This window comes from Lottia gigantea, assembly GCF_000327385.1.
Source record: "Lottia gigantea unplaced genomic scaffold LOTGIsca_74, whole genome shotgun sequence".
NCBI lineage: Eukaryota > Metazoa > Mollusca > Gastropoda > Lottiidae > Lottia > Lottia gigantea.
The window spans coordinates 126,003-267,401 of record NW_008710478.1 but is presented as its reverse complement, the minus strand read 5'-3'; the positions used below and the strand labels follow the sequence as shown (position 1 = coordinate 267,401).

Here is a 141,399-nt window from a genome sequence, read left to right as displayed (position 1 = left end):
GATTGGTGTTATGCTTTTGAGAAATCCTTTCACTACATCTGTACAAAAATTTCATTTCAATAAAATCTGTACAACCAATATGACAAGCCTTTAAAGATGGGTGGGGTCGAAAAAAGAACATTTCGTTAGAGCACTGATCACAGAAACAACGGGAAATGTCACACCACACGTCACAAAGTCAAGTCAGTAGCGGGTATGTCCACCGTGAACATCAATACATGCCAGAACACGCCTACGGACTGATGCCGTCAAACGTATGATGACGTTGGGAGTGATGCGTTGCCATTCCTCGAGGAGACATCGTTCCAAGTCCTGGACGTTGACTGGAGGCACACGGCGACGTCGGATTTGCCGATCGAGGTGGTCCCATAAGTGCTCGATGGGATTCATGTCCGGTGAACATGCGGGCCATGGCAAAACCTGTACGTTGGCGTTGGCAAGGAAGTTCTGTGTCAATCTTGCTGTGTGTGGCCTTGCATTGTCATGTTGGAAAATGAGTCCACGAGTAATAATAGGGCACCACAACAGGCCGTAGGATGTCATCAATATAACGCTGTGCATTCAGGTTTCCACGAATTACGACAAGCCTCGTTTTGACGTCACCACATATGCCACCCCAAACCATTAACCCTCCACCTCCAAACAGCCGGACCTGTTGGATACAGTTAGGCGCCAAACGTTCACCAAATCGTCGGTATACAAGCTGCCGTCCATCGTTTTTGAAGATGAGGAATCTGCTCTCATCAGAGAACATAACACGTGCCCAGTCCCGCCGTTGCCAACGTCGAACTCGCCTGACCCAGATCAGTCTGTTGTTCCGGTGTCGAGGCGTCAGGAGCGGTCTGCGGTAGGGATGACGTGGCCGGATACCATACTGCCGTAGTCTCCTGTAGACGGTCTGTCGACTGATCCTGTGTCCCAGTGCTGTAGCCGCCGTGGACGTCGCTGTTACGGTGCGTTTCCTCAGGTGTAATACCCGAATGTAACGATCTTCACGGGTCGTGGTTACTCGTGGTCTTCCACTCCTAGGCCTATCTGACGTCTGACCTGTCTGACGTAACCGCTGCATCAACCTGGTGATAGTGATGCGTGCGCAGCCCAACCTTCTGGCGACGTCGACGTGTGTCGCTCCTTGTTGGACCATTCCAACGGCTCTCTCTCTCTCGATGGCTGTCAAACGTGGCATATCTTGTGTTCTTTTTGTTGCTGTGATATCAACGTGTCTGATCAGCCGTTTTATACAGTTTTTATGCACGTGCAGAACATGCTAGAGAGGGAAATGTCACTTTCATGAAATTTACGTATTTTCCCGGAAGTGATCACGTGTTCCCGGTATTTTTATCGACTATGCTGTGTTTGGGATGTGCAATACGAATTGGCATGTTTTCATATTAGACAATTCACTTAGTAAAAAACAATTTTGAAAATAAGTCGGTATCGTTTCTTTTGGACAATAGTTTATTTTGAAAATTTTAATGTTTTATACAAATAAAAAAATTATTTTCTGAATTAAATGTATTTGTGTATTAGCACAGTATTTGAACTCACTTCACAAGAGATGGGAATCGACAACAAGAATATTCTAAGACAGATTTTTAGACAGCAGTAGCAGTGAATTTAGATTCTTTTCATTCATTTACACATCCAATCACAGTTGCATGAAAGGGGTTGTAAAGAGGTAATCATGTAAAAGGGAGATAATATATATTATTATTATTATGTTATTGTGGTCTAGGTTGGTTACGAAATCTATTGCAGGACCTGCGTCATCCTTTTTCATTGCACATATTTCCTGTGCCTTAAATTTCCTATCTTCACAATGTCGACTTCGTACTTATGTCTTCACTGCAATAGCCACTATTCTTGTATCAAAGAAGGCAGAGATTTGATTGTATTGTATTGCCAGTGAATACTGTTAATCAGAAATGAAATGAATGGAGTTTTACGTCCTACTTTTCTGCACTTTGTGGGCTAATGAAGACGGCCTGTTAATCAGAGCCCTTGACAAATGCTGAAGACATTAAATGGCTTAGTGTTAAGACTTTGTGGAGGCCTCTGATTGATTGTATTCTCTAGCGTATAATCAAATCAAATCGCTTATTTACAAACTTCGAGACAAGAATATAGGTTATTGTAGTAGGTATAAGTAAGAAGTTTGTAATATCTTGACCATTGTAAAGATGTAAATTTCCAGGCTGGTAAGTCTTTAGTTAGGAAAAATACAGTCTTGTATAAATCATTGTGGACTGCTGTCCGCACACATTTATAGAGAAGCAATTGAGTGTAAAATAAAATAAATAAACAAACAAAATATCATATGAAGTTTATTTCTTAAAAAACAAACAAATCAATAAATAATTAGAATAATAAATATTTTATATCACAATTAAATTATAAATAGCCATGGTGAAATTCTCATTTTTTTATGATTTAAAAATTAAAAATCAGCAGTTTTGATGAGCACTTTTAAAAATTAATTATTGAAACTTTGTGGTAGGAATGTCAAGGTCACAAATGAACAGACCTGCTTCATAAAATAAGGTGAAGTAACTTGTGAAAAGAGAAAAAAATTGAAACATAACATCAATTGTATAATTTTTTCTAATGCTGTATGGCTTGGGACTGATTCAAGGAAACACATACATTTTGACATACTACCTTCACTAAAGATAAAATTAAGCTAAAAAATATAAAATTTCTCAGTTTTAAAACATCGAGTTATTCAATATATCTTAGACAAATTATAAATATCACAGTAAGAGGAGGATTTATATATAATCTTTTCATTTATTTACACATCCAAACACAGTTGTATTAAAGGGATTTTAAAGAGGTCATCTTGTAAAGGGAGATAATATATATTATGTTATTGTGGTGTGTTGGTTGGTTGGTTACGAATTCTCTTGCAGGAGCTGTGCCATTTCTGGTTAGCTCTTTCTGGAATTATAGAAATCACATTGGACAAGGAATTGGAATGTCCCAAATAAAAGTCAAAGGTGTCCCCGATACACATAAAAAAGCAAAAACCTCTTTACAATCCATTACAAAAGCAGTTACAAAAGGGACTGGATATCCTTTTTTTTTTATCATCAGTAACGATAGACAAACTGGATGTTCTTTCTTATCTTTTTACATTCAGTCACGATTGATTATCGCTTACCTCAAAAGTGACTTTTTGCAAAATGGCATGCTCAATATTTGAAAGAGTAATATAATGTTAATACCATTAAATACAAAATATAGAAATCACAAGAAATAACCTAATAAACTCTTTGACCTGAAAGTCAATTTGGCATCAAAACTGCAGAGGTGCATCAGATATGAACAAATACAGAAAAGCTTCACTAATAGTTTATATTTTCCTTAAATATTTGAATATATTAGACCATGTTTGCCTGATAGAAAGTTTATAAGACTCGGGGTAAAACAAGTTTTGCTCCTTTAATAGGAGACGACACAGCTGTTGTGAGTAGTTGTATATTGTCTTGTACATAGTTTACTGGTTGTCCACGGTAACGGGGATCAGGATGGGGGCCTGCCATTGGTCGAGATGATGTACCTCTAGGTGGAGAATATTCAGGCAAAACTCCACGAATGTTGTAACTCCACTGCATATCAGACGTCTGAAGGAATAAAAATAAAAGACTTATTACAAACATCATTACAATAAGGTTTTATGTCCTTCAAGTATTCTTATTTATAGTTCCTAGCATCATAGAACTGTATACAGTTCTATGCTAGCATGCATGACCTCAAGATTAGTGAGAACGTCTCTTGATAATGTAAGTAAAGAATGAAAATAAAAGATTTATCACAGCCATCATTACAATTAGGTTTATATCTCTGTATGGCTCACATTTGATCACACTTCTCTTTATGACAAGGAAATACTGTCAAATTTCATCCCTGTGTATGTTTATACAGTCTATAGCATACAAGACCTCAAGAAATGGAAGCAATCAGAACATGCTCAAATATAATAATCTAAATCTGATGAGAGCATTGAATACAGATAAAGGTTGGGCCCAGAGCTGCTCATTCCATCTTTGCTATCAAACACAATTTTGTTGTAAAGTAGCTAGTAACTATACCTGTATGACTAATTTTGCTGTGTAAACTTTGCCATACACTGCTGGTAGAAAATTAATCACAAAATGAGTTCCGTCTGTATCGGAGGGTAAGAGCTCTCCTCCCTCCGGAGATACAGTTATCTCTGGGTCACTTCCTGCAGTGAAATACGCCGTGTATGGAACTGGCTCTCTGAAATGGAAAGATTTTCATGAAATTTGGCATTGTATGGTTATACTTGGAACTTAACATTACTACTTATTCTATACATAAACTATTGTATCATTCAACAGAATAGAAAAGATTTTCCTATTCATACTGTTGAAGGATTATTAATGCAGATGCAAATAACCTTACAAGCATTGGTTTATTATGTCGTCCAAGTCAGCCAGTTCCATCTGATTGGTCAATCACTTAAATCAATTTTAAAACTAATGAAACAGTGTTTTTTACACGGCCATTCTCAACTCCAGTTAAAAAACATCTTACTCTCTGCTACTTACAATATTTATTATAAAATATCTAATTCACTTACGTAGTTCGACTGGAGAGTCTAAAACCCACACTAGAAGGTTTATTTAATCCTGTAGCCTCAATCTGAATAGTGTCGTCTGTTGGTGGTTCTGTAGATTTGAATTTGAGCGGGAATTTCCATAAACCACCAGTTGCTGCTTGAACATGAAGCTGAACATCACAGCTGTGAGATATGAAAATAAATGTAAATTTACTTCCCAATTGCTTAAACTAATCATCATACAAAATATCATTAAACAAAAATAAAATGGAGATTTCCTTCCAATATGATTAAAATAATTTATGATCATAATGATAATTATCCTTCAACAAGAATGACTCTTTAAAGATCTAAGAAGAATGAAAAACACATATTTCAATATTATTATAAAGCTGTAAGATAGGAAAAAGCAAACAATGATTTAGTACATCTTAACCCTACTGGCCACCAGCGGTTACTAAGTGATGTCACACAATGTCATACACTTTAACTTATATTACCTGGAGTTCAGGGTATACGTTTTTTTATATTCACAAATATTATGCAATATATACCCAGACAGCTTGTATAGCAACCCTTACTAAGTGACATCACAATGTCAAGTCATATGCTTTAAGTTATATTACTTGAAGCTCAAGGTATATGGTAAAGTCATAAACACTTAGTTTTAATAGAATTGCTAGAACCACAGACGTCTGATTGAAAATTGGAATGGCACAAATTGATGCTATCATTGTCCCCGATACACATACAAAATTTAGAAAACCTTTTTACAATTTCTTTAAGATATCACATTATGTCTTCACATACACTGTACAATAAAATTCATAAAAAAAATAATCATGGATGGTGATTGAGACCATGTTTTCATTCTGAAAGCATAAAGATTCAAAGAGTATAACCTTCTTAAACATGCCAAAAACAAAGAAGAATATCTACTCACTTCAGAGCTTTGAATGGATTAAAAATAACATTGAAGACTAGAACAACCAGTCCTGTCTCTTTATCACGATGTTGACGTACCAGACTTAAATCTACTGAAGCTTTTAGAGCTTTGGCATCAGATGAATCACCAAACTTTATTTCATACATAAATTCATTGGTGACTGCCAGAGCTGAAGAGACACAACAAATTCAATCATTTTACCGTTCTTTGGAATAGACTGAAAGTCCAGACAGGGTGGACACTAGAAAGAACTATTTATGGCATCAGAATTTCATACACTAAGAGAGTTTTGAACCCAGACCAAGTCAAAAGAGCAAAATTCAATTTGCTTTTCAACTCAATACTGTTTTTAATTCAGGGCCATCATATGTGAAGCATAAATTCAGATTTTGAGGCATCGTAATCCAAATCAAATATCACTGTTTTCAGAATTTAGAGTATTTTGGATTTTTTGTTGATGCATCACTGATAATTGTTGATAAATGACATGACAAAACTATTAAATGGATTTAAGAGGTTTTCTGGATAATGTATAAATATTTGGTACACTTAGAGGCCTACTATCTTTTTTTACCATTCACCTGGAAGTGATGTCATAATCATATTTGGATCTACAGCAGTCCCAAAAGCTCAAATAGAAGCTGTAAGTGTGCATGTTATATGAAATATGCTAATGAAATATAAAGTCATCAATCACTGTTGGGATTATCCCATAAAACTTGAATATCAAACTTACTTTCACCAACTACAATGCCATCTGGAATAGTAGGTTCTTTATTCTTAGGAGTTATTGCCCTTGTTTTCATGCGTCTGTTAGGACCAGCAGAACTAGGAGCCACTCCAGCTAGAGTGACTTCTAATCTCTGCTGAATTTTTTCCCGTGCTCGACACTCTACTAGCGGAGCCAGACTGTCCCGGACTGGGCGAGACTCAGGGATTCCGTGAATCGGGAAATACCATTTAATGACATGAAGATCTTCTCCACTCTGTTTCTCAGGAACTCTGAAAACAGAGAATAGTATAATATTATAATGGCTGATTTTCAAAATGAAATGGGCAAAACAGGCAATATCACATTTGATAATTGATTTTTATTTGGTGTCATATACTGTCATATAGTTGTTTTTATTTATTTTTTAAACATTTTCAATCATACAAATATTTCAAGAAATACAAGCTGGGATTGTCGATATATTATAGATTTTGGAGTCTACATTACTTATACCGCCATTTCATTTCTATCAGGCACGTAGCTAGCCAAGGGTCTCAGGGGGGTGCTTTTTTCAAGAGGGGCTCAACTATAGCGACTCAACAAGTCATTCAAGTCATCTAAATGTTTCCCGGGGGGCAAAATTTTCTTAGGGGGGCCTGGACCCCCTCTAGCTACAGGCCTGGTTCCTATTCTAAAACATTTTACATTATCCAAGAAATCTAAACTGGGATTGTCATAGCATATATACTACTACCGTTTTCTATTCCAAGCAATCAAAAGCATCACAAATTAAGAAATCCAAACCGTCTTACCCTGACTCGGATTTGGGAACATAATTCCATTTCTCTCCATCATCTCTACGAACCACAACCGTACATAATGACTGATATTTCTTCATTTCACCAGGAGCAAAGCTGATTGGGATATCTAACGTTGCTTTCGGTGGCAAACGTAATCCAGTATTGTGCTTCAGTAACAAACAAAAGGGTGAATTTTTTCCATCATCTTTATTTTCATCTTCATCTGTTATAAAAATAAAATGGTTTTATCAGGGAATTGATAATGGTAAAAAAAAGTATTACATTCTACTCTATTGAACCTAATTGGGCAAATGAAGAAAGGCAACACCATGCAGTGGGCAATGAGAGAAATTTTGCAGCATTTGTCTACACTTTTTCAAACAAATTTCACCTCTACCCCACGGTAACTTTTTTTGAAAGAATAAGCGACCAGAAATTTAACAAACTAAAAGAAAATCCAACTCACCAGTCAGTATGACATCAGCTAGTACTGTTTGATCCATGGGGTTACGGAATGGTATGATGAGGGTGGTATTAGAACCAGCGGCTGTATAGACACTGACAGGATCCTGGGGGGAGGGGATTAATCCTATACCTGAAGCTTCAAACACCCACTCTCCAAACTACAAATATGAAAATTATTAGCCATTTAAAGAGTTCACTTGATTCATGATTTCTGTTATTGAATCTTTTAGAGAGTCCATAGCATTTTCAGAGAGTTCACATAGAAATATTTCAAGTTTCGAAATCTTATTTTTAGCCATGCATCACTTTCAGAGAGTTGACATAGCTTATATCTAGCCATGCATCACTTTCAGAGAGTTGACATAGCTTATATCTAGCCATGCATCACTTTCATAGAGTTGACATAGCATATATCTAGCCATGCATCACTTTCAGAGAGTTGACATAGCTTATATCTAGCCATGCATCACTTTCAGAGAGTTGACATAGCTTATATCTAGCCATGCATTACTTTCAGAGAGTTGACATAGCTTATATCTAGCCATGCATTACTTTCAGAGAGTTGACATAGAATATGTTTTGAATTCATGAATATTTTGGAGAGTCTCTAGAGCTAATAATAAATATTTTTTCCACCAAACACCAAAAGTAAATGGTATTTCTAACGTACCTGTTTGCTAGTAAAGGAAACCTTAGTGGTATGAGATCCATTGCCTAAAGTTGATGGCATAAAATGAAGAGGAACCTCTATTTTAGAATAAGACGGCAAGTTGATTGGTTGTTCATTATCAACTTCCAATGAGAAATTATTGGTGTTTGATATAAAGGGAATTAACTCTAAGGATTCCTTAGTGGGATTATCCAAACTGATCATCAATTTTGTCCATCTAGAAAAAAAATTAAAATAATATAATATCATAGTGATTCTAGATTTTGTATAGTTTACATCCTTGAATATGTATGTAAACTTGAACCTAGGCATTGAATTACATTTTTTAGAGAGACAGTTGAGCTATAATCCCTATTGATAAGAACTCAGTTACAGACACAGCACTGAAATAACATATTTGGATCGCCAGTTCTAGAACAGAAGGTAAATGCTCCGATACAGGACCCAGTCACAAAAGCATGATTTGGCTATTATTCAAGTCATTAAGTCATTAAGTTTCTAACAGATCTTCTGCAATAAGTCTCCAGAATGACAGTCTTGATGGATATATATGACAGTATCTCCATGACAATGACATACCTGCCCAGTTCACATTCTTGATGTTGTAATATCTGAGGTTCAGGTGGTTCAGAAATACAGTTCAGTTCATACCAAAACTCTCCTACAGCCTCACCATAGAATATCACACTGAAATATATATCATTATAGATATTAGGGGGAGAAAGCTGTGGCACAGACATTAGAATTTTTCTTACCTTGAAGCCACAGCAATTTATTGTCTAGCAGACGGCAATCCACTGCCACAAAAAAAGGCAGTGTTCCAACCCAGCGTTAGAGGGAAATTTTGACGTTTACACAGTTCATAAGTTGTTAACCCCTTCAAGGAGATATTCATATAGCCTTATTATAGAATAATACCCCTTTCACACTGCAAAAGTAATTCGGTTCTATCCAGTTCTATCCGAATAACTTCCGGTTGCTTTCGCACTGGCAAAAAAACTTATTCGGTTATAACCAGAAGTTATCCAGATAGAAAAATCTACCTCAAGAGGTGGATTTCGTTTGGATACGATCCAGATAAGTGGCAGTGCGAAACAAAACAAGAAGTTATCCGGATAAGTTTATCACGTGGGGTGTAATGTGTATAAACACTTCAAAATGGCTCCTGTTGGTGGGGACGTTATAATAATAATTGACGATTACAAGAAAAGGATTAATAAAGTACACGAATTGTCTACGAAAAGAATGAATATTTATCGGAAGAGGAAACAGTAAATGAGTTTGTTTTTATTTTCATATTTGACAATAACGTGATAATGTGTGACTAAAAATAAAAAGTTATCTAGATAACTTGACTCGGCAGTGCGAAAGCGGCTATCCAGATCGGATTGCAGTGCGAAAGCAACCCGAACCGAATCGAAGCGAACTGAATCGGATTTTTCTCTTCGGTTATAACCAAATTCAATAATTCAGTTGTGCAGTGCGAAAGGGGTATATGTTTCATTTCTATGAAATACAAAAGACTATTAAGGATATACTAGAACTTCCTTCAATGTTTCAATGTTTGTCACAGAAATTCCCATTACATGTTAATAGAAACGCTGCTAAAATTAGAAGAAGGAGTAGTTGATCTTCAATTATGACAGTTATCAATGTCTATAGTTGAATACAACTATTTGTATACATCCAGATTCAATTTGAATCATAAACACAAACAGTTTCTTAGCAGTTCACTTCGGGGAAAAATACACTATCCAGGCTACACATCCAATGTGTTGATTGCTACGGTACTTATACTTCCTGAAAACTAAGTGAACTGCGTGTGTTAATGCTTTGAATTGTCCCTGATCGCTATATTGCACCTCAATCCAAATAATGTACGTAAATTATGTAAAAAATGTTAATTTTCAAAAAGTTATTACCCATAGATTTTAATTTGTTTTTAGGCAGACCAGTTCACCTCTTAGTTCATGACTCTTAAACAATCTAAGCGGGCAATAAAAAAAATATTGCTGTTAAACAAAAATACGAAAAAAATCTTAAATTTGAATACCTTCCTTTTCTTTTACCAACATGTGAGGGTTCAAAGGTTAAAGTATAGACATCTTTTTCTCCACCAGAAAGCGCTATAGTTGACGGACCTGATAGATCACGACCCATTATTTCAGCCTCTAGTTCTATCTGTAAACTAGTTGGGTTTTTCACTATAATATCAACCATCATCTTTTTCTGTAAAAATAAACATTTTTTATAAAAAACCTGCACAAAAACTTAGGGTAGGGTTGAACTAAAATCAACCTCATAGAAATTTTGTTGCATTTTGGCCTTCGACAAGGAAAGAATAACCACTAAGGGCTCGATGGCATTCCAGCTTAAAAAAAACAATTTTGGGCCTTAATCTTGAAAAGTTCCAGTCATCTCATTCGTCAGTCACTAAAATGGATTTTGAATCATAGTTGTGTTATCCAATCAGATTATTGTATTTCTTAAAATCTTTTTTGATTTTATGAAGCAAGGAGTCTATTTCAACCGTCTTTTCCACGATATCAAATAAAATCTATATTTTAAATCTTTTAAACAGAATTTCTTTTTAATTTATTACGTTGTTTTGTGCCTCATTTGACTATATTTAGTAGGAAACTTACCCTACAGTTACAGGTGATGTCAAGGGTTCGTTCTGGTGGGGGTGGGGCTACATTGATTTCTACAGAATACCAGATTCTGTGTCCATTATAAACAGAATCATTGGGATCAGCTGGTACCTCATCACCATCACTGTCCACTTCACTGAAAAATAATCAAATATATGGATTTTGATTTTCATATCATTCATTGTATCATCCCCATGGAGTGAATGTTAGACAGGACCATGTCCATGAATATTGGACCTAATTCTGACCCATGTAAAAGAATGAGTTATATACTGATATAAAAACACTTATTACACTTACATTTGGGGATGTTTAGAGGCTGTAAAAGCGATGACACCTTTATACGTTCCTCGTCTGGTAGGGGAGACAACTAGATCATAACTTCCTGTCTGAGCTGGTAGAACTGTGATACTATCATTACCACTGGTAAACTCTATATCTGATTCAATCTATAAATACAATAAACTGATTTTGAGAAACCGGAAGATCCCACACCCAGAAGAGATTTAACAATATTGATAACATCTTGATGACATCTTTTTAATTGTATTGTAATTCTGTCTATATCCTGTAATTTTCAGATCAATCCAATAATTAGCACCTGAGCAGATTCAAAGTTTTTCGTGCAATTTTTTTTTCTCTATACCATTTTTCAAAATTTTCAATTTTTTCAATTAAAAAGAAAAACTAGAGCCACACGTGGCACAGAGTGGGACTTTGCAAATGTAGCAAAATGCAAAAGACCCTGAAAAAATCAACCTTCCACGATAATTAGATCAAGCGCAAGAACAGTCTAAAGTTGAGAAATTTTCATTTTTTAGAAGATTTTAATACCGGAAGTGGACGTCAGACCTCACAAATGAAAGTATCAGCAGATAGCCAAGGTCAATGACTTTTAATCTTGTAAAGGAGAAGGCCTAAAAAGGTCAAGATCAAGAGATATACGCCATTAAAATTTCAAATTGCTAACGACTATAAAACCAGAAGTTGACTTAGGACAGCAAATATAAAACTATAAATAGATAGCCAATGCCAGTGACGTTTGATCCTACAAAGGTCAAGGTCAACAAAGGTCAAGGTCAAAAATTGAAAATTTTGAATTTCCAAAACCTGTTCCTTTTTTTGAACTATGAAGCGGAAACAACCAAAATTCTAAGACAAAGTGGGTCAATTCATGAGATAATTGTATGCAAAGTTCCATTTTGAACAAACGTATACTTTGCGAGTTATGCACCTGGCCAAAAATATCAATAATGAGTAATATTACCCGGATGTGCCACGCCCACCTTAATTTTTTTGCATAGGGTAATTGATATTCCAAATGTTATGTTGTGTTTCAAACTTCAAGCTTCTACATTATTCAAGTCAAAAGATATAGGTCAACAAATGTCAACAAAGGTCAAAATCGAAAAATGAAAATATCCAAATGTTAAAACCCGTTCCTTTTTTGGAACTATAAAGCTGAAACAACTGAGTTGTTAACACAAACTGGCCAAAAGGATGAGGTAATTGTGTGCAAAGTCCCTTTTATAACAAACGTATCCTATGCGAGTTATGCCCCAGCCCCAAAATGTAAACAATTAGTAATTCAACCCGGATGTGCCACGCCCATCCCAATTTTTTTGCCATAGGTGAATTCATTATCAAAGTGTCTAGTTGTATTCCAAATATCAAGGTTCTCCATAAAATAGGTCATAAGATATACATACACCAAGCTCAAAAAGACACAAACATGGTAAAACAAAACTCAAATTTGAAAAAATCACGAATTTCAATTTTGCTTTAAAAAAGCAATTGTTATATATCTATGTAAAGTGCATGAGAAGAACATCAGGAAACCGAAAAAATTAACCCTCTAGGTTAATTAGGTCACGTGTTAGAGCAGTCCAAAGTTGCGAATTTGGCTTTTTACGGATAGCTATAAAACCGGAAGTACATGTCTGGGGTCAAAGGTCAAAGTATCAAATGATAGCCAAGGTCAATGACCTTTGAACCTACAAAGGTCAAGGTCATCAAAGGTCAAGGTCAAGAGATACAAGCCTTCAAAAATTGAAAAAATTCGACCGGAAGTTGCAAAAAAGCATAAGTCAAATTCAAAAATCCATTTCCAACATTTTTGTCGCCATCGACTAAAGTATACACCAACATAAAAATTTGACCTATCCCATTCTCCCCCGAAGCCCCATTTTGAGTTTTATGAAAAAGTATCAAATCAAGATGGCGACCGAAGTATTTTTTTCGGACTAAATTTTATTTTAAAATCGGCCATAGAATTAAGATTAATAACGATATACATAATTTCGTTGAAATATTTCAATCACACCGGAAGTTATTCAACCGGAAGTGAAAATCGATTTTCCACTTTAACCGGAAGTGACGCAAAAATTTTGAATACGTCAAATGGTTTACATTAGTGACATGCATCTTTTATCAAAATTTCAGATTAATCCGAAAAAAACTGAAAAATGGTACAAAAATTTCGAAAATCGGCCAAAAAATGTCTGCGAAAAATTTTCGAATTTTGAAATTTTGAAACTGCTATTCTTTCAGATTTTAACAGTAGATTCCAAAAATGCAAACCCAAAGAAAATCGACCGAAAAATACGACTTCTAGAGCCGATTATCTATTGTTGCACATATTGAACTGTGGCACTTCCGGTTGTGCAAAAATGTTTCAATTTATATTTATGCACAACGTCGCCTATATCTAAGGTTCGTGAATGTTGAATGGTTGCTGCAACTACTGCAGTCTAAGCTCAGGAAGGTGTGTAAAAATCGAAAAAAAAAAAAAAAAAAAAAAAAAAAATGGACATTTCGATAACAAACTGGGACTTTGCTTTCAGCACAATAATAATAGATTGCACAACAACAAAACACAACACAACACAAACACAAACCACAACACAACACAAAACAACACACAACAACACAAAACAACACACCACACAAAACAAAAACAAAACAATAACAAAACAATAACATAACAATTACATAACAATTACATAACATAACAATTACATAACAATAACATCAATAACATAACAATAACAATTACTTACATAAAATGTTTGTCTTTTCTTTGTAGCATTAGGTACTTGAATATTGAACACAATACTGAAAGAGACATTTTTAATATTGTTATCTAAATGGACATCTGAAAAGAAAATTTGTATCCCTGTCCTTGCAATATCTTAAGCATTGCAGAGATTTTAGTGTTGCAAATCATAAGTAGTCCAGAAACATACTGAGCAATATATATTTTATGGAAAACTGTTTAATAAGCTTATTAGAAGACAAACCATTCGACTGAGCTGTAAATAGGTATAAAATTTGGGAAAGATATTTACCATGAATTGTCAAGAAGTTTGGCCAAGGACCTGATGGCAGACAGGATCCTATTGATCCTATTACCTTTGTAAAAAAAAAAATTTCGTTTTCTCTTTTTAATGAGAAATAAAGAGTAAAATTATCCCATATGAAAAGAAGACCAACCTCTTCCTGGCCTCACATTCTATTTTGAGATGATCTTCAGCAAGTGGTTTTTCTGGTTTACCTTGTAGAACAAATACATGGTCTGTGCCATCTTCTATATTAGATAGAATTAGTTTACCCTGTAATATATAATATACTAAATGATTTACTACATCAGTCACTATAGGTTTATAACACCTACAAGTCATTATACAAGAGACAAGACTACTGCAGTGTACTATGGCATTTGTATTTTTCTTTAATTGTAAATGGACACACAATTGAATTTTTCTTTTGAAAAGAACTGCTAAAACAGTCCCTTAAATTCAGGTATACCAGATTTAAAATATAATAGAAAAATCCAGTCAATCCAGTGTTTAAATAATAAATAGAAGTTTATATCCATAAAACTGTTGTTTCTTAAGATATATGATTGACAAGTTTCTCTTACCTCTACATTTGTCTCATAAAGAGGTTTAAACACCAGGGGATATTGAGCTGTTTGGTAAGCTTTAGCTAGATGAGACTTTGGTCCAGAAAATCCTTCCCCTATAATCTCAGCTCGTAATGGCCAATCATGGTTTGTCATATTGACCTGGAAAATAAAATCAATTTAGAAACTAAATCAACATCATAATATTTTATTAATCTGTATAAACAGTTTACACCCAACTATTCATCAAGATAATGAAATCAATTAATACCCATAAATATTCAACTACTCAGCTCTACCTTGAAAAGTTCTGCTATCCCATTGCAACATATCCTGAGGTCTTATTCTTGAAAACTTAAACAAAGAACAGCCCTTCCAAAGATATGGATCAAAATGATAATAAAATGTATTATTAGTAAACCGAGTCACAATAAAATATTAAATGCATAAATTTGTTTCAGAGCTCTGAATATCATCAAAACTTACAATCGGTATGTGCTGAGTGACAGATTGATTGACAGGGACAGATAACTCTAATTCAGCCATACTTCCGTCTGGGTTGACAGTGCATTCAAGTTGATATACACGAATATCGTCAGTGGACCTGAGAGTTATCTGTGCTGGATAATGTCCAGCAGCACCAGCTTTAAATACGATTGGTAGTTCAACAATACCATCGTCCAATCGCATACCTGCAATTATAGATCATATAAGCATCATTCAAGACATACGACAAACGTCATTTCTTTAAAATGAAGATTTAGTAATGAATTTGTAAGGTATGATGAAAACAGGCACCTTTGATTAGACTCTTTGTACCAAATATGACTAATAGAATAGCTCAATCTATGTAGGCCAACTATGATAACCAATCATTTGAACATAGAGCAAAAGTCTAAAAAATAAACATAATCTTACTGCTAAATGATTTACAACAAACATCACTATTTTACATGTATGAAAAGAATTATTTACAGTTGAATTCTCTGAAGTTATTGTAAGTAGACTTACCATGGGGTATTCTAGTGTTAGAAGGAGCGCTGTGGGCACGGGCATCTAGTGGACTTGGCATTGAAACATGTGATGGTACTTTATAAAATTCAGAATCCACCTCGACAGAATATTTTGTTAATTGGTTAAGTTTTGATTTGGTTTTCTTCAAGTTTTGTGAAGTAGACAACATTTTAACTGTTTTGACAGCTACACTAGAACTTGTTAATGTGCCTGTTGCACTGCGTCGCTGTATTTCTAGATCACTCATTCTCTGAAAAGGAACGAGTAAAATGTTACCTTCCTGACATATATCAATAAAAAAAAGTGAAATACACCCTATACGAAATTTTGGAAGAATAGACACATGAAATCAGCGTTTTTCTCAAACCAAGTTTTTTTCTTTTGAGCTTCATGTAAATGGACCCAGTTGTAAATGGACACAGATAATCCAGGAAAGAATAATGCCAAAAGGTTTGACTAAAGACCAGCTTATAGACAGGATCCTAAGGAACATAAGTAAATTTTTGGTCAAATATGATTGTTTTTCTTTCTTTGTTTTGAACCACATGTCAGATAACCCAGCTGTATATGGGTATGGATTAACACGAATAGATCAATGCCAAGACATTTGGTTAAGGAACCTAATCTGTTATCCTATATGTATGTTTCTATCTTGACTAATAATAATCAGTTACCTGTTGAGCAGCGAGTATTAAAGCTCGTTCTTTAGCCATGTTGGTCACTGGTATTAATAATGTTTCTTTCAATGTTTGTCCTGAATCACATTTCCAGAATACTACATTATCTTCTGATCCAATTGATCCACGACGACTGCCTCGACTATGTCCTGGAATATAAAAATAAACAAAATGATAGGAGAGTTCACTTTAAAGATCATGATGGGTTATCTTTCTTGATACATGCCATCATATATATCTGTCTTATTTGTCATACAGTGTATATTTTCTTTTTAAAATGTTTACTTTGATCAGCCAGTTAGAGGCAAATGTTTGACTTGAATATTACAGACGCTGTAAGCTTTCTGATACTTTGTCATACTTTTAGCAAACCCTTTATACTTTTCAAAATGTATGAGACACTACAATTAATAAACTTGATAGTTTTATGATCTTTTTGTATCATAAAAAATGGAGCATAAAATCCTTCTTACGCATCTTTTTAGGACAATAAAGACAAGCAACCAAATGCTGTGAGCAATTATGAAATTTTGTCAGAAAGCATGTCTTATCTCCCTTGACCTTTGCTAGGTTCCTGTGATGGATCTTTTGGTGAGTAAGTAAGCATGAAGAAAACAATTTAACCTATATTGGGATCCTGCGATGGATATTTGGATAAGTTAGCATGCTCCTGATCGAAAAAATCTATGAATTTTTGGCCTAATGTAATCACATTCCGTGAGCAATGAGTAAGCAAGCATGGTCCTGAACAACAAAATCTACAAACCAGTGATAACAGCACTACTGACTCTAACTGTATGTTGATTGGGTATAAATGGTAGAGGTGAGGGAAGGGGTAACGTGGCTTTCGCTTCTATAGAATATAAAAACTCTCCTATATCATCATTGAGGAATACCACTGAACATTGACGATCTCCTGTGAAGAAGGGCAAGAAATCCACCTCGACTTCAGCTGTCTGACCTGGTCCTAGATACACAGACTTTACTGGTAGTGAAAACGCACTTAACAATTGTGCAGAGTCTGAAAAAAATAGAAAATATGCAGTATTACAACGACAGTGTTGAATACATAATTAATGTTGAATAATTTGAATGATTTCTTATCTGTTTTCTAAAAAAGGCTTTTTTGGGGCTATTTTTCAGCCATTTTCTATTTTAATGTTAAGCTAAGATCCTACACCTTCATGCTCTAAAGGGAATTACAGTACTGCTCCTGTAAAATATTGGAATGGTCGCGAGGATATATGCTCCAGTCATTTCACCTGATGATGACCATGTAAATTGTTGAAACGTTGTGTATAATTAAACTCAGATGTAATTGTTTTCCATTATTTACCTGTGTTATTCTGCTTGCTGAATTCCTCGGTGTCAGTAATAATTGGGGGAGGAGGGGTGGGTGGGGTATCAGGTCGATTCTGGCCATGATTGGTCTTTGATTTCACTCGTTTCTTCTTGCGTTCTTTAGTTCGTAGTAAGACTGAGGCTGGGATAGATTGGTTAGGATCCAGTTGATCACCTCTAGTTTCTAGCAGAATAATTTTAAATTCTCCGCCATCGTTAAAAGGATTGCTGACATTTAGATTTATTCTCTCCAACTCATAACATGGTGACTCCACTTTTACTATCATCTGGAATAAAATACAATGATAAAATATTTTCACTGTTAAAAACATCAATTGTGGAGTAAATATATGGTTTTAGCTTAAATGTTGAATGAAAGAATCGGAAAGTCTAATTTTGGGAGTAAAATGGATTCAATTTCTATCATTGAACAAAAAACACAAGGGAATATATCACAGTATAACTATAGTTTATTATAAAATATCTATAGGTATAAAACCCTTCTTTAATAACTTATCAATTTCTATCATATTTAACTAAAATCCAAATGTCCTGAGCTTAGCTAAACAAATTTTAAGTGCTTGATATTTAATACGAATGTTAATGGGGCACTGTCAAAAACTTGAGAAATACTTTGCAGACTTGTTAACTCTAAAAAAAAGTCACATGAAAATACTTTTCAAGAAGTATTTAAGGCGATATCCAATTTATTTTATTTTTTGGTATTAAAATGTTAAAATGCAACACTCTTAAATTGTTAGTAAAACAGACTGCAGTTTAACCCTCTCAACCCTAGCTGCAGGTTTACCGGCCAGACACTAATGCAATATAGACCCGAGCAGCCGGTATACCGGCCGTTACTAAGTGACATCATACAACGTTAACGTCATACGCTTTTACTTTTATTACTTGGAGTTCAGGGTATATGATGTTATATTACATTTACACTCAGGGTTCAAAGGTTGAACAAGAAATGTTAAATAACGTTATATTAAAATAACAATACATTCACAAAATATGTTAATAAAACAATATCAATATCTGAAACTCATAATATAATCCAAAATATTCAAATGCTCTTCACAAAAACTTTATTCTGTATGATTTTAGTGTGACAGTCATCAGAACGGTCCAAAAAAAAGGTCGATTTTGAGTCTGGTTTCATAACTGAATGAAATTACCGTATTTCTCAGGCTACAGAATGATTAAACAAGTAGAGTTCAAAAGTATATTGCCCAAAAAGAATACTAACAGATCAAACAACAGTCAAAATACAAACAGATTATTGTTATAAAACTTGTAAGTTGGTAAATCAACATAAATTATATAAAAATTTAAAGTTTGATTTTAGATATAAACAAAACAGTGCACAAAACATCACAATTATAAATGAGTAAAGATATTTGTTTACATTATGAACTTTTTAAATATAAATACAAGCATTCAGATTTAGTCTAAGAATTGTAAGGTGTCATTGGGTAGCTTTCCTGTGTCATATTTGAAAATTTGCAATTTTGAATGGAATTGGACTAATACATCCAATCAGTTAGAACAGGGGAATACAGATATATTCTTCATATTTGTTTGAAAAACTGGAAAGGTGACATATTAAAAGAGAAAATCGATACAAAAGCCAATTGTGTCTATATCATGTCTAGACCCATACATCGTGTATGAGTTTTTTCCATTGTCTACAGTATACATGATCTCTCACAGTACACAGTTCAAGAATCTCGTCTATTTCCAACCTTTATTTCTTGAACCCAATTTAGTGATCATTTCTATTTATTACAATTCATTGCAAAAAGACAGCTTGTGTTTATATTCTGAATTGTTCCGAAATGTGAGCAAATATGTAACTAAAGACCTAAAGACAAACCTGGTAGTTATTTGTAGGCTATAAAATAAGAATCGTGAGAAACTACATGCAGTATGAGGAATCTTAGTTAGGATGTTTCTTTAAATCAGCCCTCTACATTAAAAGCTTTCTTATTTGACTTAATACAAAAACTCAAGTAAAGAGCAGAGATAGTTAATTAAAGTAGAACTCTACTGGTACATTTATACAAAAAACAAGAAACTAGATTCTAAAAAAACTTTAAAATTGCAATGGAGTCAAAATTCCCAAAAGCTATGTCAGGAAAAAGACTGTCATAGATGAATTCCAAGCTGTTACAGAATGCTTGACTGGCACATTTAAAGAACAAAATACTTCAAGCAGGATTCTAAGGAAAATACCTTATAAGTGCAAAAGAGTGCAAGGTTCCCAAACAATGACAGGAACAACTCTTATAGACAAAGTACATATCTCTACAGAAAAGTCACTAAAAGTGCAGTAGAGTGCGAGTTTCCCAAAACTATAACAGAAAGCAGCCTCATAAAGACGAATTCCAAGGTGTTCTTACATGAACATTTAAAAAAAAACAACTTACCAGAGGAGTAATGTTATCTATTTTGGTATGGAGGTTAAAAGTCATAGTTGATCCAGTGGTTGAGCCATGTCGCCGACCAACCAGAACCAAGACAGCTTCCGCGGGCCGTAGAAATCGACTGACATATTCCACTGTTAGTGGGTAGGTAGATTTTGGTGCCACTGTAATATGGTCACCTTTTGGTATATAAAAATCACGAGCATCCCGTCCTGCCAGGAATGCATGGTAACTCAATGATTTATTGCTGGAATTATGAACTTTCACCTGGAAAAAAATGGTGTTCTGTGTAGACTGTATCATCTACTGTTACGAACTTCGTCTTATACCTTGACTGCGATAGACACCTTTCTTGTAATGCAGCTATTGATTGGATTGTATGCAGGCGAATACAGCCAATCGTATCCCTGGACAGAAAGTCTGTAAGTAAACATTATAGCTTATTGTTTACAGTCTCTCTGTCGAGGACTCTGATTGGCTGATTTCACTAAGGTACAATCTAACCAAATCAATGCATTTACAAACTTTTGTGATACAAGAAAAGTGGCTATTGCAGTCAAGGTATAAGATAAGGTTCTGAATAGCTTGTCATTGAGAAGATGAAGATGAAGATGAAGATTTCATGACAAGAATCCGATTTGGCTAATGACAATGAATGATGCTACATAGTGATGATAGAAATTGTAGTTAGTTTCTATCTCTTAGGTTTGGTAATTATAACATACTTATTATGTATTATACTTATTATACAACTTACAAATGACTAAATGCTTTCATTCCTTCTGAGATAAAATCAATGAAACAAAAGTCAATGAACAAAATTTTAACTTGAGGATCTCAAAGTGAAGTTTTTGTAGCTTCTAGCTTGAAATACTTAAAACTGCATGCCATCATGTAGAACAGTTTAATTAATTATTGGCCCACCAATAATTCCACATAAGAGAGGAGTTACAGGTACATATATGAAATACTATGTCCACTTAAAAATGTCAAGTATTGGTCAATACAGCAATTCTCAAATTTGATGTTTTAAATGGTTCCTACTACACCACTTAAATGCAGGCCCGAAGCCAGGTCCAGGGCAGGCCCCCATAAGAAAATTTTGGCTCCCCTGAAACATTAAGATGACTTAATGACTTGTTGAGTCTCTATAGTTGAGTCCCACTTCAAAAAATTTGATCTCCCCTGAGACCCTGGGCTAGCTGCGGGCCTGCTTAAATAAATGAATGCAAACTAAAAAAGGGGAATAGATAAAATATCACACATAATAATCTTTAAAGTAGATAGAAGGCCATACCTGTCTGGTGACTGTAGAATGGAGTGAGCCAGTAAAATCAACACTATCTTTAGGAAGATACTGCGGTAGTTTCTGGTAAAGATGCATACATAATAACATTAAACTGATGGGATTAGGGTCTGTGATATCAATCGCCTGTAATATTAAAATACAACATTAAATAAGAATACAGAAGAAAGTATTAAAAGTTCTGGGAAGTATTTATATAAAAAAACATGAATGAGATTCACATTTTGCAATGAGTCGGATGTGTAACATAATGTATTTAAAAGGAAGTCTTTTTGAGCTTCAAGAGTGACCATTAACACAAGCAGTCTCTAGCCAACAGATCCGAGAGGCCAGTGCTGTGATCATCATCTAACAACCTCTCGAAAGGATATTAGCGCTAGAATGTTCAAGTCTTATTTTCTAACACAGTTTCTATGATATCCTAGTGCTTAGATCCTTTTGAGAATCTTTATAATCTTCAAGTCCTATCTCTTGGCTAGCAAACAAGAGCCCAATATGCTAAGCACCATAATCCTTTATAAATTGCATCAAAATAAACTCACCTGTATATCATATTCAATTCCAGCAAATTTCATAGCGTTGACAACTTTTAGTGCATTATGTAAACATTGTTCTGCTGTATTTGGATGAGTGTACATATCATTGAGATACTCTGGTATCTGAAAAAAACAATGAAATGAATTTAACAGAGTTCAACACTCTTTCCACACATTTTTTGGTTTATTATAACAGAAATGCAATTGCATAGCATACACCCACACATATTTCCAAAATGTCGAGCTTGGAATATAGACCTAGCTGGTTGCAGACATGGTCTTATATGGGTAAAGTTATGTACATTTGGACATTGCTTTAAACTTAAACCTATTAGTTAAATAAATTTGTTTTGATCCTTTGTTGGATGTTGAAAGGCTACCTCATGCAGTGTGATACAAAACTAATAATTTTGCTTAGATACCTGGACCAGTTTAATCATTCTTTAATAATTTCCAATAGTCAAGAGTTCTTGAAATGATATCTAAGCAATGTTTAGAATCAGATAAAACTAAAGATTCCGAGGACCTCTGTTGATATCTGATTAACTTACCAAGAAAGGAAGATGAGCTCCTAACACTGCACCTAGAACTAAACCATCCAATAGATCCATATCATAGTTTACAATCCATCTTGATGCTGGTACTCCTCCTAAATAATCAAAATAAATATCTCATAATATAACTCAAACTATTTCATACAGGCAGCATTAGTATAAGCGAAACATGTTAATAAACGGAAAACTGGTATATGGATGCAGCGCTTCAAATTTCAGTCTAAAACAATCGCTTTCAACTTAACGTTTTAGTCGTAGAAAAGAAGCAAATGTAAGCTAACCCTGTCTAACTAGTTCCAACTGATACAGTGATTATTTTGATGTTCTTGGTGCTCTGGCTCAAAAGCTAATGATGTAAGCTCATTCTTGATGAAGACTTTACTAGTTTACCGTTAAAATATTTTCAAATACATGATCCTTAAGTTCATAACATCTGTCATATTCTAAGAACATCAATAATTTAGAAAAATTTCATATAACATATGTGTTGAATACAATGATTCTAAAGCATTGTTACCTTTTTTACAATTGAGCCAGGTTTTGTGTCGACTCTGTTCATAATGATGGTTTAACCAGGTGAGAAGGATTCTCTCTCCTACCCCATAGATATTACTACATAGGGGGTCAGGGTTTATCTGGGGTATGGGTACTTTAGGGTCAGGATTAGCAATGGTCTTTAATGTTCTTGGTGTTACTTTAGCTAACACTAGACACTGAAATATTGAAAATGTATTTACAGTCTGGATAAACAAAAAAAGACTTTTTGACCTTTCTCGATCGGTCACTCATTGGAATTCTGCTGGTAATTCTCTTCTAATTTAGCTAATTATGAATTAATTGTGGACATGTGAAAAAAACTGGTATTTTTCCAAGTCATAAGAACACCTCTACTTTCTATTCATTTAAGTATTAGCATTTTCATTTTCATAATTGAAAATAAGGGAACCCATCTTTAATCCAAATCAAAAATATCCCTTTCACACATTTCATGCAAACTTCATATTTCATTCTTTTCAAAATAACTACATGACAATATATCTGAACACCAACCTTCACAACTTGAAGTAATAAATCAGTCCAGGCTCGTTTTGACAAATTCTCAAAAATCTCATCGTCTACAATTTCATCGGTATTTACAATATTATCAGCTTCCATCATCTTCCCTTCCAGGATTAATTCCTGTTTTAACTCTAACTGTAGATGTTTCCACAGACAGTAATCCTGATATTCCATCAGATGTTCTGCTTTTATACAAGCCACACTTCCTCCCTGACATCTGTTAATTTAATTTCAATAATTAAAAATTAGTAATTTCAATTTCATTCAGTAATGTTAATGATGTTTTATTTGATATTGAAACGATCTTAAAAACATAACAATATGGCAATGAAAGAAGACAAAATGGCGGATCCTCAACATCGATTTGCAGTATTTTCGAAGGGAAAAAAACTCAAAATTTAATTCACTGTGTATAGTACGCACCCCTTACCCCATTTTGGGGTAAAAAACTGTGCATTATATTTGGAAATATACGGTACTAGTGAATATAAGACATGCATAATATATCATATAGTAATATGTTTCTATAATCATACAGAAACAAAATTACATTTTATTTAATAGTAATGAATCCCCTCAAAAAAGTTATAAATACTAAAACATAAACATCCCCATGTCACCCCCCATTAGCAACAGTACAATAAGACCAAAGCCTATAAGCCAACACCCAAGAACAATATCATTCAAGCTCATAACCTTTGACATGATGATGTCATCATTTGACAATTTCATGTGAGATCCTTAAATGTAATGTATCCCTTTAAAACTTACCTGATGAAAGTAAGAAGAGTGTTATGCTGCCAGTGAATTTGTTTGACACGTTCAATAGGATCAGCTGGTAACGAGTTATTGAGAGGTATACCAGGTACTGGACGACCAGACAGATGTGTTATCATATCATAGATTGTTTTCACGTCTTTTTTAACATTATTATTATCACACACGTTAGATTTGTTGTTTCTTTTATCATCATTGGTCTTCTTACTGATCAATCTACAATTAAAATATCAGATTTTTACAGAAATGATATCATAAGTTTTGTGGACTCTCTGAATGAGATATTAGGTTGACAAACCTAAATACCAAAATAACATTATTACCTCTCAAAAGAGATTTTGACAAACTCAACTATCAAAAATAAATATTAGTAGCTATGAGGACTGGAATATATCTTTGGTTGACAACCAACACACAAAACTTACCCTTGAAGCCCTGTACATCTGAAAGTATTATTTGCTTGACAAAACTAAAACTAGTATAACATTATTAAATATGTGAACTTTGTGAAAGGGATGTTGAGTTGAAATAAAAACAACTCTTTGATCTCTTGGAAGTCATAACAGGAGTATTCTAAAGTCAAGTTGAAAGGAAAAGAGTTCTGATATGAAAGTTTTTTTTTTTATGTGTTTTAGATACTACAAGTAAGCACTCACTTTCTCAGAGATTCTGGGATAAGTATAGGAAAAGGGCCACCAGGCCAGCCATTGGATGAGAACCAGCGCTGAACAGCCAAAAAAACATCAGTATGATACAATCCTTCCTCTGTGTCTTCGTCAGGGAACATGGCCGACCCGACTGACTGCGAGGCTACAACCTGACCTATTCTATTGGTCTCTACAGCTGTTCCAAACGCTTGTTTATTCATAGCACCATCTCTTAACATTGGTGTATTGCCTTCAGTACCATCTGAAATGATGAAATAAAACTCCCATGCAAACAAATGTACTGTCAGAGGATCTCAACATGAAGTCTGTAGCACAAGAGGCCTTAGTTTAATGTTCCATCCGAACAACCAGATGTTTTTTCAATGTCAGCCCCTCCCACCTGCATCACTGACAGGGGGCAACCAGAATGAATAATCCAAAGGTATTATCTCGACCCTTGCCAAGATTAAACCTTGGACCTTCAGGTGAGTGAGAAAGTGTCACTCTGTGAGGCATTATCCTGAATCAATCCTGAATCCTGAACTCTAAGTAAGAAAGCATGAGTCTATATTAATAAGCCAAATAGATCCTGGTCTCAATAGCAGAATTCTACAAAATAACCACGTAAAATTACCTGTACAATCTACTGAAGATTCATAGCTAGAGGATGAGATCTGAAAGTTGGAACTTGTAGCGCTGGTACTCTGTCTGCTGTTATTACCAGGGGTTTGACAAGGTACTAGAACAGCCTCACCAACACTCTCACTGGCTGTTGAATTCTGTACTCTTCTTCCCTTTGGTGCTGAACCCTACAATGAATGACATCAATCTTGCAATGAAAAATTTAAAACAAAAAGGCTTATATACATTGAGAAAAAATATAGGAAATTATAACTTGAGAAAAATCAGACTTTATTTCTCAGCGTTTTCTTTATTTATTATAAAAATGACATAATAAAAGAGTTTTCAGTCAAAGTTGAAGGATCTTGAGCTTGAACAGAAATATCCAAACTTTTAACATTTTTATCAAATTTTATAATCTTACTTTTTCACTTAATCAGGATTGTTTTTTATTTGAAGGAGGAATATGTCAACAAAAAAATGTTAAAGTAACAAAATAAAAGATTAGCAAAAAAATGAAAATGAAATTATAAACAAAGTGTAAACAAAGATCAAAAATAACAAAATGATCACAAATTAACAAACACAAAACATTTTGCGCATTGAGATGGCTTTCAAAATAATCAAGTTGCATTTGCCACATTTAATTACCATTTTAGCTCAGATCAGATCATTACAGCTTATTTCTAATATTAGTAAGCAAATAAATAGACTAATATAAAATAATAGAAACAAAGGAAAATTTTACAAATCAAAAAATGAAAAAAAAAAATGAAAAAAACAGCCAATTATTTGCTTACCACATTGGATTCTGATTTCTGGAAATTATTTTTTAAAAAAAAGTAAAATTTGATTTTTGAAACAAGAACTTGAGAGGTAAAATCATATTGAAGATATATAAGCTTACAAAGACACTTAAATCATCTACCAGCACCACACTATTTATTAAATGTTTTGGGCCCTAAACTCAGATTTAAGATCAAATATTGATTTAATTTTTATTTTGACCCCCGGCCCTGAATTTGTGATGAAAAAATATTTTTAATTAAGAATTATCACAACATAGATACAAACATTTACAATATACCACACATAAATATTCAATTTATTTTGTATAAAATGCAGTACGGTATATTTATAAATAGTACCCAGTACATGTTCTATTTTTAACCTAAAAAGATCTCAATACGGATTAAAAGTTTCACCATATTAGAGGAGATGATGTTAAATTTGAGAGTGACCATAGTCATAAATTAAGCCTTGAATAATGTTTTCTATAATTAGCTTCACGACATAAACAACAATTAACGTGCCATTAAAAAATTTGCAAAAACATCAAACATATTTAATGAGCAAGTTTACCTCCATCATAAAATTCTGTAAATCCTTGAGGACAGAAAATAAAGATGATGTTTGAATTGGATGAAAGAAAAGAGTGAAACTAATTTTGAGCTTTGCTTGAGAAAAGATATGTTTGTAGGAGTGTTTAAAACATAAATAACAGAAATCCACTTTACTTTGAGGTAGAATCAAAAGTATGTGAGTAATTTTGAGTTTTGATGGAGCAAGAAATATGTAAACATTAGGGCTGCAATGATTCTTGAATTTGTGATTCGATACACTAAACAATACTTATATGATTTATTGCAATAAAAATTACATTCTATCAGACAGGGAAAGAGAAAAATAGTAGAAACTTTTAAAATCATAAATTCTGACATTTAGCACAAGAGAACATTTAGAAGTTAACAATTGTAAAAGAAAATTTTTGAAGACAGAATTTTTTTTATGTTTAAATTTTGAGGTGAAAATTATACTTAAAAATAAAATTGTGACACACTTTTTTATATACACTGGGGTGGATTGATAAGAGGAAAATAATCACAGTTCATCAATTCATCAATTCATTGGTGAATAGTTGCAGCCCCAGTCTACATCCAGGCTTGACTCAAAACATCAACATTATTTCAGGTTGAATAAAAAGTACAAGAACTGATCAATTGATCAGCTCCCTGTAGCACTTAGATGTTAACATTTGATACCCAGTTCTCCTTCACTATGGAAGCTCAGACAGTCTCATGTCATGAAAACAGATATATCCTTTATGTCCAGTTCTCCTGCACTTCTATAAAAACCTACCATGGTAGTTTAGGGTGTCATTTACAGGGTGTTTCTTTGTAAATTCCATTCTCTTATGCATATATTGCCTATATTGTAATGTCATAAAGCTAATAAAAATTTAGACAACCATACCTCTTTGAAAAAACATTAATAAATAAAAGAATTGTACCTGTTCACAGACTATCTGATGATCTGAACGATGTAATGCCAGGAATGGATAACATGATAAAATACAGTTATCAGCTGTACAGGTAACAAATATCTTAAAACTGAAATAAAAACATTTAAATATTAATTATTAGGCAAAATCTTCTTCAATATCCAATTTATATTCTCTATGAATAAAATATTGTTTTTACTTAAAAGATGGTAAATCATAACAATAGACATGCAAATGTCATGCAAATTAGACATGCAAATGACATGCAAATGACATGCAAATGACATGCAAATATCTTCAGCAAGAGTTTTCACATCTATTTTGATACTAAAAATAAAGTTCTCAAGTCCAGTAGAACTGTATATTTTGGAGTTTTATTATGAGTTATGTCCAGGCCATATTCTCGAAGCGATCTTAGCTCTAGGATGTCCTAGGTGTTTTTCTTCTTACATTGATTCTAGGACATCCTAGTGCTAAGATCGTTTCAAGAATATGTGGCCTGGAAAGCTGAACAGACAAAACTAAAGAGTATATAACATGTATTACATTACAATTTCATCAGTTCATTGATAGCAAATGAACTCATACACAGAAAAAACATCCAGGCTTTGCTTTTAATTAACATTGGACAAATTCATATAAACAATATTGAGAAAGTGAAGCCTTACCTGCGTCCCTCTGTATCTTTAAATATAATAGGTTTACAGAAAGAGATAGGTTTAGAACTACTGAAGGTTATTTTACATCTTAAACTACATGGATCCATCTGTCCACTATCTCCACAACATGGCTGAATTTCTTAAATATACAGAAAATATTGTATTTCATAACAATCAACATCATTAAAATAACACCCACAACCTGGCTATATTTCTAAAATATACAGAAAATATGTTAGAAACTGTAAGTAACATATGGAGTATACTCTGTCTCAAAATCCAAGCATTGCAGAGGGAAGGATTTGATTGGCTGGCAGTGTCATCAAACAGATGAATGTTCAAGATAGAATCTGACTGAAGTGGCTATGTTTAAAATAAAAGCTAATAAAAAAAACTAAATTTTAATAAGACTGGGAGTATATTATACACAATGTGTGGCTGTTTGTATAAACATAATAGCACGTTAACTTAAGTCACCTAAAATATCAAGAAGACACTGTAAATAAGAATTTTAGTAATCAGTACCTTGACCCTGTGTAAAGGAGATAGACACTGGAGATATTTTACTGCCATCCTCACATTCAACTTCTGGTAAACTCACTTCTAATGGTGTCACTCTGAAAAACATACAAAGAAAATCTGATGCAAAGCCTTTTGATCAAACAATATAAACAATTTTTATTGTTAAAGTCTGCTTCCAGTGAAATTGGTATGGTAGACTAACGTACAGGTAGTTTGGTAAATGAATTCGCAGATTGGGAAGTTATTATCATAGACTAGACTGTCATTATAGCTGGACTTACTTTTTATATTGTGAAGCAAGTAAACTGAATTCTCCTGTAGTTTCAGTCAGTAGTGGTATGGGTGTCAAACACAGTGAGGGTGGGTCAAACCAGATCTTGGGAGCCTTCAATTCACCTGTTATCTGTATATATTGATAGGGTTTTGTCCATTCATTGTTCACTATCAGTGGTACAATAACTTCATGACGGCCTGGGTTATCTGGAATAACAAAAAAATGGTAGAAATTAGAGTTGGATAAGCAAAATTAAATTTAAGGGCCTACTTTTAACATGTTAAGTTTCGCAGTAGCACAGAAAATTGATTTAATAATTTTTTGTGAGACAGAAGCCAGGAGCTCCAGAAAAATAAACATGCACTTCTATATTCATTATCTTTTCGCCTTTAAGGGGTTCTGTAGCACAGTCAGTGAAAGCGTTGGTTTACATGCCGTCATTTGTTTTTGTCAAACAAATGGTGGCTGTGGGTTCTAAACTTAATCGGTGTGTGCAAGTCTGATGACCTAGAATAAATCATCTTCACACATAATTCCAGTCAACCCAGCTGTAATAATCAGGGACAGATCAATGCTGAGAGGTTTGACCATAGACCAAGGTTTGAAAGGATGCTTAGTGAAGTTTTTATCATTGTATAAAATAGTTATTTCTACTTTCTTTTTGCCGAAAATAAATCAAGTTTCATTTCAATACTTTATAGATAAGACTTCTTGAACATTCACCAGTTTGATGACAACGCCAGCCAATCAAATTCTTGCTCTCTCCAGCCCTGAGATTTTGTGACGTGAACAAAAGGTGTATATCGAGAAGCATCAGACACTGAATAACCTTTTGTTTATGTCATAACATCCCAGCGTTGACAAGGGCAAGAATTTGATTGGCTGGCCATGTCATCGAATGAATAAATGTTCAAGAAAGCCATCTTTAGACCCTAACAGAACAAAAGTTTGCTCCAATTTTAATTAGACTGAGGTTTAAAGCAAGAGGTTAAATGAAATCCAAACTTACAAGGACAGTATAAAATGATGACCGATTGTGTTTTACCAGGTTCAAGGTCACCCTCGATACCACTCCCACTTCCTGTTTTCATAAACGGTAGACCTGTAGGGTGGAGGAACTTTAAAATTCCCTTTTCTAAGGCTTTTGATGGTTTGGACAGATCAAATGCCCAGGTGAGTGTCTTGTCACTGTTATTCACCAATATGATGTTCTGAAATACACAAATATGAATTTTAGTGAGCCACAGAGAAATCTGAACATTGTAATCACATGAACTTTTGCAATATCTCAACAAATCTATTTAAAGCAACAATTGGAGAAATAAGAAATAATCATTCTTATTTATTTTTTGTAAGAAAGCCAATCAAAATCTGGAATACAGTCAATATATGAATCATAGTATGTCATAGATAAAGCTGAATATTTCCATTCATTAATATCTAAATTAAGCATTTCAAAGTGAGAAATATTTGAACTAGAGATGAAGGAAATTTCTCTTTCAAAATGTGTAAATATTGAAACTTGAAAAAGTGAAATTACGTCATCAAAAAGGTAAAAATAACGTGAACTAAATGTCCGCCAAAGACATTCATGCACTTCTGGGTCTGATTCAAAACATTTATACATGTACCCAGTATATTTAGGTAACTTGTCAGCCATTATAAGCTTATTCTGTATGGTTTCCATTACTATTCATTATACCTCAAATCAAAACAGTCTATTTGAATCAACCCCAATGTGCATAAATACCTGTTCTTTCGGCTAAATATGAATTAAAAAAATAAACAGAAAAACACAAAACAATATTTCTAACAGATAGTCATTAGAGGTGAGGAATTCAATAAAAGTTTTAACCAAAACCAAGCATACACTGGTAGATAAATACCCAGTTGGTACTGCATTTTCCCCTCCCCCTTATTGTGAATTCCTTATATCATAACTGAACAAAATTTTATGGATAAAAATTACAGTGGAGCCGCGTTTATCCGGTTAATAATCTGGAAACCCCGATATCCGCATGCTTTTTACTGGGAACTGGGAACTAGTAAATAGTAAAAGTAACCGTTAATCCGGTGCTACGGTTTCCGGTTTCGCACGGCTGTGATTGGGAACCAATTATCAAATTCTATAGTAAATAGTATTCATCATCCGGTCGCGTGTTACTGTTATCTGGCTCCCGGATTAGAGGTATTTTTGATGTCGCATGATTTGTGTTTAATAAATCCTCATTATGAGATTAAGCAATTAATTTAATCATCACATGTAAGCTATCTTTCGTTCAATCATACCTGAATACCATTTATCGTTCAGTTATATTTCAATGTCATCTTTCGTTCAGTCATACCTGAATTCTAATAAATAACTAGCAACGATTTCAAATAAGTTTTGAGGGGTATAGCAATATCAAGTGCTGAACTCAAGTTATCCTTATTTAATAAGGTCTAATATCACAATGTTATATAACTTATGTAGGACAATTTTGGGAGTTGGAAACATAAAACTTGGCAGCATAAAAGACGCCAAAAAAGCTGCCCTGATTATAGAATGTCTGTTGTTTTAGCCACAAGACAAGAATTACATCATTACAAATGGTGATCAACACAAACTCAAACAGTGCAAAAACAACAACACAAACAACAAACAAACTAATTGTGAGCATTCAATACCTTTTCATTCAGCTAGAAAACGGAAAAAAAACAAAGCAAATTATTATGTGTTTGTGAAAATTGTAGCAATTTAACATTGTGCCAAAGCTTGCACAGAGCCTTAGTGGATAAACACTATAAACAGGCATAAAAATGGAACACTTAAAAAATGTTAAGAAATCTTGTGAAAGTTGAAGACATCTTTCTTTATTATATAACTAAAAGCATCTAGCATTTTATAGACTGCAAGCAGCACAAGGTACAAGTTGCACAAAAGCATATCTCTTACAGCATAAAATAGCAATGACCTAACTCAGCAATACCTCTGTAATTTGAACTAATGCAAAAAATAATCCCGATTCATGAGGCTATGAATCTAGACTAGGTTCTATAAGTTTTAATATTATAGCTAACACAATACGCCTCCACATATACAAGATACATAGAATTTCTTAAAAGCCCTGGCATTCAAACTTATTCTAAACATCACAAAAGAAACCTTAAGATGTATAAATGCCTCACCTTTGAACCACCGAAACCTGTATTAACAGTAATCTCATGGAAACTAGATGGTAGATTGAACTCGATTCTATTCTGTGATAGTTGGAGAGGTTGTCGGAGTGCCGTGGCTACAATATGTTTCCTGGGGGTGATCACACTGACAGGTTTAGGGCGAGGGTTGATGATATGATCCAGACTGTTTTTCTGTTCAGGGACAGGCGTAGGAGGGAAGGGGGTGGGGGCTGGTGATGGGGCACCAATATGATTCACCATAACTGGCATAATAAAATCATAAGCTGCAACCTGAAAGAAAAGATTGATGTTTCCTAGGGTTTTCATAAATTTCCATCCTTTCATGAGTTTTACAATATTTTAGATTTTTGCTGATGATATTCCTGATTCTGTATATTTTATACCAAAAAGAAAAATATATCAGCTAATGTCGCTGTCCTGGTAAAATTCAATTCAACACACCATTAAATCATATTATACAAATCAGTACAGAAAGACCTTTCGGAAATTTTTGATACTGTACACTGTATGGAATCTTCTCTCTTGAGAGGAGAAAAAGAGAAAAAGTTAAGTTGCATTGCTTATGCATTATGTTGAAAACAAGTGTAAAATCTTGACCTACTCACCTCCAAAGGCATGAAAGTTAGCTCCCCTTGTAGAACTTCTTCAGGGCGTAGCGATACTGTAAACATCCCAGGATGCATCATTTGATACGCAAAATCATCTGTAATGTAAAAGATCTCGAAAACTTGAATAAGATAAAAGCCAGATTTTAGGAAACACAGCAACCTGATTGGACAATAAAACTAAATTTAAAATTAATTTTATTGTTTGACCAATCAGATGAGTGGAAAATCATCTTAAGTTAATTTTTCAAGAATAAGGCACCTGATAATGAGCAATCCCAAGAAGAGTGCAATGAGGGAAGCAATTGTGTAAGTCTATTCTCAGTTTTGTAGGGAAAGAGCATTATCTTGAGAAGCACATTTTTGAAACAAAAGAGTTTTAAAAATATCTCACCTTGTGATTGAGCTCCTGGAAAATTGAGACTGAAATCTTTATAACGAGTCAAATCAAACTCCACTGTTGCTTTAGTTACTGTCTGAAAGATAAAAAAAACAAAGTTTTAATTCTGTACATTGCCAATGTGTTAACCAGGACTTGAAAAATTTTCAACTTAGATAACAAACTTGCTGCTACACATAATTTCAAAACAGGATTTTAAGAAACACATCAATTTGATTGGTTAAAAATGTAATTATGTGACTGACCAATCAGATGACTGAAAGAATTAAAATTATCTCAAAATAGGATTTTTCTAGAAAATCGACTTCTGAATTGTAGATTTGATAGGCATATGTCACATTCCACCTTCAGATTCAGACTTCCTGCCCATCATCCCAAATTCATGAGATCTCTTCAGCTGTTTGCCAGGACTATATTATCACAGATTCTGAGATTATCATTACAAATATACTCATAAACAATTCAATTATGAATTATTTTTTTGCATTATTCTGCTATTAACATACCTTGTTAATGAGATGAAATGGAACTTGTGTACCAGACCCACAATAAATACCTCCAAGATGGAACGAGGCCTGAAATATACAATTTAGAATGATGGATATTAAAATAATGATAAAAATAGTCATGGTGTTTATGGTCCAAAATTTTTGCTCCTGTATTTCGACAATATCAAGCTTTTACCAACGGTCTCTGATACCTTGACTGCAATAGCTGCCTTTCATATATCATAGAAGTTTGTTATTGTAACAATTTGATTGGACTTTATGCTACCAATTACATCCGATCATAGCCTTTGATCTATATAATTACAGGCTCTTCCAAATTATTTAAATCTTTCTGTCGAGGGCTCTGATTGGCTGTACTTAGTAGCATACAATCCAATCACATTGCTGCATTAACAAACTTCTGTGATACAAGAAAGGTGGCTATGGTAACATAAGTATGGGACGTCAGTGCTAAAAAAGAAGTTGGAACTTACCACATCAATATCTACTGCTGGTGGCTCCACCGTACCTCCCATCCTTAAATCAATACATTTACCTCCCTTGATATCAATCTGAATTCTCGAATCAAACTTTAATATAGCGTCGGGTGTCAACGCTACTTTTATCTCACAAGTGCCCCCTACTGGCACTACACCATTGACAGGGGAGACAATCAAACCAGGGAAGGGATTAGGGTCCAAAACCTAAACAAAGACAAAATTTGTAGTTTCAGATTAATGCATTATAAATTTCATCCCCACCAAATGCCAGTTGGAGAAATCTTGATGCTATGAAATTTTGGTACTAGAAAGGGGAAGAAACTGTTGTTTTAGCCCTTTCACCACTATCAGATACTAATTATTTATATTATATACAATCAGTGTTAAAAGGATTAAAAGAATAAGTCAATGAAATTTGTCTAACCTGAAAGTAGGCATGGTGAGGTCCAGAATTCTTCAATAACGCTGTTTTAACAGTTGTTAAATTAACAGGCACTTGTCCAAAAGTTATTCTACGATCCACAAAATTCACATTACTGTGACCAACCTACAAAATATAATACAAAAATTAAGCAATATTAAAAAGCGTGAAACTAGTAACTAGTTACCTTTCAACCTCCCTTACAATTACAATTAGTGTACACTGCTTTAAACCTCTGGCAGTGCCTTCTGTTGAATAGTAACTTGTTACCTTTCAACCACCTTAACGCCTACTATTAATGAACAGTGCTTTTACCCTGTGCCAGTGTCTTCTGTTGACTAGTATCTTGTTACCTTAATGTCTACTATTAATGAACAGTCCTTTTACCCTGTGCCAGTGCTTTCTCTTGACTAGTATCTTGTTATCTTTCAACCACCCTACCCTCTTCAATCAAACAAAAAATCTCAATAATTCTGTATTCCATGCTTTATATTTGGAAGATTCAAACTAACGTACCTCAGCTACACATTTGAGTTCCTCAGTAATACCACCAACTACATCCAGTAGAAATTCTCCGTCTTCTGGTGCCAGATAGGAAGGATACCATACTACTTCACAATCTAATGACTGGTAGGCTTTTACTGTACCTACAACATATAATATGAACGTTGCCTGTCTTAAAAATTACACCTGATCTTAAATTTTGATCAACACAAAAGCCTTAGGCCATACAAAATAAATAGTCTCTTTTACAGGCCCAAAAATGACTGATTGTTGCCTTAATATTAAATGTACGTTAAAATTGTGGAAATAAATAATAAATGCTTTCCCTTCCTCTGATTTATTCTAGTTGAAAATCTAAAAAATCTCTTATAAATAATAAATTCGCCCTCTAGCCTCGATTTTTGAAAAAAAGGCCTGTAAAACAGATTTATTTTGTATGGCATTATGTATTGGTTTAAATAATGAAGGCAAAACAGACACATAACAGGGATAGAAATTGTAATCTTACAAGATTTATACCAAGGTCACGCACTGTGACATACTTTTCAACCAATGACAGTAAGTCATGCAGAATCTGTGTCTAAATATCAACTATGAATCATGGGATAGTGAAACCCAAAGTATTGATTTGAATTATGAAGGCAATACAGGCACATAACAGGGATGCCAGTATCAGCAGAGAATCAAGTGGGCCACAGACTACAATGTGTGGGTAACAGGAGAGATTTTACCCTTTAAGATGCTTTGGAAGTCATATCCTTTATAGAAATATTTCTAGTGATTTTATCCCAAAATAAGAAAATCAGCATTGGTCAGAAAAATAGAGGAACTCCTTTAGATAGAGGAAGTTTGTAGATCCCTGCCATTAGGAAATATCAAGAACAAACCTGTTGCTGGTCTAATAGAGAAGGCTGTGCCTTTATCAGTAATTTTTGGTGACCATTTAAACTCTGCTGGATAGTTATATTTATTATACAGGGTAATAACTCCACGAATTCCTGGAAAAATAAAATAACAAAAATGAAAAAATTATCCAAAAAATATCTTGATGATTGTGGCTGAGACATAAAACCAACTTTTGAGAGCGAGATATGATGTTTCCATGGTTTCTTGTCAAATCAAAAAGCACATGTATACCAAACCATGTGATATCAAAATTTTTAGTATAAGTTCTCAAATCAATTTTTAAATGAAGAATGGTGGCCAATATAGGACTGGTAAATGACAATCTAATTAAAATAAGATTACTTTTTCGTTTCATAATTTTTTTTCGTTGGTCTCCTTTGTAATCTTACAAGATTTATACCAAGGTCATGCATTGTGACATACATTTCAACCATTCACAGTAAGTCATGCAGAATCTGTGTCTAAATATCGACTATGAATCAAGGGATAGCGAAACCCAAAGAAGAACAATATGACCAATGAGACGATGATACTGTCGATACTCGCTTGGAAAAGTGATTCTGATTGGTCAATCAAAAACTGACCTGCATCAGCTGCTGCCCCAATAGATGGTTTTAAAACAAGATTAGGGGTAGATAACTCTATAGACACTGGTACTACTTCTGCTAACACTGTCACATGATCTTGGTGGAATCCATTCACGCTATACATTACAGATCTGGAAAATTGAAGAGGAAATTGAGAAAAATACCAAAATTCAAATCACAATCCATTTACAGTAGCCAATTCTAATACCCTTTAACACCAAGGGATTATCAAAATCTAATGCCTTGTATTGATAAACTTGGGAAACATCAATGCCAAGAGGTTTGGCCAACGACCAGCTAGTAGGAAGGATCCTGAGTGAATCTAAGTAGTTAAACTTGTAAAATATAGTTGTTTCTTTCTGTCTTCCTTACCTCTGAAATTTCCCTTTAGCATTAGATTCAAATATAACAGGTATAACAGCTTTAGATCTAGGTGGTACAACTTGAGATAGGGGACTGCTCTGTCTTAACTCTTTACAGTCAATCTGCAGGGGTTAGAAAAAAAAACCGTATAATAACGAAAAATTTACATATTTTACTTGGATGATATCCATAAAGGGATTGTAAAAAAATTCTCTAAATTTTTTATGTGTATCTGGGACACTGATAGCATCAATTTGCACCATTCTGATAATCCATCAAATGTCTGTGGTTCCTTCAATTCCACTAAAACTAAGTGATTGATGAAGTCGATAATTGCAAAGGGCCTATGTGATAAAGCTTGAAGGATCCCGTCTTTTAGACAAGATCAGGGATTAACTCTTTTACACTCAATTTGCAGGGTGAGAAAAAATGTTACATGAAACTGATTATTGACATCTAAGTTCCAAAATAAAAGGTCTACAAATCAGCATATTCTATACTTTATTGAAACTTAATAACTCAGACATAAATTGTAAAACCAATTTCACGAAGTTTATAGATATTTATTAATCCAAACAATCAGAAAACAAAAACCATATATATTCAGGTCTTGACAACAGCAATTGAAAACACTTTAAGGATGTATTTAAGACAGTATTTGCCAGTTATGTCTGACCAGAGAACCCAAATCTCTAGCTAGAAAACCCTTAGGAATTTTTCTTCACTTACCCCAGCCACGATATGGACATACTGATCTAAATTATTGACTATAGTTATATCTTTCCGACTCACAGACCGTAAACAAACTTTACCAAAATCTAAAGTTGGTGGACCTGAAACAGACCAAAAAAATAACTTTGCATTTCTTTTTAGTTAAAGCCATTTCATGTCTACCTATTCTATTTCTATATTGATTTATAGGCTAACTAGACACTTACAGCCTTTTTACAAAACTGTAAAAGCTGTTTAGTTGTATCCAGGAGGAACTTGGCCTTTTTTCCACATATTTATCAGTCATTAACAGAATGGTGTTTACAAATCTGTCCCTCCATCATAGAAAATCAAAGCTTTGTATTCACAACTAGCACCTAATCTTTTGAGCAAAATATGCAGATTGTTATATTTTTAAAATGGTGTCTTTATGTTAGATAAGATCAAGAGACCTACCAATAACAAGCTGATGTAGTTGTTGTGGTGTCAGCCATTTTGTACAGTCACGTTTTTCCCCTAGTGTAGTTGGTACTGCAGGTAAACCATCAGAGACCTAACAAAATGATGATAGATAAAAAAAAATAACAAACGTTATTGAAAATGCAAAACGATAATTTCTCTTTAGCAGGTAAACCTCAGGACTAGGGTAGTAGTATTCATTGCCTCAAAGTGAACCATGGTTTATTTGTCAAAACAATGGAAATGAAATGAATGGAGATCAACGTCCTACTTTTCTGCACCATGTGGGCTAATAAAGATGGGTAACGTCATGCAGAGGGCAATGAGGGAAATTTTCCCAGTACAGCTGCATTAGCTTACTCTTTATCAATTTCCAACTGTTGAGGGATCTTTAACGTTCAGTCTGTAGCACATGGGGCATCTGTTTCTTGTCCCATCCAAACGACTAGACACTTTTTCCATGTATGTCAAAACAATGGAGAGAATATTTGTAAATTGTAACTTACTGGTCTCATCATGGCTTCTTTCTCCATCTCTGTTAATTCTTTAGTACTCAGTAATTTCCATTTGGCATTCGGTGGGGATGGAACTGAAATAGTGAACAAATAGATTAATGGAATTTTATGTTCTACTTTTTAGTACCTGATTGGGCAACACCATGCAGTGGATAATGAGGGAAAGTTTGCCAGGACAGTGGCATTAGCCTGCTTTTTTTCCATTTTCAACTGTTAAGGGATCTTAAGGCCTCTAGCACCTGGGGCCTCGGCTTATTGCCCATCCGAACGACTAGACTTTTCTTTCATGCCAGCCCCTCCAGCCTGTATTGCTGACAGGGCGAAACCGGGTTGAAAATTTCAATGGTATAATCTTGACCTATGCCAGGTTTGAACCCTGGACCTACAGGTTAGCAAGCAAGTATTTCACTCCAATGGCAAATTGTGAGAATCAACATCAAATAACAAATACATAAACACTGGGGTAGACGCTCAGTGGGATGAATGTTGGTCCAGGATTCAATCTAGGCAAAAATCATTCCAAATTACTTACTTTTAGGATCCACTTTATTTTGTTTAGCTTTAATAGTAAAGGGACGTAACCCACCAGCTGATTTTAATCCGATATCTGTAGGATTGTTGGTCTGTTGGAATTCACTGAAATAAAAGATAAAAGCTATGTCATGTCTTGTTGTGAAAGGTCCTGGTCCTAGACAACCTCTGAGTTAATGAATACAATACCTACTGTATAATCTGTGAATCGAACATCTGAGTATTCAGACATTCTGAGTTATTTCCCTCTTATGACAGGTTAAAAAACATTGAGTACCGGCACTCCGACATTTTGTGTATTACTAATTATGTTTCTCAGATAAATGCTGGTTAAGAGGTTGTCTAGCTTTTTACGTGTTTTGGTGACATTTGCAACATTTTCACTCAGACGTCTGTGGTTCTTGCATTGTGGTACTTAATTGTATTATGACATCATTATCACAAAAGCTGCAATTACCGGTAATATCCACAAACAAGAGCTACGTCATTAAACACTTCGTTTTCGAGGAATTGCAATAATCACAGATATCAGACTGAAATTGGAATGGTGCAAATTGATGCTATCAGTGTTATAATTTTCTTTAGAAAAGCTCTTTAACCATTTGTGCTGCCTATTAAAGGGATTATTAAATTTGATCCACGACGATAGCGACAGTTCGCGGATCTTTTAATCATATAATCCTACCTTTGTTTTTGTTTATTAAGTCTATTCTCCCGATGTTCTCTGATGTAAGAAATATATTGGTCTGTATGTTGTTTGACCTGTTCCTCTTCTTCATCAGTATAGGCGTAGTCTGGATCTACATAGTGGTGACGTTCAGCCTGGGTGAAGATAGTTCTGAAATTATACAATGACATTGGCAATCACTGATATTTCTGAATTGGATGTGGCTATTCGTGCCGTGAAGGTAGGAATATAATGAGCATTAAACAATATTTGGCCATCCCTACCTAACCTACTGACTTTTTGTGGCAGCGGAATAGCTCAGTTGGTAGTTGGATTGTCATCTGTTTAGTGATTAGGTGCGGTGGGTTCGAACCCTCTTCAAGGTAAGAAAAATTCTGATACCTGTGCCAATGCTTCTGAGAGTCGGTCCAGTGACAGCTCTCACCCCCTATTACAAAGTCGTTTAATTGCATTCTTGACAATCAAAATGGCTTCACACTTCCAGAAAATAAAAACTAGCGCACCCATTAGCTGCGAACAACGGTATGAATAAGATGGAAAACAAAGATAATGCACTGTGACAATGCAAATAGCCAGGGAAGCTCTGTTAGTCATCTTCAGCAAATAGAGCTGAATCAACTGTCCGGTTGTCAAGCTTTCAATAACCTATATATATATATATATGGCTTTAAGTAAAATCAAAACAGGAACTAATAATGATCACTTACTTGTAGCGTTCTCTTTTATCTGTTGGTCGAATGCTCTGAGCTCTGTCATTAGGGAAGGCTATTTTTACATTCTGATCTTTATCCAATGAGGTACTGGCCGATTTGATAGCATGTAGTCTTGTTTTATTGGCCGATACCAGGGCATTACGAGGTTTATTGGTGTCTAACTTAACAAACGTGGTATCATCAACATATAGCCCTACCTCGTTACTAATTAATGGTGTTATTCCTGAAATCAATAAAATACATCAATCTCAGTCAACGTTTACAAGATTTTACAAAAAAATAAGTCATTTTCCCTCCTTACTCCAGTCAACCCAACTATAAATGTATACTGAATAAGGCACCTTTTCTTATGATTTCTTTTGAATCGGCTGTAAAAGGGTATGGATAATTAATCATTATTGAAGGGTTTGACCAAGTTAGATAGGATACCTAAATTATTGTTATTCTTTTAAAATTTAATTTTTTTTTGTATAAATCAAATTTCAAAAGTGTCTTATAAAAGCAATAAGGGTTTTACATGAAATAAAGGGAGACAAACCTGGGTTAAATCTAGGACTTGGCTTAATAACAACTGGATCACTCAGTCCTTGAAACTGTATGCCCATTGTATGTATAACTTGTTGGTGAGATAGGGTAGGATTACGATTATCAGCCACATGGCCTAGGATTTCTATCAACTGTTGTGGTTTAAATGTTCCTGAAAAAATATCAATAAAAAAATATGAAATAACTGAGGGCACATACTGTCTGAATGGGGTACACAAGGAGACAAAAATCCCCAGTCGGTCGTTTTCCTTGATGTTGATAATCACATGTGGATCATGCACTTAAAAGGAAAAATGAATCTGACTGGATGATAAAGCTCTGTCTTGCAGACGATAAAATAATTGGCAACAAATATGAAACTGGTATGATATTATAAATCCTATTGGCAACGCAATAATCTTGTCGTGGAATGTAAACACACCTGAGATCTTACTCAAGATTCACGTCGGTGACAAAGACTGTTCATACCCGCACCATTAATTAAATCTCTTATATCAGGTGGCAAAGACAAACAATAACACTTTATATTTCAGAAGTATCAAAGCTTATTTTGTCCTCATAATTATAAAGATATTAGACACCTCTTCACTATATTACAGCTCTACAAGTTGAAATTTCTGATATAAAAATATACAAATATAATGATATGAGTGATTAATGAAAAATGTTTTTGATTTTTCTGGACCACACATTAAATTCTTGAGGTAAAACCTGATCCATAATTTAATCATTTTAAGAAATATGGTGGGCCTTTTCAGTGACAACTCAAAATCAACAAATCTGCAAATATTATTGCCCACTTAGATATCTACAATATTAGACTAAACACATCAGAGTTTCAAGCTATGCGATCTTCAGACAAGTCTTGGACAAGTAGAACTTTTTCTCATGTCTACATTTCAGGGCAAGTTTAAATATTCGTTTGAAGAAGTCTGCTTAGGGGCATTAATGATGGCAAGCTATTCGGTTAGGCATAGGTTACATCGTTTGGTTTTATTTGTGTAGGCTATTCAAAAACAATCCAATTATAATCAGATTAAAATTTTTTTTTTTTTTTTTGCTTATATTGAATGAAAATATAAAGAAATAAACTTGAAATCTAATATTTCTTTATCGCTTTACAATTGATGTAAGACACTGAATTATAAGGGCTGTATACAAAATTTTGATAATTAAATACAGTTGTAGTAGTAAATTATATCAGAAAATATTTTTATATAAGTTTATGTTATTTTGTTGTATGTATCAACTTGATCAAGCTGAATACATTAGAGTGTGTTAATTGTCAAGTAAACAGTTTCAGTGTAAGACATTTAGGCCCTACAGCTCAATATGTTGAACCTTTAAAATAAGTAGAAGACATATTTCTCTGCAATAAGGCGTTTATTTTGCTAAAATCAGTAAATCAAAATAAAAACTTTCAGATAGAGTAAGGGACACATTTCTCTAGAATCATAAATAGTATTGTGAAAATAAGACCATATTTGATTTTCTTCACAAACCCGTCTATAATCCATGAGTCAATCCGTAATATTCATCAAAATCCTTCCCATGATGAACAACAGAAGAGACAACAAAGCTTCACTTTGATCACATAACAACAGAATTTCACAATGTCAGAATACAGAGGAATAAAACAACGACTATCACAAGATTTATCTGGATTTATGGATTGGATGAATGTTTGTGATACAGGCCAAGCATTAACCTGGAATCATAAAATTCAAAAGAAACAGCACACAGGAAAGAAACCTTTTCAATGTTGTGATATTTGTGGTCTGGACAGGACAAAAAAACTTTGTAATCATGTTAAAGAACAAAAGACTGATAAACCTTACAAATGTGATATTTGCGGAAAATGTTTTTCAAAATTGTCTTATCATACAGAGCACATGAAAATACATACTGGACAACCTTTTCATTGTGGTATTTGTGGACTCGGTTTTGACATGAAAAGTAAACTTTGTAATCACATAACAAAACATAAGACTAAAAAACCTTACAAATGTGATGTTTGTGGTAAGCATTTTTCAAAATTGTCACAACATAAAGAACACATGAGAACACATACTGGAGAGAAACCATACAAATGTGATGATTGTGAAAAGAGTTTTCATAGAAGAATAATTTTAAATGCTCACAAGAAAATACATACTGAAAAGAAACCTATCCATTGTGGTATTTGTGGATTAGGCTTTGACATAACAAAAAAACTTCGTCATCACCTAAAAATACATAAGACTGAAAAATCTTACAAATGTGATGTTTGTGAAAAGAGTTTTATTTTAGCACATGATTTTAAATTTCACGCAAAAACACATTCTAGAGAGAAACCAGACCAAAGTGATGCTTGTGAAAAATGTTTTACTACAACAAGGGATAAGCTTATTAAATTTCATATGAGAAGACACAACGGAGAGAAAGCTTACAAATGTAATGTTTGTGAGAAGAGTTTTACAGCAGTAGGTCATTTCAAAGTTCACATCAGAACACATACTGGAGAGAAACCATTCAAATGTGATGTTTGTAAAAAAAGGTTTACAACAGCAAGTCATTTAAAAGTTCACATGAGAACACATACCGGAGAGAAACCTTACAAATGTGATGTTTGTGAGAGGAGTTTTACAACACCAAGTCATTTCAAAGTGCACATGAGAAAACATACTGGAGAGACGCCGTACAAATGTGATGTTTGTGAACGCTGTTGCTCTCATCCAAATTCTCTTAAGGTGCATATGAGAACACATACTGGAGAAAAACCATACAAATGTGATGTCTGTGAAAAATGTTTTATTTCAGCTAGTCATTTTAAAATTCACATAAGAAATCATACTGGAGAGAAACCTTACAAATGTAATGTTTGTGAGAGGAGTTTTACAGCAGCAGGTCATTTCAAAGTGCACATGAGAACACATACTGGAGAGAAACCGTTCAAATGTGATGTTTGTGACAAGTGTTTTACAACAGCAAGTCATTTAAAAGTTCACATGAGAATACATACTGAAGAAAAACCATACAAATGTGATGTTTGTGAGAAGAGTTTTACAACAGCAAGTCATTTCAAAGTTCACATGAGAACGCATAACGGAGAGAAACCTTACAAATGTGATGTTTGTGAATGGTGTTGTTCTCATTTAAATTCTCTTAAGGTGCACATAAGAACTCATACTAAAGAAAAACCATACAAATGTGATGTTTGTGACAAGTGTTTTATTGCATCAAGCCATCTTAAAGTTCATATGAGATCACATACTGGGGAAAAGCTTTACCAATGTGATGTTTGTGGAAAATGTTTTTCAACTGCATCATATCACAAAATTCATATGAGAATACATACTGGAGAGAGACCATACAAATGTGATGTTTGTGGTAAATCTTTTAGAACTGCAGCATATTTGAATGTTCACATGCACACCAAAATACATATGAGTAAACCATAAGAATTCTGTTTGTAGAAAGTGTTTAATCTCAGTTTGTAGACTGTAAGTGGTGTTGAGAAACATTATATCTCTTATTACGTATATGTCTCTAACAACAACAAAACAGGTGATATTTGAGGCTCACAGTTACAGTCTTTAGGTGCTATTTCTATATCACTCTACAATTGATGTATTGAGCATTATTTTAACAGTGGTATTTCTATATTGCTCTACAATTGATGTATTGAGCACTATTTTAACAGTGGTATTTCTATATCGCTCTACAATTGATGTATTGAGCACTATTTTAACAGTGGTATTTCTATATTGCTATACAATTGATGTATTGAGCACTATTTTAACAGTGGTATTTCTATATCGCTCTACAATTGATGTATTGAGCACTATTTTAACAGTGGTATTTCTATATTGCTCTACAATTGATGTATTGAGCACTATTTTAACAGTGGTATTTCTATATCACTCTACAATTGATGTATTGAGCACTATTTTAACAGTGGTATTTCTATATTGCTCTACAATTGATGTATTGAGCACTATTTTAACAGTGGTATTTCTATATCATTCTACAATTGATGTATTGAACATTACCTTAACAGTGGTATTTCTTTATCACTCTACAATTGATGTATTGAACACTATTTTAACAGTGGTATTTCTATATCACTCGTTTTTTCCCTTTGTTTTTCTATATGATAATTAACAAGCTTTCTGGAGGATTATTTTACCTGCTCATTCATTATTAAACAGACCACATTTAAATTCTTTAATAGCCCTGTCTATCATCCATGAGTCAATCCGTAAAATTCATCACTTCCTGTTTTTATCAAAATCCATCCCAAAGTAAACAACAGAAGATATAAACAAAGCTTCAGATATGATCAGACAACCAAATCTTGTCCAAATCGGACTATAAACTTCACAATGGCAGAAACCAGAGGAATCAAACAACAACAAGAAAAAAAACATACTGGAGAAAAACCTTGCGGTATTTGTGGACTAGGCTTTAATATGAAAAGTAAACTTTGTGATCACATCAAAATACATAAGGCTAAAAAACCTTACAAATGTGATGTTTGTAGAAAGAGTTATTCCAAATTGTTGCATTATAATGATCACATGAGAACACATACTGGAGAGAGACCTTTTAAATGTGATGTTTGTGAAAAGAGTTTTATCAGAGCTAATCATTTTAATGTTCACATAAGAGCACACAATGAAAAGAAAATTTTCTATTGTGGTATTTGTGGACTCGGCTTTGACATGTCAAGAAAACTTTGTAATCACATTAAAATTCATAAGACTGATAAACCTTATAAATGTGATGTTTGTGGAAAATGTTTTACTGCAACGGGTTATTTAAAACTTCACATGAGGATACATACAGGAGAGAAACCATACAAATGTGATGTTTGTGCATGGTGTTGTTCTTACCCAAATTCTCTTCGGTTGCACATGAGAACACATACAGGAGATAAACCATTCAAATGTGATGTTTGTGCATGGTGTTGTTCTTACCCAAATTCTCTTCGGTTGCACATGAGAACACATACAGGAGAGAAACCTTACCAATGTGATGTTTGTGGAAAATGTTTTACAACTGTATGGCATCAAAAAGTTCACATGAGAAATCACACTGGAGAGAAACCATACAAATGTGATGTTTGTGATAAGTGTTTTAAAGAAACAAATGGTCTTAAAACACATATGAGAACACATACTGGAGAGAAACCTTATAAATGTGATGTTTGTGAAAGAAGTTTTACTACAGCAAGTCATTTTAAAGTTCACAAGAGAACTCATACTGGAGAAAAACCTTACAAATGTGATGTTTGTGACAAGCGTTTTCATGAATCAAGCAGTTTTAAAGTACACATGAGAAGACATACTGGAGAGAAACCATATAAATGTGATGTTTGTGGTAAATGTTTTACTATGGCCAGTCACTTAAAACTTCACAAAAGAACCCATACTGGAGAGAAGCCATACAAATGTGATGTTTGTGACAAGAGTTTCAATGAATCAAGAAATCTTGAAGTACACATGAGAATTCATACTGGAGAAAAACCATACAAATGTGATGTTTGTGAAAAATGTTTTACTACAGCAAGCCAATTAAAACTTCACAAGAGAACCCATACTGGAGAGAAGCCATACAAATGTGATGTTTGTGACAAGAGTTTCAATGAATCAAGAAATCTTAAAGTACACATGAGAGTTCATACTGGAGAAAAACCATACAAATGTGATGTTTGTGAAAAATGTTTTACTACAGCAAGTAATTTAAAACTTCACAAGAGAACCCATTCTGGGAAGAAACCATCGAAACGTTTCATCAACCAAAACTAAAATTTGCGTATAATAAATAAAATGACTTTGTGGGTTCATTTAAACTGTTACTCAAGACGTATATTTCCTTTTGTTTTATTTGTCTGCTGGCACTACGCATGCAGTGACTAGGAAAAACTAGTTGAGGGGGGTCAAGCAGGGGAAATTTTCCAGGGGTATTGATTTAATTTATAAAAATTGTTAAAGTGGAAGGGGGGCAATATCGGGAACTTGATACAAAATTCAATTTTTTACAATGGTTTTGGAGTTACAGCTCTGGATATGGTTAAAACCCTTTAAAAACTGCTCAAACACAATAGAAGTGTTTCAATGGATTTAAAAAAGCTGCTGTGTGGGTGCATGTTAACCTGACCTGGCAACCTATCCATCAAAAAATATTTTTCTTGATATTTCTACTAATTATTGTTTATATTGTGTTTTCAATGGAATATATATAAACACAAGATGGCAGCTAACAAGTTGCCCCACCCCACCCAAAAAGAATAAATAAATAGTAATATTTTTAAGCCCTTATGTCTTTTTTGGGTATATACATCCTGACTAACATGTGTTGTAATGACAAACTGTCATATTGTGTATAGATGACACATCAAAAGAGTACAAACTAAAAGGGAAGTAACAATGCTCCAGATTTGCTTGATGACTGTATATAGATTCGATAGGATACACTTTCATGCAGGATAAATGGTTTTCTGACGTAATCAAATCAGATTTACTTTGGATAAAAATGACTATAGCAATGTGACTGTGAAATTATACATTTAAATTTAGTTTTGAAAAGTATGACATCTCCAAAATCCTAATTCAATTTTTAATTTATTTCTTTATTTTAGATACACTTACTGACCTCAATTTTACAGCACATAGGAATATACAGGTTAAGCAATCATTAGGGTGGGGGCTGGGCCCCAGCAAGTGAGAATAAAGTCCCAGCAAAACCTTCTTCAGTTCAGCAGAGATTTTATTTGCAGCGTCTTTGCACAAAATCAAAAAGATATAGATTTTGATATGTTTTTGGCACCTCAAAATTGTCAGAAATGAGTCCTCTGGGCCTTTAATTCTTCAAATTTTCTGATTAAAAAATATGAGCCCCAGCACCAATTCATTCCTGGTGGCAGGGCTGTGTTCAAGCTTCATGAACTGTGCATAATGCTGTTACCACATCTATATTACCACAGTTAATTTTTATAAACCTGTCACCAATCCTAAGTCAATCCGTAATATTTATCACTTCCTGTATTATCAAAGTCCATACCATAGTAAATAGAAGAGAAAAACAACAAAACTTCACTATGAGTACAACAAAAACTGGTCAGAATAAGCCTACTCTTTTCATAATGGCAGAATACAGAGAAATACAACAACAACCACAAGATTTATCTGGATTTGTGATGAATGGTTGTGATTCAGGACAAGTATTGCCCTGGAATCATAAAATTAAAAGGAAAAAATTATATTTCCCTTGTGGTATTTGTGGACGCGGCTTTGACATGATAAGTAAACTTTTTCATCATGTAAAAGTACATATGATTATAACTGGAAAACCTTACAAATGTGATGTTTGTGGAAAGTGTTGGTCAAGAGCACACGATCTCCGTGTTCACATGAGATCTCATACTGGAGAAAAACCTCACAAATGTGATGTTTGTGAAAAGAGTTTTAACAGAAGACAGTTTTTAAATGCTCACAAGATAATCCATACGGGAGAGAAACCTTTCCATTGTGGTATTTGTGGACTAGGCTTTGACATGACAAGAAAACTTTGCTACCATGTTAAAGTACATATGATTGAAAAACCTTACCAATGTGATGTTTGTGAAAAGAGTTTTATTAAAGCAAGTGACCTTAAAGGTCACATGAGAAAACATACTGGAGAGAAACCATACAAGTGTGATTTTTGTGGCAAGTGTTTTTCTCATACAAGTTCTCTTAGTGCTCACATGAAAAGACATACTGAAAAGAAATCTTATAAATGTGATATTTGTGAATGGGGTTGTTCTCATCCAAATTCTCTTAAATTGCACATGAAAATACATACTGGAGAGGAGCCATACAAATGTGATGTTTGTGACAAGGGTTTTTCTGCATCAAGCAGTCTTAACATACACATGAGAATACATACAGCTGAAGAAAAACCTTTCAAATGCAATGTTTGTGGATGGCGTTTTTCAAAATTAACATACCAAACTCAACACATGAAAATACATACTGGAGTGAAACCATTCATATGTGATGTTTGTGGTAAAAGCTTCATTAGATCAACTGATTTTAAAGTTCACATGAGAAGACATACTGGCGAGAAACCACATAAATGTGATGTTTGTGAAAAGAGGTTTATTACTGCAAGTGCAATAAATCTTCACATGAGAACTCATACTGGAGAAAAACCTTACAAATGTGATGTTTGTGAAAAGTGTTTTATAATGTCAGATAAGCTAAAGATTCACATGAGAACACATACTGGAGAAAAACCATATAAATGTGATGTTTGTGGAAAGAGCTTCTCTCAAGCAATTAACCTGAAAGTGCACTATAACAAAACACATGACTCTTAAATAATCGCTACAAATACAATGTTTCATAAAAAACTGTTTCATTAGACCTAATTATGGCATCTTTTCAGCCTTCATATATGATTAAAAGTGTACCCTAAGAGATTGTAACGAGGTTTTCTAGCCTGTATCTTTGACTTCTATTTGGGACATTCCAATTGTTCGTCCGATGCCTGTGATTCCTGTAATTCCAGAAATAGTGAACCGGAAATGATGCAGCTCCCACAAGAGAATTTGTAAACTACCAGTCAAAAATAAACATAAAAAGGCTATCCCTTTAACATTTCAGTAATTGTTTTGCTTTGTGTTTTAATGGAAATAAATGTATTTTTGAAATTTAATTAAATTGAAATTTCTAGACTTGATAACTGATCAACAATATATTGTCCACTACATATTGACTTGACCTACTGATACAGATTCCTTAAAAGGGGGATAATCTTAATATGTAACTAGGGCTGGGTAAAATAATCGATTAGGCTAAACCGACAAAAAAAATTAAAAAGAGCGCGAAAACTTCTGATATTGATGAGGATTTAATCAATGTATTTCTCCATTTGTGCTTATTTACTTAACAGGCCTAGTCTTGTTGGATTAGCCCAAAATCATTTCGATTTGTCCGTAGATGCAATGTTTATTTTCCATCTGAAAACCTCCAAATCCTTGACAACTTTTTTAATATTTATTTTCGTAAATCGTGTGACATTCTGGGTCGTGTTCGATTCACAGTGCGGTCACTCATGTCATGTTAAGCCTGATTCCAATTCTCAATCAGACATCTTTAGTTCCTGCAATTCAACTAAATGATGTCACAAATCGGGAAGGGACTTATGTGATTCAAGCATATTTTGCGTTAAGTGACGTCATCACTCATTCTTTTGTGGTATTGCAGGAACCACAGACGCCTGATTGAAAATTGGAATGATGCAAATTGATGCTATCAGTGTTCCCATAAAAATTTAGAAAACCTCTTTACAATCCTTTAAATCTGATTCGATTATCATAATCAATATGACGTCACAAAGCGAAACTGATCCTGTCTGCAAGATAAAACTGAATATTTTTCAAGATGGCGGCTAACCATTTTAAGACGTATTAGCAACATCCTCCATAGTACTATATAGTATAGTATCAAATTCATTACAATATGGTAAGTTTATAGATTATAAAAATGGCCACACTTAAATTTTTTACACCTCTGTCTATAATCCTTCGGTAATCCGTAATATTCACCACTTCCTGTGTTAACAAAATTCATCCCTGACCATAGTAAAGTGCAGACAAAAGACTTAAAAAAAACTAATCCATACATATTTTACATAATGGTAGAATACAGAGGTATACAACAACCATCACAAGATTTTTATGGAGTTATGATGAATGGTTGTGATACAGGACAAGCATTGATGAATCATAAAATTCTTAAAAAACAACACGCAGGAAAGAATATTTTAAATTGTGGAATATGTGGACTAGATTTTGACACCATAAGAAAACTTGGCTATCATGTTAAAAAACATATGATTGAAAAACCTTACAAATGTGATGTGTGTGGAAAGTGTTTTGCAAAATTTTCATATCATACAAATCATATGAGAACTCATACTGGGGAAATACCATTCAGATATGATGTTTGTGAATACGGCTTTAGAAAAATACAGACTTTAAAAGCTCATATGAAGAGCCACACCAGAGAGGCTTACATTTGTGATGTTTGTGAAAAACGTTTTATCAAATTAGAGAAACTTAAAATTCACATGAGAACACATGCTAGAAAGAAAAAACACACTGGAGGAGAGAAACCTTTCCATTGTGGTATTTGTGGACTAGGCATTGACATGGCAAGTAAACTTTGTCATCACATAAAAAAACATATGACTCAAAAACCTGACCATTGTGATGTTCGAGGAAAGTGTTATTCCAAAATTGACCATCATACTGAACACACGGACATACAAACTGGAGTGAAAACCCACAAATGTGATGTTTGTGAAAAGAGTTTTACAAGAGCAAGCACTCTTAATGTTCACATGAGATCACATACCGGAGAAAGACCATACAAATGTGATGTTTGTGAAAAGAGTTTTATTCAATCAAGCTATCTTAAGATACACATGAGAATACATACTGGAGAGAAACCATACAAATGTTATGTTTGTGGTAAGTGTTTTATAAGGGCAAGCAGTCTTAAAGTTCATATGAGAACACATACTGGTGAAAGACCTTACCAATGTGATGTTTGTGAAAAGAGTTTTAATGAATTAAACCATCTTAATGTTCACATGAGAATACATACTCGAGAGAAACCTTACAAATGTGATGTTTGTGAAAAATGTTTTACAACTGTATCATACCATAAAATTCATGTGAAAATACATACTGGAGTAAAACCGAACAAATGTGATGTTTGTGAAAAGAGTTTTATAAGAGCAAGCGATCTTAATGTTCACATGAGAACACATACTGGAGAGAGACCATACAAATGCGACATTTGTGGAAAATCTTTTAGAACTGTATCATACCATAAAATTCATGTGAGAACACATACTGGAGAGAGACCATACAAATGTGATGTTTGTGGAAAAACTTTTAGTCAATCAGGCTATCTTAAGGTACACATGAGAACGCACACTGGAGAGAAACCATACAAATGTGATGTTTGTGGAAAATGTTTTAGAAATGTATCATACCATAAAATTCATGTGAAGACACATACTGGAGAGAAACCCTACAAATAAAAGGTTTGTGAAAGCGTTTAATAAAGCAAGAAATCTGAATCTTCACATAAGAACACATACTAGAGAAAAACCTTACAAATGTGATGTTTGAAATAAGATGTTAAAATGATAATTAAAACCATTCAAATAAGATGATCTCGGAAAGTGTTTTATAAGAGCAGATTATCTAAATATTCACATGAGAATACATACTGGGAAAAAAAGCCACACAAATGTGATGTTTGTGGTACATCTTTTATAATTGCATCACATCATACAGGTCATTTGTGAACCCATACTTGAGAAAAACCTTTGCACACCAAAATAACATGATAAATGACAAACAATCACAGTGTCAACTGAATGTCGACAGGATAATACATTACAATGTACTCTGTGAATATCAACATCTGAGTATTCAGACATTCTGTGCAATCCTTCATCTTTTTTGGTAATGATTAATTTCCTCCTTTTGTCAGTTTAAAAACTCTGATACTCCGACATTCCGTGCATTACGAATTATGACCCTATTTAGTGGATCAGATCTTCAAAAAAATCTGTATAATTCGATATCTAGTCATCTTAATCACTTATCCCTAATTAGATAATAGCTTGTATTGTTGATAATTTGAATAAAATCACATGTAAACAAAAATCGATAATCTCTTGCTTCAAGATCAAGGTCATTGCCTGATCAGATGGTTTGGGTCGTCATTCAAGTTACTCGTGTAATTCTTGAAACTTCTATCAAATACTGTCGAAAATAGAGATTGTCTTTTATTGGTTTTCTGTTTTTATATAAAACCATTTACATCCATTTAGGTGATTAGGATAAATTGCTGAGCCCTATACAGTGAGATTTAGCTACAAAATATGGTCTAATGAAGACGGGCAACGCTATTCAGGGTGCAATGAGGGAAATTTTGCCAGGACATTGGCATTAGCCTGCTCTATTTCGAGGGCCTTGGTTTATTGTCCCATCCGAACGACGACTTTTTCCATGTCAGACCCTCTTAGCTGGATCACTGACAAGGTATTATGTCAACATATGATTGAACACTGGGCCTTCAGGTTAGTGAGCAACTAACATACTGAGTCTTGTGGCTCCCTTGGTTTAAAAAAGACTCACTTAAACTATCAATTCAACTGTAGTACAATAAATGAATTGAAATTGAATTGTCTTCCTTTATTGATCTATCTGGGGTCACTGAGCTATACATAACTAAGTACTATAAATAGTAAAATCATACGTTACCAATCCCATAATCGTTGTATTTTACGGTAATCGCAAGGGTATACTCCAGAATGCAGGCCAGTAACAAAACAATATTTGGATCATATCATTATCAGACATGTATGACTTAAAAATGGTAAAAAAAAAAATTAAAAAAATACTTCTGGCCACATTGCCAAATGATGGTGTGAAAACAGACAAAAAATTATAAATCAAGCATTTCTGATATAGAAATATAGTTTTGTTCTATTAAAAAAAATAATAGGAGGGCAAATATAAGTGCTCTAGCTAACTTACTTTTACAGGTCCATGTCTATAATCCTAAGGTAATCCGTAATATTTATAACTTCCTGTTTTTTCAAAACTTGAAACTTTTTAATGTTCTGTAAGGAAGTTAGTAAGAATATGATTCATAGCAGACTTACCAAAAAGAAAACTAAGATATGTGATGTTTGTTTAGTTGTTAAAAGAATTGGACTCAATCTAATTAAAAAACTAAACTTTAAGATAATTTTAGATCCAACCACTTCTGTTTACTGTGAATCTCAACATTTGAAAGACTCTCTTATCTCTTGCATCAAAAAGTCAACCTTTTAATGAAATGTCAAGACTCGGATGAAGATAAAAACAACCACCATATCATTTATCTGAATTCAAGATGAATGATTGTGTTATAAGACAAGCACTAACCCTGAATTATAAAATTCACAAGAAACACAAAGGAAAAAAACCTTACCATTGTGGTATTTGTGGACTAGGTTTTGATACGCCAAGAAAACTTGGTCATCACATAAAAAAACATAAGATTGAAAATCCTTACAAATGTGATGTTTGTGATAAAAGTTTTTCAAAATTGTCACAACATGAAATTCACATGAGAATGCATACTGGAGAAAAACCATTCAAATGTGATGTTTGTGGAAAGTGTTTTATAAGAGCAGACAATCTAATTGTTCACATGAGGATACATACTGGAGAGAAACCATACAAATGTGGCATTTGTGAGTGGTATTTTTGTCATCCGAATTCACTTAAGTTGCACATGAGAACACATACTGGAGAGAAACCTTACAAATGCAATGTTTGTGTGAAGCATTTTACAAGAGCAAGCAATCTAAATGTTCACATGAGAAATCATACTGGAGAAAAACCTTACAAATGTGATGTTTGTGAAAAGTGTTTTACAATGTCAGATAAGCTAAAGGTTCACATGAGAACACATACTGGAGAAAAACCATATAAATGTGATGTTTGTGAAAAGAGTTTTACGATATCAAATAAGTTAAAGCTTCACATGAAAATACATAGGCCTAATGGTGAAGAGCCTCACAAATGTGATGTTTGTGAAAAGTGTTTCACAATGGCAAATAAGCTAAAGATTCACATGAGATCACATACTGGAGAAAAAAACGTTTGTGAAAAGAGTTAAAAGTGCACACAACAATACTACATACAAGAGAAAAACCTAAAAATTCTATTTTCATAAAAAGTGTTTTATCATAGATAAAATGCAAAGTGTATTATGGGATCATCCATCCTCATTGGGAAGTCCACAGTTGCTTGTATGAGTTATAGCCTGTGGCCTTCAAAACCTTTTAAATTTTAAGCTCGTAAATAATATCGTCAATTTTTGAAATATTTTTGTAAAATTGTTTATCATCAGCCAAAGATTAACCCAATAAAAATTCAAAAAAATTTATTGCCCTTGTATTCTGAAAAAAGTTCAATTTTTTAGCTCATAAACAAAGGCACGATCTTTTATAGATTTGTATCAATAGAATTAAAAACAACTTAGTAACATTGCTCATAATGATATTTATGAGGATGAATCCTTTTGAAAATCAAACATATAACAAATCGAAAATTTGTTTAATGAATTACTGTCCTATTTTTTCGTAAAAAAAACCTAGTAGGCACAATCTGTATTTAACAGATTTGGATGAAACTTGGTGATATATCTATCATCATCCACAGATAGCACTATTTTAAAAAACTACCCTTGGATAGTTTTAAATCTTCGATATCAAAAATATTCTGAAAGAAATGTATGATTCATGATTGAAAGATGCCTGTGGGTGTGTGTTATCAGACCTGGCAAGCTATCTTTAAAAAAGAAAATTATATTTTCATTATTGTTCTATGTTGTGTTTTTTAATGGAATTAAATTTATTTTTGACATTTTTATCATTTTGAAATTTCTAGACCATCACCCTTTAAAGAAAAATCAGTCTTTTCCTTGATTTTGTACTTGATTATTTATTAGAATATTCTGTAAAGCGTGTGAATATTAAGACAGATAACAACAATATGTGTCAAGTGTCAAGAATATTAGTCTAGCATTTTGTTTCGATAAATTTAATTGGTCTATGTATAAGCTCTCAACCAATTAAAATCAGTGACAGGAATATCTGTCATCCGAGTTAAATTCTAAAAATAGATTGTTAAGTAAATATTTACTTGTGGAGCTCAAATTCAATGCAGTGTAATGTAACACAGACCATGCTTAAATTCATTATAAAGCTTTCTGTATGCCATGAGCCAATCCGTAATCTTTTTCACTTCCTGTTATATCAAGATTCATTCCACAGTAAAAAATAGAAGAGAAACATAATATAACAATAATTCACAAAAACTTTTCCAAATCAGCCTACACACTTCATAATGGCAGAATACAGAAGAAAACGAGAAGAAAAACCACAAGAGTTATTTGGATTTGCGATGAATGGTTGTGATACAGGACAAGCATTAATGAATCATAAAATTCTTAAAAAACAACAAACAGAAAAGAAACCTCACCATTGTGGTATTTGTGGACTAGGTTTTGATACTGCTAGAAAACTTTGTTATCACATCAAAAAACATAGGATCGAAAAACCATATGAATGTGATGTTTGTGGAAAGCATTCTATAGAATTGTTACATCATACTGCACACTTGAGAATACATACTGGACAGAAACCATACAAATGTGATGTTTGTGAAAAGTGTTTTATAACAGCAAGTGTTTTGAAAGCTCACAAGAGAACACATACTGGAGAGAAGAAATCTTTCAATTGGCATTGCGGTGTTTGTGGACAAGGTCTTGACATGTTAAGTAAACTTTGTCATCATGTGAAAGTACATATGACTGGAAAACCTTACAAATGTTATGTTTGTGGAAAATTCTTTTCAAACTTGTTGGATCATAAAACACACACGCAAATACATACTGAAGAAAAACCATACCAATGTTATATTTGTGGAAAGCAAACTTTAAAATTATCAAATCATACTAAACACATGAGAATGCATACAGGAGAAAAACCTAATGAATGTGATGTTTGTAAGAAGAGTTTTACTACTATTCATAAATGTGCAGCTTTCTTATTAGGCATAAGCATGTTGTTGACAAGAACAGACACACATACACACATTTTTTGGAGATCTTTCTTTAAATATTTTGGGGTTTTTGGTACTTATACCATCTTTGATTTACACTCTTCGAAATAATTTTGTTAACATTGTATTTTTGTGAGGGGTAAAGCACATAACTGTGTGGGAGAAATTATAACATGTTATAAAAATATAAGTGTCGCACTATTTACAATCTAATTAAAATTACATTTACAATTTCATCGACCTCCATTGTAATCTAGAAGAATTATATACAAAGGTCATGTACTGTTGAACCAATCACAGCGCGTCATTAAGAATCTGTGTCTAAATATCCACTTTGACTTGTGGCATAGTTACGACTAAGTAGAGCAATCTGACCATTAGGATTATGAGACTTCTGATATTCGCTTGTAAGAGTGATTCTGATTGGTGTGAGAATGATTCTTGCTATAAACACAAAATGTAACTTACCAACTTGTCGTGGAGAGAAGGAGAAAATAACATCTTGAGAATGTCCTGGTGAGATTTTACCATTTGGTGGCTGAGCAGAGAAATGAGCAATTTTTTTAAATTGATACAAAACTGGCAGAATATTGGAATCATTCTTCAAGGTGAATAAAACATCAGCATGTTCTCCAACCAGACATTCTCCAAAATCAAAGACAGGAGCTGGTGAGATATCTAATAAGACTGGTAAGGCTGTTCCTGTTAGGGCTATTTCAGCAAAACCTCCTGTAATAAACACCATTATAATCATAATCCTGGGGTCTTATTCTGGAAAACTTAACTTATGATGATTTTAGTATTGAAAATTGATTGCATATTTTGTATTATTGTCCAATCAGATTATTGTATTTCTTAAAATTTGGATTTTATCTTATTTAGACTTTCTCGAAAATTAATTTTAATACAATATCCAGATTTTAAGAAATACTGTAATCTGATAATATAACTTAACATAAAATTGATGTTAGTGATTGACCAATCAAATGACTGAAACACTAAAATCATAAAAAGATCAGTTATTGCTAATGAGCCCCAGGTATTTACATAATTCTAAAGCAACATTTACACAACATACACAGGTATACTTGAGCAATGATATTTGTGCATATCTCAGTCTGATTCAAATTCAAACATTATAATACCAGCATCCCACGTTTTTAATAGATAGTAAGTCTAAATATTAATGAACTGTTTGTGTTTATGTTTTGAAACTTGTCATACTCCCATTTAAGAGAAATTTTGATAAATATAGATAAGAAACATACCTCCATTTTGCTGTCCCTCTAGTTTAGTAAAGCCAGTATTTGAACCAATGATCTGTAGCTTTAAAAACAATGCAAAATCTTTTCTTGGAGGTGGTGTAACTTGACTCTTCCATCCTTGTTTTGAACTATACCATCTATAAGAAAAATTTCCATATTTTTTACCAAATTATCCAATAGAGCTGGCAGCATATTCTCGAAATGATCTTAGGATGTCCTCAGGTTTTAACTTCTTAATCTGTTTATAGGATATCCTTGCGCTAAGATAGTTTTGAGAATACGTAGCATGGTCTTTGTTTCCTTAAAAACCCTACAATCAATTTTGCTTTTGTTTGCAAATATGCAATTTCTCAAGGCAAAATTTGCACTTTTATCATAAGATCTCTTGACAGACGTGGGCCTGAAAATGCAAGACTAAAATCAAATGTATAATGGAAGAAATATTTTTAGCACATCATGTAAAAGGAGCACAGTAGAAGAAAAAAGATTGCCAGACAAGGTAACATACACCCACAGCAATAGAAGAAAGTAATAGCAGAAGTTAAACTGAAAATTCATCTTTAGAAATCGATCAATCATCAAACAAGAAACATTTATAAAAGATGTAACATTTATAGAAAGTTTCATGAAAAAATGTACGGTATGCATATACTGTGTATATAATAATGTCAAAAAGTATGATTGTCTATTGTGAAGATAAATTGAATGCAAGAGCAGGCTATATCAAATTTAATAAGCTCATTTTAAGCTCTATTGCAGTAAATACATGAAAGAAATGAAAATGACAGTGCTAGAGCAAGCCAGATTAATTTCAATAAGCTCATTGTAAGCTCTGTTGCTAACACACAATATACATGTTAAATAAAATAGCAAGCAATATCCATTCAATCAGCTTATTTAAAGCTCTTTTGAATGAAATAAATGTAAATTCAATGAAAGTGCAAGAGCAGGCCATATCAAACTAGATAAGTTCATTTTAAGCTCCATTGCAGCAAATATATTAAGACAAGAAATGAAATGAAATGTGCAAGAGCAGGCCAGATATAATTTAATAAGCTCATTGTTAGCTGTGTTGCAAACAAAGAAAATGAATGCAAGAGCAGGTAGCATCAAACAAAATCAGCTCATTTTAAGCTCTATTGCAGTGAAAATCATGAACAACAAAAGCTGACGACAGAAATAAAATGAAATGTAGGGTATTTAATAGTGCAAGAGCAGGCCAGATTAAATTCAAAATCATTTTGTAAGCACCATTGCAAACAACGAAAATGAAGGCAAGAGTAAGCTACATCAAACTTAATCAGCTCATTTTAAGCTCTATTGCAGTGTAATGAATGGACACCAAAAGGAAACAACACACAAAATGAAATGAGATGTAGGTAATAGTACAAGAGCAGGCCAGATTAACTTCAAAAATCATTTTTCAAGCTCTGTTAAAAACATAAGTAATGAATGCAAGAGTAGGCTACATTTTAAGCTAAATCAGCTCATTTACAAGAGCAGGTCAGATTAAATTCAAAATCATTTTTATGCTCTATATTGCAAACAAAGCTCATGAATGCAAGAGTAGGCTACATCAAACATAATCAGCTCATTTAAAGCTCTATTGCAGTGAAATGAATGGACATCAAAAGGAGACAACACAAAATGAAATGAAATGTAGGTGACAGTGTGAGTGCAAGAGCAGGCCAGATTTAAGTCAATAGCTTATTTTAAGCTCTATTGCAAACTCTCTAAAGCAAGAGTAGGCTACATCAAACTAAATCAGCTCATTTTAAGCTCTATTGCAGCAAATATAGTAACACAAGAAAAGAAATGAAATGTAGTGATAGTGCAAGAGCAGACCAGATTTAATTCAATAAGCTCATTGTAAGCTCTATTGCAAAGAAAGGTCATGAATTCATGAGCAGGTAGCATCAAACTAAATCAGCTTATTTTAAGCTCTATTGCTGTGAAAAACATGAACAACAAAAGAAGACAACAGAAATAAAATGAAATGTAAGTAATGCAATTGTGCAAGAGTAGGCCAGATTAATTTCAATTAGATTATTTTCAGCTCTTTTACGAACATAAGTAATGAATTCAAGAGCATGATGTATCGAACTTAATCAGCTCATTTTAAGCTCTATTGCAGCAAATAAATTAACAACAAGAAATGAAATGTAAGAATAGTGCAAGAGCAGGCCGGATTTAATTCAAAAAGCTCATTTTTAGCTCTGTTACAAACATAAGTATGAACGCAAGAGCATGATGTATCGAACTTAATCAGCTCATTTTAAGCTCTATTGTAGCAAATATAGTAACACAAGAAAATGAAATGTAGTGATAGTGCAAGAGCAGACAAGATTTAATTCAAAAAGCTCATTTTAAGCTCTATTGCAAACAAATAAAATGAATGCAAGAGCAGGTAGCATCAAACTAAATCAGCTCATTTTAAGCTCTATTGTGATGAAAAGTTTGAACAAAAGATGAAGACGAAATAAAATGAAATGTAGAGTGATAATAGTGCAAGAGCAGGCCAGATTAATTTCAATTAGATTATTTTAAGCTCTGTTGCAAACATAAGTAATGAATGCAAGAGCATGATGTATCGAACTTAATCAGCTCATTTTAAGCTCTATTGCAGCAAATAAATTAACAACAAGAAATGAAATGTACGTGATAGTGCAAGAGCAGGCCAGATTTAATTCAAAAAGCTCATTTTAAGCTCTATAGCAAACAAGATCATGAATGCAAGAGCAGGTAGCATCAAACTAAATCGGCTCATTTTAAGCTCTATTGCAGCAAATATAGTAACACAAGAAAAGAAAATGAAATGAAATGTAGTGATAGTGCAAGAGCAAGCCAGATTTAATTCAAAAAGCATTTTTTAAGCTCTATTGCAAACAAAGGTCATGAATGCAAGAGTAGGCTACATCAAACTAAATCAGCTCATTTTAAGCTCTATTGCTGTGAAAAACATGAACAACAAAAGAAGACAACAGATGTGAAATGAAATGTAAGTAATGCAATTGTGCGAGAGCAGGCCAGATTAATTTCAATTAGATTATTTTAAGCTCTTTTACGAACATAAGTAATGAATTCAAGAGCATGATGTATCCAGCTTAATCAGCTCATTTTAAGCTCTATTGCAGCAAATAAATTAACAACAAGAAATGAAATGTAATAGTGCAAGAGCAGGCCGGATTTAATTCAAAAGCTCATTTTAAGCTCTGTTACAAACATGATGTATCGAACTTAATCAGCTCATTTTAAGCTCTACTGCAGCAAATATAGTAACACAAGAAAATGAAATGTAGTGATAGTGCAAGAGCAGACCAGATTTAATTCAAAAAGCTCATTTTAAGCTCTATTGCAAACAAATAAAATGAATGCAAGAGCAGGTAGCATCAAACTAAATCAGCTCATTTTAAGCTCTATTGCAGTGAAAAGTTTTAACAAAAGATGAAGATGAAATAAAATGTAGAGTGATAATAGTGCAAGAGCAGGCCTGATAAATTTCAATTAGATTATTTTAAGCTCTGTTGCAAACATAAGACAGTAATGAATGCAAGAGCATGATGTATCAAACTTAATCAGCTCAGTTTAAGCTCTATAGCAGCAAATAAATTAACAACAAGAAATGAAATGTACGTGATAGTCCAAGAGCAGGCCAGATTTAATTCAAAAAGCATTTTTTAAGCTCTATTGCAAACAAAGGTCATGAATGCAAGAATAGGCTACATCAAACTAAATCAGCTCATTTTAAGCTCTATTGCAGTGAAATTGAAAAGTTTGGACAAAAGATGAAGACGAAATAAAATGAAATGTAGAGTGATAATACAGCAAGAGCAGGCCAGATTAATTTAAATAAGATTATTTTAAGCTCTATTGCAAACAAAGGTCATGAAGAAGGTCAAGAGTAGGCTGCATCAAACTAAATCAGCTCATTTTAAGCTCTATTGCTGTGAAAAACATGAACAACAAAAGAAGACAACAGATGTGAAATGAAATGTAATGCAATTGTGCAAGAGCAGGCCAGATTAATTTCAATTAGATTATTTTAAGCTCTTTTACGAACATAAGTAATGAATGCAAGAGCATGGTGTATCAAACTTAATCAACTCATTTTAAGCTCTATTGCAGCAAATAAATTTACAACACAAGAAAATGAAATGAAATGTAGTGATAGTGCAAGAGAAGGCCAGATTTAATTCAATTAGATTATTTTCAGCTCTTTTACGAACATAAGTTATGAATGCAAGAGGAAGATGTATCAAACTTAATCAGCTCATTTTTAACCCTTTTTCTGTAAAAAGCATGAAAAAAAAAGATGATGACAGAAATAAAATGAAATGCAGGGTATTTAATTGTGCAAGAGCAGGTCAGATTAATTTCAATTAGATTATTTTAAGCTCTATTGCAAACAAAGATCATGAATGCAAGAGTAGGCTACATCGAACTAAATCAGCTCATTTTAAGCTCTATTGCAGCAAATATATTAACAACACAGGAAATGAAATGTAGTGATAGTGCAAGAGCAGGCCAGATTTAATTCAATAAGCTCATTGCAAACAAAGGAAATGAATGCAAGAGTAGGCTACATCAAACTAAATCAGCTCATTTTAAGCTCTATTGCTGTAAAATGGATGAACAACACAAGAGACAACACAAGAAAATGAAATGTAGGTGATGGTGAAAGAGCAAGCAACAAGCATGAACAACAAAAGATAATGACAGAATTAAAATGAAATGTAAGTGATAATGCAAGAGCAGGCCAGATTAATTTCAAAAAGCATTTTTTAAACTCTATTACAAACAGAAGTAACGGATGCAAGAGCATGCTTTATCAAACTTATTCAGCTCATTTTAAGCTCTATTGCAGTGTAATGCAGAAATATAACAAAATGACAGGCCAGATTAAATTCAAAAGAATTTTGTAAGCTCTATTGCAAACAAAGATCATGAATGCAAGAGTAGGCTACATCAAACTTAATCAGCTCATTTTAAGCTCTATTGCTATATTTTAAACTCTGTTGCAAACATAGATGTTGAAGGAAATAACAGGCAATATTCAATTAATAAGCTCATTTTAAGCTCTATTGCAGTAAAATAAATGAACAACAAAAGATATTTATATGTAAGCATGTGAAAAATATTTGAAAATGACATTGCAAGAATAGGCCAAAATATATTTAATAAGCTTATTATAAACTCTGTGGTAAACAAAGATTTTGAAGGAAATAACAGGCAATATTCATTCAATCAGCTCTATTGCAGTAAAATGAATGAATGAAACTGACAGTGCAAGAGCAAGCCAGGTTAAATTCATCAAATTTAATCAGCTCATTTTAAGCTCTATTGCAGTAAAATGAATGAGCAGAAAAGTCAGAAAACTAAATGCTTATTAATAGTGCAAGAGCAGATTAAATGAAATGAGCTCTAATGGAGTGAGCTTAATTACAGAGAAAGAAAATCAAATGTAAATGACAGTGCAAGATCAAGTCACATCATAGGCTTATTTTAAGCTCTATTGCAAAATGAATGGGCAACAAAAGAATGAAATGTAGATGGCAGTACAAACTACAAATAGAGACCAGATTATAATGAATATAACTTGATGAATGCTTTGTAGAAAAGTAAGATGTTATGTCCATTGGAGGAATTGGGATGGAAAGAGTAAAGTTATTTGAGATAAATCTGGTTTTCATGTATTTTTAGACTGGACGGCTATTGGCAAACAGACCTGGGAGTGAATAGAAGTCAACTCTGAACTCAAACAAGATTAAAGTAACAGTCCCAGATAGATTTCGAGGGATAACTCTACTCAGAAAGTTAAATCTGAGAAAATGTGAGACAAAATCTGAGAAATCAGAGTATGAAAGTTTAAATTTTCTATTTATGAGGTAGAAAATCTATCCGGAACATTCACTTGAAAGCAAGAGAAATATTACCTTTGTGAGGCAGAGGTGATAAAAAATAGGTAAAGTGCAAAAAAAAACATAAAAAAAGAAACAAAACAGAAAGCAACATGAAAAGATAAAGAAAAAGGGCAGTGACAATATAAAAAAAGATAGAGAAAGATAAAAATATTTGACAAGGATTTAACAACTTAGGTTCACAAAATAATGATCCTTTCTATCAGCTGGTCCTTGGCAAAACTTTTTGGCATTGATCTTTCCCTGATTATCTGTACCCATTTTCAGCTGGGTCAACTGGAATAATGAGTCAAGATGACTTATTCAAGTCTACCAGAACAAGATAAAATCTAAAAGGTTGTAGGCACTGATGATTTATTTGTTTGTGATATTCATAAAGAAAGAAATTATTGGAAAAAGTAATTAAAATTCAAAAATTTCTGGATATTTTGTTTGGTATTTTGTCATCAGAGATGCAGAAGTGAAGGTCCATATCATTGTTTTTCAATAATAAGGTTAAAAATTTCACTAATAAACTTCTGCATCTCCTTGAGATTAATAAAAAATTCAAATTGGCTTACCTTGGACTAAATCTAAAGAAGATGGGTATTTTTTCGTATGGACGTAAAATACCTTGATTGGGTATAGCTGTTATTAGGGATGTTAATATATTCGTACTGCCCTTACTATTTCCTCCCTCTGTATTTACAGCTAGAGCAGCAGCTGTTGTTTGACTTAAGTCCACTCCCTAAAATTGAACAAATAAATATCTAAATTACATGAAATCATATGACATGAATTCACATCTTGTTGTGCTAAAGAAGACAAGCAATGTCATGCACTATGCAAAAAACATAAATGCGGTGATTTGATACCAATCCAATGAAGGTATTAGACTCAGTCCGTATTAACAAGACATTACTATCTTTAATAACTAAGCCACAGTTTTTCAGTGAGTTATATGTCAGTGATGAAAGTTGGAGGAGCCGACATGGAGAAAGCTTCTAGCCGTTCAGATGGGACAATAAACTAGGCTACAGGCTGTGCATGTAAAAGATCTCTAAACAGTTGGAAATCATAAAAAAAAAAGAGAAGGCTAATGCAGCTGCAAAATTTCTGGATGACATTGCCCCTGTCTATTAGCCAAATTAGGTGCAGTAAGACTTAAAACTCCAGTCCTTTCATTTTATATTCATAAGAAATCAAATCCTTACCAGTTCTTGAGCAACTGCCTCTTCATCCATAATGGCCACAAAATTAACCACCTCTGGACCATTATTATATAATATAGCATACTCTGTCTTATCAGTACCATAATAAGTAGAGCCAAACTTCACACAATCTAATGGTGTTTCACCCTGTATACTTAATAGTTCTAATGATCTTTTTACAATATTTCCTTTTATTTTTAATTCCTTTTCTACACCATCTAGTATAACACTGAAATAACACGGAATGTGGTTCAATATGGGCTTTTATTTTGTGCTAAATAAACAAGTAAATTTATGTTCTCTTTCAAAAAGTTCATCTGCTTAAAACACCGACTAGATGTTATATTCTTTTATTTAATTTTTTTATACATTTTGAATTTGAGACGAAAAAGAACTCACCTGAATGTTTCATCTATTGGACCTGGTTCTTTAGTAACACATTCAATCTAGAAATAAAGAAATTTCATTAAAACAGAAAATACTTAGCTTTATCTATTTGAATAAATATTGTAGAAAATATCATCAGTCAATCTATAGACACAGATTGGTTAGAGCAGAAAAGATCAAAAGAAAGAAACAATCCCTCCTACAGGCCTGTAAATAGATGCAAAATGTCTCCTCGTTTGAATCTAGAACAAACAGCCTGCCACCTTACCTTTATAATTTGAGCTGTATTTGGAGCCACATGACCAGTATTAGGTATAGCTGAAAGATGTTTATTTCCTGTGTATTGTATTATAAATTCCCCGGCCTCAGATCCATGGTTTGATATTGGTATCTCTCGTGAAATAATACGACTTGTAGCTACAACGTTACCAAAATTAACTACACTGTCGATTTCTAAAGCAGCTTGAGATGGATAGCTGGAAAAAATCATACAAAAATAAACCAAAGTGTTAAAAGTTGAATTTTCATTTTGATTGATGAATTGATAGCTGAAATTGAGTTCTAGAAGCTTAAAAGCAATTATTTAGACTTTAAGAAGATTTAAGCTAGATTAAATGGTTGGTAAGCTTCAGCTGTATTAATTTGAAAAAGAGTCATAATATCTTTTATATGTTTATATTTGTATTGATTTTAACTTGAAAAAATTCAGAAACCCATGTCCTTTACTTACGCAATAATTGGTACTTCTACAACTTCTCCATCTACTGTTATAATTAATCTATCTTTAATTACAGATTTTACTTCTGGTTCATATTCTACTACAGCCTGTACACATAAACCTGGTGCTACTGGTTTCTCAGGATTCTTTACTTTTATTTTAAATGCCTGAAAGTTAAATCAATGAATAAGTCTTCATAGATATAAATGAAGGCAAAATTAACATCAATTAATGAGGTTTCACAAAGGAGTTATTTTGTGTATCCATGCCAATGTTTTATATGACTGAAAGATAAAATACAAAAAGTCTTCTTGCTTGATTTTTGATTGAAAACTGTCCACTTTCTGTTTTCTATAAGCTTATATGCACAGTGCAGTTCTACTTCTACTTCATGAAATTAGTTTCATTTTGCAAAAATTAACAAATATGTCTAATACCCCACATTGAAGAAAAATTCTGATTAAAATCAAGCTACTTACATCACTTTTTGGACCATAATAACGTATATTTTTACTGCTTTTATCAATATTTTTGACATTGATGGTGGCTTGGAAAATATTGTTTGGTTCTGTATCATAAAACTCCAAAACCGGTGGAGTTATTCTTACACCTGCAACATCCCCTTGCATCTTGTTTACTTTCAGAAACGATATTAAAAACAAACCATCAATATTTTGTTACTTTAGAACGAAGTTCTTCTCCTTGATGTCAAAACTTATTTTTCGGTATCCATCTTGTTTATGTGTTGTTAGGGATTAGTACAACTCAATAGCCAAGCCTTATTTTCGTATAAAAATTTTGCACTAAGAAAAACTTAAAACATTTTCTAGAAAAGTCGATTCACATATTTTTCTGAAACATTTTAGGCATTTTAAGCCAAATTTGATAAAGAAATATTATAATTTAAAGCGTTCAAACTTTAGTCTTCATTAAATAAAAAAAAGTGCGAAAATAAGGTATAGCTCCGCATAAAAGTCGCTAAGCAACACGACGCCATTTCTCCCGATTATAAACAACTTGTGTACGGTGAAAGTTTTACACCAAAGTTGAGTAAAAAATTCGAAATGGGAGTCGATTACTACAGTATTCTGAATTTGACCAGAAGTGCCGCAGATGCGGATATAAAGAAACAGTAAGAATTTACAAAATTTGAACGATTTTTGGTCAATTTTTAAACTTCATTGATGACTTGTGTCTCTAATTTACATCATTCAACACTCCGACTTTCAGGTGCTCGAGCGAAAATTTCATTTCCTTCGAAAATATATTCATAGTATTAGTGTACAAAATGTAGTGCAGTACCACATGGCCTGACATGCATAATGTATCGTCACTATAAACAGTTTTTGTGTGTTATTTTGAACAGTGTGTCACTTGAACGAACCACTTCCACATGAGTATGAGCTTAACATCAATCAAATGTTCTCCTTACTATTGGTTCTTGGGAGCACTTGATTAGTAATTTTTACATGTTCAGGATTCATGAAATGGACCTAAAATTCAATGAAAGAAATAGGAACAGTGTTCAGAATGCTGACCAGTTTCGAAACGAAGGAGGTGTAGTTACTAAGTTAGAATTCAAAACCTTGAAGAAAGGAATGTAAGGGATTAATATGATTTAAACTAGACTCAACGGCCACCTTGTATAGTTCATTACTTAGATTAAATAAACAATACTTAAGCATGTGACATTTTGTTTTTTTCAGTTACCGAAAATTATCCTTGAAATTTCACCCAGATAAAAATGAAGGCAATCATAATGCCATTGATAAATTTCGACAAGTTTCTGAGGCTTATGATGTATTATCAGATCGTAAGTATTGTCTTTTACAAATTATTAAGAGATAGAAAAAACTATTTTTAACAAGGATTAAGTTCACAAAGATCCTTTCTACCACCTTGTTCTGGCCAATATTTCTTGATGATCCATACTCATTTACAGCTGGGTTGAAAGGAATAATAAGGAAAGATGGTTTATTCAAAGACACCAGACTTTCACATACTGATTAAGATTAGAACCTATGACCACCAAATTTTTGGTGTAACTAAGAATTGCACAATATGTTATGATTCTAATGCTATAACCAACAGTGAGCAAGGTTTAGTTTTGAGTACCAATGTTAACCAGTGTTATCGTTGAGAGCTCTTATAACAAATATGTTTTCCAGCACGAAAACGGGCTGTTTATGATCAGTTTGGAGAGGAAGGGTTAAAAAATGGTGTGCCAGTAGGCAGTGGAGAAACAGGAGCATGGACCCAGGGGTATACATTCCATGGAAATGCTGAAAAGGTTTTCAGAGATTTCTTTGGTGGTGATAACCCATTTCAAGGTAAAGTGATATATTCATAACAATAATTTGTTTACATATTGGCTGTTCAGAGCTTACAAATTGAAATAAGTTAAAATCAGATTTGTGATAAATTGTGCTTTATTGTAAGACTATAAAAAATGTCTTTCAAAATTCTCCTCGATTCCAAAAGGGTCATTGATTCAGAGAATAACATGGCCATAAGTAGATTACTGGTAAAAGAGTCAATTAGTAATGAAGGACTATTTAAGGACATAGCATGTCAGGGAAATTCTATAAGGTTAATTAAGTTTCAATAATTAATTAACCTTAATTAAAAACCCTGTATTTTACACTAATTATGAATTCTGATGTAAATTGTTTTGACTACGGACCATTACAATAGAAAGAGATATCAATATTAATCAGACAGAGTTGGTATAGTCTAGCATTCAGGTTGGAATATATTTAGTATTAGCATGATACTACAATAAATTTAGGGTGATAGAATAAAATTGCCATAAACAGCAGAGACATAAAGCTAGAACTATATATTTCTAAGTGCTGTGAAGTATATTTTAGATGAAGGAATAAGGAGTGATTATAATTTATTATAACTGTGACTATTATTAGTGAATTTAGTTGTGAATGTTGAAATTTATTTGTGATTTTTGAAATTATTGATTCTGGATTAATGTTAATAAATTGGAATTAAGATCACAATGAAAACTCACCGTAAGTCAGTTTGTAAAAGTAGTTTTTTGTTGTGATGCACTTTTTTGTTTTCGAAGATTGACTTTCATTCGGTTTTTAATTAGATTTATTTTTAATTTACCCTTCAGTTAGGGTCTCAAGACAGCCTTCTTGAGCATTCGTCTGTCAGCCAATCAAATTTTATGCCCTCTCCAATGGACTTTGTTATGCAAACAAAAGGTGTATTCTGAGGAGCATTAGATACCAAATGCACCTTTTGTTCACAAAATCTCAATATTGGAGAGGTAAGGAATTTGGTTTGTCATATAATATGGAACCCAAAAAAGACCACCAATATGACTCAAATTAAGGGTGGTCATTTTTGGTTCCAGCCTTAAAGATCTCCATATCTTTTTGATGTTAAACTTCTAAGATTGTCACAATTTTGCTAGACCCAGAAAGTCAGATGTTTCAATTGTTTATTTCAGAATTTTATGACAGAGTTGATGGAGATCTGAGTATGGGATTTGGTGGTCTACACGGCCGTGGGCACAAAAAACAGGATCCATCTATTGAAAGAGATTTATACCTGGGTTTGGAGGAAGTTTTCCATGGTTGTACCAAAAAGATGAAAATCTCTAGAAGAGTATGTTTTATATTTTATCTCGGTTAAAATGACCTGTTCACAGAATCCCTCTTTAATCCCAAAAATTCCACAAAAACTAAGTAATTTTGAAACATGCTTAAAAGGATATAATGGATATCATAAATCCAACTGATGAATATACTTGTTGACCAAGTTTTGAGACTCTATATGTTCATTCTAAGAGGTAGTATTCCTCTGGATTCTGGATTAGAAAAGCCGGATATAAAACTGTATGATTTTTTATTATAGGTAATGAATGAAGATGGCCATACATCTAGTATTAGAGATAAAATATTAACAATCACTGTTAAAACAGGATGGAAACCTGGTACTAGAATAACGTTCCCTAAAGAAGGTGATCAGGGACCTAATAACGTACCAGGTAAATGCAATCTCTTATTCTTGTGCAGGTTTTTTGTTCTTGGATCAAACCAAAGGAGACATTGACAAGTATACATAAGCAAATGTCAAAATTTTGTTTTTTTTGATTTTTAAAGAGCTTTTCTTAACTTTTTATGAGTATCAGGGACACTGATATCTTCAGTCAGACGTCATGGTTCATGACTTTCACAAGTTAACAATTAATTGACAATTTTCACAAAATGAATTTATAAGCAATTTTTTGGGATAGTTTATTAGCAAGCATAATAATATGGTCTTTATAGACAGTGTCAAGATGTCCTCATGGCAGAATATTATTGAATATTCCAATGGAAAGGAGAGACAAGAGGTCAACAACTTGCATCCTCGAAGGCAAGACTGGGTTCCAAGGAGCCAATTTTAATGGACCCGTAGGCATTTAGAGTTTTTTGCATATACTGTCAAAATTATCAAGTGATTAACTAGCTCACAAGTCAGGAGTAGTCTCATGTTAACTTGTTTAATTTTGTGTATTTCAGCTGATATAGTATTTGTAGTAAAAGACAAACCTCATCCTCGATTCCGTCGAGAAGGCACCAACCTGATTCACACTGCCAGAGTTCCACTAGGCAAGGCTTTAACAGGTTGTACTGTAGAGATTAATACATTAGATGATAGAGTTTTACATATTCCTATCAATGATATTATCAAGTAAGTCAAAGTTTCTTTGTTAAAATGTTTGTATTTGTCAAAAGAGCCCCTATTTATATAAGGGAAAAAACTAGTATTTATGTCATGAAACTTCCCCAAAACAACACAGCATTGTCTAACATTTTAGCAACCACTGCTTGAAAATATAATGATTAAGGGAAAAGCTGTCCAATCTTATACCCACAGACCCCATCCCATAAGCATTTCAGTTCAGAACACTGTTTATTATACAGTGTTTAGTTAACTGTAAACAATCAGGGACTTCTTCTTTGGTTGTTTATCAAAATCCAAATGTTCTGATGAGATTTAAATATGCAAATCTATTTGCCCATGGGCTCAAATGTAAGAAGACTGTGTCACTTCGGCATAAGGGACCTTATTCTGACCCTTGGATAAAGGATATTATTTTATTATTTTAGTGGCATTTTTTTAATCTATAAAATTCAGGAACATAATAATATTTTATTGAAATTGTTTCTTTCAGACCAGGATTTAAGAAAGTGGTACCAGGAGAAGGTATGCCTGTATCAACAGACCCCTCAGAGAAGGGTGATTTAGTCATTGAGTTTGACATTGAGTTCCCCCATTCTCTCACCCCAGAGAAAAAAGACATGGTGCGAAAAGCATTACTTAATTAGAATATAGACTGTGGAAAGATAATATCTGGTCTAATTTTATATTTTTACAGCTGGTACATCTTGTTTTCAGATTCTTTCAATAAATACTATTTCTTGAAATGAACAGAAATTCAAACTTGGCCTACAAGGGGGTCATCAGTGGACATACCTGGTGACATAAATGATCAACAAAATCCATGTATAATCTGATAAATCCATAAAACAAAATCATTCATAAACTACAACGTAATTGCTTAGTTTTAAGGATGTATTGTCATATAGAAGGATTCTGTTAAGTTATAACACCAGGTTTGTCAACTGATGATTATTATACTCTTATTGGCCAAGTTAAAGAATTTAAATTTTAGGTTTATTCTAAGAGATAGTATTCCTTAAAGTATTAAAGTAAAAGATATTATAACTTGGTCTGAAACAATTGACAAGAGTATTGTTGTATGTAATAGGAATAGAGACATCATGTAATGGGTATCCTGGGATTGGTTGTTAGAAACATTGTAATTTTGGGATTCGGGTAACATTGATGGGTTAATTCTTTGGCTGTGAAAATGTTAACTAAGAAAGCTATCAGGTAATTAGATGAAAGAATTGGAATTCTATCAATTCCCTAAACTACATGATTTCCATGGACCAAGTTGAAATTTTTTGGAAAGCTGAAGACAAGCTATATTATCTGTAAAATAGAATTGGACTTATCATACATTTTAATTACAAAGATATTGTACATATATTAACAGCATTTTGTAAAATTTTGGTTTGTAAACCATTCAAATTCCAGTTTTTACAGCATTAGAAGCTCTTTGTGGATCTTCTTTGTTTAAAATGCCTCAGGTTTGTATCAGATTTTAACCATATCATGTTCAAATGACAATATGAGGCTTTAAAGAAAAGTTTAGAGGCAGATTTTATACAATTTTTAAGCATTCCATGCAGTGTCTGTTAACAATATTATCATCCAGTTTTTAGCATTCCTCCTAACAGCATTCTACAATATTTTTAGAAGATTTTGATATGAAATTTTATAAAATATATTTTAATGTGTTTGTATATAATGTTTTTTGTTAAAACTATTTATTCTATATAAAACTGTGATAGTAGATTTATGACTTCTTTTCATTTCTTGAAAGCTCTATGTGACCAAGAAGCTTGCTAGCTCTAGGGTCCAGGGGTCAATCCTGTCATAAGTCGATATTTTTCAACCCAGTTTCTATCCGTTTGATAATGCAGGTTGGAGGGGCTGACATAGAAAAACCATTTGGTCATTCAGACTGTGAATGTTAAATAATTCTTGAGAGTGGGAAATCGGAAAAAGGACAGAATTTTTCTCATTGCACACTGCATGGGACTGTCTGACTCCATTTTCCTAATAAGTTTAAATGAGTAGGACATAACACTCCATTCTTCTCAAAGCTCTATGGAAACATGGAACATTTTGAGTTGATTGGCTGCTTCAATTAGTCAATATATAAACCCAATAAAACAACTTTCTGCAAATTTTGACAAACCAATTTTATTACAAAACCATACTAATACACGATATAGAAATAAATATACAGTAACAAACAATTTACATTGATGTGTATCTGATATTATGCTTATATTGAATAATTAGATTCACAAATCTAAATCTTTCAGAAGTTTATCAATTTGCAATATTAATTGCTGTTTGGAATATATTTGCCTGGAGGCTCTAAAATGCCTTGCCTAAATGTGGTATTATAGAATATTTTAGCGAAGGTAGATATCCATAACAGAAAGTGGTCAATTTGTATTCTCATGCTAAAATAACTGAAAGTTAGGTCTGGAACATGTCCAAGCAGGGTTTTAACATTGGTATTATATACAAGACAGGATATGCCCACCCTTCTGATATATTAAATACATCACTGTGTATGGTTTTGGACTCTTTGAACCAATTTGGTAGCCTAGAGGTGACACATATACAAATGAGTTTAAATATGTGTATGTAGTTTTCAAGGTTCCTAATTAAAAGTACACTAATTACAATGTTTGGTACATAGTCTATAAAACTCTTAACACCATTCATTCAGTTTCCTTATTCACTCCATCTGAAAAAACAAAACCAAAAAGTGGAAAATGTTGAATGACAAGTTAACGATAAACAAATGCTTGGTCTTACCACAGTATTTGAAGTTTCATCAATAACTACAAAACTATCTCACTACCAGCATTTCATAACAATAAACGAATCTTCAAATACCAGTAACAATGATTTTACAAATATACTGTTGTCAGTTCTAATCTTGTTATGCAAGTGAAAATATGTTGACCTTGAATAAGTCATTCCTTTGCAATCTCTTTAAAAACACAAAATCTTTTAAATGCTATGATAATGCTGGTTATGGTCATGTTTATGCTAAACAATAATCTATTAAAGAACACAGCGATACAAACAGCTTTGATCTTCTGCAGCTTATAAATATGATTTGTTAAATCTAATCTGGTAAAACAATGAATTTTACTTCTTTTCGTGTCTTATGAGTCTTGAATGATGTTGTTACTCAGAGTTTCACACTATGCGATCTTCAGACAATTGACCTATAATATAATTCAGTCTAAGAAATCTTACAAGTCCACAAAAAAACTTACCCTCACTTTCATTCATTCCTCTCATTCCACAGTGCTCATCAGACCTTAAACCCTGCTTTTCTCATACAATCTTTATGTGCTTCTATTAATTCTTTACAATTCTCCTCTCCTTTCAATAATATACTGAAAATAAAATTCAAATGAAGTCAACACTACTCACAAATTTTTTTAGATCACTTGTGAATCATTAGTGTGAATTCTACTGTAACTTGACTTTTACAAACTTTTCTGAATCACATGAGGTTTTGAATGAAAGTCAAAGCAGCCATTGAAAGATGTGTTCTGTCGGCATGTCAACTCGCCATTTTAAAACAATAATACCTATTTGGAAGCTAAACTTCCAATCCTCATAATTAAAGTAAAGTCCAAATCAAAATATGATGAAATAATTCGTCTGCAATGACAGGATAACCTCTGCTACAAATTGGCAAACAATACACTTTACCATTCATCTCTTGGTTTTCTGGTTTCTGGACAGGCGCAGCATGGCTTCAATTTCTTTTCTTCGGATTTCTTTTCGTCTGGCATCTTAATTTTTATTGATAAATCAAATGAATACTGAAGAAAACAACCAAATGACTTTCATAACGTGCTGTTTCATAAGCCAGGAAGTAGAATAAGACGCGAGTAAGTCGTGTGAGTTATCTTCTCTTGATCTGTATTGAACATAAAACAAATAAAACTAGAATTTATTTATTTTTTCATAAAATATTCCATTAAAAACATTCTAGAATGGCAGATAGTGAAAAGGAACAAGGAACAGAGGTTGGTTGCGCTTTATATCAGCAAAACAACTCGACTCCTATACTATTTTTTTATTCCATTCTTATTTCATATTCTTCTTGGCTGGACCAGTTGCAAAGATTCCCCTCTCTCGCTTTCACTTACTCTCAGTCTCACTGGTCTTTTACCTTCAAAGCTAAGATTTAATCAGTGAGGTTTCCCTGTATATTCGAAAACTGTAGTGGGCTAGACCATGTGCAGCTAATATTATCACTCCAGTTTATATAAGACATGTAGCAGGAACATGTTTTCATTGTTGGATCCTAAATCTTAAGGCTTTTTTGACAGTGATGCTGTTGCTTGAATTTTATTGAAACCTTTCCCCCTCTAGTGCCACTGTTTTATATGTTTTGTTTTCAGTTTGAAGATGAAGAAGAAGATGCTCCATTGGACAAGAGAAAGAAAATATTTTCTAAAGAATGTAAGTGAAGGCTGCATAAACTCAAGAGGACCTAATTTTTAAGTTTAATAATGTTTGGAATCGTTTTTACTTTTTGGAGTCTTTCTGACTTGGGGGCTATATTTGTTATGGGCCAAGTTTACTATTACCAAATAGTCGTGCTTTTAGTCAAACAATAGTAGTGAATTTTTGTATGAAAACTTGTTATTATTGGCCATAAATTGGAATAATATCCTGTGGTTTTATTGCAGTAAGATGTATGATGTATGTATTTTTATTGCAGTAAGATGTATGTATTTTTATTGCAGTAAGATGTATGATGTATGGTTTTGGAGATGATCAGAATCCCTATACAGAATCTGTTGATTTACTACAAGACTTAGTTATAGAATACATCACAGAAATGGTTAGTTATATTATTATCAGGGTTTTAAAATGAAGCAATGCGAATTAAAAAATTGTTTATTGGAAAAATTGGAACACCTTTATAAATACCAGATAACAACCCTTTAATTTTAGCAGCATTAAATTATCCTTCTGTTAAAATTAAAGGAAGAAGTTCAAAGCTTTTAACCTATTGTCATCTTGTCTTTCACATAGTCCACCATCCTGAACTGTCTGCTTGCCATTTACAATTAGGATTTTTATAATACTTGCACACATTAGGTGGATAACAGTTAATGAAGAAGTATATTAGCATTGCATGTCGTTTTTGAAATGAATGAATTAAAAATCAGCGCAAAAGCGTTTCAGTTAATGAACAATTAGACAGATGCAAGTCGTTTTTGTAACGAATGAATTCTAAGGTTCAAACTATTGTTATCTTCATTAGGTCTTTTGCATTGAATTGTTTTGAATATTGTTATTTTTCTCTCCAGACAAAGAAAGCCATGGAAACCGGGAGGCCAGGAAGAATTCAAGTGGAAGATATTATATTCCTCATTCGTAAAGATCCTAAAAAATATTCTCGTGTCAAAGAACTGTTATTAATGAATGAAGAACTCAGAAAAGCCAGAAAAGCCTTTGATGAAATTAAGTTTGCTACTAAATAATTATTTGATCGATTCTGTGGTGGCTTTTTGTATTTTTGAGTCATGGGTTTGAATTGTCTATGATGGGTATGGAAAAATTATAAGCTGAAGTTGAATGTTTTACTAAAAATGAATGGGCTCATGTCTTGGCCAATACTAGTTTGGATTGTATATATTAAAAAAGTATCTTTCAATTCTGAGTTTACCCCAATCTCTAGGACGTCAATTTCTGAGTAATTGCATGCTTTTGTTTGATAATTACCATCAATTGGCAAAATAACGTGTTGTTGACCATATTGCAGTATAAAATCAAAGTCCAAACTTTTGTAAATACATGTACATAACTTTTCATTTTATAATAAAAATATGAAAATTGTTATATTTTCTTTGATTTGTTGTCTCAGATATGTATGATAGAAGATAGGAAATAACATAGACCTAGTTTTGAAGTAGGAAATATTACGTCATGTGATAAGTATTTGAGGAGTAGGAGAAAGTAAATGATGATGTAGACAACGGGCTAGGGGCCCATTATACAATAAAAATGCTCGAACACATCTTAGACTTAATAGTGTCCACGGGAGTTAATGTAATCTCTATTGTTTAAAAATCCAAACAATTCTTGAGACCTTTTCTGGGGTGGAATTTGTATCTACTCAGTTCAGATGGAGAACTGTGTGCTAGACATTAGTCGTTTGTCGCCCGATTCGATTAGCTATTTTGTGCATTTGTGAGCCAGGACGTTTAGGCTAATCAGTACATTTGTGAGACAGTTTACCTAAACCGATTAGGCTAATCGACCTAACCATCCCAGTAGGTGGTTAGGCGATTCGATTAGGTGTCATTGGTAATTTATACTATTGGCTAATTATATCAATGATGTCTATATAAACATAGATGTCATTGGCTAATATTAATAGACAACCTTCTTTTGTTGACAGTGCAGTCAGCTATATTGCCTAATCGCTGGTATCACATTTGTGGGCCACTTGCAAATCGTACTAGCAAATCGAAAACTTATCGAATCAGGTGACAAAAACGACTAAAATATTAGATATGGATATGTGTCATCAAAAATAGACTAGATGATTACCCCTGAGATTTTATGTATAATGTTCCTGGGATTTATGAGTCATAAAATCCCTCCGGAACAAAGGGATGACTTCAGTAGAGTTTATAATAGCAAGGAAGGCCCTGGACATACAGTCCCAATTGTCATTTTAAACTGTGTCCCCTTTTCAGTATGTGGGACTGTACTATATCTCATTAACATACCGTCAGCAACAATGAAGACAACAATTTCTTATACAAAATGTTTATTATTGACAAATAAAAATAAACAATCAACAACTTTTAAGATAACATTAAAATGAAATTCTGTAATCCAACTGGATGTTTGCGAACATCTGATGATCATATAAGACAAGCAAAGTCAAGCAAAAATATTTTTGCACATTATGGGAAGATACCCATTAATTTTTGGGTAGTTTAAATAGTCATTCACACAATATAAGACTAGCCCATGTGGTTTTATCACTATTTATTCTACACCTAACAATAAAGTGGATTGCTCATGATGAAGCCTTTCAACATTAAAAGATGAGCACAAATATTTTTTACTCGACTAAGCTAATCTTCTAAACATCTTCACGCATAAAACTTGGAGCACGTTTTCATTCGAACATTTAACACAATAATAAGATACAACCACCTTTCCTATTTACATGTTGAATAAACAAACTCAATTGTAGAAAGAGTAAGTCAAATTGTAGTTAAGCAAAGGCATTGATGCAGATAAAAGGCTGATTCAAACACAAACGAGAGCAGTTTGTAAGTAGTAAGTACCAATAAAAATTTTTAATTTTTTACTATTTGCTTTAAAAATTGTCTTAAAGTGGATCTGATGGTTATCTTAAATTAAACACAATTTAAAGGGGTTTTTTCATTACCACAGTCACTTTAACAATTAGCATAATAAAAACATAAATGCACAATTCACTCTATCCACTCAATAACTTCAACTTTCATTTTGTTTGATGGTTACGTTTTGTACTTTTACTGTCTTAAATGAATTCTACTTCCAATTTGTTTGAAAGTTATGTCTTGTACTTTTCAATTTTTTTTTACTCATGTTGATAGAAATGTTCCATACTTCCACTTTATCTTATAAGTGTCCTCTACTTTCAATTTGTTTGATAGTAATGTCCTCTACTTTCATTTTATTTTTTTCTGCTGTCTACTGCGGTAAATGTCATTAGCTGGTGCCATCGGGTCAGTTCCACCCTCATCATCACTGTCAGCATCTCCTGCTGCTTTTCGTTTCCGTAATCCTGCTGCTATTTCTATTGAATATCGAGTTCCGAGATCTAAATTTAATTTTCCGTTCACTCCATTGGGTACTCCACTTGGTCCTAGAATTCAAAGAAGAAACTTTAATTGGATAATAAGATTTTTTTACAATTAGAACATAATTTTATAGTTTACTTCTCTTATTGTACAGGTTTCAACAATTTACATTGTCATCATCAGTTTATATAGTATACTACTCCTGGGTTTTATTGTACATAACGTTTCAACAATCTATGTTGTCATCATGTACAATGTAATGTGATCTCTAACCCCTAAATGTCCCTTTAGGATTATAATCTATTTTATACTTGATGTTTCAATAACATAACTTAAAATTGGATTAAATACTGTATTCACAATTCAATTTTGACCCATTTGGCCAAAACATTGATCATACTAAATCAAATTTGTCCGGGATATCTCATCGATATTCATATTAATACTAAAAAACTCAAACAAATTCATGTTGTTAATAACATAAGCTAAAGATGGGTTCCCTTATTTCCATTTACGAAAATGAAAATGTTAATACTTATATGAATAGAAAGTAGAGATGTTCTAATGACTTGGAAATATACCAGTTTGTCTCACATGTCCATAATTAGCTGAATTAGAAGAGAATTACCAGCAGAATTCCAATGAGTGACTGATCAAGAAAGGTCGAAAAGTATTTTTTTGTTTATCCAGACTGTACATACATGGATATTTATGTTTGGTTAAAACTCTTAATTATATGCAATAAGAACATAATGATATGATTAAGAAAACATGATTATTCAGTAGAAACACCAATTAATCAAATAGTTTGCTTAATTTGACACTAAAAAATAAGGAAACCCATCTTTAACATCTGGACATTGAATGCTATTATTGTTATTGAATTTACTCACCGTCTGGTATTTTGAGCCGTTTCATGTGTTCTAAGAATTTATCCATTATAACAAAAGGACCCTACAAATAAACCATGAAAATAAAAATGTCTTTATTGCCCAATAATAACGGGATAGCAAACTATTTTTTTAGTACAAATTTTTGTTGAATAGTGTTACAAATATATGACTACATTTCAAGACAAGTTCAAAAGCTTTGTTGAAAGAAGTGTGCTAAGGGGCATTAAAGATAGAAAGCTTTTCAGTTATACACAGGTTACATCTGTTTAATATTATATTAGTATATGAGAGTAAAATTTACATAAAAAGCGAGGGTCTAGGTAATGAAAAATCAATCAATTTGTTATATAATATTTACTTACATTAAAACAGTTGGGAGGAGGTAAAATAGCTATTAAATCATTAGCTTGTAAAGGCATCTGAAATACTCCACCAGGTACTATATGGGCACCAAAAGCTGAAATAACAGACAAAGTAAATTATAATGCTGATATATGTGTATTGACATAGAGGCAGGGTTAGGCCTGTTAAGACATCATCATGCGGTGTGAAGTGTTAACACTGATTGTCAAATATGGACAGGTAGAGAGATTACGCTTGAGTGGACAGGAGCATGACTGAGTGCATGAGTTTAGTTTATAAACAGCGTGGTGGTCGTTAGATTCATCCTGTATGTATAATCATTGTTATAATATATTCTTTTTCATGAAGTGAGGGAAATATGCCAGGACAGTAGCATTAGCTTCTCTTTTTCAATTTCAAACTATTGATGAATCGTGCACATCCTGTAATTCAAAGGTCCTTTGTTTATTCTCCTATCTGAGCAACCAGATGCAAGGTCTAACTCAATGAGCAATGGCAGCTCCTCAACAATAAAGAAACAACTACTTACGAGCTATACATTTAGGTTTAAAGGGAAGTAACTGATCTAAATCAGGTTTAGGGAATTTCGGGTTATCGTCATCATCAGCTGCCCCATTTATCATAACTTGTTTAACAACATCTAATGACACTGGTAATACATTGTGCTTCATCAGATCCTACAAATATCAGACACATTTAGAACTGTATCAAAAACACAAAAACAGAAGAAGAGAGAGAAACAACTAAATTTTACAAGGGTAACAACTTCACAAAGGGTATTTTTTACTAGCTGGTTCTTGAAAAAGGCAGAACCCAGAATTACCCATCAATCACCAGCCATGTCAGATGATATTATGTAAACTTTTAGAGGTTAAGAAGTGGGCATGGTAGCTCCCCTCACTCCTTAACCTCTAAAACATTATCTATTGCATAAATCTGAAATTAATGGAATTTTTGTCCTACTTTTATGCACCTAATTGGGCTAATGAAGACTGTGCAGTGTGCAATGAGGATAATTTTGCCAGGACAGGGGCATTAGTCTGATCTTTTTCGATTTCCAACTGTCGAGGGATCTTTAACGTGTACAGCCTGTAGCACACTGGGCCTTTTTTATTGTCACATACGAATGACTAGACACTTTTACATACCAGCCCCTCTTACCTGCATCACTGACAAGGGGGAAACCGAGTCGAAAAATCCGAATGTATTATCTCAAACCTATGCCTGGATTGAACCCTGGACCTTCAGGTTAGTAGGAAAGTATCTAACTCTCTTAGCCACCTCGGCTCTCTTACATAAGTCTGAGGTACAAGAAATAAGAAAGTAACATACCCAGTAGCCTAAAGCTTTTAATTCACCATCAGAACATGGTAGGAGATCTATATACTTATATCTATCTATTAATAATGCTGTTTCTTTCTCTTGGAATTCTTTTATCTGTAATAATGAAATATAAATGATGTTTCTAAGGAAATTAATCCCCCATATAAGCTTTTTAAGGAAACAGACCAATATTCATATAATTACAGCCATATTACCTTATTACATCCTTAACTTGTGGCAACCCCAGTCATTCTTTATAAATTAAAGGGATTCTAAAGAGGGATTCTAAAGAGGTTTTCTTAATCTTTTATATGTATCAGAGACATCAATTTGCACCATTCCAATTTTCAGTCAGATGTCTGTGGCTATTGCAATTCCACTAAATCCAAGTATTTGATGACATCACTAATCGCAAGCGCTTGTCATGAAGTAGATTTTGCAATTAGTGACGCCAATCATTGACCACCTAAAGATGTTGTAGGTCAATTGTGAATGATGACAGCCTCCATCAAATTTTTTATTGAATGTTTGGGTTAAAACAAAAACAAATTGAACTGTAATAGGAGCATCAGTCTATCTGACCATACAAAGTTAATGTTGAATAAAAACTATTAGTGGAAATGTTATCATTGAACCTTACCTTTTCTATGACTTGTGTTCTACGTTTTTCAACTTTAATAATACTAGTTAAATCTCCGACTTGTGATTCAAAAGATAAAAACCGGCTCCATATTTCACTGAAAAACATGTTATCATTTGATACTACACTCGGATAGCGAACTCTGTATGAATTACTGATAGCTGAGCCATCCCATGGGACAATAAACCGAGGCCCTGTATGCTACAAGCTGTGCACGTTACAGACCCCTAGAAAGTTGGAAATACAAAATGAGTAGGCTAATGACGCTTTCCTCGCAAAATTTCCAACACTACACACTGCATGGCGTTGCCCGTTTTGATTAGCCCAATTAAGTACCGAAAAGTAGGACATAAAACCCAATTCATTTCATTTTCATTTTTTGAGCCATCCCATTCTATGAATTGCATTTTCAATGATAAATCTAAAAGTCAATTGTAGTATTTGGCCAATCAGATGACAGCAACACTATAAACATCTTATGATGTTAACACAAAAAGTAAACAAGAAGTATAAACTTACATGGATTTTTCTGGAGGAAGTTGACCAGATGATAAAATTCTTTCAAACAGGACACGAGTATTGTTATCTTCTACAAAACAAAAAAGTGTTACAAAAAACTAATGTTATCAGGATATTTTTACACATTTGGGTCAAATCTAAAATAAATATCCATATTATAACAAAACACAAGACAATATTATGGAATATAACACATGTGTATATTGTGTTGAAACGTTATGTGCCTAACCTTATTAAAGAAGTGTGTTATATTCCATAATATTGTTTTGTGTTTTGTTATATGTGCTTCTGTCGTTCAAATCTTATATATACATTAGTATGTAACTGAAGGGAAGATAAAACATTGTGCTGAAACAGCTCTATATTAAAACAAACAACTGTACATAGGCTTATTTGAAAGTCCAGTCTTACCGTTTAAACTGGCCATAAAATCTATATAAGCCAAACAATACTGAGGTTCCTGGCCAAATTTCTTTAATCCCAATTCAAATATCTTTAAAGCTACAGTTTTCTCCTGTAAATACATCATATTTTGTGAAATTAGAACAAAATTCAATTTAAAAATTTCAAAAATATTACAGTATGGTTCATTAAAGCCAAGAATAGACCATAGCTCTTATAGCTTAGTCTTTGAATGATAACAACATACTTACAATCCTGAGTGCTCAAAACAACAATTACTAAAACAGAACCTGAAACATGTTTAAGTTTAAGCTATGTGACTTGTATGATGATGTTATTTGGTTCAAATAGTCCTTCAATAATGGTCTAACCTACTGAATATCTAAGAAGAAATTGTACATACCTTGCTACAGTAATATTCCATGAGAGAGGCTGCCACATACACTTGATAATTAGCTCTTTTATCTTCTCTAGCACCTTTAAATACAGTTCTAGCAGCTTTTATACCTTCTGCTCTTCTAGCAAACTTCATATAGTGGATATATGCCTAGCAAAAACAATTACACAATTATTACCAAGTTTATACAGAGAATTAAAATAAACTTCAAAATATGTCACGGAAAATATTTTTGTCATATATCTATATCTAAAGTTGCTATGAAAACTTAGAAACAAATAAAGAAAGATCAAACAATAATTCTTGTTCGTTTCTTCATTTGCCAATGATTTCAAACTTTCAAAGAACACAAGATATGAGCTGGATATTTTCTACGCCCTAGCAAATGTCTTCCTCATTTGTGCAAGAATTTGAGGGACAACATTTTGAAGGACAGAAAAAAAAAGCAATTACATATGTTCAAAGCAAAAGTTTAAAAAGAAAGGTAAATTAAAGAAATTTACATACCAAAGTTGGATCTACATCATCAAGAGCTATAAATCTTTTATATATACTGTGAACCTTATCAAACTTCATACGACCTTCTTCAAAATCAGCATACGCAAAATATATCAGGGCATTTTTTTTCATTAGTGATGATACAGCTCTTTCATAGATAGCCGCTGCCTCATCGGCAAACATTTTACCAGCATTCTGATCCTGAAATAGGGTAAAAGAGATATATGTTAATCAATTTTCAGTCAGGGGTTAAATGGAGATTATCATTGAGACATTTTTGAATAAGATAGTGGACCACAGCCATATACACCCACCATGGCATGCGGATGATAAATATTCAAGATTTTTGGGCAAGGGCGACAACTCTGCTTCTAACGGTCAAAAATAGCTCAAATTCGAACTTGATCTTCGTTTTACGAATATATATACACATACCGAATTTCATTTGATTCGTTCAAAAAATCAGGTTCTTAGAGCGTTTACAAGCAAATGTTGACAGGGGTGCCGACCATATACGTGTTTTATGTCGAACATTTGTCCTCCTCAGTTGGCTAAATGATGACAGTATCCAATCTGACATTTTACCAGTATAGTAATACAGGAGGTTTCGAAAGACTAGGATGGGAATAGTTTACAGAAAAAAATGATGTCATTGGAGACATAAGCTTTCAATTATTTATTTTATTGGAAAGATAACTTTCCTATTTCAACTATTTTTAACTACATGGTGTCAATGACCATGCAAATATTTCAAAGACATCCTTTAGTAAACACTTGGCAATAGACATATTTTTTAACAATATTTCAGTGATCCATAGTACTAAAGAAGATAATTCAAGGAAACAAAACTTACTCCTTTTTCAACCAATATTTTACTGGATTGTTCAAGAAATGCTGCTGCTTCATACCAAATATCAGGATGATGTCCCAGACACAATAAACACTGCTCATACGCAAACATTACTGAAATTTTAAAATTAATAAACACTGTTCATATGCAAACATTACTGAAATTTTAAAATTAATAAACACTGTTCATACGCAAACATTACTGAAATTTTAAAATTAATAAACACTGTTCATACGCAAACATTACTGAAATTTTAAAATTAATAAACACTGCTCATATGCAAACATTACTGAAATTTTAAAATTAATAAACACTGTTCATACGCAAACATTACTGAAATTTTAAAATTAATAAACACTGCTCATATGCAAACATTACTGAAATTTTAAAATTAATAAACACTGTTCATACGCAAACATTACTGAAATTTTAAAATTAATAAACACTGTTCATACGCAAACATTACTGAAATTTTAAAATTAATAAACACTGTTCATATGCAAACATTACTGAAATTTTAAAATTAATAAACACTGTTCATACGCAAACATTACTGAAATTTTAAAATTAATAAACACTGCTCATATGCAAACATTACTGAAATTTTAAAATTAATAAACACTGTTCATATGCAAACATTACTGAAATTTTAAAATTAATAAACACTGTTCATATGCAAACATTACTGAAATTTTAAAATTAATAAACACTGTTCATACGCAAACATTACTGAAATTTTAAAATTAATAAACACTGTTCATATGCAAACATTACTGAAATTTTAAAATTAATAAACACTGTTCATATGCAAACATTACTGAAATTTTAAAATTAATAAACACTGTTCATACGCAAACATTACTGAAATTTTAAAATTAATAAACACTGTTCATACGCAAACATTACTGAAATTTTAAAATTAATAAACACTGCTCATATGCAAACATTACTGAAATTTTAAAATTAATAAACACTGTTCATACGCAAACATTACTGAAATTTTAAAATTAATAAACACTGCTCATATGCAAACATTACTGAAATTTTAAAATTAATAAACACTGTTCATATGCAAACATTACTGAAATTTTAAAAATTAATAAACACTGCTCATATGCAAACATTACTGAAATTTTAAAATTAATAAACACTGCTCATATGCAAACATTACTGAAATTTTAAAATTAATAAACACTGCTCATATGCAAACATTACTGAAATTTTAAAATTAATAAACACTGTTCATATGCAAACATTACTGAAATTTTAAAATTAATAAACACTGCTCATATGCAAACATTACTGAAATTTTAAAACGACAATGTAAGGTAAATTTAGGTGACATGTATATTCTGTTCATTATACTTTAGAAATGTGACATTTTATACACTACTTCGAAAAAGTCATACATAAAGTATCTGATTTAATATTATACCATTAGTCAAAATATCAGAACTAAACAGGCAAGAATTCCTCAAATCTATATGAATGTGCTTGCCGAACTTCAGTAGGGATACAGGCTAGAATAGATCAGTTGTCTGAAGATGACAGAGTTAACCTAGGGAGTAACATGTTTTAGTTTCTGTTTAAATATTTCTAAATGTGCATCATGCTAGAAGAAAAGTAAAGGTAGCACTCTATAAAATGGTCATTTGCCATTTTGAGAACTGACATTGGTTGAGTTTAAATGATAAGAGGTAAACGAAATTCCTATAAATACTTACCTCTTTTAGTAATAAGTGTATGATCTTCAGTTCGTAGTGGATTTCCTTTTTCAAATGCTATATATTTCTTCCATAACTCAACCTGGAATAATAAATAAGGTCATTGGTAAGGACTCTCACATACTATCAACATCTGTTGAGAATCATCTGAACAATTGGTTTGAAAGAGAGGATTAACAGAATGTACAGGGTTTGCATGGCCGTTGTATATATTTGTGCATTAGCACATTTATACATCTTATAATTGCACCCTTCTGATTTTCTGTCTGTAATTTCAGACACTATCAAAAAGACATTTGCGTATTTATGGAGACAATGATATAAGATAATAGTTTCACAGTACCTTAGTTCTTCAGAAGACAATGGCATAACAAAAATATATAGAGTTTTTTAACTAAACATGAACTGACCTGTTTTGATTCTCCTGGTGAATTCTGTGGTGGAACTGAAGGCGAATTTCTATCTAAACCCCTAGTTACCACCTCATATTCCTTAGCAACACGTCTAGAATTCATATACTCTCTACCTCTATCTTCAGTCATCTTCTTGGCTATTAATGGATTCACACTCTGTAATATACAAAGAATATTTAAAGAAACTCATTCAGACTCGGTACAAAATTAAGAGTTAAAAACTTCAGTTGAATCTGACAATATCCTAATATCTTGTGTACATTATGTAGTTTATCTCACTAGAATATGTATGATTCACCATTGATTTCTCAGTTGTTTTCATTATAAAATTTTTGACAAGTCAAAATGATTACAAAACTATTAGTGTCATATCATATGCACATGCTTTTCTTTATGATGTAGTTTATTAATTTGATAAATTTGGATTCAAAAGACACAGGTAAAACATTAATTGAAATAGATACTATTAGATGATTGAGTAATAATTGTTGTAATGTGGTTGATTTAAATTGAATCTCTCTGCCTTACTTACAGTTTCATAATTACAGTATTCTTTCCACAGTATTTCAATATTAACCATAGGATTGACCACTCCCCTCTGATATACTTTACGTACTGCTGTTATACGCTGATTCTGAGCATATGATCCTACAGCATCACTGAAAGATATAGGATTTCATCAAATTAATTTCTAATAATTCTGTTTTTAATAATAATGTGAGTAACTCTTGTTTTAGGAGCTTCATTTAGTTGCAATAACATTTCACCATAATATTCAGCTTTAACTGAGCTGACAATAAAACAGATAAGGAAGGAGTAGTATATCCATAATAGTGTTCTTATTTTTTTAATAAAATAGATACACAGTAAAAATGCACAGTAAATAAGTCAAACAATAAAATATTTTCACTGTTAAAATAGTGCTGAGTGGTGATAACAGCTGACTATAAGTCAGTTATCAGAAGATTGCATAGCGTAAAACTTTGGGTAAAAACATGATTCAAGTTATGTTTTAATATATCCAGTAAATAAGTCTAATAGCTCAGATTTCCCCCACTTCATCATAAATTCCAATTATTTCTTGTTTCAATATAAAAAGAAATGCTTACACTGATTTTAGAAAGTGGATATATTCTGCCCATAGATGATATGACTGTATATCCATACCAATCTTCTCTAGAGCAAAATCGTAGGCTTGAGCCATCTTCTCTCTGAAATGATGAACAAAATAAAGGGAATTCTGTATTGTTTAAGGGATATCTGGGTAAATGATATAAAAGGCAATCTAACAATCAAGTTTTTAGCTTAACAGTTTGGCTTGTGATCCTCAGACATTTGAGCTGCCTAGTCCTTGCAGTTATGTCTGCAAAATATAGCGAAATCAACAGTCTTGCTCCAGCAGAACTTATTCTTCACCTTAATTTCTACTGCATCAAATTGAATGACTTTAAATACAATTTAACCAACTCTAAACTTGTTTAAAATAGTGGGTTTTTTTCTTTCAACAAAAGTAACTGTATGTCGAAGTCATTACTTTTGTCACAAAATAGTAATACCTGTAAGAAGGGAGAGAACCCTTGGTTTCTTTGATATAACTTAAATATAACTTCCATAATTCTATATTTAGCACCTTGATCAGACATCTTTGAAACAACTGAAAAAAACAGAAAGGGATATAATTTCAAATTGTTTGCCAGATTAAGTCAAACAACCACTGACTGGCATAAGGTGACTTCACACCATAGTGATTACCACTTACATCTGGTTGTAAATAATGAAAGCGGTCATAAGATTTGATTGCAGCACACCACTCTGTTCCATGAGAGTTGTGCTTTAAACTTATAACTGCTACTATTATGTATGTGCAACCATCACTATGGTGTGTAATTGTGTATAATTATGAAGTCTGTATATCACATCTGAATATCACATCTTAAGAACTGGGCAGGGCCAGAGTTGTAGAACTATTCCTGGTGGTGTGCTAAAAAATCATAATTACCTTTTCTACTCTCTCGTAATTTTTCTGTTTTAACTGTAAATTAAAAAAAACAGACAGAAATTAAAATTTGACTTTGACACATTTGTCCCATCATCAAACTATTAGAGTCAAAATTAATGTAGTAAACATTAAATGAGTCCAATAGTCACCATGGGCCAAGCAAGCTACATGGCTCATTTCAGATCTTTAGCAAAGAAAGACTTCAACCCTAAATTCTTGTAAAAATGTCCGGAAGTAAATAATTTCTTATGAAATTAATATTCTAATACTGAAATCCATAGTTGCTACTTGTGACCTATAGCAGAGTATCTAACACCCTACACTAAATAAAGAATATTTTGACATGTATATGTTATGGCTCAAATCTATTTCAGGTATCATTTATAGAGTGATAATAAACTGTCTACTGGATGATATAGTTGAGCAACAATATTTGTGTCTGAATCAACACATTAACACAAGCAGTCCATTATTTTACTTTCCGGAAGTTTTGCAGTATTGAACACAATATAAGTATGACTTGCATGGTTTCAGTAACTGTCTCAACAAAATAGACTGTTCAGTTTTATGTTTTGAATTGTGTCTGAATGTGCTCCAATATATTTGCTTCACTTAAAAGTAAAAAAAAACTGAAGATAAAGATTAGTCTGAAGTTTGATCTTATATGTCAATTATAAAGATAGCTTGCCAAGCAAGGTAACATATGCCCACTACCAGCTGTCAGAAATGATAGCAAAGTCTTTGGTGACTTAATTAATGAACTTATAAAAATTGAAATAATCTTAGAATCATTTAAAGTCATGGCAAAACCTCAAAAACAGTTACATCAAATTATCACTGAAATTCAAACATGAACAAGGTCTCATCGACATACACACAAGGGCAATAACTCTGAAACCGTTCATCGGATTAATACCAATTTCGAAATTCAATATATACATGCATACCCAGTTTCATTAAGATCGGTTAAAACCTGTAGCCTTTATCGTGCCTACAAGCCAAATTTGACACGTTTATATTAAGTCAAGGGCAATAACTCCAACACTGATCATCCAATTAATACAAATTTCGAACTTGACTGAGATCTCATCAATATATACATGCATACTAAGTTTCATCAAGATCGGTTATAAACTGTAGCCGCTATTGTGTTTACAAGCCAAATTTGATGCGTTTTTACAAAGTCAAGGGCAATAACTCTGAAACCGATCATTCGATTATTACCATTTTCGATCTTGACCAGGATCTCAATATATACATGCATACCAAATTTCATCAAGATTAAATAAAAACTGTAGTCTCTATCATGCCTACAAGCCAAATTTGAAGGGTTTTTACTAAGTCAAGGGCAATAACTCCAAAACCATTGATCCAATTATTACCATTTTCGAACTTGACCAGGATCTCATCAATATCTACATGCATACCAAGTTGCATCAGGATCGAATAAAAACTGTAGCCTTGATCGTGCATACAAGAAATGTGGACAGACGGACAGGGGCAACAGAAATATACCTCCACATTTCCATGTGGGCGTATAAAAGCAGGTCAGTTGTATTGTCTGCACATGTGTAGCTGTAAATTGTTATGATTAAGTTCATTCACTTTTTTCATACTTTGTTTCCATGACATTCAAATGTACTCAATAATAAAAGATTTCAATGATTTTCAAATCAATCACACATTTTTTTCACACCATCCTCACAATCATTCACTCAGATCTTTTTTAAAAGCAGGAAAAAAGAATTGTTGTTCGACACAGACCAGCAAAGCTATGTGGTTCCATTTTATGGTCCAGTATGGGCAGCTAGGCATTTCAGCCCCTGTAACTCTGCACCTTCATGAGAGCCAACAATCATCAAACTTGCTGAGCCATTTCAGCTCTTATAGGTACTTGGCTATATAGATTTGAAATAACACATTCCTATAAACAACATTTGAAAGAGGCCAAATAGTGCGCTGTATTACTGTGACGAGTAAATCAAATATAAATTGAAACATTTTATAAATGTTAATATCATTGCTAAATAAATAAATAATAGAGAAAACTGCAGATATGAAATTTCAGGAGGGGCCTTCAAGCACTCAAACCACACATCTCTCACTAATTCAGTAATTCCCCAAACCCAATAAGACAACAAACAAGAACAAAAGACGCAACAAGGAAAGATTTTGGTACCGTTTTATACAAACTCAATAAAAAAAATAAACATTTTTGATTTGGTTTCATATATTGTATTTAGGCGATCACTAAAAATAATTTATTTCAAATACTTTTTTTTTTTTAGATGTTACAAAAACAAAACTTACAGAAATTGGAATTGTTGGCCATTAAAAATTTCAACATGCTCCTGGGTCAAATATTTTGACCTCTTGAAGAGATGTTTCTCAAAAAAAAAATATTATCGGCAAAAATTTATTCATTTTTCAACTCAACAGTGGCATTGAAGACCATCATTACTAATTGCAAATATTTTAGAAAACTTATTAAAATACAAAAGTTGAAAAAATGGAAACTAAAAACCTCATGTTCAATATAGATCTTCCAATATTTGCCTGCGTTCGGAAACTGTTCCACCAATTTCTCATATGTTATTCTTGCATCTTCTATCTTTTTCATCTAAAATTCAATTAATAAAATAGATTTTAACAGTCTTAATATGGTGATTCATTAATGAATAGTGTATTCCACTTTAGGGCACCTACGAGTTAATGAACTGAAATGCTGTTTTATATCTCACTTTTTGATATAGTTGCTTTAGATTATATGACCTGTCATTATCTATAAAGATTTTTACCATCATGAGTTTTTACTATGTAACATTTAACACAGTGTAAAAAACAGCATTTATATTCAGGTCCAGTTTTTAACAGAATCTTCAGATATTTACCTGTGCGTCTCGTATCAATATACTCCATGCTTCCGTATCATAGGGAAAAGCTTTTATTCTTTTCTCAGCTTTAGCAAGCTTATCAGCTATATACCCTTGTTCCTAGAAATATTTCAACTATGTATAACATTTGGTCTCATTGAATTGTACTAACCAGAATCCTTATTCAAATAGCAAAGAAGTATAACATCACACAGTGTGAATCAAAGATTAAAGTGACTATGCATGCTACTAGTGAACTATATTTTGACAATTTTCTGGATTAAAAGGTAAACTGTTGGTGAAATATGTTTGACAATACTTTGTTTGCTGTCACTAATGACATTAGAAGAAAAATAAGGATGGAAACTGTCCACGTCTATAGGAATGTTTTATAGCTCTTGTTGAATTAAAAGTAGCTTGCACGGTCACTTTTACTAAATATTTTTAATGAAAGTCGAATCATTACCCTTCAAGACTGTCTTTTTCAGCACATTAACTGCAGCAAACCTGGCATGATTAGCCAGCTTTCTCCATTCTTAATAAACCTAAGAAAGTATCCCATTTTCCCCTTCCATATCAACTGAGAAGTTATCCTTAAATTTCAAGACTGGATATTTAGTGACATTAATAACTCTTAACTATGGTAAATACATTTGTAGCTACTAACAGTGTTTGTGCTTTACCAATTGATAACTTTGTTTTTCAATTTTCAAAATAAAATTTTCAAATGTTTCAGTTGACTTATCTCAGGACATTTAAAAGTCAATGCAAAGGTTTAATAACTACAGGTACATTAATAGATTTGAAATTTGCAGTGCAATTTTAACAAAAGTTATTACTGTATTTGTCACATGTAATTGAAATTCTATAAATGACAAAAATGCAAGACTTTAGCTCCTACTCTAAAGTAGACAAATCAATTAATCTGCAAAATATTATAGACAAATGGGATTCAGACACCCCCTTGCTAAGACTCATACAATATATTATCCAGACTTGATCCACATGCTTCCATAACTGTCACTGTCAAAATTAACTATATGTCAGACTTCTTTAAACAATTATAACAGCATGCAGGATTAACTTCTCAGATGAAAATGACAGCCCCTATTTTAAACACTCATTCAAAATCAACATTTTATTTTCACAGTTAAATCACATTAATTCACAATACATAGCCAAGACTTAAATTGTATGTGATCTCTTCATGTAAGTCCCTGCAGAACTACGCCAGGGCAAGTATGCCTTCTTGAAATTCGGCTGAAAAGCCAACAATGTCAATGCCAATGGCATCATGTCAGTTTGCAGAGCCAGACTCAGCAGAGTGTTCGCTGGCTACATCACTGAACAGACAACAATTAAAATGGAAAAGAGCACATAAATATTAAGAAAAGTGGATAATCTAGCTTATATCTTTGCTGAAAATTCCGAGTATTAAAAAAAATAACCGATAGGCCCATTTATTACACGTACCTCTATGGACATAATGTGACGGTTCGGTTCCACAAACCAACCGGAAGTGGATTTCTGAAAACGGGGAGAAAGGAAAACACAAAACACCAAGAATAAAAAGGCAAGCAACAGTTGCTTCTTCAAGCGTTTTATTCTTGAGCGTCTAATTAAGTTGGTTGGTCATCTTACAACTTAATACAAACAAAATTAATCAGGAAAAGCGTAATAAATTTACTCAAATTTAGCACTGTGGATTCTGTTTTGCTTGTGGAGATAAGCGCCCTCTATTATGAAGAGCGTGGTTAAGGGGAAAGTACTCTTGATAAAACTATTCTTTTCAGACCATATTTGTTGATTAATTTTCTCAACTGACCTTAACATTGTTTCCTCATTTCAGATTTCATATTTCTGATATCAGATCATTTTGCTAGAGACATAAAATCTTAAATATGGTTTAAATGAGGTCACAGAAACAGGACACTTATGATAATCAGTGTGTTGTTTTGAATTGCAGGCGAACACGGTACTGGAATTTATAACTATGTAGTAACACTGCTGCAATCGAGCTGTCAGCTTCTGGCAAAGCAAATATTTAATGCTTTATATAATGTGTTCATAAGTTCATAACTCTATGAATGTGTTTACGATCGTTTAGGTAGTCCGAAATGGAAAGCTCTTGTTCACAACTAATTGCTAAATTTTTAAACCTGTTCCGCCTAGCTATGATAAGAGACACCTGCCATAGTAATCATTGTAGTGGGGTTTGTTCGATTCATCTCTAGTTCATAAACACAAAATAGTCAATTTTCCATTTTCATTACTTTTATAATTACACTCAGTTTAGTTTGTAATTAATTGTTATAGCACCAGCTGTCCGTTCAACTTTAGTCCGAGATTTGCTGACTCTTTAAACGAACATCATTTTGTACAATTGTATATTTCAGGTTAATTGGTAATATTTTTCACAGCGCATTGTCGAATTGAAAGCTTTCAAATCCGCGTGTGTCCTGAATTACCTGTGTTTGAAAGTTAAAATGACGATCCGCCTTTTCTTGCATATATAGCAGAGACATAATATAGAAAAAAAAGGTAAATTGCTAGTTTGAAGCATATTCGAGGAGTCATTCTATTATATTCTATTCTATTCTGAGAACTTCAATTTTGTGATAATTCTAAGACGTAGTATCACTTTAAGTATCCTTTTTACCAGTTGGTCCTTGGCCAAACCTCCTGGCATTGATCTTTCCCGGATTATCCGTACCCATATACAGCTGCGACTGGAACTATGAGTGAAGATGACTTATTCAAGGTCATTGGACTACCACACGCAAATAGAACTCAGCAATAAAATTTATCTGAGGTACAATTTTTTCTTGTCGTATAATCTAATCACGAAGCATGTTAAGAGTTGACTTTTTGTTGTATTCTCGGATAAGGGAGCATTCAGGTCCTCCGAACATTTAGATCCCTCCGAACATTTACACACTTCTATAATACAATATTGTATAGTCAACGTATAAGATGAAGCAGCCCCGCCGTCAGGGTGGGGTCCGTGGGAGCTGGGCCCCAGCGAAACCTTCTTTAGTTCAGCAGAGATTGATTAATTTACAGTGTCTTTGTACAAAATCAAAAAGATATAGATTTTGATACGTTTTTGGCAACTCAAAATTGTCAGGGATGAGTTTCTGGGTCTTTAATTTTTCAGATTTTCTGAGTACAAAATCTGAGCCGCAGCACCAATTCATTCCTGGTGACGGGGCTGATGAAGGTACTATTGACCATTCTTGTCCTGATTGATAACTGACACACAGTGACTTTAACTAACGTCTTCATTTAATTTTCAGGTCATCTGGAGTAAGTCACGTGACTAGCATATACAATGGCGGAGCGAAGAGATACGATAGTGTAAAAGGCTTTAACCAACAAAAACACGTTTATCTCTGCCAATGTTTCGAAAAACGTGGTGAGTGTTGAAATTTTGTGTTTTTAGATCTTTTTAATTCACAATTATTACCATTTGTGGTATATACTTCAAAATATCTGCATGAAATTGCGAAGAAGCCGTTCGTATTATGCAGAATTATTTTTTTATATATATAAATAAAGATAACGGTAGTTTTTGGTCACACCTGATGAGTTTGTTTAAGGAAAGTGTCGAATTAAAAGATGATGTAAATAAGGAGAAGTATAATGATGATATCGGCTGACAAGTAATGTTCTGCTCTATCAAGTTAATTGTAAGGTTTGTGTGATATAAACGTTATATTTTCAATGCAGTAAACTACACTGTAATTTTGAACTCAACATTGTATCATTAACTGTTTGTATTTTGTCAGATGTGTCATTTAAACTTATAGGTGGATTAAGATGACACAGAGATTGGCTAGCAAGGTCTTCATAGATTGAAGGGCCATCTAACTCAATGTCCCTTTGCAATTTTAGATTGCAATAGTTAAGGTGGACCATTTCCCCACCGAAAATACATATACTACAATTTTTAATTGAAAGTAGAAAAAAAAATTTTCATTTTGTATGGCCAAAAACTACGGTCTGAATACTGGACACAGATGAGGTATTTTATCTCTTGAACATTGGGGAAATAGAGGAAGGGAAGGCATTCAACCCGCAAAAAAAATTGTTTATATGCCCCAATTGAAACCCTCTTTATTTCTACTCAAATTTTAAAATATGATTTGTATAGCTTCGAGACTTGTAATTGTGAGTCATTTGCCCCAAATGATGTGTCAGAATGTACCAAATCAATTTTATCATGAAAAATTTGTATGGGGCAGACCCTTGGAGGGAGATTTGTGGCTAAGCTGCTAACAAGTCTGCCCTATATTTGTACCCCCAATTTCAAGGAGGCTGCCCTTGTATGCGTGTATGGGTATTGATAAGATTTATAGCTTTAACTTACACTAATGGTTGTCTATCCATCCATAATTTGAAGAAAATTTCACCAGGTTACAATTGCAAATATATAAAGAAGGTTACTATTGCAAATATATAAAGAAGGTTACTATTGCAAATATTATATAAGGTTTCTATTGCAAATATATAAAGAAGGTTACTATTGCAAATATATAAAGAAGGTTACTATTGCAAATATTATATAAGGTTACTATTGCAAATATAAAGAAGGTTACTATTGCAAATATTATATAAGGTTACTATTGCAAATATAAAGAAGGTTACTATTGCAAATGTATAAAGAAGGTGACAATTGCTTATATATAAAGAAGGTTACTATTGCAAATGTATAAAGAAGGTTACTATTGCAAATATATAAAGAAGGTTACTATTGCAAATATATAAAGAAGGTTACTATTGCAAATATATAAAGAAGGTTACTATTGCAAATATTATATAAGGTTTCTATTGCAAATATATAAAGAAGGTTACTATTGCAAATATATAAAGAAGGTTACTATTGCAAATATATAAAGAAGGTTACTATTGCAAATGTATAAAGAAGGTTACTATTGCAAATATATAAAGAAGGTTACTATTGCAAATATATAAAGAAGGTTACTATTGCAAATATTATATAAGGTTTCTATTGCAAATATATAAAGAAGGTTACTATTGCAAATATATAAAGAAGGTTTCTATTGCAAATATTATATAAGGTTTCTATTGCAAATATATAAAGAAGGTTACTATTGCAAATATATAAAGAAGGTTACTATTGCAAATGTATAAAGAAGGTGACAATTGCTTGCAAATATTGTATGGAACGAAGATCTTTAGAAATGGATATCATAATTTAGATAAATTTTTGTGAAAGCTATATATAAGATTCCCATCCTTCCCAAGTGCAAAGGTTCAGATCTTTGATCTTGGTTGATGAGGTGATTAAACATATAATGAGGCAATTAACAATTGAGAAAGTAAGAAAAATATTGGCAGGCCTCTGTACATCTTCACAATATCAAGCTACTACTAACATCATACTTATACCTTGACTGCAATAATCACCTTTCATGTATCACTCAAGTTTAAGTTTGTTAATTTAGCGATATTATTTGATTGTACACTAGCCATTTGTGTTTGGATAAATCATTCAATTGAGTTTTGATAAAGCATTCAATTGTGTTTTGATAAAGCATTCAATTGTGTTTTTTTTTAAGCATTCAATTGTGTTTTGATAAAGCATTCAATTGTGTTTTGATAAAGCATTCAATTGTGTTTTGATAAATCATTCAATTGAGTTTTTATGAAGCATTCAATTGTGTTTTTATGAATCATTCAATTGTGAGTTTATAAAACATTCAATTGTGTTTTTATGAATCATTCAATTGTGTTTTTATAAAACATTCAATTGTGTTTTGATAAAACATTCAATTGTGAGTTTATGAAACATTCAATTGTGAGTTTATGAAACATTCAATTGTGTTTTTATAAAACATTCAATTGTGAGTTTATGAATCATTCAATTGTGAGTTTATAAAACATTCAATTGTGAGTTTATGAATCATTCAATTGTGAGTTTATGAAACATTCAATTGTGTTTTGATAAAACATTCAATTGTGAGTTTATGAAACATTCAATTGTGTTTTTATAAAACATTCAATTGTGAGTTTATGAATCATTCAATTGTGAGTTTATAAAACATTCAATTGTGAGTTTATGAATCATTCAATTGTGAGTTTATGAAACATTCAATTGTGTTTTTATAAAACATTCAATTGTGAGTTTATAAAACATTCAATTGTGAGTTTATAAAACATTCAATTGTGTTTTTATGAAACATTCAATTGTGAGTTTATGAAACATTCAATTGTGTTTTTATAAAACATTCAATTGTGAGTTTATAAAACATTCAATTGTGAGTTTATGAAACATTCAATTGTGAGTTTATAAAACATTCAATTGTGAGTTTATAAATCATTCAATTGTGTTTTTATGAAACATTCAAATGTGAGTTTATAAAACATTCAATTGTGAGTTTATGAAACATTCAATTGTGAGTTTATAAAACATTCAATTGTGAGTTTATGAATCATTCAATTGTGAGTTTATAAAACATTCAATTGTGAGTTTATGAAACATTCAATTGTGAGTTTATAAAACATTCAATTGTGTTTTTATGAAACATTCAATTGTGAGTTTATAAAACATTCAATTGTGAGTTTATGAAACATTCAATTGTGTTTTTATAAAACATTCAATTGTGAGTTTATAAAACATTCAATTGTGAGTTTATAAAACATTCAATTGTGAGTTTATAAAACATTCAATTGTGAGTTTATAAAACATTCAATTGTGAGTTTATAAAACATTCAATTGTGAGTTTATGAAACATTCAATTGTGAGTTTATAAAACATTCAATTGTGAGTTTATAAAACATTCAATTGTGTTTTTATGAAACATTCAAATGTGAGTTTATGAAACATTCAATTGTGAGTTTATAAAACATTCAATTGTGAGTTTATAAATCATTCAATTGTGTTTTTATGAAACATTCAAATGTGAGTTTATAAAACATTCAATTGTGAGTTTATGAAACATTCAATTGTGAGTTTATAAAACATTCAATTGTGAGTTTATGAATCATTCAATTGTGAGTTTATAAAACATTCAATTGTGAGTTTATGAAACATTCAATTGTGAGTTTATAAAACATTCAATTGTGTTTTTATGAAACATTCAATTGTGAGTTTATAAAACATTCAATTGTGAGTTTATGAAACATTCAATTGTGAGTTTATAAAACATTCAATTGTGAGTTTATGAAACATTCAATTGTGAGTTTATAAAACATTCAATTGTGTTTTTATGAAACATTCAATTGTGTTTTTATAAAACATTCAATTGTGTTTTTATAAAATGTGTTTTTATAAAACATTCAATTGTGAGTTTATAAATCATTCAATTGTGAGTTTATGAAACATTCAATTGTGTTTTTATGAAACATTCAATTGTGTTTTTATAAAACATTCAATTGTGTTTTTATGAAACATTCAATTGTGAGTTTATAAAACATTCAATTGTGTTTTTATGAAACATTCAATTGTGTTTTTATGAAACATTCAATTGTGTTTTTATGAAACATTCAATTGTGTTTTTATGAAACATTCAATTGTTTTTTGATAAAGCATTCAATTGTGTTTTGATAGTGTTTTATGTTAAGTTTCTCCTGTGATATTTAGAGAGGTTATTTTGAAATTGTTTAAAAACAGGTGATAAAGAACTTTACCATGTTAAATTTCGCAATACTTGAATTAGACTAAAATGTCGGTTAATATAATTTAAAATGCCATTAATTTGAGTTTGAGTGGAAAGCTTGTAGAACAATGTCAGTAGAAATTCTTTGGATTTTTGATTAATGCTCAATTATTGATCGATATCCTTTATTCTTCTAAAAAAAAATGGAGCTTTCTTGTTTGAATTTTGCTAATTTTAGTGTTTGAAGGATTTTTGAAGGACAATTTTAAGAGATGGATTTGTAATATTCTCATGCAAACAGTTTACTACGTCTTAGAATGAACATAAAATTAATTCTCAAGAAAGGTCAATATGAGTATATATTTATCAGTGAACTTACCTGGTGTCATAAAGTTACAACAGAATCCCGGTAAAATCTGGAAAATTGGAAAATTCATAAAACTAAGTAATTATTGAAAAACGCTTAATCCTAATATTTTTTTGGATTTATCAGATATATAACGATTTGTGTCTTGTAACATATTACCTGTCTAAAGATGTCGTAAGGTTTTTGAACCATTTGTACCTAAGGAAGACGATCTAACTGGCTAGTTTTCATCCCTTTTTTGTCGTAAAATTTGTTTGTGAAGAAAGCAGTAATAGTTTTTAGAATTCACATGTTTTTGACCCCTTTCTTTATCGTAACATATTACGTAGAAAGTCTTAAGTCTTTCGAACCTTTGTGCCCTTAGAAGACAATCGCACTGGCAAGTATGATTTTTTTTTATCCCCTTTTTGTTGTAAGAGTTGTTTGTGAAGACAGCAGTTTTAAGGTGAATGACGTCAGATTGTTGATGTGACTGAACTATTCTATATGAAAACTGAGAAAATACTGTAATTGTGTCGCAGAAAATAAAATCAATTTATTGATCCACCTAGTTTCCTTCAGCTAGACTAGCCTACTTCGTGTTAAAACCTTTAACTCTGGGAGTCGCTCAACCAACCACATAATTAGTACAAGCATATCTAATAGAATTCACTGAGAAGCTTGTTATCAAGTGACATCGTTAAGTTAATATCATTAAGCTTTTAGAGCTTAGAGCTCAGGATGTGCAAATGTCTGGTACTCATTTCTTAAATGGTTAAAGATCTAAGACATATACAATGATTTTGTTCACCCCTATTAGTTATAATAGACTTATCCAATGATTCCATCATGTAAAGACATTCAGTAGTGTTTATTAGAATGGTACAGTATTTCAAAGGGATGAAAGGTGTAACTGTGTGATTCTTCTGCCATATTTCCTCTATAAACAGGAAGTGCCAGGATATTTTTAAAGGATGGACAAATTTCTTTTAAATTGGTGAGATATTTTATTATCAGATATATTTCTTAGAAAACTTTAAACTTTAAAGAATCAGTGAAATTTCGAGAGGGGAAGAAGGGTCTTGAATTTGTTTTACATGGATGAAATGAAGTTTACGTCCTACTTTTCTGTACCTGACTGGGCAAATAAAAACAGAAAGCACCTTGCATCATATAACTAGGGAAATTTTAACAGAACATCAGCATATGCCTAATCTTTTTGGCTTTTCAACTGTCAAGGGATCATTAATAGAACAGCCTGTAGCACATATGGAACCTTGGTTTATTGTCCCATTTTAATGACTAGATGTTGAGGTCTTTTGTCTTATGTTCTGTGTCATGGGTTATCTCTGGCAGTCTACTACACAATGTCATGTAGTGTCAGCTTTAATGGAATATCATATTAGCATATCAAATGTCAAGTTTTAGACAGATTTTAGTTTGAATACTGCTTTTAAGAGAAACAAAAATCTAAGTAATTTACTTGTCCATGGCAAATTAGACCCCACTCCATTAACTCTCTGAAACAATTGCATTATGTGTTTTAAACAATTTTTTGGGGATTATTTGTAAACATTGTATTATTTCAGTCTTTTCAGAATTTACATTGTTGTGATTTCTCTATGCAGAACATTTATAGTACCATTTCAATTTAGTCTTTATTACTTAAATTAATAATTGATATATGTTCTCTTCTTGTGACCTTGGCCACTGCTTCTCTAGGAGGGTATGAGTTGTTGTAACTTTATGACACCAGGTAAGTTCACTGATGAATATATACTCATATTGATCATTCTTCAATTTTATTTTCATTCTAAGACTTAGTATCACTGTAAAGAAATATTATCACCATTTGTTTATATAATTGCATTTGAAATGATATTTAATTTTATTTGTATCAACTTTATAATGTCAAGTTCGTCTTCGTCTTATAAGATACTGTTTTTAATGGCTTGACATTGTGAAGACGTATAAGACGGATTTCGTAATAGCTTGACATTATATAGATATATAAGACGGATTTTGTAATGCCATCACATTGTAAAAATGTATAAGACGAAATTCGTAATAGCTTGACATTATATAGATATATAAGACTAATTTCGTAATGGCTTGACATTGTGAAGATGTATAAGATGAAGTTTGTAATAGCTTGACATTGTGAAGATATATAAGACGAATTTCGTAATGGCTTGACATTATATAGATATATAAGACGAATTTCGTAATAGCTTGACATTGTAAAGATGTATAAGATGAATTTCGTAATGGCTTGACATTGTATAGATATATAAGACTAATTTCGTAATGGCTTGACATTGTGAAGATGTATAAGATGAAGTTTGTAATAGCTTGACATTGTGAAGATATATAAGACGAATTTCGTAATGGCTTGACATTGTGAAGATATATAAGATGAAGTTTGTAATAGCTTGACATTGTGAAGATGTATAAGATGAAGTTTGTAATAGCTTGACATTATATAGATGTATAAGACTAATTTCGTAATAGCTTGACATTGTAAAGATGTATAAGACTAATTTCGTAATGGCTTGACATTATATAGATATATAAGACGAATTTCGTAATGGCTTGACATTGTATAGATATATAAGACTAATTTCGTAATAGCTTGACATTGTAAAGATATATAAGACGAATTTCGTAATAGCTTGACATTGTAAGATATATAAGACTAATTTCGTAATAGCTTGACATTGTGAAGATGTATAAGACTAATTTCGTAATGGCTTGACATTATATAGATGTATAAGACGAATTTCGTAATGGCTTGACATTATATAGATGTATAAGACGAATTTCGTAATGGCTTGACATTATATAGATGTATAAGACGAATTTCGTAATGGCTTGACATTGTATAGATATATAAGACTAATTTCGTAATAGCTTGACATTGTGAAAATGTATAAGATGAACTTTGTTATAGCTTGACATTATATAGATATATAAGACGAATTTTCGTAATAGCTTGACATTGTGAAAATGTATAAGACGAACTTTGTAATAGCTTGACATTATGAAAATGTATTATTGTATATTTATTGTTTTTGGGAACAATAGTTGAGCAGGTGGTTAAGCCAAAATTAGAACAATTTGCTCAAGTCCATTTGGAAAAGTATTCAATTATCCATTTTGAACTAGAAGGATAACATCTGGACATATTATTAACCTGTACCTGTAATGTGACAGGTGAAATTATTCAATGTTCAGGAAAATCAGAAAAAATGTTTAAATTATTGAGCTATTTTCAAATATGAGCTTTGTTCACAAGGTACAATATTTAGACAGGGAAGAACCAGTGAAGATTGAAATGGAAAAAGAAAGGGATTATCCCATTTTCATTGAGTTCTTGACATTTTTAAAGACTATTTACATGTATTCTAGGTTCAAATCAACCCTGATAATATCCATTGGGCAACACTGTTACTTTATTTATAGGATTCAGCATAGTTGGTTATTGGTTGCTATGTGATGTCATTTTTTTGATTACGTCAAGCAAATTGCTGTCATGGTGGGTTCTTGGTCATATCCTATGAATTTGAATATATCATCTTTACTTATAATGCTAGTCTATCCAGCTGTAAATGGGTATGGATAATCCAGGAAAGATCAATGCCAAGAGGTTTGACCAAGGATCAGCTTGTTGAGAATTGAACTAGAACCACTGAAGGGAGAAACAGAATGTTCTAGTTCTAGTATATTTAATGGATTATTTGATTATCATACTTGATATTTTGACTTGACTATATTCAAGGTCCTTATAAAAATCCTGGAAATGCCGCTTGTTCGACTTTAGGACCAGCTGGTAGAAAGGATTGGTTGTGAACCTAAGTTGTTGTTTCTTTCCTTGAATAACAAACTAGAAACCAGGTTGTATTGTAAAATGTCATATATGATTATAATAATTGTCATCATCATCATTATCTCATCTCAGCACAGACTAACATAGTCTATATTAATGTCATCAGGATTGTTGATTTGGCTGTATTTACCAGTCATGTCTGATAGAGGCTAATATAGTCTATATTAATGTCATCGGGATTGTTGATATGGCTGTAATTACCAGACATCCAAGCAGGTGTTTGGTGCAGGTCAATAGTGACATGACAAACCGATCTAGAATTGTGAAATAACAAGCCAGGAAATGAAACTGGTACAAATAGAAGTGATAACAATCTCTGATAAATGTGCTAAGGCTAGAAAATCTTTTTTGAATTCCCATTGGCACAGGGTATTGTACTACAAGAAGCTATAAAACTTCTCTAGAACCCCTTTCATTGGAATTTTAATGGTACAAATAGAAGCTTAAAAGTGTCCCTGATATACAGTCAATATCTAGAATGGATTCCTTTTGAATCCCTTTTAGTAGAAATGGGAATGGTGCAAATAGAAGCTGTTAGTGTCCCTGATATTCACTAAAGCAGGAAGCCCTTTAATTATCCTTTTCTTATTATCCCTTTCTTTGGGATAGGAATGGCAGGAAGTGTCCCAGATACAAATACAATGGCTAGAAAACTTCTGTTGAATCCTTTCATTGTGATGGAAATGGTGCAAATAGAAGTGAAAAGTATCCCTGATACATAAACTAAAGGCTAGGAAAACTCTTTTGAATATCTGTCATTGGAAACAGGAATGATGAAAATAGATTGATATACATATTAGGATAGAAAATCTGTTAAGGATGAGAATGTTTCAAATAACAATGTTTCTGATTCTTGCCTTGTCTAGAAACCCATTTGCAAACCCTTTCAATGGAATGAAAATGATGCAGATAGAAGCTATTGGTGTCCCTCATACATGTAGACAAAAGCTAGAAAACCTCTGTTGAATGCCTTTTATTGGATGGGAATGGTGCAGAAAGATGCTAGAACACCTGTTATGTATCCCTTTCATTGGAATGGTGTCACTAATACACATGCCAAATATTGTTTAAAAAAACTTAAAAAAACAATGGCTGTTTTTTTTTTTCTTTCATCACTTTCTGAAGAAGTTTTACAATTCTCTATGTCACTTATGTTGTATTCTTGAAAGTAAAATTCTAGTAGAGTAAACACTAGACAGGTAAGAAAAGATAAGGATAGAAAGAAACTAGGAAAGTACTTTCAGCTAATAAGGCAAATATAATAATGGACTCCATCACCCAGACTTCTTTTATAATTACTGTGATAATGGACTAAAGTAACCTTCCTAATAAAGAGTGGTTGATCAAATTATCAAACTTCCTTCTTTTTTAATGAACAAATGGTTTCTTAAAGATGGGTTCCCTTATTTTTATTTATGAAAATGAAACTGCTGTTACTTATCTGAATAGAAAGTAGAGGTGTTCTAATGACTTGGAAATATGCCATTTTGTCTCACATGTCCATAATTAATTCATAATTAGCTGAATTAGAAGAGAATTACCAGCAGAATTCCAATGAGTGACCAATCAAGAAAGGTCAAGAAGTCTCTTTTTGTTTATCCAGACTGTACATACATGGACATTTATGATTGGTTAAAACTCTTAATTATATGCAATAAGAACATTATGATATGATTAAGAATACATGATAATTCATTACAAACACCAATTAATCAAATAGTTCGCTTAATTTGACACTAAAAAATAAGGAAACCCATCTTTAAAGTGACAGTGTGTGCCAATATTTGGGATATATTTCGAAATATGTATACAAAGGGCGTAGAAATATTAAAACAGAATTTAAAAAAACATGTTGTTGTTACTGAGAGTTTGAGGCTATGCGATCTTCAGAAAACTGACCCATTTTCAGCATGTGTCCCTACTGAAGTTGGACAAGTAGAACTTACTCTCTACACTCTGTCTACACTTCAAGACAAGTTCGGAAAGTTTGTATATAGAAGTGTGCTAAGAGGCATTAATGAGTGAAAGCTTCTCAGTTGAGAAGGGACCAAAAATGAGAGGTCAACCTCGAAGGCGAGGCCAGAAGGGACAGAACCCCAAGGTGTGTATTGGTCCCCCAAATGCCAATAGATTTCAGATGGTCTGAGATGAATTTTGAGCATTTAAGAGCTTAACTTTCACTTCAAAAAATGACCTATCAGATGGTACAATGGCCCTCGTAAATACTCTACTATATTTATACCATAAAGTCTTTGAATGGCATTTAGCAATTGTGAGTACGATATATAGACACAGCTTTATGGAACAACAATCACTGGTTAAAGTTTTATACAACGTTTCGACGTGTTTCCCTCAACGTGTTTCCCCCGTCGTTCTCAAGCCCATAACTTTTTCTCATTATGTGCCTGAGGACGATGGGGGAAACACGCCGAAACGTTGCATTAAACATTAACCAGTGATTGTTGTTCCATAAAGCTGTGTCTATATATTTATACCATAAAAAGGTTGTAGTGAAGAGTTGGATATCACGCTTATGGTCAAGCAAATTTGAATGGTAGATTGTGAAATATTGACATCTTAGTCTTAACGTCAAGCTTGATGTAATGTTAATTATGAAATTCAATTTAAAATCTGAATGTTTTAAAATGTTCATGAAACAAGGAATACTCTCCAAGGACATACATGAAGAGTCCAAAAACGATTTTACTGATTTAAAACCATTTCTCTTTGCACCTTTTAGAGTTTTAAGAAGATGGGCAATGCCATGCTGTTTGCAATGGGGGAAATTTGCCAGGACAGCAGTTAAAGACTATGCTTATTTAACAAATATGAATGAGTAAAAATCTGTACAAACAAAACAATTCTGTTAATCAAAATATTGTTCCAAAACTTGACAAAATCTAGAGTTAAAATAGTATAGTATTAAACTTCTCCAAAGAGAAGTACTATCAAGTGTTTCGAAAAGAGTAAGCATGGTTTGCTTTGCACGACCCAAGCCACTAATCTGTGTCAAAAAAGGACACAATTTTTCTTATAATCTGGCGTATATTCTAAAAACTTTTGTCTGATATACATATAAGAATGTCTGATATATTATGTAAGAAGGTAGAAGATGAGTCATTGTCAAGCTATTTGACGTGATGTATTTAACGTTTTCCACTAGCGAAGAGTAATCCATTAAATTTGATGTCAGCGAGTTTCTAGACAACACAGACTTCAACTTGTAAACAGTCATCTAAATATAGCTCAAATATGTCACTTTGTAGCTATATTTAGCCATAAATTATTGACTGAATTCTAAATATAAGTCTACGAGAGACAATTCTAACTAGTTTTATCTTTCCAGAATCATTCATTTACCGTTTTTGATAAACACTACATATACCGGTTATATAACTAAATATGGAACAGACTGCCATTAACTTCACTGAAAAAACTCTTTGAACTTTGAAGCCCATATTTTATGAACTATCTAAAATATGTGTATGGTTATTAACAAGTTAGATTTCCTAATATAGACATAGATATTCCTTACAGTTTTAAATTTGAGAGAGAGAATTCTTCATACTGTTGCAATGGACTCCCAAGTAGACTGCCAAAAAATGACTGACATACCTCTTTGAAGTCCATATTTTATGAACTATCTTAAATATGCGCATGGTAATTAACAATGTAGATGTCCTAATATAGACATATTCCTGTCATACAGTGTTTGTGGAATCCTCTGTACATATTGATTCAATCTATACAAGACAGACCGGGATTAAATTTACTGACATACCTCTTTGAAGTCCATATTTTATGAACTATCTAAAATATGCGCATGGTAATTAACAATGTTTATGCCCTAATATAGACATATTCCTGTCATATAATGTTTGAGGAATCTTCTGCCTAACTGTATATTGATGCAATATATACAAGACAGGCTGGGATTAAATTTGCTGACATACCTCTTTGAAGTCCATATTTTATGAACTATCTAAAATATGCGCATGGTAATTAACAATGTTTATGCCCTAATATAGACATATTCCTGTCATATAATGTTTGAAGAATCTTCTGCCTAACTTTATATTGATGCAATATATACAAGACAGGCTGGGGTTAAATTTACTGACATACCTCTTTGAAGTCCATATTTTATGAACTATCTAAAATATGCGCATGGTAATTAACAATGTTTATGCCCTAATATAGACATATTCCTGTCATATAATGTTTGAAAAATCCTCTGTAGATATTGATTCAATCTATACAAGACAGACTGGGATTAAATTTACTGATATAGCTTGTATAAAGCCATATTCTATTAACCAACAATCTTAAATATGCACATGGCAATTAACAATGTAGATGTCCTAATATAGACATGTTTGTGGAATCCTCTGTACATATTGATTCAATCTATACAAGATAGACTGGGATTAAATTAACTGATATAGCTTGTACTATCTAAAATGTACATATGGTTATATATAAAGTAGATGTCCTTATATGGATAAATATCCTTTCCCAGAGATGTTAAAGAGAAGGAAGAATTATCTGCCTTTATATTGTTGCAAAGGATTTCCAAGTAGACTGCCATAAAATTCCCTGACATGGCCAGATTCTTAGTATTTACCATCAAAAATTTGTATTAATGGTACCTTTGAGAGAGTTCACATCAACTGGGTTTGATTTATTTTGAGCGTGACACTACAACTTTCAGAGTGTTCACACAGTACAGTATATATATATATAGACATTAACTGGGTTTTACAATCTGCATCTAATTTGGAGGGTTTACTTGGCAAAAATGTGGTATTTTTGTTAGATTTAATCAACATCTGTCTCTACAACGAATTAGAGAGTTTTCATATCTGATAGCATTAATTCACTAGTTATTATAAATCATTATTAAAGTTTGCTAAGAACACCTGATGCCTTCTGTGAGTGGGCTTTTCAACCTCTCCTTGGAAGGTCTAGATAGAAAAAATTATTCATTTGATATTTTGAAGTATAAATTTGAAAGTATTTTTGAAGAGATTGATATGACAACTTTGCATTTCTTTCAGAGAGTTTACATAGCTATTAGCATTGATTTATTAAATAATATGCTTAAGCACCTTGTATCTGACTCCACTTCTTTGAGTGGGCTTTTCATCATCTCTTTGGAAGGTCCAGGTAGAATTCATTACATATCTAATAGCATTAATTTTAATTAATAATGAAAATTAATAGAATGTTTGCAAAGAACATCTGAGGCCATCTGTTATTGGACTTTTCAATTTCCCTTTGGAAGGTTTAGATATAAGATATTTTTTGTATAAGTATAAATTTGGAGGTATTTTTGAAATGATTGATGTGTCCATGATTTAAAGCCTGAAGCAAGAACGTGCCTTGATATTTTGACTGGGACTAGGCTATCTTGACATTGACGTCAGTTGTATAGTTGAGTCAGTGGAAATTAAAGGTATACTACCTCTTAGGATGAACAAAAAATTTGGTGTCAAAACTATACAGCAGAATCCCTCTATAATCCAATAAATCATTAAAACTAATGCTAAGAAGGGTCTTTCAATAATTATTTAGTTTAATGGATGTATCATCATATATATATAGAGTTCTATTCTTTAGTCATGGCACCTGGCAAGTGCAAGTTGGAGACTTAAAATTTTATATCCATTCTATGAGATAGTATTCCTTTAAAGAAGAAAGTTTCTGATGATATTTGATTAACTATGAAGCAGAGAATTGATTAAAATTTGTTGCTAATTTGCCTTTTAATTGTGATGAATTTACTAAAGTTGTGAAATTTCTACAAGCAAACATTGATCATAGGAAACTACGTTTGGTTCTTACATGGAAACTACGGTCACGTGTGTTTTTTTCGTGTAAGAACCATACGTAGTTTCCTATGTGACAATGATGTCACTATGTTTTTTCATGGCAAATATAACTATGTATAACTATTTTAAACATAATCACAGTACAATATATATATTGTTTTAGAATAAAATAGACTGATTTTGTTTATGTTTGGAGCATTTATGCTTGGATATGTCAGCTTGTCATTTTTTTTGTGCTAATAGCTGGAAATTAAAAAGTTTTTTGAATAGAGCCCTGATTAATTATTGATATTTTATCATTTCAGATATGCAGAACATTGCTAATATAACCTGACACAATGGGTTGCAGTTTTGCACGAAGTCAGAGAAGCGAACTAACAGCCCGTGTGTTCCGAGTCTATAACGTAGACGATCAGGGGGCAGAACTCAGTCAAGGCAAAATAGAGGTTGGGGATACAGATTTGATCTTGTATCAGAAAGGAAAGGATCCAATAAGATGGCCGCTGCGTTGTTTGCGGAGATATGGATTCGATGCGGAACTGTTCTCGTTCGAAAGTGGACGTCGTTGTGCAACAGGTCCTGGAATTTATGCGTTTAAAAGTCGCAATGCGGAAGCGTTGTTTAATATGGTGCAGGAATGTATCTTACGTGCAGGTCAAGACGATACCACTCGCGTCAGTCATAATATTTTCAGTGGAACCAGTCGCTCAAATAGTAGACCTCACTCCATTACTGACAATCATGAAACATACGGCATAATAGTCAATGGGCGTAATAATTCATTAACTGGTAGTTATGGAAACGGACCTCTTTACGTGAATGGAGACATAATTCAACGAAATTCTCGTGAATACATGAACACAAATAGTGTGAATTTACATACACATAATGGCTTGGATGAAACGTCTGCTTTGATAGATTTTCTCCATAATCCAAATCTAACTCAACCACAAGAGCCGCCAGTGAACTATGCAGTGTTAGATTTACCACGAAGCAACGAAAATCTAAATGAGGCTGGACGATTGTGTAGTGAGTCGAATAGCAATGGAGGAATGGCCATTGGTGTAGAGGATGTAAGTTTTAACGATTCCGTGTTTTTGGACGGGGCTGATGGCGGTTGTCCAGAATATATGAACATTGCCCCTGAAGCTTTGAAGGTGGCTTCGCGAGATTCAACTGTACTCAAACGTGACCACAACTACGCTAATCTATCCTTGAACGGAGACGTGGTGTCGAATAATTACATTGTTTCCAATAACAACAATAATGTGGAAGTTTTGAATTATATTCAACTGGATTTAACTAATCAAACAGATCCTATGTCTGCGTCTGTGAATTCACCGACTACGTTTAATTCAGCCCCTGACTCTCCACGCAGAAAAACTGAAAGTTACGCCATGATTGATTTTCACCGTATGGCTGCGTTATCAAACACAACTAAAACTGTAGACTTGTCAGATGGCCCTCATATTCGAAAGACTCGTCATAACAGCACTATTGGTGATATTAGTTAGTTGCCGACGGTGATGTTGTTATGTTGTGTTGTATATCTGTGGCCTATATGGATAAAACAATATTTTATAATCCAGTCATTTGATTGGACAACCATTATTCAATCTCAGTTTGTTAACCAGTCAGATTACAGTATTTTCCAACTTTGAATTTTAATTCTTCAGTTATTAGAAACTGGGCCCTGGTACCTGGTAATATTATGGTAAGAATGTGTCGTAAATGTGGAATTTAAATTTGAGGAATACCATACATAAAAGATGAAAGAAAAGTTGGACAAATTAGTCAAACTATGGAAGTGAGAGTTATTTATTACTGTATTCTTAGCCAAGATGAGAGGTGTTCCAAATAGAAGGAAACAAAAACAAGCCATAAGAGAATTACATTGTTAACTGTGGCAAGACATACACTCACTACTATAATCCCACTTGCTTTTAATTAACAATAAGTATAGTCTTCAAAAGGTATATAACCACCAGTGGATTTGCTCAATGTTTTATTAAGTATTTTATTAGTGTTCATGCAAAAATCTAGTCACTTTAGAAAGTTAGGGCTTTAATGAAGTATATTTTAACCATAAAGTATTTTTATGATTCAACCTATTCTTCAACATGTTGACTTGAAGCTCTTACAGCTCCTTCACAATAATAACTCAGAAGGGGGGGATGGGGAAGGCTTTGCATGCTCAACTTCTGGTAGTCGTGGTGTCAAATTGCACTGAACCCCTTGTAAAGAGAGACTTGCTAGTAGGAGAAACAAAAGGCAAATAAATGGATATGAATTAAGGGTTAAACATGATAAGAATTCTCCTTGCCATATTATGCTCATCATCCTGTTATATCCAACCTTGACTTGTATTATATGACTTTGACCTTGACATTGACCTCCATTGCATAATATAACTTCTTAATTCACCTGTGAACTGTCAAAAGGATCTGATAGTAATATATTCAGTCATAATGATAATCATAATAGGCCCAATAGGTGTGGTATAAATTCTATATCACAATAATTGACTGACATGACCTTTGAACTATGGCATGGCCTTGACCCAGTGCCATACTTTATGAATAATGACAGCCATTGAACTTCAACATGACATTACTTTGAGGCAATGACCATTATCTGATATAACCTTCGAACTATGACCTGACCCTTTAACATTATATGACCTTGGAACATAATATGACCTTGACACACAAGACATCAATTTCTTTGTGATTTTTATATATAAATTCAATACAATATTGAAAACTTTTACCAATGACAGCCTTTCGGCCTAATATGACAGAAACGACCTTGACCTTGACCTGTACATGAGCTTGACCTTGTACATATTAATTAGAATTGATTGGAAGCAATAGAATATTATGTCCTTCATTTTGTATCTGTGTCCATTTTGAAAGTTGGACATGTTTCTGGGCCTCCTTGCTCAAAAATTCTTCAGATTTCTGTGTATTTTCCATTTGATGTGTCTTGCTGATGAAGCAATCAATTAAACTTCAATAAAATTTTCATTGATTTTTACTACATGTATAAGAATTTCAGTTTTGTCATTCTACGATAACCGGGCTTCAAGCCGTTTTTTTTTTTTCTAATCAAGCTCAAGAGTGCTTGAATATCAAATAGTTTGATTTCATTCATTTGATACAATAGTCCAAAACATCAGCTGCTATTTAAGCCTCTGAAGATGCGGAAAAATTCTCATAAAACATGGCCTAGTTTTTCTGTCTCTATACCAGCCTAAAACTTTCAAAATAGCTATCAGAGGCTGAAATAGAGCCAGATGTTTAAAATTTAAAGCAGACAGAATGGTGAAATTAGAAAATTCAGATAAACAACAGACCTTATCTAGCCTGGGTTCAGAAACATGTCCGCAATGCTTCCCTGTGTTTATATTTTGTTTACGGTTGTGATGTGATTGTTTTATCTGCTGATGACAGGTTTTGCAACTGAACGAACAAAAAATTGCTTCAGATGTGAAGCTGAATAAAACATAAAGATGAAGGTCAAGAAAAATATTGATTCCAATTCTGTTTTCATTTGGCATCTTTGACAAGATTTTTCATCAGATTATGTTGTGTGAAATCTAGCTTATTCCCAGTTGTAAGTGGTTACAGATGATTGTAGAATGATAAAAATAAAAGTTTGTACAAGCACAATTCCGTTAATCAAAATCTAGTCCAAAGTTGAGAGTAAAGTAAGCCTAGTATAGTAGTGGACTCATTAGAAGAGAAGTACCATCAGGTTTTTCAAAAAGAGTAAGCATGGTTTGCTTCATGCGCGACACCCACCACTACTATATAGGTCAATATCATGAGATACAATCAGATCAATTTATGCCTGACCAAACAAATCAGTCAAGAATGATCATTTGCAAATATACATATTGTAATCTCTCCATTTTGGATTCATCCAGTTGTCATTGCCAACAGACAGCTACAAGATAAAGTTCACATGAAATATAAATAGTTCTCTTTTTCTCTTTTACATTTGAGTTGCAAAACCTGTCCTTTATATTGTGTCTGCCAAATGTACCTTCCTACGCATAAAATTTAATTTGCATTTTAAATTTTTTCATAATATTGTATTTTAAGTATACTTATATATAAAACTTGTTTTAATCTATATACTTGCTATATTTAATGTAAAAGTGTTAGTTTTAGACTATTGATCAATTTTTTTCTGTTTTAAGAAAATGAATTTAGCATTTTTAGTCAATGCAAGACATAATTTCTGAATTTTATAGCAGATCAACCTTGTTTCCAGTATTGTAATTCAGTTACAGGAAGGAGATTAATTCTGACTACAGAAAACTGTCACCTTGCCAAACAAAGATCTCTTTGGTTATGAACATCCATTAGTTTAGTTAATAAGGACATGGTGAAGCGCTGAAGCCGATAATGTCTTAAAATGGTCCCTTGACAACGGTCATGAAACTCCCATGACAACGTCAGGACTATTTGTACTACCGTACTTTAACTAACTGATCAATGGAATGCCTGAATGCTCAGCAGCTCGTTATAAGCAGGCAATAAGAAGAGAAAGAATAGTAAAACCAAATCTTTACTTTGTGACCTAGGCCAGTGCTTTCATGAGAGTTCTCATCACCATCTAACACCAAAATGAACTTAGAATCATTTCTCGATGTTCATGACCCTTGTCAGTCTGAAAACAAACCTGGTCTGCTACGATGTTTTAAAATTAAGTCTTTGAATTGCTGTTTAGATTCTTTCCTTTATTAGATTTGGCACCTGTTTCTCAAATTTATCGCCAGTGTAGATTTTTACAGTGTGGAATACTGTATAATTGCAAATATAGTGTTCACCCTTTAGTATATCAGTAAAATTCTCTCTCTCTGTAAAAATAGACAGTATGGTACATATTCAGATAGATCATAAGATATTAAATAAATAAGAAACACTATTATAGATATTCTACTCCTTTCTTTAATTTCTACAACGTTTCAATTCACATACAGGAATCTTTATCAAGCACAAAATGATATACTTAGGGAGTTTCTCCGTTTTTTACTGTATATATACTTGTTCTGTTTTCTATCATTATTTTTTTGTGCTTGATAAAGATTCCTGTATGTGAATTGAAACGTTGTAGAAATTAAAGAAAGGAGTAGAATATCTATAATAGTGTTTCTTATTTATTTAATGTTCTATCTACTTCTAAAAGTCATTTAGAGATTATATCATAAGATTTTTTTGAAAAACAGAGGCCTTGCTTCCTGAAAATATTGCATTTATTTTATTTTTGTTTTTTTTAGGCTTCTGCCAAGTCCAGCATTACGTTGTTTATTTTCCATGTTTTTGTCTAAGTGAATGTGAAAAGTATTATGTGCCATTTTATACCTATATTTTGTATATTTTTGTACGATGGTTGGTAAATTCTATATATATATATATATATGAATCTCTAAACTGTAAACTATGAAATCATTTATATTAATTAAGAATTAATTTTAGTGAATTAAACAAATTCTGGAAATATCCAAACAAAGGTACTTCGTGTGAGAAAATAGTCATTCATAAAGTTACATCACAATTTTTACGTGTTGGAACTCATATTGGGTATTCCCAGAATTCGGAACACTACAAAATATAATAAATTATATGTTTTCAACGATATTTGTCAATATTATGAGAATCCATATATGTTGTAACCCCAAAAAACACAAAAATGTCATATGAATAAACCTATCAGGACAAATTTACAAATTTTGTCATCTACAAATACAGGCAGGTCACCTAAATGTTGAAGCCTGTAAATATCATCTTCACAATGTCAAACTATTACGAACTTCTTACTTATACCTTGACTGCAATAGCTACCTTTCTTGTATCATGGAAGTTAGTAAATGAAGCGATCATGTTGGATTGTATGTTAGAGAATACAGCGAGAGGACTTGACAGAATGTTTACAGCCTTTCTGTCAAGGGCTCTGATTGGACTTATTCGCTGGCGTACAATCCAATCAAATGGCTGCATCCTTTGATACTAGAATAATGGCTATTGTAGTCAAGGCATAAGTACAAAGTTTGTAATAGCTTGACATTATGAAGATATGAAAATATGTGATTTCATAGTAACTAATAATTAAGTAATAGTAATTATTGTCAATACAGCTCAAATTATGTTCAGTATAAATTCTATACATTTACTATGATTATATGTATATAAGTGTTAACATTCTGCATTTATAACTCCATAGAGCTTGTTTACCAGTTATTACTGCATAGATAGATCTTGTCTACAGTTATTACTGCATAGATAGATCTTGTCTACAGTTATTACTGCATAGATAGATCTTGTCTACAGTTATTACTGCATAGATAGATCTTGTCTACAGTTATTACTGCATAGATAGATCTCGTCTACAGTTATTACTGCATAGATAGATCTCGTCTACAGTTATTACTGCATAGATAGATCTTGTCTACAGTTATTACTGCATAGATAGATCTCGTCTACAGTTATTGCTGCATAGATAGATCTCGTCTACAGTTATTACTGCATAGATAGATCTCGTCTACTAGTTATTACTGCATAGATAAATCTCGTCTACAGTTATTACTGCATAGGTAGATCTTGTCTACAGTTATTACTGCATAGATAGATCTTGTCTACTAGTTATTACTGCATAGATAGAACTTGTCTACAGTTATTACTGCATAGATAGATCTTGTCTACAGTTATTACTGCATAGATAGATCTTGTCTTCAAGGGTTTAGACAGTTGAGTTCACATGAATAGGTATGTAAGTATTGACACGAACCAATTTGTGCAGTCAAACTCTCCCAATGCAAACTATCAAACTATAAGGCATAATGAACTTATTTTACTATTATATAATATACTGCATTTATTGCTCTATAAAACTGAAGTGCATGTAATATTTCGTTAGCCCTATACAGTTTTAAATTCACACTGTTTAAATACTTAGTCTTTAAATGGCATTTAGTTATTGTGAGTACAATATATAGACACAAATGTATGGAACAACAAAGTTAAAGTTATATGCAACGTTTTGAAGTGTTTCTGAGGATGACAAGAGAAACATGTCGAAACGTTGTATAAAACTTTAACCAGTGATTGTTGTTCCATAAAGCTGTGTCTGTTTTAAAACTCGTTATCTGCCTCAGCTTCTGCTGCCAAAATCAATGCTTATGAGGGTTATAAATCTACAAATATTTTCTTTACAAGCTGATAAATCTAAATTCAGCCATCTGTGTCACATCTGAAAAGAAAGTCTGTCTTCTGGTTCATAAATATAATTAATGATATTGTAAAAAAAGTTTTCTAAAACTTTTATGTGTATCTGGGACACTGATATCATCAATTTGCACCATTCCAATTTTCAATAAGATGTCTGTGGATTTTATGATGTCACAAATTGCGAAGGGGCGTATTTCAATAGTACCTATCAGTGTCCTTATTACACATAAAAGGTTTAGAAAACTTCTTAACAATCCCTTCAATGATCCCTATGGATGATTCTGAAAAATGACAAGGATAGCTGGAGTTAGACCCCTCATCTGGTAAAGTAAATATTTAGGTGACTATATCCTTTTGAGTTGCCCTCAGACTATAGAGATCAGTAGTTGCATATGGCTGTGAATAAGAATAATAGTCATTAATTTCAAACATAACAGAGTTGTGAGTTGTGGCCAGCACCAATATTCGCAACCATACACCACTGGTAAATCGCTATGGAGTGAGGGCACCTTTATAGTGATATGATGATATGTCTGGTATTAAGAATAAAATATAATGCAATAGTCCAAGAGCACCTTGTTACTTGTATCACTTGTTTAAAACCTTTATTGTAATAAATTCTTGTTTTCATAATCAGTGCATAATCTTTGTAGTTGTTTAACCCTTTGGCCAACAACTCTTTATTCCAATAACATTCTCTGTACAAGAAAATCATAATGGTCAAAATACCTTTACCTGTCTCTGTTGATTCCAGATGACAGTTCTAACATTCCATTGCTACCTTTTTATACGCCCACATGAATATGTGGTCGTATATTGTCGTCGCCCCTGTCCGTCGGTCAACATTTCTTGTGAGCACTATAGAGACTACATTTTTATCTGATTTTGATAAAACTTGTTGTGATGCTTTAGATTGATAGGATCTCGGTCAAGTTCGAATTTGACATATTTTCGATGAACGGTTTTTGAGATATTGCCCTTGACTTAGAACGCCTTGAAATTTGTTAAAAATTGTTCGTGAGCAGGATTGAAGCTACAGTTTTCATCCGATTCTGATGAAACTTGGTGTGATCATTGCAATTGATAAGATCTCGGACAAGTTCTAACTTGACGCATTTTCGATGAACTTTTTTTGAGTTATTGCCCTTGACTTTGTTAAAACGTGTCGAAATTTGTCAAAAATATTTCGTGAGCAGGATTGAAGCTACAGTTTTCAACCGATTCTGATGAAACTTGGTGTGATCATTGGAATTGATAAGATCTCGGACAAATTCTAACATGACGCATTTTCGATGAACGTTTTTTGAATTATTGCCCTTGACTTTGTTAAAACGTGTCGAAATTTGTTAAAAATAGTTTGTGAGCAGGATTGAAGCTACATTTTTCAACCGATTCTGATGAAACTTTGTGTGATCATTGGAATTGATAAGATCTCGGACAAGTTTTAACTTGACACATTTTCGAAGAACAGTTTTTGAGTTATTGCCCTTGACTTTGTAAAAACACGTCAAAATTTGTTAGAAATAGTTTGTGAGCAGGATTGAAGCTACAGTTTTCAACGGATTCTGATTGAACTTGGTGTGATCATTGGAATTGATAAGATCTCAGACAAGTTCTAACTTGACACATTTTCGAAGAACAGTTTTTGAGTTATTGCCCTTGACTTTGTAAAAACACGTCAAAATTTGTTAAAAATTGTTCGTGAGCAGGGTTGAAGCTACAGTTTTCATCTGATTCTGATGAAACTTGGTGTGATCATTGGAATTCATAAGATCTCAGACAAGTTCTAACTTGACGCATTTTCGATGAACGGTTTTTGAGTTAATGCCATTAACTTAGGAAAAACGCGTCAAAATTTGTTTGTGAGCACAATAGAAGCTACAGTTTTCAACCTATTCTGATGAAACTTGGTGTGATCATTGGAATTGATAAGATCTCGGACAAGTTCTAACAAGAGATATTTTTGATGATCATTTTTTGAGTTATTGCCATTGACTTTGTAAACACGCGTCAAAAGTTGTTTTTTGCCCTTGATTAGAGCTGTGTGATTTAATTGTTTGTTGTATTTGGGTTATTGATATTGATTTTAAAAAATTTTGTGGAATTATTCAGCATAATAATTTCTTCAATATGAGAAAATTCGTACTTAAGTCACTAAAGACTGTTTTATTATTTCTGACAGCTGCCAGTGGGCGTATGTTACTTGCAACGCAAGCTATCTTTTTCATACTTATTGACCAATGCTACCTGACATGTTCATATGAACAGTATTTATTTTTTACTTCTTATAATCTATTGCTATCAGACCAACAGTATTTCTTCTTTTCTCTTACTAAAAATAAACTGAAATGATATTTGTTGCCAATCTGACATTGGCATTCCAGGATAGCTGGACTCAACCTTCAGAACATATAATGCTGCTTTGAGATCGGTTTAGCATATATTTTAGAGAGTCCACACAGTGGCGGCATCAGTCTCTCGTCACTGGGGGTACAAGTAGGGGGCAGACTGACAAAATGAGGGGGGCGGGGACAACTGTCATGGCTGAAATTCAAACTGTGGCAACACTGAGGAGGTGTCATACTCTCATATCTCTAGCAAAGAATCTGAAAGTATTCTCCCAAGAAAAGTATTGAAATTGAAATGATTTGTGACATATTTTGGAAAATCATAAAGTGGGGGTACAATTATGGGTGCAAACCCTTTATAGGGTGTGGCAAATGCCTCCCCTGTACTCCCACTGGGGCCACTACTAAGTCCCCATGCCTAATATTTCATACATAGGTAATTTTACATAATCTTGTTGAAAGCATGCGGATATACATGTTTCAGGAGTGTTGACAACCAGTCAGTTGTTGCCATTTTAAATTAAAGTAATACACCAAAACAATTCTGGTCTCCTAAGATGACATCAGATGGAAAAAAAAACTTACTATTAAAAATAATCAATATTTATGAATGTATATATAAGACAAAAAACAATATATTTCAACAATAACAAACAATAAATATAATATAAATATATATACACAGAATTATGACAGTTAAAAATTATTATGACAAGTAAATAAGTTAAATATATACTGTATAATTGATAATAGAGCGCGCAGCCTTTCTTACGCTGAGATAAATCTAGATAAATCTATATCTCCATCATGATCGAACAGTTATAGGCAAATTATCCACTTATAGGCACTTCAAGGTTATCTTGCCTTTGTTAATGGATCAGACGAACTTCAAGTTTCTGTATTACCCATCATAATTTCCGTCTGATGTCTGTGGTTCCTGTAATACTTTTAAAAAAAAGCTTTACCGATTATAAGGTCACTTTTACATTAAAACATTACGATTAAATTTGTTTAAAACACAACAGATATGTTGCAAACTTAAACAGCAAGATACGTTTCACTAGTTGAGCAATAAATTTCTGTTTAAAATATACATAGATATAACCAAGGACACCCTTAAATTATTCATACTTTTGAGTCTGGTCCTTCTTTCTCATTTTTTTTGAAGTTTAAAATCAACACTGGCAAATGGCGTTTCTAGACATCATTAGATGGAGGTTTAGTGGAATTGTCCAGAAAGGGCTTACGGCGTTTAAGAACTCAATTATAAAACATTTGAAACTGGCCATAGTTATTTTGATTTAATGGCGGATAAAAACCTCTTACTTATCACAGCACAGATAAATACACGAATAAATATAAATAACCAAATAGTGAATTAAAATAGGCTAATATAATGGTATGAAAATGGAATGATATGAAATGGAATTGGGTACATGGAGATCACTGTTCTTCACCTGCAGTGTTCAATGAGGGAAATATTTTTTAATAGGAAACTTATTATGCTTAACTCAAAAGTACAGAAGTGTACATCTTTTCTCTTGTACACTTTTGAATGTACATAAAATAAATATCCTTTATCATAGGTTAATTTAATTATAAGAAGGTACTGAGTATTTAATTCAGGAAATAAAAGGGAAAAAGTCGGGAAAATCTTCGATTTTGCAGCTGATAGAGCTCAATTTTAGCTTTCTGTATAGCTGCTAAATATTTGCTTTATCAGCTGATAGGGCACAATTTCAGCTATATATATAGTCATCTAAATATTTGCTTTACCAGCTGATAGAGCTCAATATCAGCTATCTGTATAGTCGTCTAAATATTTACTATACCAGCTGATAGAGCTCAATATCAGCTATCTGTATAGTCGTCTAAATATTTACTATACCAGCTGATAGAGCTCAATATCAGCTATCTGTATAGTCGTCTAAATATTTACTTTACCAGCTGATAGAGTTCAATTTCAGCTAATCTGTATAGTTGTCTAAATATTTGCTTTATCAGCTGATAGGGCACAATTTCAGATATATCTATAGTCGTCTAAATATTTGCTTTACAAGCTGATAGAGCTCAATATCAGCTATCTGTATAGTCGTCTAAATATTTACTATACCAGCTGATAAGAGTTCAATTTCAGCTATATATATAGTCGTCTAAATATTTACTATACCAGCTGATAGAGCTCAATATCAGCTATCTGTATAGTCGTCTAAATATTTACTATACCAGCTGATAAGAGTTCAATTTCAGCTATATATATAGTCATCTAAATATTTGCTTTACCAGCTGATAGAGCTCAATATCAGCTATCTGTATAGTCATCTCAATATTTACTTTACCAGCTGATAGAGCTCAATTTCAGCTATCTGAATAGTTAATAACTTAACAATTCCTAAATTTTGAGGTCAAGAGGTTACAATTTACACACAATAACAAATATCAAACAAATAAACAAAATCAGATGTTAATTTGGACAGTTTTGTTCCAGAGCTGAAGATTTGATGAATCTGAGGGCTCAAGTCTTTCAGACATGTCTTTTACTTGTGACCTCGGCCAGTGCTTCTATTGGAGTGTATCTTCCTGTAACACCCAACATGAAAATAAAACTAGATATTCTAACATGTCCTGACTAAAAATATATATGTGGTTGAAGGGAGATAATTATAATGTAATTGTAGTCTGTAGTAAGTCACTATTAGTTTGATTCTCTGACAGTTTAACAAAACATACCAGAAAAGTTACAGTTCAATTAATCTAGCCCCAGGGTCACAAAAAATTTCTCATGTTCAGCTTAGTTTTTACTCAAATTCATTATGACCCTTGCATCAAGAAAAGGTAAAATTTGAAGATTACTGTGATAATACCAGAAACAGTGTGAAATAAAGGAATAGATTGTTGTTGTTTTTTTCATTGATACAATCATTATGCACTTGTAATATGTGTTTAAACTTTGAGAAAACTCTCAGGTAAGTATGAAAAAGATTTGTGGCCCTGAGGCCATCTCATTCAATTGAAAAAGTATAAAGAAAACTATACACTTAATAAATATGAAAATAATTATGAATAATTCAAGTCTGGAGTCCACTTCATCAGAGTTGATCCACAGAATGAAGAAAACAGAACACAATATGTTTAAATATATACACAAGATCACTGATTGACTCTTCATAACATTTGACCAATCAGACTGCTTCACTCCCATTCTAGAATGTAAATATCATGGATACAATAATCTGCACTGACTGATCAATACAAGTTTATAAATATAGTCCAATTCTGACAAAGAGATTACTGTAGTCTGTAGGCCATATTTCATGAGGAGTTTTCTGTTGTCTATATTTCACATTGCGTATTTAAGCTGAATAAGTTGGGAATAAAACAATTTGATGTTATAATCAATACACTACTCATGTAGTCCATAGTTCACAAAAAGTTTACTGCAGTCTGTAGTCTAACTTTCACAGAGTTACCTACACTCAGTTATATGCTGATTCAAAACAGTTACAATACACATTTGTGTTATGTGTCCTTTTTCACAAGGAGTATTTATGCTGGTGTTTGATATCTTTTCTACACAAGAATAATAATATTATGATAATAAAAGTAATTTCATTGTGGTCTGTATTATCACTAGATTATGGTTCCTTGAAGTGACTACCCTGAGGGTTATTTTTGCTGTATAAGGCAGGAAAGGGGACGTAACTTGTTTTTGATATGCTGCTGTAAAAACACTGCCTGATATTCCTTGAGAGCGGAATCTGAAAAAGAAGTTTAAATCAAATGTTTTACATGCTAGAAGGTCACTTAAAGCTGTGGTATCTATTAGTGATAACTAAAAAAACACAAGGAAATTTATTACTGTATAAAACACTTGTTTATTAACAAAGTACATAACGCTTCATAAACGAGGCTCCACTGTATACCGTATATTTCCGAATATAATGCACAGTTTTTTACCCCAAAATGGGCCCCTTACAGAAGAGGTACGTACTATACACAGTGAAATAAATTTTGAGTTTTTTTCCTTTTCGAAAATACCGCGAATCAATGTTGAGGAGGATCAGCCAGTTTGTCTTCTTTCATTGCCATATTGTTATGTTTTTAAGATCGTTTCGGGAGTTATAACAACTCATTAGACTGTAATGTATTTTGTAAATATTTTGTATGAATATATTTGAAATTACTAAACTGAAATAGGTATATTAATGTGTTTATTCCCTTGTGTTTCTTGTTATATGTGCTCTCAGCTTCTAGATGTGGTTCAAATCTAATATCTATCAGTTTTCTTAAACTTACTTGAAACTTTGAGTGTAAGGTGATGATAAACTTGTCGTAGACGATCAGCGTTTAACTGACTGACTTCATGATGATTGACCATGGGTAGGGGATAATCTTTACCAATAATACATTTAGCTGATTTCTGGACTGACTCAGGGGCTGTCCAGGGTTCAAAGATATATTCTTGTGGGTAGGCCCGTAATATTGGTAGATAATGCCTGTAATAATAAATGATTATGAAGCAAACAAGCTTTTGATGCCGGTCTCTTCTGAACGACTGGATGCCTCTATATGTAATGATGCCTCTTAAATGTCACAGTTTTAATTTTATTTTGGTCGGTAAATCTTGTATTGGGAACCAGAGATAAAAGATATTCACGATGTCAAGGGAGTGTCTATTAATAAGCTTTCACATCGTCATGTTTTTTACGTTTTGCTTTACATAATGAGTACATGCAATACCTCTTAGATAGAATAGTATTTTTACTGGTTCAAATTCACCATCTTAAATGAAGTATTTAGATAAGGTGAACCAAAGTCTTATTTATTTACTGATCTGGGGACTAGGTTTAAAGGGGCATTCTGTTCTTATTTTTTTTTAGGTCCAAAAATATTTTTGCTCAAAAATATGATAACTATTCAAGTTTTATTTTAAAAATTCAGCCGTTAATTTTTTTACAGCAAAACTATTTCGTTCTGCTTTTTGGTAGGTGTTTGGAAACTACTGAACAGAATCAAATAAAATAAATAATACGAACCTTATAAAATCACCAGAAGGGTCAACTCGTTTACCAAAATTAACTGGACAATAACAGTGAAAAAATTGAGCAAAAAAACTGCTACATGATAGCCACATCCACATTCCTGCATTTATACTCCAATCAGCATCCAGTAAATACTCATCAAATATCTGAATGGGGATAAAAGAAAAGTTTGCACAGCTGACAATGTGATATTTGAAGGGCCTTATTCTTGAAACAATTAACTATAAAGATGAACATTATAATCCAATTAGACTAACCTATTATTAAAGGGAAAGGTGTGTGATTTTAGGTGTTTATTTAACTCTAGAATATATGTAAATAGTCTTCAGAAGTACTAGAAATGTACGAAAATCACATAATTCCTTCAAAAATACCTCAAACTGGGAATTTCTATAGATGTCTTTTCTATATATGGCAGTGGCTCGAAAAAATATGACTTTTTAACTTCAAACGTGGATAATTCTGGACACACGTGGATTTGAAGGGCAACCCTAAATTTCAAGGGTGAGCTGTGAACACTATCACTGATTCACCTAACAGAATCCACATAATAATGTTTATGTGGTATTTTTATAAGCATATATACTATACACCACTTCTTTCCCTCTAGTATATCTGTCTCTTGTCTCTGTCAAAAACTGTGTCCAAATACAATGTACTCTGTGATATCCGACATCTGAGTATTCTGATATTCTGCGTAATCCGACATTATTTTCTGGTCCCGATTGATTTCCTTTTTAGGCTAGTTTAAAAAACTCTGAGTACTCTGACACTCTGTGTATTTCGAATTACGACACAAATCAGTGGTCCTGAGACTTATCTTAATCACTTAGTACTCTGACACTCTCGCTAATCCGACATTGTTTTACAGTCCCAGTGTATGTCGGATTACGCAGAGTATACTGTATACGGTACTACAGAGTTACCTACCTTCATTCCTTCTTCCCATGATAACCAGAGATCACCTCGTGTTAAGAAACAAGCCACGGCATGTCGTGCTAGATGATGAATCCATCCGTCTTTCTTTAACTGAGTCATGATGGCATCAATCCAGGGATATCCTGTCATACCCTGAAAATATTTCACACATTGGAATATAATCAGGACAGGGTTTAGAGTGAGAGTGAAATTAAGTGAGTTCTACCTTTTCTGTTTTAGCTCTAGTGAGAACTACACAATGTAGTGTGCAATGAGGGAAATGTTGCCAGGGACAGTGACATCAACCTACTCTTTTTCAATCTTCAACTGTAGAGGGATCTTTAACATGCATGACCTATAACACACAGGCCTCAGTTACACTTTCTTGAAGTAAAGAGTTAACTGTGAAATAAAATGAGTTCTATATCCTACTCTTCTGCACCTAATTGAAGTTATAGAGATGAACACTATGCAGTGAGCTGTGAGGGAAATTAGAGAGCAAAACCCCAGCTGTGCATTTATCTAATCAAAGAACTATATTCCACAAGTTTGTTAAAACAGATACACATTGTGGGAGCATTCACATTTGCTTGTCATGTTATTGTCATGCTTCAGATTATAGAAAATCAAATAAAACAAAGTTTTACATCCTACAGTTTTGCTCCTGATTTGACTTATGAAAATGAGAAACACAATCATTGACTGTACTGGAAACTTCAACATGGATTGTTGACCTAAACAATCTGCATTACTGCCAAAAAGAAACCATGTATTTCTCCATTTACAAGATTACGACTTCAACATAAACAATGGGGAACTATGAAATATAATCATATCATTTATATTTACCGCTGTCCATTTGGCTAACGCTGTAGAATTTTTATCCCATGGAATCTGAACACAAATTGGGTTGCCCTGCATTTGATCAAACTTCATGTTGTCCCTGGCAACCAGATAGAAAAACTCTCTCCATAGTAACTGACCATACATCGCTAGGGAGGGCTCTTCACCTCGGTTTAACTGAAATATATCAACAAATTGGGAAGTTATATGAGATAGTTGGTATCTGAATCCTACATGGGCAATTTCTTTGTGGTCTGTTTCTATTGGAAATAGTAGTAATTAGAATAGTAGACAATTTATTTGTTGTCTGTCTGAATTTTTCTACTTTGATATACTAGTTTTCTGAATCCTACAAGGAAAATTTATTTGTGGTCTAGGAAGAGTTAATTATGCTCATCTGATTGGATTCAGCCATTAAAAAAGTCTCATGAATATAGTCTTCAATGAACTTGTCAAGTCTAGTGACCTACTAACAGTATTTAAATAGTGACATATTGACCTAGTATTGGCCGTTAACTATGGAGATCATTAAAGGTTTCGTATCTACTGTCCTAATGACCTTTAAGTAGTGACCCATTGACCTAGATACCATCTTGACCTAGTGACCTACCTTTTTAAATAAATCTCTAAGCTGCCAATAAAACTCCCGAGCTGACAGACAACCAAACCGTAAATACGGACTCAGAGTTGTCTGACTTGGCATTAAAGATTCAGGTGTCATTTTCGGTGTTTCAAAACTTGCAATCCATGCCTGTTAAAATGAAAAAAAACTTATGTACATAAGGATAAATCATTTTCTGTGGCCTTTATCGCTTTCACAAGCTACATTTGACATATTTTAGATATATCAAGGGCTGTAACCCTGAAAGACCCAAAACATCTTATTTGACTAATCTTGTGGATATAACACTACGTCATACATTTACAATCTGACAAAAACTATGACCACCATATTACTATAAGGGAGTTTAAAAAATGAAATTTTCTTACCTTTCGTTCCAGATGCCGATGAAGTCGACATAAAGCCTCTGTTTCACCTCCTTTGAAGGCTATCTTATTTAGATTAGCACAGTCAAAACCTGTCAACAGATAAAAATATTTTACACAATATTTACAATGGTCTATGCCATGCAGTGTGCAACAAGGGAAATTTAGCCAAACTAAATTTCCAACAAGTTAGAACACTTAACTTGTACAGCTTGAAACACACAAAGCTTCATATTATTAATGTTAACTCTCCATAAGAGACACTATATTGATAAACATTGTCACAGATTCACAGTTTCAGAATGATGAAAATGCTCTGTCTAAAGTTACTTCTTCTAGCATTGTATCAGATGAAATATATACACAACAAAAGAAATTTGATATATGTGCACATGATGTGAGATTAATGCTTGTTACCCGTAATCAAGATACAAGTAATGATAGATATTTTGGTTGATTTATGGTAGAGAATTTGGACATTGAAAACGGTAGGTCCCATGAAAATTTGGTCAGGAAAAAAAAAATCGGTAGAATTGGGTATCCCGTCAGTAGAGCAGTAGAAACCCGACATTATCGGTAGATTACACTTGTATGTGCACATCCCGGTAATCAGTTCAAATCCAAACACAATCAGTCCATTATGTTCTTAGGTAATTTAAGTAGTATTCAAATCAATATAAGTTTGACTTGTATAGTTTCTAAACAATTCAAATTACCTAAAAATAAAATAGACTAGTCTGGTTTATGTTTGGAATCAAATATCTTTGCTGCACAATACAAAATTGAGAAAATTATTGTGATATTGTGGTCTGGATTAGTCCAGTTACTTCCCTTATAGTCCGGTAGAGTTGCTTGCCCTTCATGCCAAGTGCCAAGAAGTGGTTCAGAGTGCCTCAAAGGATTTCATGATTGAAATTTTACTCTGGTTTTTATCCTACTATTTTGTGTGATTGGAACCACCACCCAGAAAAATATATTTGAACGTACCCAATGTAGCGAGATCTGGTACACCATATTTTTCATCGTGATCACTCTGTACTGTATTTTCACAGTTATTGATCAATTTCTCTGTTAGTTTATTAACAGTTCCATTCGGTGGCCCCATCACACACAGCAGGGACTGGAACCGCAGAAAGGTCAATGGAGGCTTTCCACTATTAATTTGTATAATGCTGAAAATATAAAAATTACAATTTATTGAAACAGCACGAACAGCAAAGAAATAACAGTGTTAGTTAGGCGCCAGCCTCTAGAGACTAGAGGTATAATATAAATAGGGTACCGACTGAATCAATGGGGGGACAACTGTCAAATTTCAGATTCAAAATGTGACCACTCTGTCTCCCATGGAGTTGTCTCCTAAAGAAATATGTTCAAAAATAGAAATGATTTGGTGCATTCTGACACATATTTTGAAGCAAAAAACATACAGTAACCTCTCTAAACAAACAATTCAAGAACAAGGGCAATAACTCATAGTTAATATTTTTGCGATTCTTCTGATTTTCAATAGGGTTCATCCTTGGGTAATAACAAACACTCACACCAAGTTCGTCAAAATCCATCAAGAAACCAGCTCTCTATCGTGCCCACAAACAATTGTGGACAGACGGACAGATGAAATAGAAATGATTGGTGCATTCTGAAACATATTTTGAGGCAAAAACATACAAAAACCTCCCTAAACAAACAGAACAGGATGGACATTTTACCGAGCAATTGTTCCCAATTAATAATTCTACAAGTAAACTTACTCTTGAAGATTATATAATGTATGTGAAGTTTTCTTAATAACTTCCACTCCAGCATCGTGAGCTAGTGATGTTATAACGTTATCTCGATTACGTCCATGAGGTTCGGTCTCTTCTTCAAATGTTAACGCTGTTATCTTCCACTTCTAAAATTTCAAAACAATATCACTTAATTCGTAACACTTAGTCCAAAAACATTGGTGGATGTTGATGACAAATTTAGGGCAATGACAGATGATTGTCTATACAAAAGTAGGTCAGAGCAACTCATATAAAAAGTGAAATATGTCTGGCCCTAAACAGGATATCACCTCTGTATATCATGACGAGGAAAAGGTAGCCAGATTTATCAGGCTGTAATCCAACTACCAACTGAGGTACCCAAAATATCTAATTGAACTCGCCACTAAGCTATTTTACTGCCACAACCAGAGAGATAGGTTTTGTAAAGAAAATGAAATATCCCCTCAAAATAAAAAAAAATAACTCTGACCTTGAACAAGGAAGGAAAAACAGCTACTGGTTGACCAAGAACAACATATAATCTAGAGTTAAGTTTCCTTAAACTGCTGTCAAGATCTTCCAGACATTCCAATAAAAATCTGAAATAAATCAAAAGAACAGAATGAAATGAAATGAAGTTTTACATACTCTGATTCATTCAAGGTTATCCATGTAAGAAAGTCTGATGACCTGATCTTCACCTTCAATCCAGCTGTAAATGGCTAGAAATAATCTCTGAAAGATCAATGCCGAGAGGTTTAGCCAAGGATAAGCTGTTAGAAAGTAGCCTTGACTGTGAACCAAAGTAACCTAAGTAACCTAAGTTCCTTGTAAAATAAAGTTGTTTCTTTCTTCCTTCTATGTTTTAAATGGCATATGCTATTCAATGAAAAACATACTGTGTAAAAAATTCCAGAAATAAAATTGTTATTTTTCATAGAAAAAAACTAGACGACTATTTCAAATTAACTATAGCTTCTGTTTTTAGAAAAATATAACAGGGAAAATATAATCAATAATAAAGATACAAAATAATTGAATAGATCATATAAAAAAAAACCTGCTAATTCAAGGTTAAAATTATGATGACATCTTCATAAGATACTTTCTAAAAAGTAAAATTTCACGCCAAATATGAACCCTTAGACAGACGTTACATAGGAATGAACGATTCACTTTTCATGTGTCACGAGTTATTAATGTCCCAAGCCATAAGCAAGCTGTTTTCAATGGTCTGCTTACATAGGCATTCATTTTATAATTTAAATCTGTTCACTTCATTTCTTGAGCTCACTCACCAATGACATACATGATTCGAGAAATGAACATGTTTATTATTCGTGAATTGAACTGGTCAAGAAGCATGGTAACCAACATTTCCCTTCATGTGAAATGAGGAGTGAATCATGAGGTGTGAACAGTTAAAACCCGAGGTGTGAAAAGTGAATCTTCATTCCTATGTATTGTCTGCCTTATGGAAATCTTTTTGAAGATACATTCTATATTGATGCTCTTGACCCACAAATACATGTTTGATTGAACAACAAAGATTACAAACACTTTTGAATATCAAAATGAACTCAATTCGGATACACACTCAAATAGTTTCTCAATTAGAATTATTTCTAAACTTGACTTGAAATATTTTAGTCATATGATTGCAGACAACTTCTTGATACAAATTTCAGATACACAATACTTATCAGGACAGATAGCTTTGTAAATTGAATTGAACTTTCAAGCATAAAGGCAGTCTAATTAAAAATAGACCAAACTTTCTTTCCGTTATTACATTTAATTTTTAATATAGCCACTTTAGTTAAGGTCTAAAGACTGGCCTCTTAAACATTCGTCAAAATAACCTTCTGATCTTATTTATGACATCTTTAACCAATCACTTCACTCTCTCACAAAATGCAGAGGGCAGGAATCTGATTGGATGAAGCAGGCTTAGGTCAAAAGGTTATTTGGACGAAGGTTTCAAAGGCCAGTCTTTAGACCCTAACTGAAGTGGCTATATAAAAAATACTAATAAAACTTGGAACGAAAGTCTGGTCTAATTTTTCTGGTCTAATTTTTATTAGACCGGCGCATGAGCAGAGAAAGCGAATTTACTAAATAGGCACGAGAAAATCAATAACGAGAATTTCTACAGGTTGATATATATTACGAAGTTAATAATTAAAAGGTGGAAATAAATATAGGAAGTTATTTATATAACTAATATATATTTACTTCACGTAACCATGGAAATGAAGTTGTGATTGAAAAACTCTAACCATAGTCAGATAGCTTGCCAGGCAAGGTATAATACACCACATGGCAGCTTTGATTTTAAAAAAAATATTTGGCAGTACTTTAATCAATATTTGAAGGAATTATGTGATTTCTCTGCTGTTGCTATTACTTCTGAAGACTATTTAGTCCAAGACCCAAATGAATTTCCCAAAGGGAGAAACATGGCCTTTAAACTTGTTACAAATGCTTGTTTAGAATACTTATCAGACAGCTACTTATAGAAATGAAGGTTAAATTCTTCAAGTGCTTGATCAGAGTAAGCTAAACCACTGAAGCGAGACAGTGATAGTGGGAATTTTATACAGTATAACATATATTACAATGCTATTGGCTAAAAGTTGGAAGTATATATAGGAAGTTACTTATATAACCTAATCCATTAATAACTTACAACAAGCTATTCCTCTATCTATCATTATTAGACATCAACAATGGTAATTTATATTCTTCAAAGGAGAACAGTCTGGATCTAGTGATCCAATTTTTCTACTTTAGTTTGTTAGACATTCTAATATTTCTGTACTAGAGATTACGCAAGATTTGACAACTTCAACTTCAGTTGTGTAATTTTAATAACTCAATTACTCTGATTACTGTAATTTACATAGAGGATAAAATGGTTACAGCCTCATGCCACTATGTTAACTGTAGGACGGCATGCTTGGTACAAGTTTGTTTACTGTAGTCTGCTTTAATTGTCACTATATTGTCATTATATACTAAGTAACAAATATAATGATAAATAGTACTATACAGCAATGATTAAATTGATAAAGTTTCAAAACTACAATTCCATAGTTAAGCATTACTGAGATTAAAAAAATTCCTGTTCCTGAGACTTAAGTGAGATTGGTAAAAAAAATGGTGCACCGTCCATTCTATTGATACAATTTATTTATTTATTTTTAATTATTTTTTGACAGAATGCAACAGGAAGAAAATCTTAAAATTATTTAAACTGAAAATTCTAGTTTATCATCCTTTAATTATAACAAACAAGAGAAGACTTCAAATTAAGAATTATTACATCGCATTTGGAGTCATGTGAGACCCCTTTTGCGAAATAAAATCTTTAAGCATTTCGTAATTAAATGTAGGTCAGGTAAATTGAAGGTCGTAATTTTGAGATTTTTCTTTCAACATGATTTCTTTAACAAGTGGAACAAAAAGTGATTTTATAACCAAACATATGATGTGTAGTAAACTGCGGAAAAAAAATGAAATATCTAGATCAGTAGCCTCTTTCATGATTTCTTAACTAAGATAATTTTAGTGCTTCAGTCAATAAAAACAAATAACTGTTAAAGAGGTTTTCTAAAATTAGTATGTGTATCGGGGACACTGTTAAATACAATTTTCACCATTCCAATTTTCAATCAGACGCCAGTGGTTCCTGCAATTCTACTAAAACTATGTGTTTGATGACAGCACTTACTGCAAATTATGCTTTACCACATAAGGCCCTTCGCACTAAGTGACCTATGAAAATTGAAAAGGTGCAAATTGATGCTATGAGTATCCCTGATACACGCAAAAAATTTTGAAAACCTCTTTACAATCCCTTTAAAGTTTTATCATCCAATGAGATTCTTTTTTTCTTAACAACATATTTTCTTCAAGTTTTCAAGAATAAAGCCTCTCTGTTTTAATCAGATTGATAAAATGTTATTAATTACCATATTATAAATGTTTTAAACTTGCCATTGATAGTATTTAAACAAGTTTAATAATTATTGACCTATATGCACTAAATAAAGAAGAATAGAATGGAATTAAACCTGACATACTTTTAGTTTGAAATTTCAATTTTCCTTTTGAACCACACTGACTCATAACAGGGACAGGTGAGTATATCATTTTTGCCCGATGACATCGAATAAAGTTGCTTGATAATTTTAAGGGTAATATGAGCAAATGTTTCAGATCATGGGCCACCGATAAAACATAAAATAAAAAGGGGAACAATCAGCATTCTGGGGGCGATTTGGGTCTTGATTCTTGAATATATGTAAATAGTCTACAGAAGTACTAAAAATGTACTGCATAATCCCTTCAATTATACACAAACTAGAAATTTCTCTTAAAGACATAAATGTTGAGATAAGGTAACTTCTGGACACACATGGCATTGAAGGCTCAGATGTGAGATGTGAACACTAATACTGGTAAGCTTAGCTAAAAAAAATGTTGTTTTGAAACTAAAATACGATAGGTCGAACAAATGGCGAATGTATCCCATTAAATTGAAAGTACATGTTATTCAGGTAAAATAGAATTAAATCAGGCTTAATTTCATTGGTGCATACAAGCTATTAATAACTGCGTGTTATTTTTTTATCATTAAAGAATTGTTTCAGGATTTAATTAAAGATGTTATTTGATCTAAGATGAATCGATTTGTGAAAGATAAATTTAGCCTCAGGAATATTTTAATCTAGTACATATCACATGTGGTACATTGACATTGAGTTAAAATACTGTTCACCAATATTAATGTTTATATGAATGAAAAGATATAATACAAACAATATTCCATGCTATTAACATTAAAGGGAATAGTAAAGAGGTTTTCTAAATTGTTTATGTGCATTGGGAACACTAATAGCATCAATTTGTGCTATTCCAATATTCAGTCAGATATCTGTGGTTCCTGCAATTCACGTAAAACTAAATGTTTGATGACATCACTAATCTCAAACTATGCTTTATCACATACAGCTTTTCGTCATAAGTGACGTCATTCAACACTTATTCTCAGTAAAATGCAGGAACCACAGACATCCGTTTGAAAATTGGAATGGTGCTAATTGATGCCATCAGAAAAATTTTGAAAATCACTTTACAATCCCTTTTATGTTATTGTTTATTTCATATCAACCATAAGTAATCATTATCTATATATTAAAATAAATTAACAAGAACTATATCAATCCTTGAAATTAGCACTGTACAATAAACTAACATTTTGTGAATAAGAGTGTTTTCGTCACTTATTTCGAAATTTTTGAATTTGATTCCATTAGGAAACAGTGACCTATTTTACAATATCATTTAAGCCAATTTTTTCTGTATGGATTGAAAAATCAGCTCCAAAATAGCACTCAGTCTTGGATTATTTTTGGGTTGATGGTTTTGCCAAACAATGAAAAAATCATTATATGGAATTATGATGAAGGGAATTTTATTCTGAAATAAGGGTCATTTTCACAGGAAATTTTTTTTGTCTTTATTAATGTAAAATCATACCTTATATTTTTGGGCCCAAAGGTTGAAAATAATTGTTAAATGATCAGAGAGAGTCAGGCTTAAAAGGACAGGTGTGCGATTTTGGTGGGTTGATTTTAGTCTAGATATGTAAATAGTCTTCAGAAATGTACGAAAATCAAATAATTCCTTTAAAAATACTTCAAACTAGGAATTTTTACTCATTATTTCTATATATATGTCTTTTCTATATATCGCAGAGTATCTTAAATTAACTAGTCGTCATTTTAACATTCAAACTCAGATAATTCTGGACACACATTGATCTGAAGGCTCAAATTTCGATGGTGAGCTGTGAACACTATTACTGATTAGCTCAGGTAAAAAGTTTCAGTTTCTGAGACTAAAGTATGATTGTCAAAAAATGGCCTACCTGTCCCTTTAAAATACAGATTTTTTTCGCATATAATTTTTATGAACAAGCTGCATTCTATACAACCTATGACAAGCAAATGATAATATCCTTAGAAAATCATGTGAAATGACTCTCACAGTCATGGCAGTGACTTAAAAAATCAAAGTCACCAAGTGATAAATAATATGAAAAAATAAAGGGCAGTGGGAAAAGAATGGATCATTATAACCCAACGTCAAATTCGCACCTGGAATAACATAAAATTGAAATGTTTGGAATATAGCACTTACCTCCATTTGTTAACCCCGATGTTGGAAGAACTGGCAAACCATGGATCCAAGATGTAAACACATCGAAACGTTGTAGCCCCTTTGACTGCTTCGATCAATGCTGGGTTGTCGTGTAATCGAAGTCCGCGTCGAAACCAATGAATTGAATGTTTCGCTGGGACATTGTCCTGTTCATTCATTTTATCAAATCAAGTTCGCGCTACCTTGACATTTCTCTTAGTTTTAATTCAACATTTTCATAGAATCGTTTCAGCTTTTCTCATTTGTCGGCCATTGTTATTTTCGTGCTAGAAAATTTACTTTAAAGGGAAGTAACTCGAATTAGGTGACATAGCTAGTCCGAGACAAGGTCTATTTGTTTGGCTCTTCCTCGAATATAGTCGTCACTTCAATAAGCTATTAACATTTATAGCCTTTTCCCTTTCTTCGTTAAGACTTTTTATAATGAAAATAATCGGATAAAGTCACAAATTATCCAATATGCTACGAATTCAATGCTTTTCATCCCACAAAAGCGGTCTAGCCTAAACTGAACAGCAGCGTAACCTACACTATAGCCTACTCAAGGAGGTTTAAAGAATGAAAAAAATGTTCTCAGATTCTTATGTTTTTCAGGGCCAATAACCGTTTCTATTTTTATCATAACACCTATCCGTTAGATGTGTGTAGTTCCTGTTATTATAGAATCTAATTGTTTAGCAGCTTTTGTGATAAGAACGTGAAAAGGGTTCTTAAAACTCTTAAGTAAAGCACTGGCCAAGGACACATTAGATGGGCATAGGCCTATACAGCTTCCTTACTTTGGAATTCATTCTTTACCACAAACTGTAAAACACAAGCCTTCTCTATATACATGTATATTTAAACAAGAACTGAAGAAGTTTGTTCTTATTGATAATAATGATTAATGCACGTAGCCAGACTTGATTGTTCGGAGAGGCAAGTAATATATCCAGAGGGACAATGGTGTCAGTGTTTCAGGTGGGTAATACATATGAATAAATATTCTAGAAGTATCATTATATTCCAGATGACAGTGTGAGAACCACATTGAAACATTGAAAGTAATAATTATTCTAGAAGTATCTATCTATAAAACTGTCTTATATAAAATTTTGAAGTACGATGATATTGTATTACTATATATACCCTCAACACGCAACAATGTAGTTTCAAGATAAAAATACCGTTTTTAATTATGAGATATACATTGTTTGTTTACAGAAAATATTTCTGAACACAGCCTTCGTTGCTCCAAAATCTGCAGTAAATAATATCAGGTTTTCAAATTCAATATTTGTGTTATCAAGAATTCTATACGCAATCACGCTCTACTTCAGAAACCGCGCGTTTGTGCAATTGTGTGCGTAAATGATCAAAATATTTATAAGGCATTCTTCTGGATTGTCAGCGGTTTACAAACTTAATTCTATCGATATACCTCGTAACCATGGAGTATTTAGGGGGCGGTAGATTCCAGAACCCAGGGATCTTCAGGCATCGCCTCGGAGAGACACCTCTCGCACCTCTCATTTTTGTTTTTGTTCTTGTTCATGTCAGTAGGAGGAAACCGGATAATGGAGACACACATAAACGCTAATGTCATGACTTAAGATCTGGTGTTTAGTTTCGTAGTTTCACTTTGGGTGGTCATCAACCGAGGAAATAAGTTTTTTAGCTGTTGGTAGTCACTAATATTAGATCCGAAAGACAAAAAACGTCTGTGTGATAGTTCTTATTGCCAATAATGGAGACGAAGCGGCCCAATTCGACCTCTCCAGAGCAAAGAGTAATAACAAAGGAAAAAAAAGAAATTAAATTGTATTTTTAATAAGATTGATATTTCATCAAAATAAAACTTCATTTCGGACTACATTTAAAAGAAATCAACCAAGGAAAACATCAAAGTTTGAATTTATTTATATAAGAAAGTTGTTTAGAATTAATATCATTACATAGATAATTCTAACCATTGGAAAGGTTGCATATCTCAGCAAACTAAAACTAAAACTAAAGAATTCCTCATTTCATTTCAAACTTAAAACATCCAACAGGATTGAACATCAAAGTTTGAAATTATTCGCTTCTTCCGAGAGTTGTTTTGATTTGATCTCTAGATCTTTGAGTCTTTCCTGTCTCATAGCCTCCCGTAAATCTGGATTGTTCAGATTTACCAGATCACGCAGTGACTTTTTTCGAGTTAATTTCGAAAGAGCGATAGAAACGTTGAAAAGGGACCCGATTGTTAAAGGACGAGTGCTGTTAATTTTAGGTGGATGTTCCACAAATATATCCGATTGCGTTTTCCGTAAATATCTTGTCGGATGTATCACCGCCGTAGCTGATTTGGTTTGTTTTAAGGTCGGATATTTTGCAGATTTTGGCAGAGAATGTCGTCTTGGGTCACTTTCATGCGCGCGATGGTATTCGGCGCCGCTTGACCATATGGTTTGAGATGCAGTAGTTTGGAAAGAAGGCGTGGTATTTAGTGATGCTTGTGTTGCTACTGTTTGGGAAAAGTTTCTACCAGCAGCTGAAATGGGTTGGGTGTAACTCTCACATGGTTTGGTGTCCTCATTATCACTGAAACGCACCTGCTTTTGCACGGTTGACCTTTGCGCAAGACCTTTAGAAACTGCATCGGCGTCCTTAGACGTATCACTAGATTCCGCACCAACCACATTGACTTGACTATTGCGTTCCTCAGCATTTGAAACAGCTTCTAAATTCTTTCCAGACTCGCCAGTCTCTTGAGCACCAACATTGCTCTGATCGCCTGAAGGAACAACCACAACTGAAGTTCCGGGCTGTTGTTCTTGAAGTCCTTGTTCTTCAGCTTCGTCTTCAGTGTCAGCCTCTGCATCGCTTCCTGAACTGAAAAAACTGTCCTCAGATTCACTTTCGTCGTCGGTGGAGTCCAAAACAAAAGGAGCGTAGAGATGATTGGTATGCACATGCGGCTTGGGCTTCTTAACCGCGAGGCTCCTTGGTATGCTTGATGTTTTCAGGCAGTCGTGCTTTGTGGGACATAACAAAGTAGCTCTTGAGCGTGAATCGGAACTTCTCGGAGTGCGTCTTGAGCTGGTGATTCTTTCCTCGGCTGAATCGAAAGTGGAACTCATTGAATCTGGCGAATACCGATTTGACTTGAGTTTTCTTGATTTACAGTTGTCTTCATAGTCGAAAAGATCAGCTATAAATCCAAGAGAGTTACTGGCCCTGCTCGATGGCGATCTGCTGCTCCGACTGTTACGTCCACAACATCGCTCCACCGATTTCGCTCTGGATGATGCAGATGTAAGATTTCTGTCTTCATATCCCAAAAAGTTCTCAATAGACCCATTTGATAATGAAGATCGGTTACCAGATCGACTGAGACTTCGCGTCCTTTGTGATACTGATGTAGGTCTTTCATTCCTTTCAAGAAATTCCCTCCGGCTTTGATCCACATCACGAGAGTCACCTCTTCTTTTTTGTCTGTTGAGGTGTGCGGTAAGTTTGCTGCTTAAAACGCGGTCATGTTGTTGTTTTGCAGATTTCGGGCGACCAGACGACACACTTCTTTCATTCTGCTTTTGGTCTGATGGTACTTCCGGTGATGTTGCTAGGCTCGCTGCAGAGTTTGCTACAGGAGACAACCCTTGTTTTCTTGACCTGCTTGATGTTGGCCTGTCATAGTAATCCCTTTGGGACGTTGTTCCAGGCCTGTTTCTGGATCTATCTCTTTCCCGACTGACTCGTTCTTCTTTCATTGGTATTTGATTATGGATCGCTTGTGACGCATCTTTATCGTAAACCACGTATCCAGAAGAAGTTACTTCTGAAGTGCTTGCAGGTACTTTATGTCGACCTGATCCTATTCTGCTACTATTCCGATTCAAACTTATCCTTGACGATACACGTGGTCTTTCAGTCGACAGTGTTTTGTGCCTGTTCATCACTTCTGGTGTTACTCTGTTTGAAGAAGTTGATGATGAATTTGACCTTGACATTCTACTTCCGGTTGACCTTTCCACATCCGCAATGGAATCACTTTGTAACACTATTTGAGCCAAGTCATCCTGAATATAAGCATTGCAGGGTATTTTTATGAAATGATTTTTATCCAATCTTAACGCCTTTATGTCTTTTGTACGAGGTTCCAATTTCGACTGAATTTTGTCGTTTTCCAGATAGAGTCTAAAAACTTTAGCAGATTGTTCTTCGGGGTCTCTTCCGAAGTCGTTAATCATCTTTGCTCGCTTATTCACTCTGTAACATCTAGGGCTGATTTCCAAATCCGACCCAATCGTCATTTCCCGCATAAATCTCCGAAGTTCCCTTTCACGTCGTTTCCATTCCATCAACCGCTTTTCGCTCAATCGGAGCCCAGATTTGGAATGTCGGGAGTGGGCGTAGATGTTGTCCATCCTGTCCTCTGGGGGAAGTCCCACATCACTGTTTCCCGAGGTCCGACGGATTGCTTGGAAACTTTTCAGAATATTGCGTCTCTCCATGTCAATTTTCAACTTTCGTTTGACCAGATCTCGTTCAAGAAGGTGGATTTGTTTACCTAAATTACCTTTATTCATGATATCGATTGATCGATTTTGATTGAAGAATTGATTGATTGGAACCTTGACTGAGAGAAAACGTTGATCTGTAAAGAGAAAGGTGATTGAATGAATAGAAAAGTTAGTTTTATCGATTTGTCATTAATCTCTATGTAGGCCTATTCTATTCCAATCAGACGGGTCCTAATATACATGTATACAAATCATGGCTAATTCATTAAAGCCAGGATTGTTCCAATTTAAAGAAAATAATGAAAGAATTTTTTGAGATCACACATACAATAATATGTATAAATACAGTTAATTTATTTTCATTTTCATTTTCCGATATATTTTTATTTCCAAGACAGCTTGCCAGGCAATGATATACGCCCACCAGGCAACTTTGATTTTGAATAAAAATATTTGGCAGTACATTAACAATCACCAGTATGAAATATTCAACCTTCAGCCATACACTTCTTTTGAGCTTTCTGAGTTGATACTGAATAATAATGCCAAGTTTTGTCAAAATCCAACAAGAATCGTACCTTTTTAGTGTTTGCGAGCTGAAATTGAAAGAGTTAAGAACAAGGTCAATAACTCATATAAAATATTTTTCGATTAAGGGTGGAGGGTGTATGAATGTTGTTCAGGAGTATGATTAACTTGACATATTTTGAAATATGTTTTTTTTTTTTCTAAAAGCATAGATAATGTAATGATGAAATGGCTGACTACACAGAAACTTCTGTCATTGGAAAATAACAAAGTGACTTACCAACAAGACAAGAAACTTCTCCCTTAAGATGACTTCACTTGTGAACCACCCAAATCCCTTAAGTTTCTCTCTCATCTCATGTGTTATATTATGCAATTTTCAAATATCCTTTAAAGGTATTTTGACCTCTAAATATCTAATTACGTGGTTGATGAATCTCAATTTGTCATTGTCATAATGAAAATCAAAATCTATGAAGCATCCAAAGCCTTATTTCAATGATTGAAGGTTATTTCAATTCATTGTTTCATTTCATTCAATTAATTAAAAAATAATCCACGACATAGGATTCCCATCTGAAACATAAAATTCTGATATTTAAAGGGCTATATCCCTTCAATGAGCCAAAACGTTTAAGGCACAGGTCAATAACTTGCCAAACTGGTTATTATCAGGGATCGAGAACATAATCTAAATTGGATCAAGTACCTGATTGCAAATGAAATGGTGTCCTATGTCATACTTTTCTGCACCTAATTGGGCTAGTAAAGACAAGCAATACCATATAGTGAGGGAAATATTGGTGAAAGTGTCATCTCAGACCATGCCCGGGCGACGTATTCTCGAAACGATCTTTCGATAGGATATTCCTGAAACTGTGTTAGAATTTAATACCCTAGCGCCGAGATCGTTTCGAGAATACGCGGCCTGGACCCTGGAAGGTTAGTAAGCAACCATTCAACGCACGGACCCATTGATGATGGTGACAATTCTAACTATACATCAAATCACTATCAGAGCTTATAATTCAACCCAAGATTAAAACTAATCTGACACACCCAAAACCAAGATTAAAACTAGTCTGACACGCACCCCAACTCTAGATTAAAACTAGTCTGACACACACCCCAACTCTAGATTAAAACTAGTCTGACACGCACCCCAACTCAGATCAAAACTAGTCTGATACACCCCAACTCTAGATTAAAACTAGTCTGACACACACCCCAACTCAGATTAAAACTAGTCTCACAGACA

The 141,399-nt window shown here is 33.0% G+C and overlaps 12 protein-coding genes across 12 annotated transcripts; 6 read left to right on the top strand and 6 right to left on the bottom strand.

The window, feature by feature from the left end:
* Positions 1-3,281: 3,281 nt before the first annotated feature.
* Positions 3,282-20,233, bottom strand: LOTGIDRAFT_196276 (hypothetical protein). Its single transcript, XM_009066200.1, has 22 exons — positions 20,195-20,233; positions 19,642-19,659; positions 17,758-18,049; positions 17,188-17,442; positions 16,419-16,570; positions 15,742-15,994; positions 15,217-15,422; positions 14,749-14,892; positions 14,319-14,437; positions 13,886-13,940; positions 11,127-11,275; positions 10,821-10,962; positions 10,229-10,404; positions 8,755-8,862; positions 8,176-8,392; positions 7,507-7,663; positions 7,053-7,263; positions 6,265-6,530; positions 5,526-5,697; positions 4,604-4,765; positions 4,092-4,260; positions 3,282-3,623 (listed from the first exon to the last, which is right to left on the bottom strand). The coding sequence occupies exons 3-22, from the start codon at positions 18,047-18,049 to the stop codon at positions 3,408-3,410; spliced, it is 3,621 nt and encodes a 1,206-aa protein (XP_009064448.1). The 5' UTR covers positions 19,642-19,659; positions 20,195-20,233; the 3' UTR covers positions 3,282-3,407.
* Positions 20,234-35,986: 15,753 nt separating this feature from the next.
* Positions 35,987-47,333, top strand: LOTGIDRAFT_168313 (hypothetical protein; the record flags this gene model as incomplete). Its single annotated transcript, XM_009066199.1, has 4 exons — positions 35,987-36,058; positions 37,761-37,800; positions 43,360-44,973; positions 45,988-47,333. The coding sequence occupies 4 exons, from the start codon at positions 35,987-35,989 to the stop codon at positions 47,331-47,333; spliced, it is 3,072 nt and encodes a 1,023-aa protein (XP_009064447.1).
* Positions 47,334-49,273: 1,940 nt separating this feature from the next.
* Positions 49,274-52,614, top strand: LOTGIDRAFT_196277 (hypothetical protein; the record flags this gene model as incomplete). The annotated part of the gene is made up of 2 exons (XM_009066198.1): positions 49,274-49,814; positions 51,851-52,614. Coding segments are annotated over 2 exons (1,305 nt in total), but the record flags the coding sequence as incomplete, so codon positions are not given.
* A 1,880-nt stretch (positions 52,615-54,494) lies between these two features.
* LOTGIDRAFT_168311 (hypothetical protein) lies at positions 54,495-55,265 on the top strand (the record flags this gene model as incomplete). Its single annotated transcript, XM_009066197.1, has 1 exon — positions 54,495-55,265. The coding sequence occupies one exon, from the start codon at positions 54,495-54,497 to the stop codon at positions 55,263-55,265; it is 771 nt and encodes a 256-aa protein (XP_009064445.1).
* Positions 55,266-56,405: 1,140 nt separating this feature from the next.
* On the top strand, positions 56,406-57,448 carry LOTGIDRAFT_236057 (hypothetical protein). The gene has a single exon (XM_009066196.1). The coding sequence runs from the start codon at positions 56,498-56,500 to the stop codon at positions 57,323-57,325; it is 828 nt and encodes a 275-aa protein (XP_009064444.1). The 5' UTR covers positions 56,406-56,497; the 3' UTR covers positions 57,326-57,448.
* A 73-nt stretch (positions 57,449-57,521) lies between these two features.
* Positions 57,522-67,321, bottom strand: LOTGIDRAFT_168309 (hypothetical protein; the record flags this gene model as incomplete). The annotated part of the gene is made up of 9 exons (XM_009066195.1): positions 57,522-57,658; positions 57,743-57,943; positions 58,483-58,616; positions 64,958-65,124; positions 65,591-65,816; positions 65,987-66,033; positions 66,243-66,450; positions 66,705-66,859; positions 67,172-67,321. The coding sequence occupies 9 exons, from the start codon at positions 67,319-67,321 to the stop codon at positions 57,522-57,524; spliced, it is 1,425 nt and encodes a 474-aa protein (XP_009064443.1).
* A 369-nt stretch (positions 67,322-67,690) lies between these two features.
* LOTGIDRAFT_221747 (hypothetical protein) lies at positions 67,691-73,126 on the top strand. The gene is made up of 7 exons (XM_009066194.1): positions 67,691-67,824; positions 68,399-68,505; positions 68,861-69,022; positions 70,162-70,319; positions 70,569-70,701; positions 71,219-71,390; positions 71,875-73,126. Exons 1-7 carry the CDS (start codon positions 67,757-67,759, stop codon positions 72,026-72,028), a joined length of 954 nt encoding a protein of 317 aa, XP_009064442.1. The 5' UTR covers positions 67,691-67,756; the 3' UTR covers positions 72,029-73,126.
* Positions 73,127-74,673: 1,547 nt separating this feature from the next.
* Positions 74,674-75,163, bottom strand: LOTGIDRAFT_131471 (hypothetical protein; the record flags this gene model as incomplete). Its single annotated transcript, XM_009066193.1, has 2 exons — positions 74,674-74,758; positions 75,081-75,163. 2 exons carry the CDS (start codon positions 75,161-75,163, stop codon positions 74,674-74,676), a joined length of 168 nt encoding a protein of 55 aa, XP_009064441.1.
* A 974-nt stretch (positions 75,164-76,137) lies between these two features.
* Positions 76,138-76,870, top strand: LOTGIDRAFT_179564 (hypothetical protein; the record flags this gene model as incomplete). The annotated part of the gene is made up of 2 exons (XM_009066192.1): positions 76,138-76,224; positions 76,697-76,870. The coding sequence occupies 2 exons, from the start codon at positions 76,138-76,140 to the stop codon at positions 76,868-76,870; spliced, it is 261 nt and encodes an 86-aa protein (XP_009064440.1).
* Positions 76,871-78,148: 1,278 nt separating this feature from the next.
* LOTGIDRAFT_236052 (hypothetical protein) lies at positions 78,149-93,774 on the bottom strand. The gene is made up of 20 exons (XM_009066191.1): positions 93,563-93,774; positions 92,108-92,209; positions 91,741-91,836; positions 89,217-89,249; positions 88,774-88,871; positions 88,327-88,428; positions 87,750-87,876; positions 87,215-87,373; positions 86,805-86,886; positions 85,084-85,193; positions 84,240-84,431; positions 83,739-83,882; positions 83,345-83,447; positions 82,934-83,003; positions 82,415-82,511; positions 81,784-81,888; positions 80,981-81,128; positions 80,451-80,545; positions 80,089-80,149; positions 78,149-79,260 (listed from the first exon to the last, which is right to left on the bottom strand). Exons 1-20 carry the CDS (start codon positions 93,572-93,574, stop codon positions 79,064-79,066), a joined length of 2,133 nt encoding a protein of 710 aa, XP_009064439.1. The 5' UTR covers positions 93,575-93,774; the 3' UTR covers positions 78,149-79,063.
* A 29,850-nt stretch (positions 93,775-123,624) lies between these two features.
* Positions 123,625-135,287, bottom strand: LOTGIDRAFT_131547 (hypothetical protein; the record flags this gene model as incomplete). The annotated part of the gene is made up of 10 exons (XM_009066190.1): positions 123,625-123,853; positions 124,394-124,545; positions 125,330-125,470; positions 126,167-126,337; positions 126,771-126,911; positions 127,151-127,239; positions 128,135-128,319; positions 128,902-129,044; positions 129,392-129,500; positions 135,109-135,287. 10 exons carry the CDS (start codon positions 135,285-135,287, stop codon positions 123,625-123,627), a joined length of 1,539 nt encoding a protein of 512 aa, XP_009064438.1.
* A 1,884-nt stretch (positions 135,288-137,171) lies between these two features.
* LOTGIDRAFT_168302 (hypothetical protein) lies at positions 137,172-139,679 on the bottom strand (the record flags this gene model as incomplete). Its single annotated transcript, XM_009066189.1, has 1 exon — positions 137,172-139,679. The coding sequence occupies one exon, from the start codon at positions 139,677-139,679 to the stop codon at positions 137,172-137,174; it is 2,508 nt and encodes an 835-aa protein (XP_009064437.1).
* Between the last annotated feature and the right edge of the window lie 1,720 nt (positions 139,680-141,399).

What these genes read in the sequence shown, in the direction of transcription:
- LOTGIDRAFT_196276 (XM_009066200.1), bottom strand. Translation starts at nt 18,049, where the DNA reads ATGATAGTAAAAGTGGAGTCACCATGTTATGAGTTGGAGAGAATAAAT. An exon ending in TTTATGAGACAAATGTAGAG is followed by an intron (nt 14,438 to 14,748) that starts GTAAGAGAAACT and finishes TATATATTACAG; the next exon opens with GGTAAACTAATTCTATCTAA. An exon ending in AGAAAAGACAAACATTTTAT is followed by an intron (nt 11,276 to 13,885) that starts GTAAGTAATTGT and finishes TTGTATTTATAG; the next exon opens with ATTGAATCAGATATAGAGTT.
- LOTGIDRAFT_236057 (XM_009066196.1), top strand. Translation starts at nt 56,498, where the DNA reads ATGGCAGAATACAGAAGAAAACGAGAAGAAAAACCACAAGAGTTATTT.
- LOTGIDRAFT_221747 (XM_009066194.1), top strand. Translation starts at nt 67,757, where the DNA reads ATGGGAGTCGATTACTACAGTATTCTGAATTTGACCAGAAGTGCCGCA. An exon ending in GATGCGGATATAAAGAAACA is followed by an intron (nt 67,825 to 68,398) that starts GTAAGAATTTAC and finishes TGTTTTTTTCAG; the next exon opens with TTACCGAAAATTATCCTTGA. An exon ending in GGGACCTAATAACGTACCAG is followed by an intron (nt 70,702 to 71,218) that starts GTAAATGCAATC and finishes TGTGTATTTCAG; the next exon opens with CTGATATAGTATTTGTAGTA.
- LOTGIDRAFT_236052 (XM_009066191.1), bottom strand. An exon ending in ATCCACTTTCTAAAATCAGT is followed by an intron (nt 87,877 to 88,326) that starts GTAAGCATTTCT and finishes TATATCTTTCAG; the next exon opens with TGATGCTGTAGGATCATATG. An exon ending in TGGAATATTACTGTAGCAAG is followed by an intron (nt 83,448 to 83,738) that starts GTATGTACAATT and finishes ATGTATTTACAG; the next exon opens with GAGAAAACTGTAGCTTTAAA.